General features: G+C 42.4%; 4 protein-coding genes across 22 annotated transcripts; 2 read left to right on the top strand and 2 right to left on the bottom strand.

Annotated features, from left to right (window-relative positions):
• Positions 1-276: 276 nt before the first annotated feature.
• Positions 277-2,450, bottom strand: rpa3 (replication protein A3). The gene is made up of 4 exons (XM_004074158.4): positions 2,214-2,450; positions 2,063-2,137; positions 581-692; positions 277-503 (listed from the first exon to the last, which is right to left on the bottom strand). Exons 1-4 carry the CDS (start codon positions 2,310-2,312, stop codon positions 421-423), a joined length of 369 nt encoding a protein of 122 aa, XP_004074206.1. The 5' UTR covers positions 2,313-2,450; the 3' UTR covers positions 277-420.
• An 11,700-nt stretch (positions 2,451-14,150) lies between these two features.
• umad1 (UBAP1-MVB12-associated (UMA) domain containing 1) lies at positions 14,151-17,924 on the top strand. Its single transcript, XM_023960050.2, has 3 exons — positions 14,151-14,526; positions 14,902-14,966; positions 16,976-17,924. Exons 1-3 carry the CDS (start codon positions 14,451-14,453, stop codon positions 17,264-17,266), a joined length of 432 nt encoding a protein of 143 aa, XP_023815818.1. The 5' UTR covers positions 14,151-14,450; the 3' UTR covers positions 17,267-17,924.
• A 1,273-nt stretch (positions 17,925-19,197) lies between these two features.
• glcci1a (glucocorticoid induced 1a) lies at positions 19,198-28,724 on the top strand. 14 transcript variants are annotated; one of them, XM_078955304.1, is made up of 7 exons: positions 19,198-19,507; positions 23,076-23,174; positions 24,549-24,647; positions 24,822-24,974; positions 25,058-25,271; positions 26,903-27,023; positions 27,095-28,724. In XM_078955304.1, exons 4-7 carry the CDS (start codon positions 24,831-24,833, stop codon positions 27,402-27,404), a joined length of 789 nt encoding a protein of 262 aa, XP_078811430.1. In that variant the 5' UTR covers positions 19,198-19,507; positions 23,076-23,174; positions 24,549-24,647; positions 24,822-24,830; the 3' UTR covers positions 27,405-28,724. The 14 variants fall into 14 exon arrangements, with proteins under 14 accessions (XP_078811430.1, XP_078811432.1, XP_078811431.1 ...); XM_078955306.1 differs by having other exon boundaries at positions 19,201-19,507; positions 24,560-24,647; XM_078955305.1 differs by having other exon boundaries at positions 19,201-19,507; positions 24,825-24,974.
• Positions 28,725-52,788: 24,064 nt separating this feature from the next.
• Positions 52,789-111,058, bottom strand: phf14 (PHD finger protein 14). Of its 6 annotated transcripts, none has more exons than XM_011481152.3 (18): positions 110,919-111,058; positions 108,899-109,009; positions 106,033-106,751; positions 104,664-104,796; positions 99,102-99,261; positions 98,402-98,513; positions 97,833-97,970; positions 97,026-97,172; positions 96,434-96,704; positions 95,311-95,417; positions 90,762-90,857; positions 87,195-87,301; positions 85,719-85,850; positions 85,398-85,560; positions 80,230-80,292; positions 79,579-79,700; positions 67,254-67,371; positions 52,789-53,905 (listed from the first exon to the last, which is right to left on the bottom strand). In XM_011481152.3, coding segments are annotated over exons 1-18 (2,772 nt in total). In that variant the 5' UTR covers positions 110,920-111,058; the 3' UTR covers positions 52,789-53,833. The 6 variants fall into 6 exon arrangements, with proteins under 6 accessions (XP_011479454.1, XP_020562938.1, XP_078811422.1 ...); XM_020707279.3 differs by lacking the exon at positions 110,919-111,058 and adding an exon at positions 110,425-110,559; XM_078955296.1 differs by lacking the exon at positions 52,789-53,905 and adding an exon at positions 58,272-58,445.
• Between the last annotated feature and the right edge of the window lie 33,121 nt (positions 111,059-144,179).

The raw sequence follows: 144,179 nt of genomic DNA, 5'->3' as shown, positions 1-144,179 counted from the left end.
AGGAAAAAGTCTATTTCCTGGACAGATCTCCATTTTTCCCCCCATTTCTGTTTTGTAGTTCGCTAAAGGTCAAAAAATTTCCTCACCAACAACAACACCAGCTGATGACTCATGCTCACTTTGTGTGAAAACCTGCTCCCCGCTGCCTCTGATTGGCTGTCTTATGTGATAAAAGAATCCTCAGTTGATCACTTTTGTTTACCTGCCTCTTTGCTGCTAAAAAAAGCAAAATTGTAGCTTCTTTATTTCAAACTAAAAGATCAAAAACACGAGAAATTACAGAAAACAAAAACTTTATTAACCAAGGAAAAGAATGAATGTTTTTCCAAAAACAGTGACACATTATTCTGGATATTAACTAAAATTTAATTTAACAATATTTTACATGAGTTCTGGCAGGGTCAGAGCCACGGCATCGGCTCAGCCGCTGACGGCGGCCTCGAACGGGTAGTGCTGGGGGAAGTCATGAATGACCTTCAGGGCTTCGTTGTACAGCTCCAAATCTGCCGGACAGACACAGAGACAGTTAGGGACGCCGACTATTTCCTGGAGAGTTAGCAGAGCTTCACTGGACTCCCACCAAAGGGGGTGCCGCGGTCTTCTCGCAGCAGGTTGTATGTGGCGGCCATCAGGACTCCTTTGTTGGACACTAATCCGATCACCTCCACCACGCCGCTCAGCTCCTCCTCCAGCTGGAAACAAGTTTTCACCCCCTTTCAGTGCTAAAAAGACATTTTTTTTCTGACAGAGTTTGACGTCACCAGCAGGGGTACTATTTTACAGCGACTGTGGCAATTTCGCTTCAATAGCCGTGCGACCACAGGGACGCCAGCGATTACAAACCCTTTTGAAGTATAAACCGGACCTAAAGCGCACTCACAATATCTCTGTAGTTGATGGAACTTTACACAAAAACAAAAGATCAGTCCACCACCTTAAGAAAAAAAAGCATGATTTCAGTTTAGTTTCTGTGGGTGCAGACTCAAAATTGTCGAAATATATACCTAAAGTCTTTAGAAGAAAAGACTTTAGGCCTTTTAAGAATTCCTTTGTGTTCATTATTTTTAAGATCTTTCACAACTTTAAGATGACACGCAAAAAAAGAAAAGAAAAACAAATGTAAACATAAAAAAGAAAGAAAGAAATCTCTCAGCAGTGGGAGGCTTTTGGCAATTGGAATCAGCAAATGTAGCACTACTTCCTAAATAATACAGATAGGATGAATGTAACTTTATAACTTTATCTATTCCGATTTTATTAAAACTTAGCAAAAAAAAAATTATATTGCATAAAGAACATGAACCCAAACTACTCCGTCCATCCATCGTGATTAATTGATGAATTATGAGAAATCTAAAAGCAAAATATAATAAATACAACTAGAAATATAATTGTAGATTTTTTTCAGTATTTAAGTATTTCAGTATTTAATTTAGATTAAGAATTAAATTTATAACATCTTTTTTATAAATACATGAAAAACATATTTTCTGATTTAATTTCTCATGAATCAACAACAACAAAAAAGACATATGCATTTGTGTATCAGACAGTCTTAAATAATATTTCATTTGTTCAGTGATCTATCTAGCAAAAACATTCAAATGTTTCATGGAACAGGAAGTACCTTAGAACTGTCAGACATGCGCGTTATAGTTTGTGGGCGGGACTTCCGCAGGCAGTGAGGTTTAATACTTTTGGGAATAAGAATGCTCACCGATGCAAACACAAAGATAAGCAAAACGATTAGATAAATCATACAAAAACACACTAAAAAACATTAATTTAATTTTGCCATTTGCCAATTTGTCTTTTTAATAAAGTACATGTTGTCAAATTAAGTCATTCCGAAACGTAGTTTGGAGACAGTCATGTCGTGAGAGTTTTTTTTCTTTTTCTTAGGAAGGTAAAGTCACTACGAAGTTAAAAGTTGTTTAAAAATGCGAAAAACAGGTTTACTTTACACAATCAATGTCTTAAACATCCAATATCAGCCTATGGACCAACAGGAACTGGACGGGAGTCCCAGCAGCACGGGGCTGCTGTGTGTGCGCGTACTCACACAGCAGTTGAGCTCCACGGTCACCGTCTTCCCCTCTCCGTCCACCGCCGTGAACGTCTTCCCGGAGGGATGAACCTACAACACAAAGTAAAAACTCGGTAACTGAAACGCCTGTCACCACCAAACCCCACAGGACTCGAACGAAACCGACCTTAGACACCCGGCACACGAAGCAGACCGCCTGGTTGATGTGCTGCAGCAGCATTGAGCAGTTAATTCGGGGTTTCGGAACATCTATGATTCCTGCCATCTTCCCGCCACAGACACGAGACTGAAGCAGCTGGGCGCGGGAAGCCTGGGAGTCTTTTGTTTTTACACCGGGCGTTGTAACGCGGGTGGAGACGAACAGTGGGCTTAAAAAACCGGTGGAATTTGTTGAAGCAAAAAAAGAACACGGTGAGTAAAACAAACGCCTAGTTTCTAGGTACACGCCTCCTCCTTCTTCATCTAAGCGGTTTCAGGGAGATTAGGCCTTCATTGGTGTTTTTACCGCCACCTACTGTCTGAACGGATTCAATACAACACGTTTAAACGTTTGTGTTGCTTGAAATCGAAAATGTAATCTCGAAATCTTCCCTTCTCTGTTATTTATCATGAAGGGACAGGCTAGATCTTAGTTAGTGTGATTACCTCTTTTGTGAAAAAAGATGTACATTTGCAAAATAGTAAGAATAACAATTATAAGCAATAAATAAAGATATTTTTTTGTAAACGATCATTTCTGGGAGACCATGGTGAGCTTAAGAGCCTGGGAGTTTTTTGAATATACTATCCTTTAAGTGTTTTCATGCATTGGTGTTGCTTCATCAGTAGGATGTAAATGTCTGTATCACCTGCAAAATCCAACATCTGTCAAACATCCTCCAAAACAAATGATTATTAAGAATATTACACATCAGAATCTTGCTGTTTTCACTTCATTGTCAACAGATTTCCCACTAGTTCTTCTATTTGCAATAAATAAGTATTTTTTCTCTGTTTTAATTTTTGTTTTCAGCTGCAGCCCTGAATTCTGTTATTTTCATCCGACAGTAAATCCACATCATGACTCTTTGCACCTTTGATCTTCTCAATTGCTGTTCTGGTCATGCTAAAATTGAACAGTTGTTTGTCTATTGTTTTAAAAGTTCCATGTTCCAGGTTTTTAGGATCTTCATCCCAAAAACCTTTAAATTTAGCCCTAATTAAATTCCCCCTGTCTCCTCACACAAGCAAAAACTGCAAATACCAGAATCCTGATTGTATCTTCTGCTGTTTCTTCTAGTTTTTTAAATTTATATTTTCATTTCTAGACATCCATATTTATTGCTCACAGAGACTTCAACGATCCAAAACTACAAAACAGCATAAAACATTTTTCTTTTGATTAAAGGATTAAACTCTTTTAATCAGACAATTATTACATTTTAAACACTATTAAATGCTTTTGACACACAGCCTCATGAAATAACTCATTAGGAAACACCAGATACAATCCTAATTTTTTTTTGGTTTATGTTTTTTCCCCTTTGTAGAAACAAAAATAACCAAGTTCAGTTTTTTTAACACTTACTTTTTCTTATGTCTGACTCCTATTGTTCATATCTTGTCTTATCTTGTATGCATAGTTAAGTTGGCATCACAACTTAGATGACTTAGACTTAGATAGTCATTAGATGTCATTAATGTTTAGCAGGCTCTGGCGGTAAGCGCACTTTTTTCCCCCGATAGTTTGTCATTTCTGTAGCAACAAAAATGATTAAACATTTTTAGATAGATTTACTTTTTCTAGTTTCCTTTTGAATCAGTGCAGTTCTTTGTTGTGACATTTGCCAAGGGGCAAGGAAAAAAGAGGGGAAAGGGTGGATTTTTAAAAGAATTATAGTGTGCATCTAAAAAGGTGAAACTCGAATGCTAAGACAGGTTTTTTCCCCCAACAGCTTTGTTAATCACAACAATCCAATACAAAACAGTGCAATGCAATACCAGAAAAAGAACAAGCCAGGGGTTTACGATTACACGTTACACAAAGACATTGAAATTGACGCACAGATCGGATGTTTAAATCGCTTCCTTACTGTCAGAATATTTTAATGTGTTCATGTGTTGTTTGACTTCATTGACAATGATAGAAAAATTTGGAGTATTATTTGTAAATTTGGATTTAAGTATGTGCCACTTGCATGAAAATAATATGAGATTAAATTAATTCTTTATAAATGTTCTTTTTTATGAGATGGACAGGGGGTGAGGCCAAATATTTCACAAAAATGAGGCCACACATTTTAAGCAAAGGTGGAAGTCTGTGTTAATGTGGGTGGAAGTTACAACCTTTAGTCCAGAGTTTAGCATAAAAGGGACATGACCAAAATAAATGTACAAGGGTGTCAGGGTGTTCTTGACAAAAAGAACAGTTTACAACAATGTCTTTTTTGAAACTTTGTGATATTGTCTGGATTGGTAGGATTTATGGATTAGTTAAAGAGATTTCTTTCACTTTGAAGGATAAAAATATTGTGCTGGCAGAATCTTTTCCCATTGCTAACACAACTTTCTTTTCAATGAACTTTTTAAACAATTTTATACATTTAACATACTGTAACGACCCAGCTGGTACCGATCTTCCAATACAGTGGCTTCATTGGAGAGCTGTCCAGGACCCTCACACGGCACAACCCCGTTAAGTCTCAGGGAGGAATAAATAGAAACAGAAGATGTCACTTATGTTTCCAGCCCTCTCACTCATGTTTTTATTTTATTTTATTGAACACAATACAAAACAACAGACAATTTAAATAAAACTTACAAAATATGGCGAATACAAAAGAGAATACTCCCCACTTCCCATGAGTCTTAAGGGCTGAAGGTGGGGTTAACCCCCTGGGGGGTATTCCAGGAAGCATGTTTAAACTAGCCTGACTTTAAGCCTGAACTCTGGCTGAAATCCGCCTGAACTTGCCTACTGTGGGCATGTCGGTTCCAAAAGACCGGATATGAGTTAGCGTAATTACGCTCGACTTGGTAACCCTGGGTTAATGCTCGTGCACAGCAGGTACATAAAGACATTCTCAATAGATCGCCGATTTCCGGAGTCACCATGGAAACGCGTGGTGAAAAAGAAGAAAGCGCTATACTTCAGTGAGACGGAGTCTGAGGTTTTAATGACAGCGTATGAAGATTATACGTCCATCAAATAAGTAACACGGCTGCATCATCAAAAGAAAGAGTTTCTGCTTGTTGTAGAAGAACAGACAAAGTAAACGCACAAGTTTCTGATCTTATTTCCATTTTCATATATATATATATATAACTTATCCAATTTTGCCAACTTAAATGAATTACTTCTATTGGTAACAAGTAATTTAGTTAAATTTATTCAACCTAATTTCTTACATCTTTAAAACTCAATAGTTGTTAATACAACTCAAATTACATATTTATTTAACTAAATGTCCTATTACTCTAATTCAAGTAATTTTTTTTCCATCATAATGAATTAAAATTCTTGAACACTCATATGTCTAACTTTGAGCCGGCAGATCCTCATTTTTATAACAGTAAAAAGAACAAAACAATAAATGCTGCGTGCGTTCAATCATTTAGGAATTTTGTGACGATGTTATTACACCATTTAACTGTAGGGGTGATATATAAACTCATCATCTTCTCCCTCCCTCTCCCTCATGGTGCAGAGGCTTGAGCACAGTAGGACAAAATAACTCGGCAAAACACGGTAAAACACAGTAAAACAGCTAAACAACTAAACACATTTGGTCAAAAACCCACACTTGAACCCAAATCCGTCCAGACAGGCAAAGGGAATGATATCCCACAATCCCTTGCGGTGCCGATCTAACAGCAGCACCAAAGTTACACCTACTTCATTGAATTAATTTGAATGAAAGCAAAATAACTGTCTGAAAACTACGTGTTATTTTTAGACTCCATCCATCTTCCTCCGCTTATCCGGGACCGGGTCGCGGGGGCAGCAGACTGAGCAGAGATGCCCAGACTTCCCTCACCCCAGCCACTTCGTCCAGCTCCTCTGGGGGGACCCCGAGGCGTTCCCAGGCCAGCCGAGAGACGTGGTCTCTCCAGCGTGTCCTGGGTCTTCCCCGGGGCCTCCGCCCAGTGGGACATGCCCGGAACACCTCTCCAGGGAGGCGTCCAGGGGGCATCCGGACTAGATGCCCGAGCCACCTCAGCTGGCTCCTTTCGATATGGAGGAGAAGCGGTTCTACTCCGAGCTCCCCGCGGGTGACCGAGCTTCTCACCCTATCTCTAAGGGAGCGCCCAGCCACCCTACAGAAGAAGCTCATTTCAGCCGCTTGTATTTGGGACCTCGTTCTTTCGGTCATGATCCATTGCTCATGACCATAGGTGAGTATTGGAACGAAGATCGACCGGTAAATTGAGAGCTTTGCTTTTCGGCCCAGCTCTCTCTTCACCACGACGGACCGATAGAGCGACCGCATAACTACGGACGCCGCTCCGATCCGCCTGTCAATCTCACGCTCCGATCTTCCCTCACTCGTGAACAAGACCCCAAGGTATTTAAACTCCTCCATCTGGGGCAAGGACACTCCACCCACCGAGAGATGGCAAACTACCTTACTCCGGTCAAGGACCATGGCCTCAGATTTAGCGGTGCTGACCCTCATCCCAGCCGCTTCACACTCGGCCGCAAACCGCCCCAATGCATGCTGGAGGCTCCGGTTTGATGAAGCCAACAGGACAACATCATCTGCAAAAAGCAGAGAGGAAATCCTGTGGTCCCCAAACCAGATCCCTTCCGGCCCCTGGCTGCGCCTAGAAATTCTGTCCATAAAAACTATGAACAGAACCGGTGATAAAGGGCAGCCCTGCCGGAGTCCAACGTGGACCGTGAACAGGTCTGACTTACTGCCGGCTATGCGAACCAAGCTCCTACTCCGGTCATACAGAGACCGGACAGCCCTCAGTAAGGCTCCCCGGATCCCATACTCCCAGAGCACCCTCCACAGGATGCCACGGGGGACGCGGTCGAACGCCTTCTCCAAATCCACAAAACACATATGGACTGGATGAGCGAACTCCCACAATCCTTCCAGCACCCTAGATAGGGTGTAGAGCTGGTCCACTGTTCCACGACCAGAACGGAAACCGCACTGTTGTTCCTGAATCCGAGGTTCGACTATCGGACGGACTCTCCTCTCCAGTACCCTGTCATAGACTTTCCCAGGGAGGCTGAGGAGTGTAATTCACCTATGGTTGGAACACACCCTCCGGTCCCCCTTCTCAAAGAGGGGAACCACCACCCCTGTCTGCCAGTTCAGTGGTACGGTTCCCGACCGCCACGCGATGCTGCAGAGACATGTCAGCCAAGACGCTCCCACAGCATCCAGAGACTTCAGGTGCTCAGGGCGGACTTCATCCACCCCCGGGGCCTTGCCACAGAGGAGCTCGTTGACTACCTCAGTGACTTCAGCCCAGGTAATAGACAGCCCCACCCCAAAGTCCTCACTCTCCGCTTCTTCAAAAGAAGGCGTGTCAGTGGGATTGAGGAGATCCTCGAAGTAATAATAATAATAATAATACATTTAATTTAAAAGCGCCTTTCAAAACACCCAAAGTCACTGTACAAAGTTACAGGTAAAACACAATAAAATCACAACATGTTAAAAACAATAAATAAATTGGATTCATTAGTAAAATCAGCTGACAGAGAATGAGAAATTGTGTTCCGGAAATGCAAGCTTAAACAGATAGGTTTTGAGTCTGGATTTAAAGATCAGAAAGGAATCAGTGTTACGGAGGTCTGGGGGGAGAGAGTTCCAGAGTTGGGGAGCAGAGCGACTGAAGGCACGGCTCCCCATGGTGACCATACGGGCCGGAGGGACAGAGAGCTGAAGGGAGGAAGAAGACCGGAGAGAGCGAGAGGGAGTGTTAATATGGAGGAGATTAGAGAGATAGGAGGGAGCCAGGCTATGGAGGGCTTTGAAAGTGTAGAGAAGGAGCTTGAACTTAATCCTAAAGGCTACTGGAAGCCAGTGCAGCTGATGGAGAACGGGAGTGATGTGATGGAAGGAGGGGGTTCTGGTGATGATGCGGGCAGCTGAATTCTGGACCAATTGAAGCTTATTTAGAGTTTTGTTGGGAAGACCAAAGAGAAGAGCATTACAATAGTCGAGACGAGAAGTGACCAGACTATGAACTAAAATGGAGGCGGAGTAGATGGTGAGGGAGGGGCGGAGTCGATTAATATTGCGTAGATGAAAGTAGGCTGACCGAGTAATGCTATTGATGTGGGATTGAAGTACTCATTCCACCGCCCGACAATGTCCCCAGTCGAAGTCAACAGCTCCCCACCTGCACTGAAAACGGTGCCTGTGGAGAACTGCTTTCCTCTCCTGAGTCGCCGGATGGTTTGCCAGAATTCTTCGAAGCCAACCGATAGTCCTTCTCCATGGCCTCACCGAACTCCTCCCAGGACCGAGTTTTCCCCTCCGCAACAGTCCGGGCCGCAGCTCGCGTAGACTGCCGGTATCTGTCAGCTGCCTCTGGAGTGCCGCATGCCAGCCAGGCCTGGTAGGACTCCTTCTTCAGCTTGACGGCATCCCTTACTTCCGGTGTCCACCACCGGGTTCGGGGGTTACCGCCACGACAGGCACCAGAGACCTAGCGACCACAGCTCAGAGTAGCAGCAGAGACAATGGAGGAGGAAAACTTGGTCCACTCGGACTCAATGTCCCCAACCTCCCTCGGTACCTGTTTGAAGTTCTCCCGGATGTGGGAGTTAAAGACTTCCCTGACGGAGGGCTCAGCCAGACGTTCCCAGCAGACCCTCACAGTACGTTTGGGTCTTCCAAGTCTTTCCGGCCTCCTTCCCCGCCAGCGAATCCAACTCACCACCAGGTAGTGATCGGTGGACAGCTTTGCCCCTCTCTTCACCCGAGTGTCCAGGACACAGGGCCGAAGGTCGCCTGAAACAACTACAAAGTCGATCATTGACCTCCTGCCTAGGGTGCCCTGATGCCAGGTGTATTGATGGACACCCTTGTGCTTGAACATGGTGTTCGTTATGGACAAACTATGACGAGCACAGAAGTCCAATAACAAAACACCACTCGGGTTCAGATCAGGGGGGGCGTTCCTACCAATCACACCCCTCCAGGTGCCACTGTCATTGCCCACGTGGGCATTGAAGTCCCCCAGGAAGACAATGGAGTCCCCTGTTGGGGCACTTTCCAGTACCCCTTCGAGAGACACCAAGAAGGCCTGGTACTCCGAACTGCTGTTCGGCCCGAAACCACAGTTAGAGACCTGTCCCCCACCCGGAGGCGGAGGGACATGACCCTCTCGTCCACCGGGGTAACTTCCAACACTTGGCGGCTGAGCTGGCGCTCACGAGTAAGCCCACGCCAGCCCGCCGCCTCTCACCTTGGGCTCTAAGGACTGAGTTTCAGAGCCCAGGCTATGTGTGGAGGTGAGCCCGACTATATCTAGACGGTATCTCTCAACCTCTCGCACCAGCTCAGGCTCCTTCCCTCCCAGGGAGGTGACATTCCATGTACCAAAAGCCAGGTTTTATTTTTATTTTTAAACTGACTTAACAAAAAAAAAAAGATTTTCAATTATCTTAAGTGAAGCAAATAATCAAGTTAGATCAAAGTAAAAATGTTTATTTTTCCAACATCCATATTTGGTCTTATCACCCTCTCATGGTGGAAAAAGTATTATCTGAGCTTCTTCATCCACTAAATCATCTTCAAATGGACACGCCATGCTGCTTCACCTCTCTGAAGACAAACTAACCTTCAACTAAACCTGCTCCAGACCAGGTTATGTTCAGAGCATTAGTTGCCATGGCAACTTGACCTACCCTGAAACCAATGAGTTATATCACTAGAGGAGACACGCCCGCTTTAGAAGCTAGGCCGACGGTGGCGGAGCGCGACGCCATCTTGGTGAGGTCGACGACGCCCACATGACAATGATTTCTATTTCTTTTAGTGGTGTTTAAGTAGCTTTTATATACTATATATTTTAACATTTATATATATTTATACACATATGTAAATATATTATATTTATATATATAATATATATATATATAGATAGATCATTTGTTTTTGTTAAAGAAGAGAAACAGGCAGTCTTAAAAGCTCAAACTTTAATGAAAATGCATTGTTGCAGGACTTCTTACGAAGAAAAAAATAATTTCAAAGAGTTTTAAAAATAATTTCTAAACATTTAGAAGTTTTAGACCTCTTTGACATGTAATTTAAATTATTTAGAAAAACCCAACAATAAGTCAGTAATAATAATAATAATAAATCAATAGTAAGTCAATACAAACAATAAATAAATAATAAGTCAATAAATAATAAAAAAATAAGTCTATTAATAATAATAATAATAATAATAATAATAATAATAATAATAATAATAATAATAAAATAAATATTCAAAAGAAGTCCAAAAGTGAACAATAGATTTACCCTAGAAAAGCAACAACTACAACAACAAAGAAAAACAATAGATTTATACTGATTCATGTGAGTGATCAATTTGGTATAACACAGATGGTATGGTGTTGGGTTTCAAGCAAACAGTCTGGCCTCTTATCAAAATGTGTTTCCACAAATGTTTCTAACATAGCCAGACTGTATTGCTAGTTGGTAACCACAGTGATCCATCTGGGTTAGCTCTTTTTATTGCTAAAATCCACTTTTTCCTTAAGTCTGAATCCATTGGAAACCTGCAAGCAAAGTTCAGTCACTGAGTCAGAAATGTATAAATCTATATTACTATAATAGCCTAGTATGCTGTATACAGGTTTAGCAAAATAAAATGTACATTTATGTCAACAGCAAATTATATGAACATCATGCAACATGTTGATAAAAGCCCTGCAGCATCATGCATGTCAACATGTGTATGATTAATGAAGCCCCTGCAGCATTAAAAGAAAAAAAATTATAGTACTTACCTGTGAAATGATATACCTTCCTCCTTCATGGACTCAGTTCTCTGATTTTGGCAGTTAAAACCCGCAAAATTAACTGGTATTATGCAAAAAATGTGTTCACATAGTTCACAGTAGTAACTTGACCTCACCAAGATGGCGGTGCTCTCCTCCCATGAGGAACCACGTGATGTCTCCTCTAGTGATATAACTCATTGCCTGAAACATACCTCCATTTCTGGACCCGAAAGCTGAGGTTATCAACTTCCTTAGCCTCAAACTTACCGTGGGAGCTAGCATAACCTGCTTTCTGGAATCCCCCCAGGTTGCTACAATTCCAAACATTGGCACTCCACACTATGAGCAAAAGACAACATTTTCACATTTGCCAGGGAAATGAACCAAAAACTCAAAACGTCATAAGGACAGCAATATAAAACAGGTAAAAATAGAAAAAAAAAAAACAGAAATGATAAAGTTTTTCTTTTTAAATCCGCCACTCACCACTAGTCAGTGCAGAGTCAGACCCAATGAGTTATATCACTAGAGGAGACATCACGTGGTTCCCCATGGGAGGAGAGCACCGCCATCTTGGTGAGGTCAAGTTATTGCTGCAACGAATGCATTTGAACACATTTATTGCATAATGCCAGTTCATTGTGCGGGTTTCAACTGCCAAAATCAGATAAATTAGTCCAATAAGGAGGTAGGTGTATCATTTCACAGGTAAGTATTTTATTTTATTTTATTTTAAGGCTGCAGGGGCTTCATTAATAGAACACATGTTGACATGCATGATGCTGCAGGGGCCTGTCTTTTTGAGAAACGAGGTTAAGTGTAAACTCTGAGTGCGTTAACCCTGAAATCAGGGAAACCCTGGGTTTTCCGTTTCAGAATGGGAAGTTTGTTAAACCAGAGAAAGCAGAGTAAGTCAAACCCGTTTCTGAAAGAGAGGTAACTTATACTCTGAGTCAGTGTCCATGGTTACTTATGCTGTGAACCTAAGCTGGTCGGGAGCAGGTTTAATTCCCTAAACTCAAGGTTTCTGCCGGTCCCCTCCCCTTTTTAAAGACGAAGCGGTATTTTTCGCTTTAACCTTCATTGTCCACATTTCCGTCACACAGAGACAAGTGACAAGAATGGCTTGTCCTTTTTTGGAGGACCCAATAGACGAGGAGGCTGCATTAATTCGTAGAGAATTACATTTACGTCGTGCGAGGATTTTGAGACCTAGACTCGATTTTTTGTCATTTCCCCATACGTTTTTGTTTGAGCGTTACCGTTTTTCGTTGCAATCAATTACATATATACAATGAAAACAACATTAGATATGTAGATGTTTCATATGTCAAATATTGTCAACAAAGCCTACATGCATGACATGCTCAAATTTGACCTGATTGAATTATGTTTTTATACTTCATTTTTAGCTGCTGCCATGTTCTTTTTATTCCTGCAGGAATGCATCTACATGAAAATGAAATCAGGGACATTGAATTAGATTAATGTAACAATTACTTTTATGAAAAACACAATTTGTTAGTACTGCTTACTTTCTTAATCCCATATAAACCTATACCACTTGATCAATACAAGGGTAGACAAAAGTTCACTTTTAAAAACACAATTGCATGTATTAATATTAAACTGACCAACATTTGAAAGAGGGGAAGGTTAACAAAAAAGTCCCCTAAACATTACCGACGTTAAATGCATTTTCCCCCAGATTGGTTCTGTACACTATGCAGCATTTCATGCATTTACACCAGGAATAACACTTCAAAAGTACACCTAAATATCGCCATTTTTTATTTCACACCTTACGCTATTTAAAAAGTTATTACAGCCAATATTTTATACTTGAGCAGCTATGTTTTCCCACGCTAACTGTCTCTGTTTTGCAGATGCAGCGGTGTTGCTTTTCTTCCGGAATATGTGCTCATATTCACTGTAACTCTGCAGCAGCACGTCAAGTTCAGCTGGCGAAAAATACGCAGACCTCTTTTTTTCCACGGTTGCCATGGTGACTCGTAATATCTGCGCTCCATTGATAATGGCTTCTTATAGTCGCGGTGCGCACGCTTACCTCCGAATCAGTCCACTCAGAATTGATTGACCTAACTCCGATCAGCATCTCTGAAACAGAAAACTCAGAGTTGTTAATCTCTCGATCGACCAACTCAGAGTTCAAGTTTAACCTCAGAGTTGGTTGAACCTCCTTTCTGAAACAGGCCCCAGGGCTATTATCAACATGCTGCATTATGTACATTTATTTTGCTGTCAATATAAATGTACATTTTATTTTGCTAAACCTGTATACAGCAGACTAGGCTATTATAGTAATACAGATTTATACATTTCTGACTCAGTGACTGAACTTTTCTTGCAGGTATCCAATGGATTCAGACTTAGGGAAAAAGTGGGCCTTATCTATCAAAAGAGTTAACACAGATGGATCACTGTGGTACCAACTAGTAATACAGTCTGGCTGTTCAAAACATTTGTGGAAATAGATTTTGATAAGAGGCCAGACTGTTCACTTTTGGACTTCTTTTGAATATTATTATTATTATTATTATTATTATTATTATTATATAATTATTTATAATAATATAATATAATAATATAATTATTTTTATCATTATTTGACTTATTAGTTATTTATTGTTATTTATTGTTTGTATTGACTTACTATTTATTTTGTAATTATTATTATTGACTTATTGTTGGGTTTTTCTAAATAATTTAAATTACATGTCAAAGAGGTCTAAAACTTCTAAACGTTTAGAAATTAATTTAAAAAATTCTTTCTAATAATTTTTTATTTGTAAGAAGTCCTGCAACAATGCATTTTCATTCAAGTTTGAGCTTTTAAGGCTGACTGATAGATACAACAAATGATGTATCTATATATATATATATATATATATATATATTTTATGTATACATAAAATATAATATATTTTATATATACATAAAATATAATATATTTATATATATGTATAAATATATTTAAATCTAAAAATATATACAGTTTATAAAAGCTACTTAGACACCACTAAAATCAATAGAAATCAATGTCATGTGGGCGTCGTCGACCTCACCAAGATGGCGTCGCGCTCCGCCACCGTCGGCCAGGCTTCTGAAGTGGGCGTGTCTCCTCTAGTGATATAACTCATTGGTCACCCCACAGGCTTCCTAAGCGGAACCAAATGCCGTGTTCGTGGTCACCGCACGGACTCATGATAGCGGGCACCAGGTCAGGCGGCGGGTATGTCGCAGAAAATGTCAACGCTGTTTGGTGGTGTTTATTTGTTCTAATCTAAACGAGCGAATCTGACACGTGAAAGCTGAGCCGGAACCGAGTATCAGTTAGGTGGATTTCCCGCGACAGTTAAAGCGGTTCTGGAGAACTGCCCCACTTTCCCCGTTGAAGAAAAGTCCGATCTCATTTGAACAAAAATGATGAACTTCCTGGGTCTTCGGAAAGAGCCGAAGAAGGTTGACAAGGAAGTCGAGGGAGGCTTTGTCCTGCTCGGTAAGAAGCCCAAACAACAGGCCAACCGTCAAAGTTAAGCAGGAAATTAGAAATTGTGTATGATTAAGACAGGAAAATGTTGTTCATAAACCTAGAAAAGGACCATTTTACAAAGATCATGATGTAGGTTAACATCGGATCTCTGCACTGACTGAGTGAAAGCCAACCCCCTCTTCAATCAGGAAGTACCTGTTCGGCGGAAGGGCAGAAACTTAATCATATTTAATGTCTCAGATATTTAGATTTTTAGTTTAAAAAAAAAAAAAAAATCCGTTTCTTTTGCATGAGGACTGTCCAGCTTCATACCATAAAAGCTTGGGCATCTGAACTGAATCAATGACTTGTCAATCTCACAAATGTCATTTTGACACGCAGGGGAAAGAGTAGAGGAGAAGAGGAGCAGAGTCCCCTCCACAAACGTCATCGTGCAGCCGTTAAAGGTGAGCAGAGAAGATCAGACTCTGGAGTTTTCAGACACAAACACAGTGAGACTTTGTTTGCAGGTCAGATCTACTGTAAGATTGACTTTCAGTCTCTGAAACCAAACTGAGAATCACATGAACGTTCTTCTTCATGCTGGAAAAAGGGTGGAGATCCTACATACGTGTGCATGTCTGTAGTTTGCATGTGTGTGTTTGTGCATGTCTGCTGTGTGTGTATCTATAGCTTGTGCGTGTCTGTGTGCATGTCTGTAGTGTGTGTGTTTTTGTGCAAATGCGGGTCTCCTGTGTCAGCGCATGCGTGGTTGTGCGTATGCATGTCTGTTGTTTTTGTTTGTGTATGCGTGTCTGTTATGTTCGTGTCCGCTGTGTATTTTCTTGCATGTCTGTTGTTTGTGCCTGCTTGTTCATCTTTGTGTTTATGCTTATCAGTTTTCTGTACGTGTGTCTGATGTGTGTGTGCGTACTTCAGGTGAGTTTTCATGTGTGCCTGTTCTTTTGTGTGTGTTTGCGCCTGCTTGTGCAAATGTTGTGTGTGTGTTTGAGCGTAACTGTTTTGTGTATGTGATTATGCATGTCTGTCATGTGTGTGTGCGTGTGTGTCTATAGAGTATTTGTGTCTGTTGTGTGTGTCTATGGTGTGTTTGTGCATGTCTGTCATGTGTGTGTGCGTGTGTCTATAGTGTATTTGTGTCTGTTGTGTGTGTCTATAGTGTGTTTGTGCATGTCTGTCATGTTTGTGTCCATGACTATACTGTATTTGTATCTGTTGTGTGTGTATATGGTGTGTTTGTGTCTGTTGTGCGTGTCTATAGTGTGTTTGTGCACGTCTGTCATGTTTGTGTCCATGTCTATAGTGTATTTGTATCTATTGTGTGTGTCTATGGTGTGTTTGTGCATGTCTGTCATGTTTGTGTCCATGTCTATAGTGTATTTGTATCTATTGTGTGTGTCTATGGTGTGTTTGTGCATGTCTGTCATGTTTGTGTGCGTGTCTATAGTGTATTTGTGTCTGTTGTGTGTGTCTATGGTGTGTTTGGGCATGTCTGTCATGTTTATGTGCGTGTCTATAGTGTATTTGTGTCTGTTGTGTGTCTATGGTGTGTTTGTGCATGTCTGTCATGTTTATGTGCGTGTCTATAGTGTATTTGTATCTATTGTGTGTGTCTATGGTGTGTTTGTGCATGTCAGTCATGTTTGTATGCGTGTCTATAATGTATTTGTGTCTGTTGTGTGTGTCTATAGTGTATTTGTATCTATTGTGTGTGTCTATGGTGTGTTTGTGCATGTCTGTCATGTTTATGTGCGTGTATATAGTGTATTTGTGTTTGTTGTGTGTGTCTATGGTGTGTTTGTGCATGTCTGTCATGTTTATGTGCGTGTATATAGTGTATTTGTATCTATTGTGTGTGTCTATGGTGTGTTTGTGCATGTCAGTCATGTTTGTATGCGTGTCTATAATGTATTTGTGTCTGTTGTGTGTGTCTATAGTGTATTTGTGTCTGTTGTGTAGGTCTATGGTGTGTTTGTGCATATCTGTCACGTGTGTGTGTATGCGTGTCTATAATGTATTTGTGTCTGTTGTGTGTGTCTATAATGTATTTGTGTCTGTTGTGTGTGTCTATAATGTATTTGTGTCTGTTGTGTGTGTCTATAATGTATTTGTGTCTGTTGTGTGTGTCTATAGTGTATTTGTGTCTGTTGTGTGTGTCTATAGTGTATTTGTGTCTGTTGTGTGTGTCTATAGTGTATTTGTGTCTGTTGTGTAGGTCTATGGTGTGTTTGTGCATATCTGTCACGTGTGTGTGTATGTGTGTCTATAGTGTATTTGTGTCTGTTGTGTGTGTCTATGATGTGTTTGTGCCTGTTGTTTGTGTGTGTTTATGTGTAACTGTTTTGTTGATGTGTTTGTGGATGTCTGTTGTGTGTGTGTCAGTGTCTGTATTGTGTGTCTGTTGTGTGTGTTCTCAGTCTGAAGGGGAGCAGTAACTCCTGGTCTTTCTCCTCAGCCTCGTTCTTCGGCTCCTCCTCCTCCTCCTCCTCCTGCAGAGGCTGTCACAGCAGATGTGTTCCACTCAGACCAGACTGCGGGGCTTCCGGGGGCTGAAGCTGCATCCAGTCTCCCGGATCTGCTGGCAGACGTCCCGTTCACGCTGGCTCCCTACATCCTGGCCATGCAGACGGGCCTCCCCGCCGCCCCAGACGTCCTCCTGTCCTCAGACATGAACTGCCGCCTGTCCAGCTTCCAGTACGACTTCAGCCTGGAAACCTCTGTGCTCCGCAGCACCGCTGCTCAGTGAGAGGAGGGAGGGTGCTGCAGGGCTCGCCCCCACCAGGCATGAGAATATGAATAAAGCAAACCTGTGAAAAACGTGACCCTATAGCTGAAATGCTGAGCAGGTTTGGAGGAACGAGGGGACGTTCTGCATCTGACTCCTCCTTCCTTCAGACATCATGAAGTTTCAATCCCAGCTCTGCACAGAGGCCCCCTGTGCTGCTTGAATAGAATATTTTAGGCTGCAATGATGAAGGTGAAAACAGAAATGTGTCCAACAGAGAGGTTTTGTAAAGTAAGAACGTTCTAAAGTTTACATGGACTTCCATGAGATCAGAGGAAACTTTGAGGAGCTGAAGAGAGGGTGAGAGCTCGTCAGGCAGCTCTGACCAGCAGAGAACGGAGGTTCTCCTCCACTCTCCATCCATGTGAGTGGAAGACTTGCAGTTCTTCTTTCCGGTGTGTGTGGAACGTTTGTCGGCCTTTCATCCGCTTAGTCGTTTATTGTGAGAAGAAGAAAATGGTCCGTTGTTCATGTGCACTCTACGCAGATGACGTTCTGCAGAAGATTTAGGCTGCTTAGCTTTAAGGAAGGAACACGTCCCTGTTTACATAAAGCCCCCTCTTGCCACCAGTGCCTTCAACTCCTGTATGAACCAATAAAAAAAACATGTCAACCCTTATTTATCTGCATCTTTAGATCTGTTTTAAAAGCGTTCTCAGTGGTCTTTTAATTATGAATTTTCTTTTCTTTTTCTGCCAAAATCAACAAAAGGGTTTCTGCAGAGTTGTAGTTATTATAAATTCACCTCTGAGTTGTGGGCTGGACTGTTGGAGCGGAGCAGAGCAACCCCCCGATGCTGAGAGCTCTCTGTTTACACCCCCAACCTAATATTACAGGCGCAACAACAATGGCTAGCTTAACTGGAGCCATACAGTCATACAGTTTTGAGCCGGATGCCAGCTCAGACGAGGAAAGCGAAGACTTTCATGGATCTATAAATGGTAAATGGCGTATACTTATATAGCGCTTTCTATCTTCTTACGAAGGCCCAAAGCGCTTTACAGTCACAGACCCATTCACACACACATTCACACTCTGATGGCGGCTCCGCTGCCGAACACTGGCGCCAACCTCCCACCAGAGGCAAGGTGGGGTTCAGTGTCTTGCCCAAGGACACTTTGACACATGGGCGTGCAAGGCGGGAATCGAACCTGCAATCTTACGATCATGAGTCGACCGCCCTACCGCTGCACCACGGCCGCCGATCTAGTCGTCTGTAACCCAAAGCAATCACTGTGGAGCAAAGTGGGGAGCTTTGGGACCTCCCACTGTGTTTTTCTATGTCACAAATACAATCTTTATGTTAAATTTCATTTTTCATCTCTTGACACACAACGATTTGAATAAAGAAATACTCAGAAGGACAATTTTTTAGCTGAATTTTCTTAATGTATGTCCTCCATCAACAGAAAAATGCCACACAAACTACAATTTACTTATCAGATTGGGTTTTTCAGCACCAACCTGGTCAGATGTCACCGCAGTGACTGATCTGGCAAGAAGACGCGGCAAAATGACGGAACATTAATTTAAACATGACCTGTCAGAAAGGAATGAAATCGGTCCATTTAATGGAAGTAGGTCACAGCAGAAAAGTATGTGACTGAACAGGCTCCAACTCCAGCTTCCTTCTGCAAGGAGAAGAAAATGAATGCCAAAGAGACGACAGTATGAATGGAATGTGGAGGAAGCTGAGAAACAGACTACTGAGGAAGAGGAGGAAGAGCCAAAGCCGGTTGTTTGTGGTGCTGATGATGCAGGTGGGATGGAGAGAAACCATGAAGGTGCAGCTGCTCAGTCAAACTAAAAAAAAATATTGCCCGAGAACAAAGTTGGGATAAGCTTCCCACCTCTGATGAACAGCTGATTAAGTGACGTTCCCCCACTGCGTCACTACGTCACACAGGTGGGACTGGCAAGCGCAGCACCGACTACAGGGGCCACCGTGGAACTGATATTAACTAATAACTTACATTAATAACTTGCTAATTACCCTCCATCATTCTGATAACTACCCCCACAAACTCCCGGGCTGCTGTCAGCATCAGCAGCGCGCGCGTGCGCCACCTCTCCTCCCATAAACACCAGAGTCGGCGGGTCCTCCGTCGCCGGGAGCAGCAACGTAGGACCGACGACGTCCCGGTGCTCCAGCTCCGCCGATCCACTCGAACAGACCAGACGCGGCTCGAACGGCGGACGGAGGTAGATCCCCCCAACCAACACACCCCCAACTGCCGAGGGCATCACCCCGGCCTCTGAGTCCGTAGTGCGGGGTAAGCTGCTGTGGCTCCGCCGCTCCGGCTGCTTATCGCGGCGCGTCGGTCTGCCGTGCTAAGGCTGCCTCAGTCGGACGGCGTTTCCGGGTTCTTCGGGTGCTTAGAGTTGGGCTGACCGTCGCATCGGCTCAGGATTAGCATAGCGCGAGCTGGTTCTGGTTCCGACAAGAGCGGGCTTGTCAGAACAACAACAACAACAACGTCAACAGAAAGAAGCAGCTGCGGCGCCACGTTTTGTTTTGGTGAGCCGAGCTGCGCGGCTGCCCAAAAATAAAAAAGCCCCATTTTCACGAGCGGTCGTGAGGCTATTTTGCTGACATGATAGCCGAAATGCGAAGGACATTCTTGGGTTTCGGTTGAGGGCCGCACCGCAGCTGTGGGGGTCGTATTTCTGCGTTTACCCCGCAGGAATATTTAAACACCCATGTTTCTCTATGGGATTCCGGCGGATGGGCTAAGCTAACTAGCTAACGAAGTAATTAGGTCATAACTCAAACATGGAGGGGCTGCGTGACGCGGCTCCCAGTGGGGTGACGTCAGCAGGAGGATGCTCTGTTTTCTGTCAGCAGGATTCCAACAGGAAACAGTGTTTTTTGGTGGGGGATTGAGCCTCGACTGAATGTAAACAAGCATCAGATGAACCTCAGAGGAGCTGCTGGTGGTGATGGCGGGCGGGTGGGTGGGTAGGTGTCCTGGGTGGGTGTCCTGTGGAAGCGAGGCTCACAGAAACAGCAGACGCCTTCAAGCTGACCAGGAGAGCAGCTGCACATGTCATGCACCCTTCTCAGCATCTACTATGCAAAAGGATGCTGTCTTCACGCCAGGTGCTCTCTTGTAGGTGACCTTCACCCACAGTGGGGTCTGTGTGGCTGTTGATGTTTTTTTTCAGATGCTATGTAAGCAGCTCCCTCCTCTAGGAACATTTATCTGAATTTTAAAGACTTCCAAAGCTACACATACCTGTTAAAATCTGATCAGAGCTGCTCCAGCAGGTTTGAGGTGACCGTCAAGCAGCAGGCACTTCAGGTGTGTGACGTTTAACCCATAATGTTCACAATGGACAAGCAGGGAGGGGCTTCTTCTTCTTTTTCTACTGTTTACCAACGCATATTTGCCACCTACAGTTGGAAGAGGCTTGTTGTGAAATGTCAAAGCAGTGCTCCAGGAATGTATTTTTCACAGCTCTATTCCGATATGTGACAAATTTGTTGTCATATTAATACAGGCTGAGCATAACCTGCAATATTTTATTTCTCCTCCACGATTGATTTTTGAACAGTTGGCACTTCACTGAAATTAAAAGGGTTATCCAAGTCCTTGATCGTTAAAGTATAACCTGGTTTAACTTTCAATGCGCGTTCAATGACAGAGGGTTTTGAACATGGAGCCTGAAAACGGTCCTAGAAATGTGCGAATCTATGTGAGAGTTTTGAATGCGAAAGCCTGAATTGGCCGTGCTGAGGGCTTTGTGAACGTAGCTTCGGAGCGAATCTCCTTAATTGCCATGATAATAATAATAATGGATTAGATTTATCTGCGCTTTTCCAGACGCCCAAAGCGTTTACAATCTGTCCATTATTCATTCACTCCTCATGTATACTTGGTGATGGTAGAGGCGTGGGTGCCCGTTCGCGCCTACGGCCCCTCTGACCATCACTGGGATATTCATACGCATTCACACATCAGTGGAGCCACACTGGAGGCAGGGAGGGTGAAGTGTCTTGCCCAAGGACACAACGGCAGTTGGCTGGGGGGAGCGGGGATCGAACCGCCCATCCTTCGATCATTGGACGACCTGCTCAACCTCCTGAGCCACTGCCGCATGATTGGTCTGAGCCCATGGTATTTTTGCAGTGGCCAACAAATGAATAATAAAGAAGAAAAAAAATCATATGCAAGTTGTACTTTTAGGAAAAAAGCGCCACACTTCCAAACACCTCTCCCATGCGCGGTGCAAAGCTACGATCGTGCCGCCCACAGTAACGTGCATTCAAGTGACCAGTGTTAACGTAAAGGCAGTTTTTGGGCTTCTGCGTTCAAAACTCTCGCCATCACACACATTGTTAAGACTGTTTTCGGGCTCTATATACAAAACGTGGCTCCGTTGAATGCGTTGAAAGTTAAAGCAGGTCGAATTTTGATCAATCAGGGATCCAGATTTCGTTTTGTCGCATGGACGCCATCCTTTTCAATTGATGGAAGTGCCAGCTGTGAATTGAAAGCAGAGTTGAAACAAACTACAGTAGCGAAAGAAAGAAGAAGAAGAAGCCCCTCCCTGCTTGTCCAGTGTGAAGATTATGGTCTAAAGGCACATTCTTCAACACGTACCACATGCTCAATAAACATGGCAGCAGACTGGGCAGACTTCTTCTGTGTTGCTGTCAGTAGCAAATACTGATACACACACCTGCAGTGCTCTCTAGTGGTTGTTAGTGGGAAAACAACAACCAGATGAGCCTATTCTTGTTTTTTTTAAACCAAGTCAACCCCCCCAGCCAAACTATGCAAAAAAACCTTGTACTCCAAAAATATGGTACCTTGTGACCCAGCTTCTTAAGATGCATCCAGATCATGTAATTTGAACTCAGAACTTGCACAACTGCTGGCACACAACTTATGTAGTCAAAACAAAAATAAACATGAAAGCTGCATTTTCTGGAAATGTGCGGGAGGAGCCTGAGGAAATGCAGCAGACTCCTTCAGTGAAGGTTTCTGTGTTAGCTGGAGATTCTCAGGAACAACAGGTTCGCGCAACCTTCCAAGGCATCCTTCAAGGAGAAGCCGATGGAAAGGTGTTAAAAGGTGAAGCAGCGCCCACACTGAGGAGCTGCAGCCACGACTCAAGCAAGATCGCTGTGAGGTCTCGGTGACGGGCAGCCTGGCCTCGTGTCTGCAAGGGTGCAGCCCCGCTCTATTCTATTTTATGTTGATCTTCTTTGCAGTTACATCATCAGAGCAGTTTTGATCCAGCCTCTGCAGCCTAATCCCTGATCTCTGGAGGACGCAGCTTCTTAGACTGCTCCCGCAGCACTCAGAACAGCAAACGCCCAGAATCAGCTGCGCAGACATTTCGGGTGCATTAAGATCTGCGTTCCACAAATCTAAGAGTCACTGTCAGAATCCACACATTTGTTTGAGTGTGTTTCACTAAAGATGCTGAAATTCTGTTTAGTATTTCACCAAAATGTTCTCATCTTTTTGTGACTCATCACATTTAAGTAAAGACTCCATGGAGTCTGCCTCTCTCCCTACCACAGGCCAGTTTCAGGAGTTAATCGTGCTAGAAACCGGATTTCCGTGTGGAACAAGACGGAACCAGCATTTGATGCGAGCCATATCAGTTTGAAGAAGTGTGTTGGACCGTTCATCTACAGAAAAAACAGATTTACAGATCTCTATGAAGAATGAAGCGCAGAACGATGAGGCATAAAAAAACCCCCAGCTTTTTCTCTAAAGCCAAAGGTGAGGTTTGTTTTCTCTGCGTCTGTGTGCAGCTGCTGTGGAGCTCAGCTGCCTCCGGGGCGCCATCGGTGGCGGCTTCCTCACAGGGCGAAGCATCTTGACGCCCATGGGGATCTCGCATTGAACGAAAGGTAGGCGAGGTGGAGCTCCAGTTCCATCTTCATGTGAGCTCTAGTTGAGTGTTGCTGCTTCAACAGCAGTGAAGGAAAAACAAAGTAATTGTGGAAAAGAACCTTCTTTAGCCTCCCAGTCTTCGTACTAAGTACAAGTGGAGAAACCTGCTTTTGCAAAGAGGATGGAGGGGCCCATTCAGACCCAACAATGCCATCAAACCAGCATGAAGGTCATGGAAAGAAACCGTTTTAGCTCCAATGACGTCTTCAAACACCTTTTCTTTTTTTTTTAACAGAAACGAACAAATGTGAGGAAACACACCACAAGTCCATTGTGGAGCTCATGATAAGACGATGATGTGAAAAAAGTATGCGAAAAAGGAAAATTGCATTAAAAAACACCAAAGAAATATCAGAAAAACTCAAATAGTACTGTATGTGTTCAACGTGAACAAATGTGGCCATTCATGGCAAACCTTGTTGGAAGGATCACACAATGAATCTGTGATGACGGACATCACTGCATATTGCTCATACTTTAACGACAGTACTTTAGGTGCTGTGGTGCATTTTGGAGGTATGAATCTTATGTATTATCTAATCTTCATTCGTGAAAGGTAATATTTTAAAAGGATAACATAAAAGGTAAAAAATATTCTCTCATAAATTGAAAAAAATTTCCGTCGTGAAGGTGGGCTGCTATTATTTTGATTTTGTTCAAAACAGGCTACTTTTCAACAAGCTGCCTTTTTTTTAGTGAATATTGTTGGTTCCATTCCCTTTCTGGTTTTAGCCAGCCTCATGGAGTTAAAAAGGAAGAAAAAAAAATCCACGAGGATGCAAAAACCCTGAATGCCGTTCGTGCAGTTCCGCTGTCTCCTCCTGCAGACCACAACGCCAGGCGGCGCCAAACCTTGCAACCAGATCTGGATGGAAAATGGTCTATTTTTAGGAAGCAGCGGCTCTCATGCAGGCGCATTCATTCGATCTGCTGAACAGGAGCCACGCTGACCCTGTGATGTGAGGATGGGAGTTGAGAGATTCAGACACCAGAGGTGACCCTGCCACCTGCTGGAAGGTTCAGGCCCTGCAGGAAGATATCCATGTTAGACAACATGGAGTCTGCAGAGATGTTCATTTAGCTCAAAAAGAAAAGAGAACATTTTTAGAACATGTTTGAGTTTTAAAGCGGGGCCAGTCCAGGCTTGAATCATTTTAATTTTTATCAAAAATTCTAATTTTATCTTAAAAGTAAACATATAACATGGGATTCCGATGTTATATACTACATTCTAAAATGCACCGTGTTGTCGAGCTTAAACTATAGTTGGATATTGTTAAAAACAAAGCAAGAAAAGCTCCTCTGTTGTCAGCTGTTTGTTCTGATTTTAGCTCATCGTCAGATAGAGAGGAGGCTTCAGCAGAGACCAGGACCAGCCGTCCTCCTGCAGCGCTAACCCACTTCTCCCTGCAGTCCTGCTGCACACCCAGGTGAGCTGCCCCTTCCTCTGACGTCCCCGCAGCAGCACATAAGTCTGACTTGAGATAAAACGCTGCAGCCATCTTAAGGATAACAGACAGGGAGTGTTCTGGTCACACACCCATTCTGTTTGCAGTCTCAGATGTCATGAGATCCACTCTGTTGTAAATGTGTGTGGACTACAGCAGGTTTCCATGTCAAGGTCGGCTCAGATGCCGCTTTCCAACATCTCTGTGCCAAAGCCCTCCATCTCCAGGGTTCCCAGCAGCATGGAGGGCATCAACCACGAGCTGGAGAAGGTCTTCATCAAAGACAACGGTGAAAAAGAGGAGCTCAAGGTCAGCTTTTCCCTCCCCATTGCTTTAAATAGTTGGGACTAGGTTCTGGTCCGACTCTGTCCCATTCCTTTGGGTCTCTGCAGTCCCTGGAGGTCCCAGACGGCCGCCGGGCCCCCTTCCCCCCACAGCAACGCAGCAGCAGTTCCCGCAGCGCTGACACTCAGACCCCATCAGGCCCGGGTCGATCCAGCAGCTGCTCCAGCCTGTCGCCGTGTCCCTCCCCAGCCTGCCCACCAAGATCCCACGACGGTAGCCCGTACTCCACAGAGGACCTGCTGTACGAACGCGACAAAGGAGGTAACCACGTGTGTGGTCGTGTATTTCGTCGACATGATGTCACGAGCACATCCTTACAGTCGTACTTATAGGTTTATATACCCTGGAAGAAATGATGATTTCTTGGTCATTTTTCAGAGAATTTCAACAACTTTTTTTCTGCTCATAATTAGTGTTTGGGTGAAGCCATTAATAGAAACTTCCCAAATGACCCTGTTCTTAATACATTGTATTGCTTCCTTCCAATAACAGCTGGAAGTCTCTTGTTGTGGATGAAGTTCTTTGTTTTCTCCAATGGTGCAGCAACCCGTTCTTCTCGGCAGAAAACCTCATGTTCCTTTCAATTCTTGGGTTGTCTTGCTTGAACTGCCCCGTTTGAGACCTCCACAGAGTGGCTCAATAATACTGAGGTCAGGAAATTGAGACGGCCACCCCAGAAGTTTGGACGTTGCCTTGGATGGTTGTCATGTTGAAATGTCCAAGTGCGTCCCATGTGCAGCCTCTGAGCTGAAGAGTACAAGTTTCCCTCCAGTATCTTCTGATAACTTGCTGCATTCGTCATCAAGTTTCCTTTGTAGCTCACACATTCCCATACCATCATCGATCCACCTCCGTGCTTCACAGCAGGAACAGTGTTCTTTTCATCACAGGCCTTGTTAACTCCTCTCCAAATTTAGTTTATGGTTGTGGCCAAAAGGTTAAATCTTGGTCTCATCACTCCAAAGGAGTTTGGAGGCGTGTCTCTGTGCTGTTGGGTGTGTTGAAGCGCCAGCTATTTTGTGGCATTTGCACAGAGAAAGGCTTTCTTCAGCCCATTTTTCCTCAGGTGCCTCCTTTTTGTATATCTTGAAACCTCCACACCACAGTTTTTCAGAGAGTCCTGGATCACAGCAGAAGTTATTTGTGTACCGGTAGTTTTTTTTGTTTGATTTGTTGTTTTTTGCACATCTTAGGATTTTTCTGGCAGTTCTGGCAGAGGTTTTTGTGACCGCGGTTTGGTTTCAACAGAACCCCTCACTTTCCACGTCTTGATCAAAGTTTGAACACTACTGACTGGCATTCTCAGTTCCTTGGATATCTTCCTGTTCTGCACAGTTCTGTTTTCCCGTAGATCTTTGGACAGCTTTTTAGCTTTCCCCGTGACTTAAGATCCAGAAATGTCAGTGGAGGACTGGATGAAGGATGCAAGAGTCTGTGGGGAGCCCAGAAACTCCAAGACCTCATGTTGATTACAGGCAAATGGGTCACAAGTTGCCATTCCAGCCCTTTTGTATCGGCTTGGGTTATATGGCTTCACCTGACCACTAACTATGAGTGGGGAAAAAGTTTTTGTCTTCTCTGAATTCTCTTTGGTCATTTTTTAGAGTTATTCATTTTCTCTGAAAAATGACCTTTTTTTCCAGGATATTCTAGATTTTCTTGAATATAAAACTGCAGACCTATTCTGTTCTGCATCTTTTTACATCTACTGGTTTTGCTGTTAATTTTCTTACCTAAATGTTTATCATTATTCAGGACTTTTGCTGCTTAAAACGCACGTCAGGATCTCTGACCCACATGTTATTTTGCCTCTTTTAAGCATCTTATAAAGCTTTAGTTTCCTGTGCGTAGCTTTTTTGCAGCCTGACACGGTAGCATCTCTTTGTTTTCAGACAGCGGAAGCAGCTCGCCTCTGCCTAAGTTCGCCTCTTCGCCCAAACCCAACAACAGCTACATGTTCAAACGGGAGCCTCCTGAGGGCTGTGAGAAGATCAAAGCCTTTGAGGAAATGAGGTGAGGAGATCTGCTGCGCCTCAGTCGGTCTCTTCAACAGGATCTCTAACTCTTCCTGTTCCACTCTGCAGCTCCAGACAGTCTGCAACACCGTCTGCCCCCCTCTTCTCCTGCCCCGACAAAAACAAGGTTAACTTCATCCCCACAGGCTCCGCCTTCTGCCCCGTCAGACTGCCTGGCTCGCTGCAACTGGAGTCTGGCCGGGCCGCGGTCTTGGAGCCCAGCCAGGACGGTACGTCTGCCTCACATCTACAGGGGGCGTCCTCGCTCCACGGCGCCCCCACTCAGGTCTCCACGAGCACCAGCACAGACGACCCCCCCGTGGAGCCCTCACCCTCAGAGACTGCAGAGCCTGAGCAGGACAGCCCGGCCATCAGCTAAACCTGAGCAGAGCTGGACTCTGTCTCCTGGCCCCTTCCTAGTGAGCACCGCAACCCACTGTCCTGGCAGGGAGGGGGGACGGTCTTTGTGCTGACCCCTTCCGACCCCTTCTGTCTCTGCATGACACAGCAACCATGTTTCCCCGAGGTCCACCCCACCGACTCCACCAAGACTCGTGCTCTGTGCCGCAGACAGCCAGGCTGTCTGAGGGCTCGTGAACGCACCGCGGCAAGGCGGTCTGGGGGTGGGGCATGCATCTTAATGTGGTAGTATATTTCTGATTAAGTTATATGTTCAATTCTGTTCTCACTGTATAAATAAGCTGCAAACATATATAGATAAATATATAGAGAGAGTTATCTAAATACATTATGAAGAGTAAAGGAAGATGGGGGATTCTGGGTCACTGATCTGGCTTCAGTTGCATCTGCCCCCCCGAGTGCAGTGCCTCCTTCTGGTGACTTCAGCACACTCTGACCGGGGGCAGCTCCTCTTCCTCCTCCTCCTCCTGCTGCTTGTGATAAATACTCTCTGTGGAGAAGGTCGAGTGGGGAAATTGGACCGTCGTGAATGCAGATTGGAGATGCAGCATTTGGGAACATCTGTAGTTAATCTTAGTTGCAGCAACTACTTATGTCAAACGGGACCAATGGAACTGCTGTCACACCTGTAGATACAGCAGACCAGAGGAAAAGTTGGGCTCGATTTGAGAGCCTTTCTTTCAGGACGTCTTTAAAGAAGTTTCCTGCAGGAAAAACGAAACTTTCAGATCAATCTAATCAGAATTAAGCATCTACAGTGCCGGCTTTACTCATGATTATTCTAATTTGACAGAATCAGAACAAATCACAGTTGAAAATGTTAGAATTCAAATTTAACAATGGAGCAGTCAGAGTGAAAATGTTTAGCTGGTGTTTGCTTCATTTTCAACCATTTTTGTTTGTGTTTTTGACGTTTAACATGAATTTCTTTATCGTTCTGGCATCTGTAGTTAGAAGTTCAACAGAAACTGGAGCAGGAAACCGAACGTTCTGGACAAAGCTGTGCTGATGGTTGTCGAACGGGAAGTTTCTGTTTTTGTTTAAGAGCTTCAGATCTGTGTTTCTGTACGTCTGCTCTGCATCCAGCTCCATCCCAAAGCACACATTCCAAGCGAAACCATTCCCATCACCTCATCCTCCTAAGGAGGTTGGAAGTAGGACCAGCAGGCAGCTCCAAGGAAAACCCACAAATCAAAAATTAGCCTGCGGAGGTTGTGTTCCTGCCCCCCACCCAATGCACCTTTACGCACTATGGCAATAAACCTGGTTGTCTGGTCCACTTTGTGCTGTTTCTGTCTGAATCTGCCTCAGTTAATATTTATTAGGTGAACGCACCTTTAGGTGAAGCTTTTTCCACTGACGTTCTTTAAAGCTATGTTCACACTTGGCATGTTGAGGACAGCGCTATTCTTAAGCCATTGACTGTATGAGGAAACTGGACTGAGTAACCCCTCTCCTCTCCCCTACTGTCCCAAATAGGAAGTACCCGCTGGCCCCAAAAAGCCCAAAATCCATAGACGTCTTTTAAGAAATAAACAGCTAATACTCTGTCATATTTATCGGAATAACCTTTCTAGCTCTGGTACCTTTTATTAAGATCTTTATGCTAACCCTAATTGTTTTTCATTATAAGTTTACTGTAGTGCAAGTTATTCAAGTTATAAACTGACCAATCCATAGTAGGTGGTGTCACACTGAACATTTAAAGTGTTGAATAGATTCTCCTGTCCCAGGGACTGAATTGAATGTATTTTGTTGGAGCTGGGGGCAAGTCATTTTCACACTCAACTCAGTCCAATTCTCTTATTCAGTCAATTTCTAACACACATTTAGCCCACCGAGTTCACACTGGACAACCAGGGAGGGGCTTCTTCTAATTCTACAGTTTACTAGCGCTTGTCTGCTACCTGCAGCTGAAAGAGTTTTATGCAAAATGTCAAAGCGGTGGAAATCTCGTGAATTTTGATCCAGGCTTTGTCTTTTAAGCTGCGTTGGCATCACCCACCGGCAACGTGGGTTCAAATGACGACGTAACTATTGTGCTATCCTAGGCACTTTAACATTGGGAGTTGGGTCATCTAGACCCACTAGACAGTGCTCTGAACCTTTTTTCTTCAATGATTTGTGATCTTCACTGGTGTCCATGGATTACATGAAATCTTTCCACCTTTATCCACCTTTGTCATGGTAGGGAGAACACGTCAATGTAAGGGTGGGGTCATTTAAGATAGCACAAGGGTTAAAAAAAAAAAAGGCTATACAAATGGGGAAATGCGCGTTTCAGGCTTCCGCGTTCATAGCCCTCAAGTTCATGTGCAGCTACGCACATTTGTAAAACCATTTTTAGGACTCTATGTACAAAATGCGCGGTCATTGATGTGACTTGTAAGTTAAACCAGGTCGAATTTTGACCAATCGGGGACTCTGATTTCATAGTGACATATGGTTGGCATCTCTTTTCATTCACTGAATATACCAATGATACAAAGTCTTTCATACATCAGAATAGAGTTGAGAAAGAAAATCCTGGAGATTCGTGAGATTTGCACCACTTCAACATGTTGCACAAAGCCTCTTCCAACTGTAGGTGGTGGACAGCGCTAGTAAATAGTAGAAAAGAAGAAGAAGCCCCTCCCTGCTCGTCCAGTGTGAACACCATAGGCTACTTCGATTCGAGAATGAGCTGTGTGGATCATCCAGTCAGAGATTGAAAGCTGTACCTTTGCACAATGGACACCCCAAAGGTGAATATCCCTTGTGTTATCTTGTGGTGTCCAGATGACCCCGCCCTTACATTAACGTGTTCTCCCTACCATGACAAAGGTGGAAAGATTTCATGTAATCATGGAGGCCAGTGAAGATCACAAATCACTGAAGAAAAAAGGTTCAGCGCACTGTCTAGTGGGTCTAGATGACCCAACTCCCAATGTTAACGTGCTCCAAGACTCGTTAACGTTGGGAGTGGGGTCGTCTGGACCCCACAAGATAGCTCAAGGGTTAAGGTGACATCACCAGAAGGTCAGACTTTAGGCCAGAGATAGGGATGACAGCACACGCTTCCTGACTGTTCTCATTTCGTGCAGTCTGAGTCAGAACATGAACAGCATGTGCATCATGCTTGTATTTTAATCTCCAGTATCCCTTGTTCAGATTAGAGGTTTGATCTCAAGTGTCAGCCATTACACCAAAGTTTCACATTTACATATATATAGATATATACATGTATCTATATCTATATATACACGTGTATATGTGCATATATATATATATATATATACACGTGTATATGTGCATATATATATATATATACACGTGTATATGTGCATATATATATATATATACACGTGTATATGTGCATATATATATATATATATATATATATATATATATATATATATATATATATATATATATTAACATATGGTGTAGCGGTATCTCGGCAGCAGACAGGAAGCGGCTGGAGAGGCTGATGAAGAAGACCAGCTCCGTTCTGGGACTGCCCTTGGACTCAATACAGGAGGTGGGTGAGGGGAGGATGGTAGCTAAGCATTGAAAAAGCATTTCTGGTTTTGACTTTAATTTTTAATTATGCTACAGAATCGCTTCCATACATGTTGTCTGTTCACAGCAAAATCTTCAAAATGCAAGCACGAGTCCTCTAATCAACTCCAGGCCTTTTATCTGATTATCTCATAATGACATAACAAGGGAATTGTCCACACCTGCCCATGCAATAGCATGGAAGTCAATTGTCCAATTACTTATGAGTCCATGAAATGAAGGGATTGTGTTTAAAAATGCTTTAGTTTTTCACATTTTAATGCAATCTTTTTGTTCAACCCATGGAATAAAAGCTGAAAGTCTGCACTTCAATGGCATCTGAGTTGTTTTATTTAAAATTTACTGTGGTAATGTACGGAAACTAAATTAGAAAGAATGTGTCTTTGTCCAAATATATATGGTCCTGACTGTATATAAAGTGATGTTCTTGATCTGATCACCGTCTGCAGTTGAGCCGTCTTAAGGATCTTCACAAAAAGGAAAAGAGTTCAGAGGAACTGGTTGGAATTTCTTAAAATAAGATCAACTCCAAACGCTTTAAAACTATAATCAGTTCATTTAAAAAAGAACAAAGGATTTTAACTGTTTTTTTTAATGTAAAAAGTGACCGTTATATTTCAGAGTTTTTGCTGCAGCGTGAAAGAAGACCGTGAAATTGGGTGAATGGAGAGAAATCAGGTGGACGCTTCCATCAGAGCCTGACTGGAGGACACAGATCATCTGCCATTTGGTTTCTAACTGCAACATAGACCAGGTTGGACGTGAACTCCACACACCGCTTTAAGAATCTACCATGTTCAGGTTCCTCAGGGGTGTCATGTTTCTGTGGATGAAGACATTTCTGCTGCTCTTCCATTTCATCCAAGAATTTGTCAGTTTTGGGGTTACTAACCTTTCACTCTTTTCTTTGTCTTTGTGGTTTCTGTCTGATTTCTTTACAAACAGTAAATGGAGTTTATTTCTGAGGGCCATGTTTATAGGAATCAAACAAAGTTTGGGAATAGCTACAGTTTAAAGCCTGGAGATGAATGTTGTTTTGCTTTTTCTAGGAAGTCTTTGGTAAAAGAGCTCAGTCCTGCAGAAGTCAAGTCCAGACTGTGTCATTAATGCAGGAGGACCTGTCCCTTTCAGGACAACAACTGTTGGAGTTTACAGCCTGTCTCCAGATGGAACAACTGATGTCTTCAGGGCATTGAGAAGATCAGATCCCAGAAAGGTCACACAGACAGATGTCTGAGACGACCGCTTGGCATTTATGCGTCTTTATCTCTGTGTAACAAAAATCTGCTCTGATGGCAGCCATTCTCTAATTGTACACACTCTGTAGTCACCCTATAGTAACTACCCTATTTTCTTCTGCTTCTGTCCTTTCTTCTCTAGTTTGTCCACAAAATTAACCCCCAAGCCCCCTTTTTACAAATTAGTCCAAGCTAAAAAAAAACAATACAAGTAGTATTTTTAAAGAATTACAAGAAGTAAACACTCAAAACAAGTACTTATATGGTCAAAAGTAAAAACGAAAACAAATTCAAAAGAAATAAAGTACTGTATGAGCCAGACACGTGGGCGATGGTTTCTCCAGTAGGTTTAACTCCTGCTGCAGGCAACATCCATCCATCCATCCATCCATCCATCCATCCATCCATCCATCCATCCATCCATCCATCCATCCATCCATCCATCCATCCATCCATCCATCCATCCATCCATCCATCCATCCATCCTTAGAACTTATTGAATCATTTCTGGGGGATTTAGGAGCCAACCCAGCTACTATTGGGCAAAGGCAGTGTACATCCTGAACAGGTGACCAGTCTGTCCAAGGCCACACACTCACAAGAACTCCTAGCGGGACTTTACAAACATTTATTAACCTATGAAGCGTGTTTCTTGACTCTGGGAGGAAGTGGGAGTGCCCTGAGAAAAGAACATGCAAACTCCACAGGAAATGTCATTTAAGAAACGATGTGCTGCTTCTTTCCTGTGTCACGGAAGATGTAGTTGCTGAGTAACAGTCCAGCAGGGGGCAGCAGACCTCCATCACAAGCGGAGCAGAAGTCCTGATGAAACTCATTTCCCGCCTTCTTGGATGCTTTCTCCGCTGATTGAAAGCTTTGTTTGTGTCTCTGTCCGGCCGCACACCTGTCTGAGCTGTTCTGAGCGTGTGCGACAGACACCTGCCGGCTCACCTGCTCCACTCTGACTATAAAACTGCCGAAAACAGAAATGACAGAAAGCACACAGACCGTCCAACAGGAGAAGCCTTGTTGGCAGAGTTTCAGCTGCTAATCGGCTTTGTCCCCACCTCTTTTCTGTGCTAATCTCGGGCTCCCAGCACAGCCGTCCTGGGCACAGAAAACAAAGGTGGGAGTCTTTTTAAATGAAATTACAGTGCAAAAAGCCTCTTGTAATCCTCTGCTCTTCCAGCCTCCTCAGCTAAGCTGCCGGTTCTCCGTTCAATCACAGCTCTGTGCTAAAATGCTAATCCCAATTTATTAAATGAGAAAAAAAAGCAAAATAATGGCTCTGATTACTTGCATGCACGAGTGCCTGCGTGAGGACACAGAGTTCAGCTCGTCGCGGCACAGGTTGCCGTGTCCTTCACTCTCACTTTACACTCTGATCAATCAAGTCTTTAAATTAGCAGCTTGTTAGCGAGCATTGTTCCCAATCAGAGCGTCTGAGTCTGCAGACAGAGGCAGAGGTGAGGCTCAGTGCGCCGCTCCCCACTCCATCCCGTCTCCACCCAAACGCACCGACCGCTGCACTCATTACTGTCCCAATCACAGTGCGTGTGTGCACGCCGTTTGGAGATAAAGTCAGGTAAGGCTAGCCATGCAGCACACTGTCTGGTTGGTTGTTGAACTAAGCATCAGTTAAAGAACAAAATTAAACACTGCAGCAATTCAGAAATCTCTACACCCAGACTTGATCAAAGTTCTAAGGAAAATCCTCAAATTATTTAACAAAACTTGAATTATAGAAAGTCTTGAGGAAGAAGCCCACATAATCAGTCTCCCAACTTAATAGCTTCCTTGGGGTGTTTGTATGGATAGTATGCTCGATTCTGTTCTTACAATCTAAAATCTCATCTTATGTGTCTAGAAAACGTCAACCCAGAAGATTCAGTCATGCCGTCTGTCATCATTGCTGCATTTGCTCCTCTGTACACCCACAACAACAAACAAAAGAATGTAACACATGCTATAAGCCTTACCAGATCTAGCCGACGTTGTAACTATATCATCAGTAGACCATAAAAGGTGGGGGGAAGTGGTGGTTGATGGCAGTTTATTGCAAAAACACCCAAGTGACCTTTTAATTTAAAGCACAAACCAATCAAAATAATAAAGTTTCAGGCCTCAAACTGATGAAGCCAAATATCATCCCATTAAAATACATACTGTTTAATAAATTGAAGTCAAAGTTTAAAAGAATATTAAAATTTATAAAAAACCCAACATGGAATACATCAAAGAAAGGACAGAGGAACAATTGAAGGTCAGCTTGCATGTGTTACCACAGGTTACCAGACTGTGTAGGCAGAACAAAACAAACACACTACTCTGCATGAAGGAACAGTAGCTAGGTCCATTACTTTCGTCATCCTCCTTTCATTTAACAGCGTTTTTCTGATATATTTAATGAACTTCTCATGTAAGACACCTCAGGCTGTACTCATCCCATCAGGCTACTGGTGGGCTCTAAGTAGAAGTAAAGAGTAACTTACTTTTCAGACTATAAAGTGCACAGGATCATAAAGCGCACTAACCAAGACAAAGCAGTCATGTTATGTATTTTTACTACAATTCCAAGGATGCCTAGAGGGGCCGAGAGGCAGGTGATTGGTCAGAGGGGTTGATATGAGGTTTTTCAAGGAAACAGTGTTGTTATTCATGTGTGTCTCTTTTATATGCAATAATTAGCCTTTAGATTATGTTGAAGTACAGTACGTATCACTCTGCCAGGCACCGGACTACGTTACCCAGAATGCTCCAACAATCTTGTCGGCGGTGCAGCTTTGTAGTTTACTAAAGTCGTACTGAAACATTTTGATAGATTATTAAGCGCCATGTCCCACAGAAAATCAGTTCCAGGTCAGTAAACAGAACCATAATTCCCAAATAGAGTCTGCTGTTGATGCACATTTTTTGTGCATTTTGTCTGAAAAATATGGTAGATAGTACTTTTCTCTGTGAAATTTATTAGAGCATCTGCTGGACTGCTTAGAAGTAACATCTCAACTTTTGGGGAAATACGTTTTTTCTGCAAAGGACAGCTTAGTCGTTGCTGTACTAAGTTGCAGTAGATGCCGTTATTTGTAAAGCTTATTATAAACATTATAAAGAAGAATTTTCCACAAAGACTCTAAATTAGAAAGTGTTTCAACTGGTTATGCAGTGTTCCAAAGGTCTCTAATGTCCCCTTGGGGACCGATGAAAAGTATTTTTGAGGTGAAATGAATTAGTATTTCCTTTAGACCTAAGATAATCAGCTCTATAAAGTGAAAACAATGTTTCCACAGGAACAGCTGCTTTCCTATTTTTATTTATGACTCTCGTGTTCTGCAATGAGTCAACTGTATTTTTATATTAATAGGTTTGCAAATTTCAGTAAGAGGACACTCTTACTGGTAGTTCCCTGCGAGTCAATAAGAAGACAATGCTATTAGTTAACCAATCAGAAGAGGCGTCGGAACACAAGGGTAGGTCATCACTGAAAACAGCTTGAACAAGACAGGAGAGAAATGTATTAATGTTTTAAAGTAAAATTAATTGGGGTAACGCTTTCTTTTACAGTACAGTACTTAAAGTGTAATTAAGTGGTATTTACATACTTATAGTGTAACTACTGTGTACTTTCAGGGTTTTCACATGGTACTTGTTATGGAATTTACTAGGTACTTACCCCTTAAGTACAATGAAACTGGACTTTAAAAGAAAGTCAGCCCAATTTCCACTCTATTACTTGGTATTTTCAGTCATAAATGTTGGGTATGTTCACGTATAACCTTCCCGTACAGTGTACATACACACTTGGTCTTCTGACCTTACCAAATGAGGAATAATGATTGATTTCAAGCATTGCAGTCAAAGCAATACGAATTCACAGAGTTTTTATTAAACTCATTACAGAAATGATTAAATAACTAAAATATACTTTGTATTTCATCAAAGTTGTTATGCTTTTTATATTCATTTGAGCTTGTATTGTGATTTTCCTTGTAGTTACAAACCCTGAAGAAGTCCTCCACCGTTACCAAACTTTGCGGAAGGAATTTCGATGGACAAAAAGCACGACCATCACATGTCGCCAGTGTAATATAGACGAAAATACAATAGATTTGACTGCAACTATTGCAGAAATGACTTTGGCTGGAAAAGGTGAGGATCTGGGGCCATTTCCTGTTTTCATGGTGGGTGACAAACTCATGAGCTATGCAAAGGAGAGCAAATCATTCCTGGAACAACATAAAACTCTGGAAGAAAAGATAAATAATATTAAGAATAATCTGTTGTTTGGAATGCTCCTTTTTACTGTTTTGTACTTAAAACAAATTTCATTGTGTTGACACTCTGTATGCTGCAGAAGTGTATCATATTTATCCTCATTTGGTAAGGTCAGAAGACCAAGTGTGTATGTACAGTGTACGGGAAGGTAATACGTGAACATACCCATTATTTAGTACTGAAAGTACCAAGTAATAGAGTGGAAATAGGGCTGACTTTCTTTTACAGTCCAGTTTCATTGTACTTAAGGGGTAGTTTCTGTGGTAAATTCATGGTAAATACCATGAAACATACAGCGAGTGCAGACCTAAAGGTCAAGGTACTTTATTTGTACTTACCTTGTTCTTACATGTGGTAAGTGCCACAAAAGACACCTTTGCACAATATGTAAATACCCAATAAGTATATTATAAATACCCCAGTATGTATCACATAAGTATGAACCAAATAGTACCACATAAATACACAGCAAGTACAATGTAAGGACCGAGTAGACACAAAAAAGTAGCATGTAAGTCCCATAAAAAGTACCATGTAAACACCCTGAAAGTACCCAGTAGTGGCACAATAAGTACCATGTAAATACCACTTAAGTACACTGTAAGTACTGTACTGTAAAAGAAAGTGTTACCAAATTGGTAAATGATGTTTCTGTAAAGGTAAATAAATAAAACAGCATGCTATGATTTAAAAAAACAAAACCATTTTTCAGGTGTCAACAGATGGCAGAGGTAGTCTGTACTGTGAATGATGGGGCACTTTTTCAAAGACTGCAGCTCGTAGACAGAAACAGAGGAGTTTTTTTATATTAAAATGAGTTTATTCCCAGTGTGCCCGTCTGTGAACTGAGCCTAATGTGTCAGATCTGTCAAAGTTTCAGTACAATGCTGAAGGAGGCTTTTGTGACGGCGATGCAGCCGGCAGGTCCTCTCTGGAGAAGCGCGGACGGTCCGTCACATTCAGCCCTTTGTGTGTCCGTCTCTTCTCACTGGCCCATTGTGGAGGCTGGACAGGCTGATCCCACCTCGGGAATCTGGCGTGGCCCCTGCCTTGTATGCGTGTCAGCCTCCCCCTGTCTCCCCTGTCAGGGATTCCATTGTCCTCCCCCCCTCCCTTTTTTGAATCAGACCCCTCCAAAGCTCCACCGATCAGGAGAAATAATCAACTGCCCTTTTGTTTTAGCAGCCATTTCCACAGAAGAAAACAAACTTATGGTAATGAATTCTTATCGTGTGTGGTTCAGATGCCGGCTGAAGTGATTTGCCTTCCAGTGGTGTGGATCCATCCAGCAGAGCCCCCCCTCCTGCTGCTGAGGGGGCCGAGGCCTGGAGCCATCTGACAGGGCTCCAGAATATCTCGATGCTAAGAGCTGCTTCTCTTTGAGCCCCCCCAACCTACTATCCAGCTGTTCCCCAAAGGAGGAAGACAGGTGAGCTGGCCGTCTGCAATTATGCTTACAAAGCTCTTTTTTATTTATTATTACCGTATTTTTCACACTATAACTGGATTACAAGGCGCACCGTCAGAGAATGTTCTATTTTTGAACTTATCTTTTACAGTGTTTTACTGTGAAGCACTTTGTGACTTTTATCTAGAAAGGTACTATGCAAATAAAGTTTAATATTTTTGTTATTACTATGTCTTACATAAGGTGCTCCGAACTATAAGACACATAAAGTGAGACGGAAACACATAACAAAACACAGTCTGACCCTGCTTAACGTTAACCGTATTGGCATATTTACAAAATGCCCTACCTTGGTTGCAAATTGAAAAAACAAAACAAAAACAAAAAAACTGACTGATACCGCTAAAACAAATGTTATTGTGACGATGTTCGTAACACATAAAAACCACAGTCTGACGATGCTGCACATTAGCCACGTTAGCATATTCCCAATAACACCAAAGATTGATTGCAACTCGTCAAAAAAACAGACTGGCATTTTGACAGAGTGCCTATCACACCTCAAAATCGCTTTGACATCAGTAAACACAACCAGAATCAATCCATATATTAGGCGCTCTGGATTACAAGGCGCACTGTTGTTTTTTGAAAAAAATAAAATAAATAAGACTTTTATTTTTTATTTTTTTAACTTGTCCTGTCCAACAGCTAGGCAGACAGATGAGAGCTGAGGGCCTCTTGTGTAGAAGAGAGAGGGACGTTAGAGAGAGGGGGGGGTAGGAGGGTGATAATAGGAGGGGAAGGGGGGTAAGACCATGAAGCAGCATAAAGCAACAAGTTTACTGGTTGTTAATCATTATGGTACGGTTCAAATATAGTACAAAAAGGGCGGGGCCTATCCACACACACACACACACACACTCAAATGTTATAAACACACCTGCTAGCTGCAAAAATGTCCACCTGTCGACATGTACACAAAACAGATAGTGTTCACACACATACTTATGCCTTAAACCCAACTAGTGTGAAATCTTTCAGTCATTCAATCATGCAAACTGTTGGTGCAAAGGTGAGCTAACACCTGTGCTCAGGTGAGTGTTTATGTTCTTTTAAAATGGATGGTGGAACGTGACAAGAAGGAGGGAGAGTGCCCAGCCATCCCCACCCCAAGACCCCCACCGCAGCAGCAGCGGCAGCTGAAATCCCCCCAACGCCACACGGGAACCGGCAGGGAACAACCGCCGCCCGGGCGACCAAGCCCGCCACCCAGGCCAGGGCCAGCAGGACCGCCGCAAGGCCCCCAGAGCCAGAGAGCAGGGAGGCACGGAGGGAAAGAGAGCGCCGCCCCAGCCCAACCAGGAGAGCAGCCCCCCCGCCGCGCCGGGAGCGCCCAACGCAGGGCCCCACCAGAAAAGGACGCCCACAGCCCCAGACGAGCACCCCACCACCACCCAGGAGTTCCGGGCATCCCCCCGCCCCCACCCCAGGTACGAGCCAGGACCCCCCAAGGGAGACCCGCTCCGCACTCCAGGCAGCCATCCGCCCGGCCCACGGTTGGTCCAGGGAGGAGCAAGGCAGGGGCCCACCGCCACCGCCCAGGAGGGGGAACCCCGGGGAAAAAAGAGGGCCCACAAGGGGTGTTATAAATATGGCCCAACCAGGCTCGGCCATGTTGGAATAAATAAGACTTTTAAGTGCGCCTTATAGTGCGGAAAATAGAGTACCTAAAGAGCTCTTGCACTGATATGCATCTACATAGTAACTCATAGAGACCCATTAACACACTTTTGATGTGTTTCTCTGTTTTTGGACCTCAGTGTATAGGAGCGTGTGAAGCTGTTTTTGTGTTTACACCTTTAGTTGTGTGAACAGCCTCTGACATGTTAGATCAAGGGAGATAAGGGAAGCTGGCAAATTAGATCTGGAACTTCTTTACTTCCCTCCAATTCTCAAAAGTAAAATACAAATGTGTGTGGGAAGGAATCTGCTGGATCCCAAATCTAATTAATGTGAATTAAAAAAGGACGTCATCCAGAAGTCACTACCAAATCCGAGTCCCTGATTGGTCAAAGTTCGACCTTCAACGTACGTTTATTGGCCATGGGTTTTATACATAAAGTCAAAAAATGATTGTGAAAAATATATGAAGCAACATGTGAATGCGAGAATTTTGAAAGCGGAAGCCTGAAACACATTCACTGAGGAATGGCACAACTTAAGACATCCATCCCTAGCGGCAACCACAGCCCACCATTCCCAAAGTGTCCAGTGCATGCCCTGACCCCAGCAGGGCAAAAGAATGACCAAACCCGCCCTCGTGAATTCAACGAAGGAGCATTTCAGTGAGAAATCAATATGCAATAAACCATAAGCAGCTTTGGTCGGCAAATCAGAAAACTGACTACGAAGACCTTGAATCAGAAGTATGCAAATTTAGTGGAATATGAGGCGGAAGAGCTGCTAAAAAAAGTTTTTTGTTTGGTAACATTGTCTCACAAGTTTCAAATAATAGAGAAGTTGCCAAATTTAGTGTTCAGATTTGAAAACAGGCAAAAATCAGAATCTCTGTATTTGAACCCTGTTTGTTGGAGGTTGGAGGTGGTTTGATGGTATTTTCACTCTTTTGTGTCATGATTCATGGCAGAAACAGATTTGGTGTCCTTCAGCTGTGTGGCGACAGCTGCTGACAGTGGGTGGAACAGGACGGGCAAAGCACCCCGTCTTTGGCTGAAGGGAGTGGAGTGCACCAAGAGACCAGCAGCGCAGTGTCAGGCATAGACACAGTCAACAATTTAAACACAGACACATGATTTATATAAAAGAATTGCAGAGTGAAACACACAGTAATCATTTAACATGTTTTCATTCATTTACAGTTGCTTTTTACCTCACGTCTTCTGGCTTCTTCAGCCATAAGATGTTATATAATATAATAAATTATAGACTATTTCCTGATAGAAATTGTCCATCCTATCAAATTAATGATTAACTTACTTGGTGGTGACCAAAATAAACCCCTCATAGCACAAGCTCTTCGTCATATTTACGTGAGTCTTATTTAGTGACAGGTAATATTTTGCCTTTTGTCCCCTAATGTCTCCAGTTTGGTAAACTTTGTAGCGTCTGACTCAAGATTTGGGTTTAACAATGTGCGCATTTTAGTGCGCATTTAGTTTGTCCACCGGCTTTACACAACTTTGTTTGTGCTTGGAAGCAATCATTGAGGAGGACCCATGGATATTGTTGCCAATAGCAACTTATGAAGACACACATGAAGAAGGGCCTTAGCCCAGGCTGTGATTTGGATCAGAACAAGATAATCTAGAATCTTTTTCAGTGAGTGGAGACAAACTGTTTAACTGAATGAGAGTATTTCCACCTTTTTTCTGCTTAAAGTGAGATTTTCTCATGGTTACTAATCCTCTTTGCTCCATTAATTGAAATAAACCAAAGAACGTTTCCGGATCAAGTGTATCATAAAGGGATTTTACTGATTCTAGCTCCGGCGCAGATTGAATCGTTCCTGCGCTCCAACACAGTCTGTAGGAAATAAAGAGGCGTGCAGGATCATCCTGCTGGAGCCGTGGCTTTGTGTCAGGGTCATTGTCTGTGTCAGAGCAGAGTTTCTGTTTGGAGTGGTGTGCGTGAGCAAAAAAGGGCAGGGTGACGACCTCAAGAAAAGCCCCGTTTAAACAAAGCTGCTACCCGGTGTGAGATTAGACGGGGAGGCGTGTAAGACAAGCTGCGCTCGCGTGGAGCCAGCCGGCCGAGAAGATAAAGATGAGAAAACGCCAGGAAATTGCACAGCGGCTCCGCACTATCACCTGTCTGCAGAGCTGCAGGTAGGAGATAGAAGGGTCGTAAAAAACACTAAGAAGAACGGCCTCTCACCGCATTATGCTGGGGCGGCAAGCTGAACATCCGTATCTGTCTGAGGCACTCACCCTGATCACACCACTGCCCTTTCTCAATGTCAGCTCAAAGAGACAACAGGGAAACAGGACAGAGCTCCAAGTCGCTGAGCAAGAACCCAAACTGGAGAAAAACAATCGCCCCTTTTTCAGGTACTTTTGGTGAGAAGTGGACTCCACCTGGATCAGACAGTCCTTCAGTAATACCCCAGACATCGAGGAAATCTGCCATCATAGCAACATCTTTTTCTAGTTTATGCTTATTCGCTCTAAAACAGAAACAAGACACTATACTCAGCCTCCTCCAGCTCCATCTGGTCACATTTCTGCTTCACACATGGTTTTAAACCAACACAGTCCATTCACGTAGACCAAATGTTGACATGTTCATGCCTAAGAAAAAAGACACATTCAAATGACAACTTTAAAGGAAAAGTCTATGTAAACCCAGGTTTCGGGCTTCTGTATTCAAACTCTCAAATTCACACGTAGGTAGGCAAGTTTTTACAACCATAGTTGAGCTCTACGCACAAAACGCATGGCTGTTGAACATGCTTTGCAAGTTTAACCAGGTTGAATTTTACCATTTGGTAGTGACACAGTGAAACTCACCAAACCAGCACAGGTCTGTGCTCATATTTAAAATAAAGATAAACAATATCTGCCATTGTGAGGAAGCTATTAATGAACCAAACCATTTCTGTTTTGCAAGATTTGCACTGCTTCAACAAAGCCTCTTCCAACTGTAGATGGCAGACATGCGCTATACATTAGAAAAAGAAGAAGAAGAAACCCCTTCCTGCTTGTCCAGTGTGAACACCGTTGGTTAAATGTTCAAGAACATTCCCTGGCTGGCGTAAGACTAACCTCCAATTCCACAGTTAGAAACCTAGGGGTTTAATTTGACCAGGGTTTATCAGGCTCACATACTGTACATGTAAAACTGCATATTTTTCACCTATGCAACATTTCTAGGATCAGAAATACACTATCTAAAAGTGATGCTGATAAAGTCATCCATGTAGTTGCAGAGTTAGATAGGCTAATTCCTCTCTAAGAGTCCTGGGAGAGGATCCCTCCTTCATGTGGACATCCCAGAAGTTTTACCTTATCAAGAAGGAAAGGACAGGAATGCCCTTTTTAGTTTAGTCTGTTTAGTTTAGTTTATCAATTAACTATTATATTTTATGACAGATTTCATACATTACCAGTATGAAGTCCATTGAGACAACTATTGTTGTAATTTTGGGCTATATAAATAAAATGAAATCAAATTGAACTTGTCAAATGCCCAGTGTGTCTGTAGCTTCAGAGGACAGTTGCTCTTCTGGTCTCTTTAACCCTTTCACACCAGAGCTTTACCTTTCAGTCTCTCGACCACCGTAACTCCTTAAACGTTTATGCAATTAATGGTAACATAATTCCAGTGGATTCTGAAGTGGAGAAAAGCGGCCTTGAGCTCATATGCAACACTTAACAGTAGCAAAGTACCAACGCAATCAATGCATTTCAACTGATTCTGTCTGGAGAAAAGCTGCTTTGCAACACTTTACTAACCAAAGCCAGCATGAAACGTTGTTTTTCTCCACATCAGAATCCACTGATTCACGCAGATCACGTTAACGGTCAAGGAGTTACAGCAGGTCAGAGATGTTATTTAGATGTCACCGGTGACAGCTCTAGAGTTTAAAGGTTAAAGAAGCATGAACAAATAGCAAGCCATAGCTGGAGAAGCTTTGGACAAAGCATCAAATCCATGTGGTAATTGTTTCAAGAAGAATCAGCCCAAATAAGAACAGGACAGAGTTTAACACTTTAATACCAGAGCTGCCGCCGGTGACAGAAATGAACACATTTGTGAACTACTGAAACTCTTCAACCGTTTAAGCAAATCATGTAATTCTAACAATTTCTGACACAGACAAAAATCACCGTAAAGTATCGCATGCCAGTGCAAAGCTACTTTTCAGGTGGTTTACGTTAATTGTGTAATCACTCCACTACTGCAAAGTGTTGCATGCAAGCACAAAGCTGCAGCTTCAAAATCCATTAGAATTACATTAACTGCAAGAACTGTTGAAAATTTTTGGTAATACAAAGAATGTAAACACCCAAACTCAGCTTTGGTGCTTCTCGTCATAATTCTGGAATGAACTAAACTGAGTGAAACAAAAACTGGGTTAAAAAATGCTGAACTAAACTGAATTAAACTCTTTTCAGAAGAGTTTTTCAGCCAGGCTGTCATCTTCCGTATGGTTATAGCCAGACCTGAACATCAATTTGGTTCCTCCTCTTCTGGAGCAGCTCTTAAGTCCTTATCAGAGAACACACCAACATCTCCTGGCTGCACCTGGATCGGCGGACCGTCAGCGCCGCACTAATTCAGTGATGAATCACGGCAACGATGCGTTTAACGGCAGCTGGAATGAGCAGAGCGCTGGAAAAGAGGAGCAGAGCGCTCGTAAACAAGCCTGCAGTGACAGATCAGCCAATTCATGGAAATGCAGACACATCGTTAGCTCCACCTGTAAAACCACCAGTGACCTTTAAATATGTGCACCTCTGCCTTCCCTACAGGCATACACGAGCGGCTCCATCCGCAGGTTATTTCAGCGGCAGATGACCTGGATTCTGGAAACTGCTCAAGAGGAGACCATAAACGTTTAGAAAGATTTGTAAAAACGGACCTCAACGTTTTGTCAAGTCAGGTGCATATCTGCTTAAGTTTCACAGCTCGTCTGAAAAACAGGTAAGTTACAATTTTTTAGCTATGTTTGAAGAAAAACAAAAAGCTAAATATCCCCAAATCTTTGGGCACCTACACACTTTCCATGCTTCACAACTAATATACCAGTAACATCATTAAAGAAATTTAATCAAGAACAATAAAAAAAAGCAATATTTTCCACTGATCTGGGTTATTGGTGTTTCTTCTGTCGTCTTTAATTATAAAGTCTTCTCAAGCAAAACTTGCTGAAGTCGCGTTTTTGCTGATCTGAAGTGGTAAGAAACCCTGAGGTGAGGCAGCGATGATGCCCAAACCCCCAAACAGTGGGTGGATGTCTATTTCTGCTTTGTGGCAGGCTGCCAATTACTATTTGCAGACGCATTTTTGATGCAATGTTTTCTACAACCTGTTTAAGATTTCTTTTGAGGTGTATTTTCCATTTACCGTTATTGAAAAATCCTGAAAGTGAGGAGCAGGCTTGTCATACAAATTTTTCATTCTTTCAACCTCCCAAATCCTGTGCACTGCACAAGGAGCCTCTAAGTGCTGTTTATGTGACAAGTGTGGACTCCTACGCAGCCTCACTGTTAAAAATTAGACAATCAGAGTATAGTTTGTATTGGCATTCTTCAGGCACTAACAACACAGCCACTTGTATCACACACACACCCTGTGCGTGCAGCAGTCAGTGAGAGGCCAGGACACGCGTCTTCCTAATCACCAGAGGGAGGGATATCATCTGTATCACCAGTAACACCTGTACTTCGTAACTGTGTGGCAACTTAAGTTTTTCTTAAAAATACACTTACCACAACAATGGCGCGTTCCATTTTTAATAAACTCCTTTCACCTTCTTAAAACGCAGTTTTAGCTCAAATTCAAATAAATTTTTTTCATATGGCACCTTTCATGTTAAAAATAAAACAGCTCAAGGTGCTGTACATTAAAACAAACAAGAATGCAGAAAACACCAAATCCCTATTCATGCAATAAAGTAATTAAATAAGCCAAGCACAATGAAATACACAAAAACAGACACAAGTAAAAGAGAAATGACTAAAGAAAAAAGCTAAAAAAGGGAGAACCCAGAGGGCGCCATCTGCCCTGTCCTCCTATTGGCCAGGTGTCAGTATGGACACAAACACCCCAGCAAAGGGTGAGAAAACACTCATAAACATGTCTAACTTGGCTAAAAGACATGAAACAAATAAATATGTGTTATAATATAAAAAATAAGAGTAAAAATTCTAGATTAAACAAATAAAACGATAAAATGATGTGATAAAACATCTCCTATGTTGATATTCTTTGGACTACCGAAACTATTCAACCGGTTACACAATTAATGTCAGTGGATTCTAAAGCAGAGAAAAGTGGACTTTTTTAACTCTGCACAGCAGCAAGGTGTTCATGCAATTTATGTAAATTAGTTGATTCTGTCGAAGAGAAAAGCAGCTTTATTGCGTTATGGCACACTACATTATTAATGTGTTTCATATTGGTGCAAAGTAAATATGAACGAGTTACGATATGTCAAAGAGCGTGTGTTATTTAGGTGTTGCCGGCGACACCTCCGGTGTTAAAGGGCCGTATGAGGCTCAAGTTCTGAGGGGTTTCACATTACGACTCCCTAGACCTGATCGGGACTGTGTTGATCGGATGATGCCCTTCATCATTGAAGCCCTTCTGGGACTTCCACTGCAGCTGCTCCGCAAAGAGGGCAGATATCGCAGAGCGTCCTTGGCACATCACGTCAAATTTACAGCCACATAAAAAGGTAAATACTCTGCAAGGCTGCACAGATACAAGCTGCTGATTGTCCTTCCTATTACAGCTTTATGGACGCAGTAATTCACGCAGACATGCGCCGCCAGCCAGCTTGAACCCACAACGGCCTCATTCTGCGGGGATCAGGCCGCGTGCGGTAACTCAGCCAATTAAAGGGCGGCACACGGGAATGAGAAAGAGCTGCTGGAGCTCAGCTCTGCTCCGATCCTCTTCAAGCCTCATCCTGGAGGGAGTTTGTGTTTTTTCTTAAACAGACAAAGGCGTTACTGGATAGGGACATCCTGAAAGAGGCCTCCATGCGTTCTGCAGAGTCAGCAGGGAGCATATGATTGTTAGATCAAATCGGAACTTTGCTCTCCTCTGTTGGCTCTAGAAAACCAGTAGAACTGTGGAGTTTACAAACACCACAGTCTAAACCAGGAATACCAACCAGATAATGGTTATTGAGCGATTATATTGGTGAGAAAGGTGGAATTTATTTCAGTAAGAATCAACCGATCTATGTTTAGTTACCAGATTTTTGGTGTGGCATTAACTCTGTTGAGGACTAATCTAGAGCTGAACAGTGCTAAGGGGCCTATATCATGCAAAATCAACGTTTTGAGCATTTAAGTGTATTATAATGTTCATTCCTAAAAAAAAAAAAATGTAAACAGCAACCCCAAAGCGGTATTTTGATCAATTCATGCATTTCTGAGTACTCCTCTAAAAACCTTTGCTCCAATCACCAACCGCTCCTAATCCACGACCACATTCTGACACAGATAAGTGAGGAACAGCACCTTCCAGGAAGAGTCTGCTCTGCCAGCACCGCCCCCAGGATAACACACACACACTTTCTCCAGGGAGCTAGCGCTGATCGGCTTAATATGCACATCCATCTTTGCGAACAAATCGGATGTTGTTTGTTTTCGTGGGCGAATCGGAGACACGCTGGCGAGGCCGGCTCTAGGTTGACGTCATGAAATGGGCGGCACATCCAGCGAAAGATGGTGCCTCAGAGATCGAATCATTTTAATTTAGAGTTGGAAAAGTGGCTGCGAAAATTAATTAAAAATGGTTCTTTAGTGTGCCAAAGGTATATAGATATAGTTTTCTCTGAATGGCTTAAGAAAAGAATATAGGCCCTATAAAAAAGCGCAAACATGATCAACTGTTTCAGATCTACAAAATACAGCAAATGCTAAAAGGGGACAATATGACACACTAAGGTTTAAATATTTCTTAACATTTTGTGTAAAGGCCGCACAACAAAGCTTGACTGCTTCGTTCGGTACAAAAACACACACATGTATATTGAAAAACATTGTAAATCACAAGGTGTTTATTTAGTGCATTCGACTTTTTCATGGAGTATTTTAAATACCAGGATGTTTTGTTAATGTTTTGGTTGCCTTATTCTTAACTGAATAAAAAATCAAATACTTAAACAGAAAAAAAAACCCAACAATTTCGGCTTCCGCCTAAAGTTGTGTAATTTCCGCTTCTGGCCGACGATGTCAGGCCCAGTCTTGTTGTCTGCAGCCAGAGGCCTCTCAGAAAACCTGCAGCATTGAGGTTCAATGGGCGCAAAGACTCCACATTATTCACAGCCAGGTGCTCCCAGGATTTATGGGCGGAGCAGAGGCTCATGGTTGCAGGGCAGCTGCATTGTTTCCTGTCACATAAAACATCTGACAGAATGCTGATGCAAGGACACCTCGCCTGTCCAACCTATTGCAAATACAAAGAAAAACTCCACAAACTGTGTTGGGAGCTGCCACATAGCTCATGGGTTTGCAAGGTTAGCTGCAACATAGCAATACGAAGACTTCTCTATAGAGTTGAGAACACTGCAGATTCTCTTTTGCCCATGGGCAGGTAGTCATGTAGGGTTACAATGACTATGTCAGAATTCCCTCCCCACTCCCTAACTACTAAAAAACCATATAGTGAGGAACTATGTATTTCTGGATTTTAAAAAGTAATTCATAAAGTGTTAATCCACTTTTTTTTCGGTTGGTAAAAACCTATATAAACATTTTACATATTCATTTTTTTAACATATTTTTGAAGACTCTCTGTTCTGATGACAACTTGAATGATTTGTAAAAATTATTTTTTTCAAATGAACATTCCTGCAAATGCAATGGATTGTGGTCTATATTTACCAATGTGGTGAGAACTGATGGAGACTAGTTTTTCGCAGAGACTACTGGGAAATTTCTAGGGCATTAGTAGATCTGGACAGCACTTTAAATATCGTGCACTAGCTGGGGAGTAATAAGTGAATTTGGAGGCTAGCTCATCAGAAATTTAGCACTAAGTTGTGGATGGGACTGTTGGTGCAGAGCAACCCCACCCACCCTTCCCGTTGCAGAGCAGAGTGTATTTTCTATGTTCCAATAATCTCTTTGCAATGAGTTGAAAAAAGAAATACACTGAATTGCAATTTTAAGCTTGATTTTCATTATATATGTCGTACATCATCGAAAAAATGCCCCAAGAACATGTTAAAAAAACAAAAACACTGTTTTCGTCAGAGTGAGTCTTAAAACCTGAATCAGCCAATATGGGATTTACTCCAATGATGATCCTGTGTAGAAGTCTCAGGCCCATCTACCTGATTGTACATCACCTCCTTCTGGCGTATTTTGCTGGTTTAAGCAGTAATAAAGAAGCTATGAAGTTAGCATAATGCTAATATGTAGAAGGCAGCACTGCCCCCCAAAACCCCCCAATTTGTTGCGTTTTGGATGGGTGGGTTCAGTGTGCACATACGAAGCGGTCAGGTGATTTGACAGCGCATGAAGCCGTGATGAGCATCTTTTACAGTGGAAATCAAGCCGCATTGATGCTGTAAAACATGTAAATGCTGCAGCACAGAGCCCCCCCCCCCCCCCCCACCATGACAAATGTGTTGTTGGGATGCTACAAGGTAAGAAGACAGAAGAAAATCAGCGGCGAGAGCTTCTGCTGAGCCCTGCTCCTCGCTCTGCCGATTAGCCTCATCATCAGGGGCTGTTTAGTATTCTGCTGATGTGAAAAGAGTTTGGCGGGGCAATGGGTGGCAGAGCGGGGCACTCCGTCATTAATGCGCCCATCGCTGTTATAATACGCCTAATGACACCGCTCTTCGATGGCGTGCTGCGAGCTCGACCGCAGGGAGCCCGGCTCAAATGTCTGCAGGAGCGACACCTCCCGTCATCAATTCCGCACGTCTCTTCTCCAAACACTAAACCCCACATAATGTCTTTCATGGTTCAGCGGTCTTACAGGGTTCCCTTCCTGCCGGCCTCCAAATGGGCAAATTAATAGTTTCTTTGAAACAAATTGGAATTACACCCCTCGATGCCTTAATGTCGGGACGTGAACGCGCCAACACCCCAGCTCTGACTGTTGATGGAAAATGAAGATTTTAGGAGGAAGAGGAGACGGGGGGTCCGGCATGGAGTGTGCTGAGCTTTGAGCTGCTCATTCTTAGTCATTCATCTCTGAGCTGTTTACATGGCAGCGCTGTCACCCCCCCCCCCCCCCCCCCCACACACACACACACACAGGCATATCAGAATATCCCCCTAACTGCAAAGACTGACATCTTTGTTTCATCGTTTCCTGCTTTCAAAACATTTCATCCCTAGCTGACAAAAACTGAGAGTAAAGCTGCCGAAATACTGAGACCAGTTTGCTTATAAAAATAACTCGCTTAAAGAGTGACTTAAACTGAACAAAGGTGGAACTTTGATTGCTGAAAATGCAAATTCTTACTTTTTAAACCAACAAAAAAAGGAACTTTTACTTTAACAGAAAAACATTAGGTGCCAGGGAAATCCAAAAGTTTACATTTGCTGAATCCTCTAAAAATTACATAGAAGTATAGTGGGACATTGATGGGATGATGACGTTTTTCCATCATTCAGGACATAACCGCAAGTTATTTGGTATGATTGTCCCATAATACTAACTGGACCTTTTCCGATTTCTTACTGTCTTTCAGTTTTTAACATTTCATTTTGAGTTTTGTACCTTTTGTTTTCCGAAAGGTTTTTTACGTTTTGTGATTAAGGGATTTTTTTTTATTTCTAAAATCTAATGCTGCTTTATAATATTTGTTTTGCTATTTTAATTGTTGGTGTGATTTACACTTCAGGGCTACCTTACCAAAGAACCAGCAAAAGTAAACTTTTGGATTTCCTCTGCGACCCACATTCCTAATACATTATCATATCCTATGTTATATAGTTCTGTTCACCTTATGCCAAAGATTCATGTATGAAATTGTCACAATATTCAGACTGCATGGCCTTGAACTGCGGTGTGCCCCAGGGATCAATCCTGGGACCCCTTTTATTCAACCTCTTCATACCGCCACTAGGTCAGTTAATTCGCAGTAATAATATATCTTATCACAACTATGCAGACAATACTCAGATCTATGTGTCACTGACAGCAGGTGAATATAGGCCGGTGGATTCAATCAGTTATTGCATCCAACAGATCAGTGCTTGGATGCAAAACAACTTTCTCCAGCTAAACTCAGACAAGACCGAAGTCATCATGGTCCACAGAAACAAAGAGAAAGTGTCAGCAGTTACCTTCAATCTCTAGAATAGGGAGCTATGCCTGTTTACAAGTCTCTCCATGGCCTGGCACCCAAGTACATCTCTAACATGTTAGCCCCATATGAACCATCTCGGACTCTAAGGACCTCAGGGACCACCTACGGGTGCCCAAAGGCAGGACAAAACAAGGGGAATCAGCATTTCAATTGATCTTATGGTGCTAAAAGCTGGAACAGTCTCCCTGAGGTTGTGAGAAAAGTTGTGAGAAAAGAAAGGTTGTGAGAAAGGCCTATACTGCGCTATGATTCATATCTAGACTCAAAACTTTTCTGTTTAGCCGTGTTTATAACTGAAGGGTCCTTATCAACAACTTTTTTCATTTTCTTTTCTCTTTCATTTCTTCTAAAGGATTTTAATGCATTTAACGCATTTTCCTGTTTTGTGAAGCACTTTGAATTACTTAGTGTATGAATTGTGCTATACAAATACACTTGCCTTGCCTATTCTGAAAAGGAATGTGCAAGCAACAGAGGAATGCCACTTTTGGGAGTTCGCCATGGTAACGATGGTAACACTGTTCAATATCAACAAAATGTATTTTAAATGTTTTTTCCCAATTTGATGCTCAATAAATTAGGAGACAATAGAATACAATAGAATCCTCAATTTGTAGAAGGTATTCAAGGGGATTTATTTTAATCTTTTTTCAAGAACCTTGGACAATTCGACAGTTTATGGACCCTTTTTATTTTTTCCCAACAGCATTACTTTATTATAAAAAAAAATAAAATATATAAAAAGAGTAAAACAAATGATTAATCACTTTTGAAAATTATGAAATTGATTGACTTTTGATGATATTACTTCACTAGCTCCTAAAATTGATAAATTGATTCAAAAATCTTTCCTAATGTAGCATAACTTTGCACATGTTTTTAACTTTTGATACTTGATGAAATTTTGCCATGAAAATTCCTGAAACAGTGTTGTGTCTATTTTACTGGTATAGTATTATTTTTTAAAGCATATGAATGACTTTTAAAAGTAACATAATTTGCATATATTTCAGATGCTAAATTTGCCATGTTAATTTCTAAAATAGTTATTTTTGACGTAGTACTTAAGTAATTCATCTTTGGCATGTGCCTTATTGATACCTTATGATTCTTAATTCTGTCTGATAAAACCTAGGTACCGGATATTGATAAATCATCTAATAAAATGGTTATAGTATAACGGGGTGGAATTATATAAGTTCGCTTCCTTCCACTCCCTTTCAAGCAATATTTAGTAATTATGTCTAATTATCCTAAGTTTGATTAGTTACTGTATGAATGTATAACTGATGATTATATTGCTTCTGTGTATAACTTCTATTTGATTGCTTGAAATAAACCATTTCAAATCAAATCAAAAGATAGTGGCCTCTTCCCAAGGTCAAAGTCAACAAAACTTTGGTTCTGGTTGTACACTCACCCTGTTGTGTATGTGTGTATGCGTGTATGTGACATTTTCTGAAGATCGCTGAGACCAAAGGTTTTCTTTCCCATGTTGTGGAAAACGTCAACTTTCGCCAAGTTTCACACTTTGCCAAAAAATGGCCACTTAGCTGTAGACACGTGGCCATCCTATAATAATTTAAGAACTTCTTTTTGATATCCTCGACACTTTGGTTTCGTCTGTGGATTGATTTTTTGGGTGGTTTCTCGTGCTGTGATGTCATCATTTTTTGTGGAGGAGGGATAGTTCACAATGTCAAAACATGTATTTTCATTGGGCATAGGTGCGTGCAAATTTAGTTGAGTTTTTGTGCATGTGGCGCGGGTCAAACCCACAGTAAGAAAGAAGAATTGTGAAAACGATGAGGATAGAATAAAGAGCTCAGGAAGCAGCTTGAATAAAAACATATCTGTCTCAACGTTTTATTTGCACAACTTGACTCAGAACGCAGGGAGAACAGGTTTTAGTTCAAAGCTTGTCAAACACAAGATTGAAAGACGCAAAAGCCTTCAAGAAAAGAACACTGTAACCAAAAGAGAAATGGATTTTCAGCAACATTAACACGCCACTGACCCCCTCAGGCCAAACTCTTGATACCTAAAAGGCAGAAAGAAAGATGCGAAAACAGGCATCTGATCAGGTAAGAGCCCAGTTTGAAGGTCCTGATTCAACCACTTGCATGGTTCAAGCCAATGTTGGGGCATTTAATGGTTGAAGCTATCAGGAGGCAGTGGCTAATGCTTATGTGGCTGATAAAATAAGCACTCACAGGTGAGCCCATACAACCAGATTTTGTAAAGCCTGGGGGGTATCACCGCAGCGTGGTCATCCTCATAGTGCTGAGTCAGCAGGACTTCTGCTGTTGGCTAACATCTGCACATCATCTGTCAACATGCTTTCTGGGACAGAGATAATCTGTCAGACATTTTCTATTAAAAAATTGTGTCCTTGTGGAGTTGTGTTCCTTTTTGTAAGAAAATAATCTTCAGCAGTCGGAAACTGGACTTTTCCAGATTATGTGACTCCATGTTTGGCCTGCTCTGAGCTGGACTGAACCACCTCAGCCTGTCTGGGTACTAAAATGGGTTTTGGTGTGAAAACAGCCCCACCAAACTTAAGAAAGGGAAGGAGCTGATGCTTTACTGGAGGAAGGAAGAAAACAGGATGAGGCTTCATTCGGGCTCTGGCTCAGGTGTTCAGACGAGCAGAGCAGGTGGGCGTGGTGCCGTGGCAACGCTCAGAACAGAACTGCTGCCGCGCTCCATCCTGATTGACAGGAAGAGGCTCTACTGTGAGCGCCTGTGACTCTTCTCACCATCTGAGGAGTTTTCTGAAAGACACGGCTGGTTGAGCGAGTGTGTGGAGTGAAAGCTGACCGCTGTCCAAATTCAGGAGGAGAGTTGTGTCTTCCCAGTGAAGGGAAGGGGGGCGGACAGACTCAGTTTGGAACTTCCTGCTCGGCTGCTTCCTCTTTAACGGAGTCCTCCTCTTGCAGCCGTTCCTCCTCTTCCTGCAGAAAAGGAACACATTGCAGCTGTGAAGGTTTTAGGAAATGCAACAAATGCCAATTGCAATAGCAATTTCAGATGAAAATCGCACTTTTTCTCATGATGGAAGACATACATACAATGCTTGGAATAAATGAGTACACCCCCTATAAAAAGTACTAATTGGTTGAATGCTCTAAAGCATTCAACCCTTTGTTTTCCTCTTATGCTATCGTCCGCCGTTTTTCGGCACTTCATTCCTTCTACAATTTTTAACATATTTTAACCATTCAACTTTTAAAATGTTCAGCTTTTTCAGCTTATTAATGCTATGACTTTTGGTTTTTCAAATCCTTCAACTTTTTAAGATATTCCAGGTTTTCCAGGATTTTTTGTCCTATTAAAAATACATAGGGAAGTTATGGTGCATGAGGTGCCCGGTTCGACACCCCGTTCGGACACTTCAAATTTTTCTACCATAAAATTATTAAAATCTTTAACTATTTCACTTTATTTCAGCTATGAATTTTGGCCCTTCAAATCCTTCAACTTTTCAAGATATTCCAGGATTTTCCAGGGTTTTCCAAGATTTCTGCTCCTTTAAAATACATAGAGAATCCTTGAAACCTTTGTTTCAACATTAAACTGCTCACAGGACTTTGGACTTCAACATAAGTTTTGAAATTATTATGGGATGGCAACGCCAACTACGGTTTGGCGGCCATTTTGAGCCTAAATGTGAGGCGATTTTAAACTTCAGTTTTTACCTATTTTAACCATTTTACTATTTCAATGTTCAGATCTTTCAGCTTAATCCTTTCAGCTATTACTTTTGGTCCTTCAAATCCTTGAACCTTTGAAGATATTCCAGGATTTTCCAAGATATTTGCTTCTTTAAATACATTGAGAATCCTTGAAAACCTTTGGTTCTTTAAACCAATATAACTTCAACATGCCTTTAGCTACAGACACCGTTCAAACATTAAATTGATCACAAGGCTTTGGACTATAAAATACGTTTATAAATCATTATGGGATGTCGACACAACCTACTGTTTGGTAGCCATTTTATGACAAAATCTGAAGCAAATATTGCAAAATACTTTATCCATGCCTGGAACTGAACATATAGAAATTCACTGGATCTGGACATATAAGGAATGTGGGCGTGGTTAGCAAACAAACTTAGTTGCTAAGGACGTCCAAAGGTTTACTGTTTCCGATTTGTCTGAAACTGACGTCGAATTGTTCGTTATCCCCAGGCGACCCAAACATAAAATGGTTGCTATGGAGATAAAATCAATAGAGAAGCCACCATTTTGAAAAAAGTGGATTTTCTATATACATGTATATAAAATACATGTAGCTTTTACCAATATGATACTCTCAAACAATGTGTTTTTTTGAGTCAGTTGATGATGCTGATGCTAGCACTTTTAGCCATTTTAGCATCATCTTCAAATTTTCAACAGGACATCCATTTTTTCAACAATTTCAGCTTTCATGCTTAACTCCGTCTACAAATTTTGACCTGTTTTGGTCATTCTACTTTTACAATGTTCACCTTTGACCTTTGGTCCTTTAACTTTTCAAAATATTCCAGGATTTTCCAGGACAGTTCAGCCATTTTTTCAACAATTTCAGCTTTCATGCTTAACTCCTTCGACAATGTTTGACGTATTTTAGACATTCTACTTTTACAATGTTCAGCTTTTTCATCCTATTTGTGCTTTCATTCAGCAATACAGCATTCAACCCTGCATTTTCTTCTGGAAATGCAGCTCCTTCCAGTTTATTCAATAGCTCAACGAACAAAAGAAAAATGTCCAAACTTTCCACAAGGTTGAGTTTTATTGAACACTTCTTTAACTCCATAATATGAAATTAAGGTTTATGATGTAACTTAGATCACATAATCTTCAGTTTGATTTAAATTGATTGAGGCAAAAATAAAGGATTTTCTGATTCCTCACAGAGTTGTGTGAATGCTGTCGGCCTGCGACAAATGATGCAGAGAGGATTCTGCTGCCCTCACACAAACGTTCCTACTAGCATGTTCACCTGTGTGAAGAAGCAGCTCAGGTGTGAAGCGTCAGAGCTGGATGTGACTCTTAAGGGCTGCGCAGAAGTGTGTAAAGCTGGAGGGGCAGAGGGGGGTGGGGGGTGGACAAACTGAAAGTGACAGCGGTGATTAAGCAGCTCTGACAGATACAATTACCCCCAGCTGCAGAGGTTAATGGACACATCTCCACAGCAGAATCTGTGAGCAGCGGGTTAGGATCCGCAGCCGCGGGCTCCTCACCCAGCAGGCTGACGGTTGCAGGATCTGTCTGACTGGGATGCCTCAGAGGCGCCTGCGTTCTTTCCAAACACAAAGCATGCGATGTGCGGCTCAGCAAGCGTGCTGCCTTTGAAGGGGCCGAACCTCTGACAATGGAACCAGACGAGAAGCCCTCCCCCACACTCCTATAAAGCCTTGAAAAAAACTCAATCCTCTTTAGAACACACGGTTCCTTACATTTTCTTATGAATGTTTGACGCCTGAGGGGTGAGGTGAAAAAGTCAAACTCTGAAAAACAATGGGACCCACAGCCACTCAGACTCTGCTGGAACTGATGGTCTAAAGCACATGGGTCAAACTTAAGGCCCGGGGGCCAAATGTCATTTTCTGTGGCCCGTGAGAGCATAAAAGTTTTTAATTTCTTAGAATAAAATTATCTTTAGTTGATTACATATTATTTATGTGTAGTTGCTGTAATTATTCAATATTCGCAGGCCTTATTTCTTTATGCAGACAAACATATAATACATGTTCTTTCTTGCTCAGTTTTATGTTATTTTTCTTGGACAGTTTGATCCTTCATTAATGGAGTTATGTGGGTTTTAACAAGTGAAAAAAATGTAAAAAGATTTATGCTAGAAGTAACAAGCAAACTTGTTTTCTATGCAACTGTAATTGTTCCTTTAAAAAGTTATAATAAATAAATAATGAATTACACAACATTAAGGAGTAGTTACATTCATTTTTCAATAAATTTAGTTACATGTATGTTATATTTGGCCCTTTGAGGACAACCACTATGCTGATGTGGCCCTCAGTGAAAATGAGTTTGACACCCCTGGTCTAAAGTGACAACTAGGAGGAGTTATGGAGCCGGCCAACATTTCAGGAACAATCTGAGGGAAGTCCTGTTTTATCTTCACTGCAATCCCAGGAAAGAAATGATTGTTACCGTCAGTCAGTTGAAGGCATCATGTGTGTCTGAGCTGTAGGCTCCCCTCCACCAGAGGAAAGTTTTCTAAACTCATTAGATAAATATGACTTTACATCACAACATTCCGCAGCCCAGTCAAAAGAAGACAAGGCTGACAATTTGTCAATTATGTCTGGTTTAATTCATTATGGAGGCCCCCACCACACGCAGGGAGGAAGGGGACAGTCATCTGCCACACGAGTCTCCATGTTTCCACTGATTGATTCATTATGGAAGTCAGACTGTGGTTGTAACGTTACACAGTAACTGGTCAGCACAATTGGTCTTCCGTCTAGGTAGCAACTAGACTGAGGACATTAGGACACAAGTGGAGGTGGAGCAAACGTTCATTACACACTTCGATCTGACTGAGGAGATGTGGTTCATATGCAGATCACACATGAAAGGAGCAGCTGTTGCTCTGGCAAAAACTGAGGTTTCATTCTGTCTACTAGTGTCAGCATGTCTATATAGTTTATCAACTTTAAAAGTTTGTTTTTCAGAGATAATGCTACTACCACCTTAATTAGAAGGCAAACCCTGACATGACTCCAAAACTCAACTGGCTTACTTTTTTTCTGGATAAAGTCCTTATCCTGATAAGTCTTTGTTGTCAAGCTTTACTTCTGTTATCAGTTGGAGGAGGCTGAAAACGTCCTTAGTTACAGCTCTAAATCTGTTAGAGATCAGAACTGAAGCTGTGTTGCAGATACAGAGACACCGCGAGGAAGCTCTGCCTAAATCTCCTCCTCTTCCTCACTGTGTGAGGAAGCCCCGCCTGACTGAAGGAATCCTGCATCACTGCTTCTTCCCCCGGAGGTGCAGACCTCCAGAGAAAGGAGACGCTCTCTCTCTCTCTCAGCTTGTCCTCCACTAGGACTAGGACTAACACGGGAAAGGAAAGCCAGGACCTGGACGTCCTGAAGCCAAAGCAGACCGTAAAAGACTCACTTTGGTCCATAGGTGGCATCAAAGACCAGCGACTCAGCAGCCCCCCCAACACTGCTGCTTCACCATTAACACGCACACATACAGAAGCATGTCCTCTGTCTCACACACACATACACATTACTCTGCATAATGCGCAGTGGCAAACGCACTTCAGGAAGCTTTATCAAGCCGGCGCAGTCCTCAAAGAGGCAGCTGTTAATTAATGTGACAGATTCTCTTCTTTTCCGTACCTTTTTACGAGTCTGAGTCTGTGAAGAGCGAGCCCGCAGAAGGGGGGGGGGGGGGGGGGGGGGGGGGGGGCTCCTAAAACGCTTGGTTTCTGCTGGTTATCCACCACCACTGCACCCAGAGCACCAAGCTGGAGCACAGACACGAACTCACCATGAAACCCAACAACAGAATTATGGTTTCACAGCTTTAAAGAATCACGAACAATGAAGCACAGACAAGACATAACTGCTGGGAGCCATGCTCTGATATAAAAAAAAGAAGAAAAGAAAGGAGCCATGTCTCTTTTTTGGAAACAAAAGGAGTTCTGCTTTTGTTCTGAAAGATACAGGGAGTGATGCCTAAAAAGAAACAAAAGTGCATCAACTGTGCTTTTATCCTAAAAAATAAATAGATGAACTTTATTGTCTGATAAACAGAAATTAAAATAAATAAATGAAACAATGCTTTTATTTAAAAAAAAAAGGGCATTTACTCTGACTGTATTTTGTAAATAAAAGCAGCATTTTTTTATACTGAAAATGAGTTTTTGTTTTTCTAGAAATGAACTGAGCCATGCTTTTATTTTATTTCGGGAAGTTGACATGGTTTTGGAGCAAACAATGTCAACTTCCCTGCAGGGTTCACAGCTGCCACCACTGCAGCTCTGATCTACAGGTAAACAGCAGCAACCTGCAGCAGCGTGCACACTCCCACGTGCGCGCTGGGACTGGGTCAGTGCATGAGAAGCTCAGAGTTGCAGTTCCAATGTGGGGAGGGACGGAGGGGGTTTCCTGCGTTGAACTACCAAACAAACGGCCTCACGCTTGTGTGTGTTCTGTCACGTCATACGCAGCCGCCTCCTGCAGCTCCGGGTCATAAAAGACGACTTCATCGGTCCGTTCAGGCGCAGCCCGCCTCCCACCCTACAGGCGACTACAATTAAAGCTGATGACTGCTCGTGCTGCAGCTCCATCTCGTTTATGACCTCGACTCCGGTTAATGTCGCTTTTCCCCATGAATAAAAAAAAAAAAGTCCATTCCAGTGAGGCGAAGCTGACTCTGAACAAGGAAAGTCTAATTGAATCAGAAGGAAATTGCAGGAGTATCTTTTCAATGAGGAAGAGGAGCGCTGCTGCTTACATTTGAGACAATAAAAGCTGCTGCTGGGCAGAAACTGAGGAAACATCTTGCAGCATCCATCGTAGCACAGCTCCTTCATCCTTCCCCATGTTGATGAAAATGGTATTTTTGAGGTTTTTAACATGTTTTCTGATGATGGAGGACATATATAAAAACAATTGAACCTAAAATTTGAATTACTGGGTATTTCATTGTTAAAATCGTTGTGAACGTCTTTGTTTTCTTCGTCTGAGCTGGCATGTGGCTCAAAACGGCACCGTTGGATGGCTCCAATATTCCTCACCATTTTTGTTGCAGCCGTAATGTTAGGTCTGGGGTGTGAGGGGCTGTAAGCTACTGGGAAAGCATACAAACATCAATAGGGAGGGGAAGGGTGGGCGGCGTTGCCCCGTGCCAACAGTCCCACCCGCAACTCGGAGGTGAATTTCAAAATTCTATAATGGTAAATAAAAGACCGCTGGGAACGCTTTGAAATAGATCAAATATAATCAGAGTGGGACTTCATCTGCAGGTTGATGAAAAAAATGGGCAGAATACAAAGTGTGGTCACACACTCCTGCAGGCAGCGAGGCTCTGTGTGTGCTCCTCAGGCGCGTGGTTCCAAGGAGGCTTCCCTCTGTTGGAGCCACTGACTCACGACCATAAAACAGCGAGCATTCAGACGACAGGCCTCGCCGTGCGCTCTGGGCTAAAAAGGTTATTAGACCGGAGCCAGGTCCACACAAATAGCCTCTGGGGATCCTACTGCAATCACACACTCCTGCTTACTCCACAAATTGGCCCCTGAGAGGCCTGCAGGCGTCTGCGGCGCCTAGTTAAAGTGATTGAGGGGACCAGCGGTCATTGATTTTTCCCGTCATCTGCGGCTTCCCGTCGGACTGCACCCCCCACGCTGGTCGTGCTTCCTGTGGCGCCCTAAATCATATTAAACTGTGCTTACACTTTGGCGGCGGCTGAAGACAAGCATCATTGATGAGTTCGTCTCTGAGCCCCTTCAGCTTCAGCTGTTATCGACCTCTGCAGCTTCGAATCAACATGAACACAGCCGCGAGGTGGGGCGACCCGTCACTCCTGCGCCGCCTGCGATTTATCTTCATTCCAGAAGCGACGGTGATGAGCCTGATCGGCTGCTAATGAAAGATTCTTTAACGGGAGAATAAAGCGGGTGGAGGTATCCCCCTCCCACCCCCCACCAACACCGCCACCACCACAAATCCATGCCAGCAGCTGATGAGGAATGATGCCTGTTTTTCCTGCGCACATTGAAGGCAGCAGAGTGCAAGACTTCATTAAGTTAATCAGCTTAACTCCATTACAGCATTACACGGGTCAGCATGAAAACTCTGATTGATGCTGCAAACAGAACCCAGAAGAAGCTGCAGATGCTGGAACTAGAAGTCCCACTCCGATCATCTTTTGGTCTGTTATAAAAGCGTTTCTAATTGTCTTTTGATTAATATTTTTAGCCAATAAAAAAAAAAAAAAACTGGATTGATTTCTAGGACATGGTTTCTACGGAGCGGCAGTACTTTATTAGAAATTCACCTGAGTTGTGGGCGGGACTGGTGCAACCCCGCCCCCTGTTTCCCTGTCCAACAAAAAAAAAAAAAAACTATTTTTCAAGACGTTTTTTCTTCTGCTTCTGATTCACAATATGTTAAGAATAATTAGAAACAGAGTAGTTAGAAACTACCTTTTACTTTTTATTACACTCATTTGTACTTTTATTACACTACTGGTTTAAACTTGATTCATTATGTATTATCATCTCAAAATTATATTCCATTTGAAGAAAGCACAACCAAGACTATTGTCTCATAACATTCCTCATCCCCCCTTTTTCCTTTTTGTGTGTGCTGGTGTTTGTGCTCTGGTAAATGTCTGTGATAACCTCAGAGAGATCTGACACTTGAAGCTCCCTGACCTTCGAGCATCTAACCTGCAACAAACTGTGGGTGTGATTTTCACACCAGTGTCCATCGGATGATCTTCTAAATATGCAAATACAGGGTTTATATACCAAGCCCATTTCCCTGTTTTCTTTGTTCAGACTTTGAATGCAGCAGCCTGTTCATCTGTCTGTAACCCTTCGTACAAATTTGTGCTTCTTGTGCGGAGTAAACTACCACTAAAGCTAAGTATTGTCTCTGAGTCATTATTCATTCATTTCTGTGTGCAGGAAACTGAGATGGAATGAACCTAGTTTACCTATATTACAGTCCTGTTTAGAATTACCAGTTTCCTCACACAATGTTTTGAATAGACATACTCAGAAATGCAATTTTAAGCTTTTTTTTTTTTTTTTAAAAACATGTAAAGAAAACAAACAAAACAACCAAAAACACAACTTTCATCTTAGTGGGTCTATAAGCCGTCCTTTCTTAGGACCACAAATCCAAACCATTCCCTGCTGCGTGCGAGAGGACCGCGGCCGTGGTGTGTGGGATGGGGGGCCTGCAGCTGTGCTAGCAGTGAAGCAGCCTTCATGGAGGTGATCAACACTTTCAAAGGGTTTGAAGACAAGTGCGAGCACAGCTACCGGCTGCAGCCCACCCCCGTTCACAGAGGACCCCTTTGAACACGCCGGAGCAACTTTAGAGCCGTTACGGGAATCTTCTGCTGTGACACAGTGGGCCTCACTTAGCTGCCAGGGTGTAAATAAAGCCTTAAACAAGCCCCCTTGGAGCAGCAACAAGACTGAATTAAAGGCCATCCGATATTACAGCAAGACTGTCACTTCACTGCTGAAATCAATTTAGTGAGGGCCTGCAGCGGCAGGGATGTGGCCTCGGTCAGAGCGGAGTTTATCTGAGCCGAGCAGGCGGACAGAAACCGCATCTGTGATGAACTCAGGGCTGTCCAATAAAGTACAACACAAACATATGCACAAAGGTTTGCTCCAACACACACACACAAACATTTGCACAAATACGTCTCAAAACCTATCCGGAACTATTGATGCGAAATGTTCAAGGATGTGAACAAGCATCTGTAGAAAGACGTTAAGGAATGTTTATGCAAAAGTGCACAAACATGCACAAAAGGGAAAAGGATGGATTTACTCTACACAAACATGTACGCAAACATGTCCAAAAAAGTTAAGACACACAAAACATTGCACAATTGTTTCCAAAAACATGTGCAGCAAAGCAAACAAACACATCCATGTAAAAAAAAAAAAGTTTACATAGTAGTGCACCTACATATAAACATGTTTACACAAATGACTGCACAAAAATGCATACAAATGTTTGCACAAAAGTGTACACGAATGTTTACACAAATGACTGCACAAACTTGCATACAAATGTTTGCACAAAAGTGTACACGAATGTTTACACAAATGACTGCACAAACTTGCAGCAGATGTTGGAGGAAAACAAGGTTACAGACCAGCAAAAAGCATCTATTACCCATAAAGAAATATGAATATTTGCTTTTTAAATGTCCCTCCAAAACTGTGAGCCTCGCCACAAAGAATGACAGGTGTTCTGAGGTTTAAAACAGGAACAGGACTTGGGTCCCACTAAGCCAGTAAGAAGGTCTCCATCAGAAAAGGAGCAAAGACAAGACAGGCTGGACTTTTCACAAGATCGTAAGCATTTGACATCATCTGTCCTAAGCCTAAATTCTGGCTCCAACCATCACCCGATTGTCAAGATGGCCTATCAAATGTGTAACCCACTCAAAGTAAGATTTAGTGGAAGATCAAAGATGATCTGGAGGTGCTTAAGCACGACTGGAGTTGGCCAGATTCTTCTTTGTGAGGGACTTTTGAATCAACCCGCATACAAGGTAATCCTGGCAGAAAACCTCTTCTGACAATGCTCCAATTCAGAGGATTGTGTTCTTCCAGCAGGACAGCTTAGCCTCCTTTCACAATGGAATAATCTCAAAGTCTCAGTGTTAATTTTCACAGATGATTTTTTAATTTAGTTTTATTCTTAGCCTTTTCACTGAACAGTATTTTAGCCACGTTTCAGTCATTTCAATTTAGTTCGTTTTTTTTTCAGTTAAAAAAATAAAAATGTAATTTTAATCATCTGAAAATGTTTATAAACAAAATCATTTATCCTGAGTACTTAAGACTGTTTCTCAAGATATATATTTTCAAAGTAAACTGAAAAAAGTTCAATTAAGGAGGGATGGAAGCACTTTTTGTCTCCAAAAGCAGTCATTAAACTTAAACCTTCAGGCAGTTCTAGAAATCACCTCATATAGTAACAAAAAATTCAATGGTAGCTTTAAACAAGTTAACATGTCAACATTTTTGGCATAAAACTTCATGTTAGAATTCTGTTTTAAATAATATGCTGAGGAGTTTTTGATCACTGCGAATGTTGTTGATGCCTATATATTTCACTGGAAAGGTAAGAATACAGGCAATAGAAAAATGAATTAAGAATTAAGGATAGAAAAATTCCCCATAGACATACGCAACCAATCAAAGATTTGGAGACACATGTCCATTCAAATGACCCAAAAAAAGTTAGACTTCATGCAAAAAACATTACACAAAGGTAAAAAGAAAAACATTAGTCTAGCTCTGGTTTTCACTCTGATAATATCCAAAATATTCAGACATATGATATGTCATATTTTACAAAGCGATTTGTTTTTAATAGTGAATAGCTCAATTTCTATAAACTAAGCATGTGTTTACTTCACAGCATTAGAAGAGACATGACAAGAAAGTATAACTGACTGCAGGTGCGCTGACATGTTTCTGCTCTGATTCTGACGTGTTGCAGTTTCAACTCTCCATCAGCTATGTTACTTCTCTTCCTCAACTTTGTTTCTGCTCTTCTTCGGCTTTGTTTCTTCTCAGATTCAGTTGTGTTTCGGCTCTTGGGAGGTATTAATGGTCTTCTACAGATTTATTGTGTTCTTGTTCATCTGCTTTCCTGCTGTCCTTCGGCTGTGTTTCTGTTTTTCTTCAGTTGCGGCTCTTCCCGCAGCTTTTTTCTGTTCTTGTTTCTCTTCCTTCTTGGTGTTCTTCCGCTCTTCTTCTGCCTTTCCTAATTTGTTTCTGCAGTCCCATTTCAGCGGTGCTTTTCTTCTTCTATGTTTGTGCTCTTCTTTTGTACTTTAGTTGCATTTCTGCTCCTCTTTCTCTTTGAGCCTGCTCCTCTTCAGCTTTATTCATTTTCTTCCTGTCTGTCTCTCCCTCTGTCTGTATTCCTGCTTTTCTCAGCCCTGTTTCAGCACTCCTTCCATTCTGTTTCTGTTCTCCCCGTCGTTCTGTTTCTGCCCTACTTCTACTAATTTTCCCCTTTTTCTCAGATAACAACACTTGCTGAGGGGAGCTCTCGCAAATCACTTCCTGTGCCGTTTCTGCAGAGGCGAGGGTGACCACCCGCTATCTCTGCATGCCACCGAGGCTCAGAGGCAGAGATCAGGTAATATTCTGCACTTAATGCTGGCATTTCAGAAGCCCCCCCACAGGCAAAAATGGTGCACGGCTTGGCATTTAAAAGCAGATAATAAAACTTTCCTTAAATACAGCTCTCATCTCAGAGTGCTTTTTAGATGCCCTTAGTGAAGTCAATTATCTCCCCACACTTGCTATTACTGCAACACTCAGAGCAGCTCGCACTTTAAAAGCTCTGTACATCAAGTTTTCTCAAAAATGTCATTGCTAACTGCTGCTCAAATTGTCGTCCCTGCAACATTAGAAATGACGTCGGAAACCAAGTGTCGGCTGCTTTTATCCGCCTGTTACTCAAACATGCTCCTCATGAACTCTGTACAGACAGTAAAGAGCCTCCTCATCTGAAAGACGTTTCCTCCTTGCATACTTTCTAGGTTTGCCATCTTTTTATTTGTTTCTCACTTCCTGATTTCTTTTATTTGTTGCATCAATGGGGACAGGACATAAAGTTCACCTATATTTGTCGCTAATTACAAACCTTATTCCCCTGTCACCAGTGAAATGTCGCTTTGCTCTGGGGCAAATAGACCCGCGCATGCACATTCTCCCATATTTGAAGTAAACAAGTGGGAGGGAAGAGGAGGACAATCTAATTCGAAGGGACAAAATTCCCCAAGAGGCAGGATGAGGGAGCAGCCTCGGAGGAGGACAGAAATGATTTTTTTTTTATATCCAGTTAAAAATCTCCCCTAAAAAGTTCAGCTCCTTCACATTTGGATTTCCATTCAGATGTTTTTTTGTTTAGTTTTTTGGAGGGGGGGGTTTATTGGAAAAAAAACAGCACCAATATGACATACACTAAATCTTCCAGAAATATAACATTCTAGTGTTGTCAAAAAGATTGAGTGATTATAAAAAGCATTCAGAAATCAGAGATATTCCTTATGAAGGGGGTTCCAAAGACACTGTTTTTAGAAGATCTATGACATGCAGAGAGAACTTTAAGAGTAACAGCAAACCGTAGGAAACAGCTGTCAGTGTGGACGGTGGAGAGGGCACCTTAATAGTTTATTTAGTAAATTCTGTTTGTTAAGCATTTACGGAGGGAGTGGGACATAGCAGCATCCATTAAAAGAATGAATGAAATTGCTCCGGTAGAGGAGCCTCAGTTGTCCAATGTGATGGGACCAGAATGTTGGAATGTCTCTTTTTGAAAACAATAGATTTAAAAGAGAATTTCACGTGTTTTTGCAACATAAAAGGGGGGGGAGGGGGACGGGACAAAACCTTTTATCTTCGATTCAATAATGGAATGAAACTCTTATTAATGCTCAAATGTTACATAATATGACATTTCTAGTCGTCCCTCACTTTATTGCTGTTCACCTTTTGTGGTCCTGCTGTACTGCAGGTATTTTTTAGGGCAATTTTGTGTTCTGCGTCCTGATTGGCTGTAAACCATTGTTTACAGCCGTGTCTGCTGTACAGAATGTTTTCAACATAAACCTTCCTTCGTAAGGAGATCCTTGGTTTCATTGAATAATACTGAACAGAGGGTTGAACTTTGAGAGTTTAAACAAGAGAGAAAAGGGCAAAACTGTTTAATGCTTGAATAAAATAAGTGTATAAAGTAGTCAGGGTCTTAAAATATCTATAAACATTTCGACAATAAAGTTGACTACGCCTTCACTCAACAGTAGCTGGGTTGGCTCCAGCAACTCAGTGACTTTAAAAGGGTTTCAGCAGGTTCAGAAGATGGATAGCTAGAAAGATAGATACAGGGAGTCTTATTTTGAAAGGAAGCCACGTGAACCCCTGTCAAAAGTTATAAGATATTTCATATTTTGAAAAAAACTGCTATTTTCTCTTCATGGTGTTTTATTCATGCTAAAAACATCATGACAGCAACATAAATACAAAGCAATGTCTTCTTGTTCAAAAGGGTTAAGTGAGACGTTTTGGCCATTGCTGGGTTACAGTCAGTGAGAAATTGACCCGAATGGCTCTTTAAGAGTTGAAGGTTGCAGACCCCTGGCTTAGGGAGAAACGTCTGCAATAAAGGAGGGAACACTGTACAATATTTAAACGAACACGTTTAGACACAAAGGAGTCTCTGAAGTTTTTCCAACTGGACAGGAAGCAAGCTCAGATCCTTCCCCTCTCTAACTGGCACTTTTGATCACCTACTCAAGAATTATGAAAAGCAGATGGATTCTTTGTTCTCCATAGCAGAAGATGACAGGATGCCCACAGCACTCAGACACCCTCCTGACCCAGGCCCAGATTTGAAATGTGCTTCATGACTGTGGACGCTTCAGGATCAAAGCTTCAAACTTGTGCTGTTTTGAGTTTCGCTCTGATCAACCTCCCCAACCATTCCACTCACTTCTCTACAACATACCTCAGCTCATGTTTGGTGTTAAAGTGGACGACTGACACGCTCACCTTTGACGAGGATGTGTCACACTCCTGGCAGATCCACCCATATCCAGTCTGCTTGGGAGATTTCTTCAGGGGGGGGTCCAGACAGCCAAAGTGATAGCAGAGTTGGCACTCATCACACCTAGGACCCAGAAAAGAAGGGAATGTGATACGTCTGGCATAAATCAAACCGCAGTGTTGCTTCAAATATGAGAGGCTGAGCAGTACGGATGGATCTGGGGGATGCAGGCTGTGAGTCTTCAGGGATGGGACCCTTTTGTCACATAATTCAAAGCCTTGCCATCCTTCAGCTGCATTGACCTTCTACAGACCTGTACAGCATTTGGCGAGAGCCACCAGGAAAATACAACTAATACATTTTTGTCCTCGTCTGAAAAACCCTGTTCAAAGAAAGAAGCAGCTCAAGCTGGTTAGGTTCTGTAAGATTCGCTGAAACCAGCAGGATAGTTTACCCCGGCAGGGTCTCTCATCCTAAAAAGGAGGAAGCCCAAGCCAGGGTCTCATTGTGCCTGCCCCAAGTACAGACGGTTGTGTCAGGAAGATGAATGAAAAGACAAATGACTAGATTAAGAAATGTCCTGTGAACCTCGGTTTAGTCTCTGTGTGTTCAAGTATGTCTTCACCCCCCTGTGCTGTACACTGCCTCAGTAATGGAGATGAATGGAGAATGCAGCTGACCTCCAGGCTGTTAGCTCCTTTATCAGATTCTCACAGGAGAATGTGAATCTCCTTCATTGATTAGGACATAATTGGCTCCAAGTGTGAGGTGTGTGTTAGTGAGTGTGATTACCAGTTTTGCATTGTTTATGGGATGAGGGTGGGGGTAGCCACACAAAACACTTAAAGGAAACAAAGTGGGTTTTATGTTGTAGTTACAGCTCAATCTAGTTAATAAATAATACTTTGCATGATATTGTTGATCAGCAGAGTAAACAAAAGTATCGACAGAAGAAGCAAATCTACACTGTCTTAGAATCATGTTTCCCATCTGTCAGTACTCAAAGCTCTACGAAACATTTATAAAAAATATCTAAAAGTTGCTTTTCCGGCCATGATTCCAAAGACCAGCTCTGCTGTCACACAGATCATCTTTCGCCTTAAGATCTGAAATCTTCAGAAACTAGGTTTGAAACATCAAAATGTAAGGATTTTGTTGAGAATATGAATGAATTGGATTATCAATGGTAGTAGAATCATTTTCTCTTTTGATGCCTCAGATTTCCCTAAAGTGTGGTCTTGCCTTCACTTAGTAAAGAAACACAATCATTTGATTGACTGTCATCCTGATATTTCTGTGGTTGGAAAATGGGTTTCAGACTTGAGAAGGTACCAGCTTTGGCATCCACACATATAAGCTTGGGTTCCTTGTTGCCAAGTTCCCATGTTTCACCAATTATAACTATTATAATATTATTTCACTGAACAATGGACTGAGTTGTTACAGCAGGTTTTTTTCAAGTCAAAAGGTCCCTACCTTTTCTAGTCAGTCTAGAATAAATCCAGTGAATATTGAGCATTTCAAAGGAAAATGCCAGTCAGACCTCATATCCCTGTGAAACACCTGTTATAATGCGTTTTTGTGTTTATAGCAGATTCAGTCAAACTAGAGCGCAGCCTTAATTGGCACAGATAATTGGCATTGTATGAGTTGTAGGGGCATAACCTCACAACTGCTGCAAATTAGCAAAAAATATTATTTGACAAGTGCTTCCCCATCACATGCACACCCATTTACAGTACATGTGTGTGTGTTGGCCTAAAGTACAATGAACCAGCATATGTGCCTGAGGAGGGATGGTAACTTTACGTACCCTCTAGCCATCGCCTGAGTAAAAGACAGATCACCACCAGAGTGTGCACTCCACTAATGAGCAGGCACCTATTGTTGCACACAAACTGCAAATTGATTTGACATGAATCTTCAGCACAGAAGAAGTCAGAGGACCACCGTCTTTCGTTTCCCTGACATTTGAATGCCCTCTAAACCCCTGAGAAGAATCTTTTTTTGCTGCAGGACAGTGTTGACTGCACTCGAAGCCATAATCTAATGGTTGTTGTTACAAAAAAAGCTCAGTGTTAGAGCAACATCTGCCGAAGCAAACGGGTTGCAAGATGGCTTTGAAGACTGCACAACTAAAAATGAAAACATCTTAAATACAGGAGGACCTCAGCAAAAGACCCAGGGTCATTTCTTCTATTGAGCGGGGGCAACTCGCATAGATGTGGGAAGGATGAAACAATTGGTGGATGGGTAGATGTAGATATATGAGTGGATGGATAGATAGGTGGATGGGTGGATGATAGATGGATGATAAAGGGATCCAAGGGTGGATGTGGACTGATAGGTGTATGTGGGTGGATAGATGAGTGGGTGGATGAATGAATTAATGGTCGCACCAGGTGAATGAATAAATGGGTTAGTTAGATGCATGGATGGGTAGATGAATAGATGGATAAGAGATGATGGATGGAATTTTAAACTTCAGTCTGGGTGGATTGGATGTCTGTGTGTTTGTATGATGTGCAGCTTTATAAAGTACCTATGGGTTACAAATGTGCATCATTTCCGCATCATTTTTCAAAAACAATATGTTTTAGGGCCGCACGGTGGTGTGGTGATTAGCACTATCCCCTCGCAGCAAGAAATGTCCAGGTTCAAATTCTAGTTTTGTCCTATTTGTGTGGAGTTTGCATGTGTCCCCTGCACAGGAAAAAAGCATAAATAGAAGACAGATTTATGACATTTATGTTTCTGGGAAATTTGCTGTTGTTTTGGTTAAGACAAAGTAATCACTGGAATTGTTGTTTCAGTCTTCTGTTGGAGCTTCCAGGCTGTGCAGCAATGCCTTGGTGCACCAACAGTGTGGTTTCAGCGGCGGCTTAGCATGGATCTTTATTGGCTGAACAGAATTGGTGTTGTTGTCTGCAGCAGAAGCCTTTATCTGCTCTCACCATGCCCTCCTCATGCAGCCACAGCAAGGTCCTTGATGTTATCAAAGCAATTTGGCAGTCCTTTAATCATTGGGAAAATTGAGCATCCCCCCCTTCTCCTCCTGGTACTTTGGGGGGCAGAGACAATCCAATCACTCATAAGAGTGGTTATTGATTGATGTAATCTTATTGGAGGCGAGTGTTAGAGAGGACACGACAGACTGCTTTTGCCTGTTACATGTGTTGCTCTTTATTGGCAGCACTTGTCACCTTTCATCAGGTGTTTAATCTCTGTGTGAAGCTCACAAAACCCCTGTGTTGTCGACAGCACAGCCAACAGTGATGACCCCCCCCCCCCCCCCAAGCTTAGGCTGGCCAACCTCACACATTCCTGTAAATGTCTCAGCTCCACATGCTCAGCTCTCTGACTGAACCGACCAAACAGATCAGAACTTTGATGAGCCATTTGAAGCCAGACTGAAGGAACGCAACCATGACTCCAACTTTAGGACTTCAAGGGGGAAAGCTGCTGTTCCAGGAGGAAATAAATATTTGATGCCTTACTGGTTTTGTAGGTTTAACCACTTTAAAATAAGAGGGCAGTTTGTCATCACAACAGTATGTTCATTTCAACAGTGAGGGATAGAAAATCACACAAAGACAATCAAGCACAGCAGCACAGAGCTCGGGTATTTCTTGTAGTTGATGATCAGGTTTCTGCACTCTTTTTTGCAGATGACTTCTAATTCATTAGAAGAGCCTCAGCTCTCTCCACTGAGGCCCAGAGACTGGTTGGGCCACTCTGTGACCATAATATGCATCTTCTTCAGACATTCTTTCGTTTCCTTGGCTGTATGTTTTGGGTCATTATCCTGTTGGCAGACCCATCCACGGTCCATTTTACATTTGACAGTACATGGCTCTGTCCATCCTCCCATTGACATGGCGAAGTAGCCCTGTGCGGAAAAACCCCCACAAAGCATAATGTTTCCACCTCCATGCTTGACAGTGGGGATGATGTTTATGGGGTCATTGTCATTTTTCTTCTTCCAAACTTGATGGGTTGAGTTTATGCCAAAGAGCTCACCCAACCACAGCACCTTCTCCTAGTCATTCTTTAAATCGTGAAGGTGTTCAAACTTCAGGCGGGTCTGCACATGTGCCTTCTTAAGAGGGGGGCCTTTGTGAGCACTGCCAGATGTTAAACCATTGGGATGTAAAGTACCTGTATTACCAATTGTTTTCCTGGTGACAGTGGTTTCAGCTGCTTTAAGATCATAAAATAACTACTGACATGTTGTTTTAGGCCTATTTTTCACTGTTCTTATGATAATAGAAATCCCACCAGGTCAGATCTTGTTTGAAGCCCCAGGCCTAGAGGTGGATTGATGGTCATGCCCTTGTATCTTGGCACAAAAAGTTCACATGTATTCAAAAAAAAACCTACAAGTGACTAATAGAACTTTATAAGGCCTGAAATTATTAATAAAACAAAAAATGTCACTTTTACACAGTTGGCATGCAGAATGTAATATGAAGGTTTTTTACAAATCTGTAAGTAGAAATACGCGCATCATCAGGTGTTGTTAAAAAGGGGTGGGATCAGACAAGATTTCTCTTCATCCCACTCCTTTTCAAGCACCTTGTATTACTTTATATGTCTATTTTAAACTATTGTGTTTATTTTGCATTTGTGTTTGAAATAAAGAAACTGAACTGAATTAAATTGCACCAACAGTTGTCACCTTAACCTCCAAGTTCTTGCTTATGGGTTTGTAGTTCATTCTGGTCTTGTCTAGGTCTTCAGTCTTCTCCCTTGAATCCACTGAAAGCTCTTTAGTCTCTCATAATGGAGAGTTTGGAGTCTGACTGACGGACTGATTCTGTGGACAGGTGTTTCTACAGGTGATCAGTTGAAATAGGTGTCTTCATTTCAGGTGAGAGGTTGATCAGGAGAGCCTAACTGGTCTGTTAGAACCAGAACTCTCAAGAGTTACTAGGGGATCAAAAATTTATTTCCCTCAAAGAAATGCAAACACATTTATGTACATTCTTTAAAGTCCATTTCTTGATTTTCTTTGTGAGTTTCTATCTATCATTGTTCAAATGGACCTACCATTAAGATGACAGACTGTCAATTTCTTTTTAGATGAGCAAACCTACAAAATCAATAAGGGATCAAATACTTATTTTCTCCACTGTGTAATCATTGGTGTCCAAGATTCATTCACAAGATTCATGTCTTAGAAATATGCAGAAACAGACCCCAGAACTCCAAAATTTCCAGCATGTTCTTTTCTGGATTGGTTTGAAACTCCATCTAGTTTCAGCATTCACCGTAGAAACACCTGCACACACTTTGTGTCTGCTGTTATATTCTTCATCCCCTTTCAGGACCTTTGTTCGGTTTATCGATCTAGGACAAATGCTGACTTCACACAGCCATTGTCTGAATAAATGAGGGATCTTGTTCATATTTCTTGGGCTTACATTGTTCCTGTTGCGAGCACACAAAAGACAAAGCCGTGGTGCCCATCAGAGCCATTGTACGAGTCCTCCCGCCTGTTTTCTTCCAATGGTTAAAAACTACTTTGGTGTCATTTTTATGACAATAAAGGACAGAACACATTTTGAAAAACATGGCATGAGAACACAGAGAACGAAGTAAAACATGAAACATGAAAATCAAAATGGCCCAATTTAACTGTAAGTACAGAGTAAAGCCCTTAATGTAGCTTGTTGATTTATTTTATAGGTGAGGTAAAGCTGAACTTCAAATAAATTGGTCTTTTTTAAATGATCTAGACAAAATTAGATCTTAAAGTATTTAGTCTTAGTTTGATATTTTTCTTGTATTTTTTTAGTGTCTAAAGTTGGCTGGACTGAACCCAGAAAAACTGAATTGAAGTGAACCAAAAGGAGTAAACAATCCATCCATGTACACCTTTCAGGGTCTCTGGGTTGCTGGAGCCTATCCCAGTTACTGTGGGGCAAAGGCAGGGTACACCCTAAACAAGTGACCAGTCTGTCTATCGCTAGGGTTATCCTCTCGTACTGTAGCTCCGTTTCTTTCTTTTCTTTCCTAGAGAACCTGCATGAACTCCTGTTTGAGCAGAAACTCTTTGCTCTGCGTGGAGCTGGGTTCTCCAGCCTGCAACTCCTACTCGGTGAACGCGCAGCACTGCAGCCACAGAAACTTCTTTCTTCTTAAGCAGCACCAGCATCTGAGCCCAAGTGGCTAAAACAGGCGGTGAATTTATCACAAGTGGGCAATGCAATTACCCCGGGAGGGGGGCACGTGACACAAATCAATATGACACAAAGCGCTAAGCCATTAACTCTCATCCGTGACAAAGTGCAGAGCAGAAAGGAGTGGATTATTGGACTCTGCAAGCCTCCTGCTTTTGATCTACTGTTGGGTCACTGCAACATTACAAAAGAGCCATTGTTTTACAGGATGGGATGTAATGAATGACTGCTGAAGCTGCACTTGTGGATAATGCCAACTCAGAGCGGCTACTTTTATTAGTTTATCTGGACACAACTCATTCACAGCCACTGGAAGGACAGGGACTGATTGCCTCCCCCCACCCATCACCTCCTGCTGCCTTTCTACCTAAGCTGGCTCCCCGTTTCCAGCAGGGGGCACCAATCAACTAGGAAGCAGAATGGAAAAATGGGATTTCCAGAGCAAAACAAGCGTCCCCGCCCCTCCGCAGAACAAACTCCAGCCTTGTGGCTTCAAACAGGAGAAAAGTTAAACCAGAAGAAATACAATCAGCTTGAAGCACAACAAGTCTTTTTCCGACACGAGTGTACCCTATGAGGCTATAAGGCAGCTGCAGAGTCAGGTTCAGGGGGGGGGGGTAATTACACAGGAAACGGGCAGGAGGGAAAACATAGCCTAAAGAGAGGAGAGACAGAGTGCTGTTCTGGGGGTGGGAGCGGGAGAGGGCGGAGAGTGAAGAAGCTCAGGGAGAATTCAGGCAGAATCAGCTGGATAAAGAGATGGGGGTAGGGGGTGGGGGGGGGGGGTTGGAGGAGCTCAGGAGTAATAGATTTTAGCTGCTTGGCCACTCTTCCCACACAGCCCCATTCCCCACTCCTCACTTTTCTGCTTTAATGGGGGGGTGAAGTCAGCAAAAACAAAATGCCGCCATTAAATCATCTCCCAGGATCTGGTGTCAGAGCGGTAATGGGAAATGCACTTGTCATCCAAAAGGTTACTGGCTTCCAGAACCTCCTTCATCCTCAGACCCCCCCCCAACTGGATCTCATCCTGAACCAAAAACTAAGCGACTACAATGGCCTCTGCTCCCTCCTCCCCCCCTCCCCGAAAGCCTGTGGGCAAACAGATGGTTTCATCTCAGGGATGACCACAACAAGACCCCCCACCCACCCTGTCAAACGCCAAAATTCCAAAAAAATGTCCTCCTGCTGAGAGGGGGAGCTGTTCTTGATTTCATCAGGGACAGCTGATCTGTCGTCCACTTTTTTTTGACTAAATCTACATGAAAAGAGGCAAAGTTATCACGACTTTTACTAATGAACTGTAAAACCCCGCAAAATTGATTTACCAAAGTAAAATACATGAAAATCTGCATTTGCCAAGTTGAGACATAAAACAACTCTGTTCCTGAAGGACACCTTCAGGTAAAATCCAACACCTGAAAAGAAAACTGCTGCTGTCACCTGCAGACTACTACACCTTAGGAGAGACAAAGCCCACATTTTAGGATGGGTCTTTTAAAAAGGAAAAGGTAAACTGATCAGTAATGTCGGCACGAGTTTGGAGCTAAGCCGATGTGTTCAAGTGAGGAAAGAATATGGAAAACTGCTGATGACCAAAGTCAAGGTGAGCAAATCGCATTAACACTAAGAGGGCAAACAGCACTGATAGTAAAATAACATCTTAATCTTTAGAATATAATCAGATAGTACATAATGTACTTCTCTGATTCTGTTTAAAGATTTAAAGTTGTACAGATTCAAAAACAATATCACTATCAAAATTTTTTTTTTTTAAATAAAAAAGGCTGGAAAATTTGAACGTAGTCTCAGTATTTGCATCGACTCCTGCAGTGGTGACACAGAGACGGTCAGTCAGCGGATCTGCTGAGCTGTCATGAAGGTGCTGCTCCCATAGCAGCCTTCATCACTTCTGTCAGGTCCACAGTCTTCCTCATGATTTTGTCTTTTACAATATAAGGAACTAAGCTACTTGAATCCCATTTTTTATGGCAATATAAATCATTGAAATGTAGCTTTAAGGAGCGTCAATTTGTGAAGCTTTAGATTGACGAACTGATCTATAAAACAGACTGTCTACAAAGTGTTAGGAGATAAAGGGTCTCATAAACCAATAACCTTTGTAAGATTTTTTTAAAGAATTGTTTCTGATGCAGACTTTCTGTCTGATGGACGTGTGCTCTCCCGTCTGTGAGATACAAAGAACCAAAAAAAAAGGAGTTTACTGTTTCTCAATTTTGTTTTCCATCTATCAACATAAAAAAAGTTTTCAGACAAGTACTTTTAAAAAAATGTGATTTTTGTTTTGCTTTTTTGTTTGGATTGTTTGTTTTTTATGCTAATTTTTTTTTTATCGGACTATATGATAGTCTTTTGATTAAACAGGTTTGTTTCATCATTGCTTCCATGCTTTAGCGTTTTAATTCTTCTCGTTACATTTATAGAAAACGGCAAAGCAGAGGCAGTGTTCTTCAGTCGTTTGAGTGTTTTCTAGACAGCATGGGAAGTCTATCTCTGTATACATTTGTGTACTTTTTCATAGAACATCATTTAATTTGAATAATTTGATCGAATAACTTCTTTAAAGGCAGTTGATTCCTGAAGGAAGTTGGTAACTGTGTTGCATGTGTCTTGATGCCTTTAGTGTGGGTGGATTTGCTGCTTAAACAATAAAAACTCTCTCCTGACGGGTCGGCGTGATGACAGAGTAAGGAGGAGCTTTAAAACGGTGTGGTTCTGCAGACAAAAGCCCGGACTCTTTCATTTGTGCGGGCTGACGAGCGGCATTTGGTGTGAGCCGTCCTCGCAGAGCAGGAAGGCCACTCCTGCGGTGATAAATCACAGATGACAGAGGGCATTACACGCACAGACGGAGCGCCCGGGCTGCACCTTTACAACCATTAATTAGCTGTCTCACGCTCATTTATCACTGCAGCAATCAGGTGAAAAAATCAAGAGTTTATTAAAGCCCTGCTTCATTTTCAAGAGCTGGAGGCCACAAGCTGAGACACTTCACATACAGCACGTTGTTGGACTTCAGGATAAGAACACAGGCATCAGAAACACAATCTGAAAGTCGGGTTTGGCTAAGACAGTAAACAATGGCAGCTTCTCCTGGATAGATCACAGCACTTCAACACACAAAGTTAACTACAGGCAGCGAATAAAAAAGACATTATTGTTTGACTTTCTCAATAAATACTGTACACCTCCTCACCCTTCCTGGTTCTCACATTTCTAGAAGACCACTGAACTACTTTCTACACTACTGATCACTAAACAGATAACAGCTAAACCCATGCAGAAGGGAACCGACAGGTCAGGTTCTAGAGTTCTGTCTGTACTGACAGTTTAGGATCTGAACGTCAGTACAGGAAAGAGGTTCAGATCCTAAACTATCAGTACAGACCGTTTTTCTGACAGATCTTGTTCTAATAGATCAGGATCTGGACCTCTGTCCTGTTCTGACAGATCAGGTTTTAGACTTCTGTCCTGTTTTGATCGATCAGGTTCTGGACCTCCGTTCTTTTCTTGCAGATCAGGATCTGGACCTCTGTCCTGTTCTGATAGATCAGGCTCTAGATTTCTGTCCTGTCTTGACCGATCAGGTCCTGGACCCCCGTTCTTTTCTTGCAGATCAGGTTTTGGACCTTCGTCCTGTTCTGACAGATCAGGCTGTGGGACTCTGTCCTGCGCTGACAGCCGGTCTCTACAGACGCGCTCAGAGTTGCTGCATCAGCCTCAGAGGAGGCAGAGAGCATCAGAGCATCCCGGCAGCGAGCCTGCAGGACTGTGACGGGGTGACATATGAGAGCACGGCGTGACACTTGTCACCTGCTGACAGAACGGCAGCAGCTGCTGCTTTGACAAAAAAAAGCAGTCCACTAGGACCGCAAGACAACACCGGGCTTGAGTATGAGGCATGTCAGTTCTTAGATGCAAAATTGTAGTTTTTCAGAGCACAAACATGTTACTTAGTTACTATTTCTAACTAACCAGGTTTGCTGTCATCACAGCTTCACATGATGCAGCAGAAATACAACAAATGTACGCACTAGAGCCTGATACACACTAACAAGAGGACACAACACTGTGGTTCGGGAAAGCAGGGCGTCAAATGTTTCCACATCAAACTTATACCGACTTTTCGGCATAACTTTGATCAATAACACCGACTGGGACTGATTAGGAGTCATGCAGGCAGAAAAGAAGTAAACAGTGGAAGGATATACATCTGTTGAGTGAACAGGAGCACCTAGAGGCAGAGAGAGGACCAAACCAGGATCCCAACCGGAACCAATTGTGGTTACAAAGCACTTGAACAGACCAAGGCAGGAAGGCAGAGTCCAACCACAGCCTCAGCCACAAACAAGAAGCTGATGCGTCCCGCTATGATCCAGACCTGAAGGAGGAATGGGCTTCTGCTGCTGCATCTGCAAGGAGGATGAAGGCAGAACACCTAAACTCCATGAGTCCTGTCATCCTTTCAAATCAATCTGCTGTCAGGAGGAGAGCTGGAGGCAGAACAGGAAGTCTGACGCTACGATTGGCTTTCAGTCTTTGCCACTTCCTGTGAGTCCTGGATTACAGCACACATATGTCCAACATTTCCTTCGGTCCAACATTCACAGCTTTGTGTTTCGGGGGCAGGTGCTTGTGCTCGATTTCGCTGGACGGCTCCTGGTCTGGTTCGGATCAGGCGGCTCTGGAGCGCAGCTTCTCTCCGGCCTGACTTCATTCTTCAAACGCCTCAATCTGCCTCTCTGTGTCTCTAAGCCAACGGTCATCGGTCCCGACATTTTATGGGGGGGAGGGGGGTGAGGTGGCTGCCCCGGCTCTCACAACCTGGCAATGCAAAGATAGAAAGAGTCAGGGGCAGCACGCCTCACAGCCCGAGCATCAAACGCTGCTCTAACATGACACTGCCGATCGACGGGGAAACCTGGAGCCCGTTTTCCCTCAAACGCTGGCGGTCACCCAAAACAGATGAACGCCAAGAGTTCAGAGTCGGAGGGTCTGACCTAATGGATGAAACTCAAACTCCATCGCTCACCGCTCCTTCTGCAAACATTTATTAGGCGACAACTGAAAGGCTATCTTCTGTGTTAGTCAAAGATCCAATCCGTTCATCTTTTGTTGTTTTCTAAAAACTTTCCCAGTGGTCTTTGGCAAGGAAAACTGGAGCTATCCAGCCGTGGAGTTTGGAGCCAGACGAAGAAAACAAAGACGTACATGGATCTATCTGTCTGCAAGTAGATGCATCAGAAAGGAGCGCAGCAAGGAGCCTTTGGCCCACCCGGTATATTTTCTACAGAATAAATAGGAGCTCCTTTATGCTCCTGATTCACAATAATTTGAATAAAGAAATACTACAGAAAAGCAATTTTGACTTTCATTTTTTTTTATATATGTCCTCCATCATCATAAAATGCCACAAGAGCATGTTTCAAACATCTAAAACACAATTTTGATCAGAGTGGGTCTTTAAAGATGCAGGGCTGCAGCTCTGTTCACCACCATAACACACTATGACCTCAAATTCTGACCAATCAGCTCCTGCTTCAGAGGAGACGGCTGCTCCTGTCAGGTAATGGGCCTTCAACCCGTAAAAGTACATGCAGACAAGAAAGACCAGAGACCGACTGCAGGAAGGTGGAAGAGCTGCAGCAGGAATCAACTGAAGCTTGAAGGTTTCACAATACCTCTCATTTTGGTAAATAACAGTTACTGACTGATATTTGTGGATAATCGGCAGAAGAAGAGAAAGAAAAGAGGTGAGGTTCAGGTTAATATAGCGGTTCTGGAGGCTATATGGTGCCTCAGGACCAGATCTGGACCGTTCTCTCCACAGAGGAGCTGTTTGCTGGGAGGCTAACGCTGGAGCAGAATTAACTGCGGTGTTCATTACACCTTAATGAAGTGAGCAAATGCATGTGGCAGGTCAATATCGGGGCCCTGCGGAGGGAGCCCCCCCCCTGGCCCCCACACTCTGCTGAGCCCGAGCAGCCCCAGCTAATGAAGACTGAATTTTAATCATCAGGAGGATGCGGCTGCCACAGGAGACACACACTCATGAGGAGGTGCACACACACACACACACACACACACACACACACACACACACACACACACACACACCCAGGCTCACCTCACTAGGTTTTCGTTGTCGCCTGGCCCTTTGCAGGTCGCACACTCAGTCCTTGTGTCATCTGCTTTGGGTTTTTTCTGCACTACAGACTGTCGCTGCCTGCGCTCCCGTGGAAGAGATTCCTATGGAAACGCAGAAGATGAGGCATGGGAACAGCGCAGCATTCGTCGGAAAAGACGACAAGGAAGAATGAGGATTAGCTTTATCACCTGAGTAACTCTGACCACAAGAATGTATGCAGACTTGCAGAGTCAGAGATGAACATCTCAGCGTCCAATAAAAAACATCTGCCTGGTGCTAAAAATGTAATTCTCCTTTGGAGCCATTCCAGTCTTAATAACTCTCCATTGTTTTATTTTTGAGCATTTTTAGCAACAAGATCAAAAGAAATAGACAATCAGTATAAAAATAAAAATAGATATATCAAATCTATGTCAGATAAGTCATAAATATTAACAGACTAAAGAAAATTATCTTATCATCTAGATACTAGAATTGTTCCTGATCATAAACAGACATATTTGCACCTAAACACACATATATTAAATCTATTGAACATAGGAATTGTCAAATAGAAAAGTGTTTTCACATCTGTTGTTCACAGCAGGCAATGGCAGAACGCCTCATGAACAGCAGGTGGAATGGACTAACCTCAGCTCTGTCCTCCCTTTCTTCCGAATTGAGAATTCTCTTCCTCTTCTGCCCTCTGGTTCTCTGTGAACACACACGTGTGCAATTAACAGAAACACACAAACACTTTCTCTCTGCAGAATGCAAAGAAACCTTTTGAGGTTTCTTTTTTTTTTTTACTGGAGTGACTCAGAAACTTACGACGGAGTTTTAGGGCCACGGTGAGGAAAATAAATTCTGGCCAACGTATGGCGAGATGTGGCGAGATTAAAGTCGTCATGTCGACTTTAATCTCGCCATGACGAGAAAAAACTCAACACAAATCTTCGAGAAAAAACTCGTCTTGTTGAGATAAAAGTCGAAATAAAGTTTCGGGATTAAAGTCGCAATGTTGCGCGAGAGAAAAAAACTCGTAAATTTACGAGATTATTGTGGAAGTGAGCATCATGCAGAGCAGCAGGTGAACGCCGTGCAGCAGCAGATCAGACCGACTAAACTTTGTTGAACAGGTGAGCTGAATGTTAATTGATAACGTTCCAAATGTCTGGAGGCTCATTTGATTGATTTACAATTCATTAAAGTTTTATTTATTGATGGTTGGTTTGCAGGATCTCTGCAGCCCGATGAAGCCATCGGGTGTCCCTGTTGCGACTTTAATCTCCAAACTTTATTTCGACTTTTATCTCGACACGACGAGTTTTTTCTCGAAACTTCGTGTCGAGTTTTTTCTCGTCATGACGAGATTAAAGTCGACATGATGACTTTAATCTCGTCATGTTGGCCAGAATTTTTTTTCCTCACCGTGGCCCTAAAACTCCGTCGTAGAAACTAGTTTTCATTGAGAATCAAAACAAGCAGACTACAAAATCGCAAACTCATAAGTCAACTGTGTCCACTCTGAGAGCTGAGGTGACGGAAGCTCTGAAAACAGTGAAACTTTCAGTGGGAAAGTGATGAGATTCTTTGAGCCATTCCGGCTTTGATCCACATCGGCTGAGTTCTGCACTCTGTGTCCGAATGGAGGTGAGCTCATTGATGTCAAACCTGTAGGATTCTCGGTTTTGATGAAACAGAAACAATCTGAAAACCAAAAAACTGTTCAGATCTTTGGACATGAAAGTAGCAGAAACACAAGAAGTCTAAAATGTTTTTGGTGAGAATATAAGAAGATTCAGATCCACGAGTGGAGAAGGTGAAGCTGGTCATTGCAGAAAGACATAAATCTGAACCCCTTGATGTTTGGTAGGGAAAACGTGGCGCCCAAGCTCTTCTTTAGGTAGCAATGACGAGGAGGTATGACTTGTGCTCAGGTCTTCTCCATTCTCTAAAGATCTAAGGATTTTCTGCTTGTTCTCTTGGGAAACCCCCCACTGATGTATGCAGCTGAAAACCTGCAGCTGTTTCCTGCTGCACCCTGCCTGCCTGCAGGTCTTCTAACCCTTGGAGGAAAGCTGCATAGAGACTTCAATGGTTGATTCTGGGGCTGACTGCCGTCCTCCGTGATGCTCTGCAGCTTCCCACATGACAGCAGACATAGCAAACTGCTCCGAGCTGCAGGCAGCTGAGTGCTGGGTGGGGGTGGGGGTGGGGTAAATAAGGCAGAAAAATCAACAACATATTCAAACAGACTGAAAAACCAATTCCATCTGCAGCCTTTGGCTGGCCGTCATCACAGATGGAGCAGCTGTCGGCGAGAAAACTAACTGATGGAGCTCCCCCCCCCCTCCCGCTGCAGCATGAACTGATGATGGTGCACACTGGCAGCAGCTGTGTGTGCACGGGCCAGAGGTGCTGCACAGGTAAATCCCAGGCTCCGCTCAGGTGAGGAAATAAAGCCTGCAGACAGCTTTTATGTCCTTTAATGAAGTACATCAGTGCGTCTTTAACCAGCGCAATTCGTTTCACAAACCATTAGAGCTCAGCGGAGCGAGAGGGGCGGCTAACGGGACGTATGGACTCCTGATCACCAGCACATGTTCATAAAGTGGATGTTGGCGCTCAGTTTCAAGCAGATTACCGGGAGGATGTATGAAGATAGGATATACAGGAAGGAGTGGAAGCTAAGAATCCCTCACCCTGACATTTCTGTGCTTTCTGCACGAGAGCAGCAGAAGTCCTCGTGCATGAATGCTCTGCAGTGTGCACAGTCGGCTAAATGGGCTTTTTGTTAAAGTGAAGCCTGCGTAACGGTTTTAACATCTCTTGTAAGTAATTGTGCAGCTGGATAAATTACAAGGAATTAAAAAAAGAAACAGACTTTAACTGGTCCTCAGAAGGAGGTGAAGGGTCTCCAGGGGCTCTGTAGAACATCTTACTATTCTTTCAAATTAAACATGGCTGTTCTGGGAACTGCAGGAGGCCAGAATTGTCTTAAAAAAAACTTTCTTGCAGTAAAATATAAAAGGTTTTTAGGTAAAATTCTGCACTAGCTCACAGGTGTCCTCCAGTAGATAGAGTACGATGTTTGTAGGAAACCTGGATTCCCCAAAAAACCCAACAACAAATGCTGCTGCATGCATGTAAGCGTACGTGCGCAGGCGCAGCTGCATCCACGGGGCCGCCTGGCAGTCTAGCAGGAGGTCGACTAGCAAGTCGGCTTCATACAAGTGCGAGCACTCGTGCTGGTAAGGCATGAAGCATGCAGCTGCCGTTTGAAGATAAACATGCTCTAAAGCTGCACCCATCGACGCAGAACATCAGAGGGCAGCTTTCCGCCCCCACCTCCAGGTCCCTGACTGTTGCCTGGCATTTCCAAACAGGTTTATTGACTCTGTGCTCTCATACTCCCGTGTGTCCTGACACTAGTTCGCTCCCGAACTAAACTCTGAGACAGAAACCCCCTTCTCAGAGCTGACACAGACCGTTTCCGTACTCTGGACCTGATTTTTGCTGACTACACATCTGAGCTGTTACCAGAGCTCACAGGACTCAGCGGGGGGCGGGGCACCAGACGAAAACGTTGGAAGCGAGGAGGAGTACAGGGGCCTTGTGGAGTGTTTTGTCAGGTGGGGTGGGGGAAATTACCTGCAGCTGAACATGGCTAAGACAAAGAAGATGGTGACTGACTTCAGTAGGAGAAAGTCTCCGCCCTCCCCAGTCTGTATCGGTGGGATGGACGTAGAAATGGTCTCATCCTACAAGTTCCTGGGCGTCCATCTGGACAATAAACTGGAGTGGTCCATAAACACGAGAAGGGCATGAGTAGACTTTCCTTCTTGAGGGGACTCAAGTCCTTCAATGTTTGCAGCAGGATGTTTCACATGTTTTACCAGACTGTCATAGCGAGCACCATCTTCTTTGTTGTAGTGTGCTGGGGTGCTGGCATCAGAGCAAAGGATGCCAGCAGCCTGGATAAACTCATGAACCCTTGTGCTATCTTGTGGGGTCCAGATGACCCCACCCTTGCATTGACGTGTTCTCCCTACCATGACAAAGATGGGTAAAGGTCGAGAAGATTTCATGTAATCCATGAACACCAGTGAAGATCACAAATCATTGAAGAAAAAAGGCTCAGCGCACTGTCTAGTGGGTCTAGATGACCCCACTCCCAATGATAACGTGCCTCCAAGGCACGTTACCATTGGGAGTGGGGTCAGCTGGACCCCACAAGATAGCACACGGGTTAAAAAGGCAGGGCCTGTTATTGGTGTCAAGCACGCCAATTTGGAGGAGGTGGTGAGAGACAGACTGCTGCCTAAACTGTGGACCGCCATGGACAAACCTGAGAAGCAGCTTTAGCAGAAGACTCATGCACCCCCGCTGTGCTAAGGACGGTACAGGAAGTAATTCCTGCCATCAGCCATCAGACTCTACAATTCATCTGGTAGCCATGTGTGTACATGTATATAAGAGTTTTTTTTTCCTCCTATATATTTAGCATTTCTTTTATTTTATTGTGCTGCTACTACAGCCGAATTTCCTTACGGGGAAGGATAAAGTTGATCTTAATCTTAACATTTCACCAGGCGCTCCAAAGATCTGCTGACCTCAAACGACCCATGCACCATAAACATGTTCACCTCCTCCTAACCAGCATCCCTAACATTAAGAAAGGAACGTTAATGAAGGCAAATCCAAACTTTTAAACCAAAATAAAATCCAGTAAAACAAGATGGACTGAAGAAAGTTCAACTAAAGAGTGCTCAGAATTGTTCTTCCCCAAAGCAGCAAACAGAAATACGGGGAAACAGGTTGCAAACACAAACACAAAGTGGGCAGAAGACACTGAGCCAGCAGGTTATAGGAGAAGAAAACCAACTTTCAGCCTGAGCTTCAGCTATTTCATCAGAAATCTCCTCCCTGAGCAAAACCTGCAGTGTTTTAGAGATGAACTCCCACACAGCCATCAGTGTTACACAAAAATGCTGAATTGCATCAAGATAAAGTGTAAAGATGATTGGCGCTTGGTAACAGCTTCTTTTAAAATGCAATTACCTTTTTGGCCACATTCTTATTTGTAAAACCAGTCTTTTTTTAACTTTACTTAACAGTTTTCACATAACCAATGATCTTAGCTGAACTATAATTGAACTTTTATTGTTAAAATGATCAATTCTTACCCTAAAACCTAACAGAGAAGCTGCTGCCACCAGAAAAACTACTTTATAGAGATGAAAGTAAATAGATTTCACTCATCAGTATTGCTTTGCGAAGATTAAATTACATTTTGAATAACCAAAATGTTTTTTAAAACCTTGTTGTTATGGTTACAACAGAGCCCCCTGTGACTCAAACACCAAAACAGACGTTTTTTTTCTATTACAGCCTATCATTCAATCAACAAAAGCTTTTAATATGATTGTTAATATGAACACCATCATCAGTCAGGATATGGCCCTTCTTATTAATATGATCTTATATTTTAAATCTAATTTTATTTTGAAATCTAATTACACGTCATCTTTACTTTAAATATGGCCTTTTAGGCAACTACATATTTTGAAAATGTCCTCCCTAAACACCATCTTTACTGTCAATATGGTCTCAGTAATCCATCCAGCGTGTCCCCTCCCTTTGCTCAACAATGGCTGGGATAGGTTCCAGTAACCCAAAAAGACATTGAGTGGGTTTGGAAGATGAATGGATGGAAAGATGGATGACCTTGAGGTCTGAAAAATGGTTGGCATGTAAATGTTTTCATAAACATGGGCTAGACCATTGGCAGTGACCGCAGAGGTTCTCATACCCACCGAGCCCCTCAGCTGCTGCTTCTTGGGTTCAGGAGACATTTCCTGTGGGATGAATTTGATTGGTCCTTTAATCTGTCTTCTCGATCTCTTTGTGCCATCGGGCAACGTTTCCATGGCGATGTCAGCTTCATCACTGCTGGCCTGGTCGCACTCCGAGCACTGCCTGAAAAAAATAAAGAAGGCAGTTCTGAATGGAATCGTTGCTGAAGGTTTTCACCCAGACTGACATGAGCATCAGGTTAGGAACTGGGCGCTTTGACATTTGACGAGGCAGCGCAGGACATGATTCGCCGACTCTCTGCTTTGTGTCTGCTGACTCACCAGTAGCTGTTCTTGGTCTTTTTGGGCATCCGTGTGAGGGGGGGCTCCAGGCAGCCAAGGTGGTAGTAGAGCTTGCAGGTGTCACACAGCACCAGAAGGTGTTGGTCCTGGTTCTTCTTACAGATGCCACAGCTGGATTGGATCAAATGTGAGAGAGCGTTCAATACCTTAGATCAGGGGTCGGGAACCTATGGCTCGCGAGCCAAATATGGCTCTTTTGATGGTCACATGTGGCTCGCAGACAAATCTTTAATTATACTTTTTTTTTTTTCATTAGACCAGTCCTTCTCGGGCGCGATGCGATGCCAGAGGCGCGCAGTAGTAGCGGTGCTTGGAGAGAGAAATCTGCGCCAGCACTATCACTTTAGTATTATCTATTATTTCACAGAGTTTGTACCACCCGGAAACCTGTGAATTGCCATGCCTAAAACTGCGCGCTCCCGTCTCTGAGAAAGAGCGCACAGTTACGGGGACGGGATGTGTGAGGAAGAAAGCAGGGGGGGGGCAGTCAACCGCGCAGGGATTGTAAAAACGTAAAACCCGCTGCCCGTCACTCACTGCAGCGTGTGAGTGTGTGTTTGACTCCAGGTCTGCATGTGATAAGAATGTCTCACATCTACAGAACATTCAGACTTACGATCCCGTTTAAAGTCTCAACGCCTGCATGAAGCAGAAACTCACCACGTATCAACCAGACTCGACCATCAGCAAAACTACTACGAGAAATACTCATCATTTATTAGCAACAGCATAACAATGTTATTAAAAAGAATCCACAGAATTATTGTACTTTAAAAATGTTGAAATTACATCAAATGCACACATTCACTCGTATATGTAGTTTTAAACATATTGTTGCGGTCTGACTTGGACTGGGTGGCTGTTGGGTCGCGTTAAAAGTTCTGGAGTTCATTAAACGCATCAAGCAGAGATCTGATTGGCTCTCAGTTCTGTCGCTCAGCCTGTTGTTAGGTAATTTGGACCAATGGGGTTCAGCTATGGGCCGAATAAGGGAAATGGGAGGGGCTGGAGCGGGAGCAGGGGAATATAAAGTTGGGAGAAGCGCTCTCATCTCAGCGGGAGAGATTCAGGAGTTGCTGAATTAATTTTACGGCGTTCGTTGTGGTCTGCAGTAACCAGAATAAAGAACCTTAAGAGAGGTTAAGTCTCAGTGTGGGAAAGGGACACTACATTATTGTATGGCTCTTTCGAAATTACATTTAAAAATATGTGGCGTTTATGGCTCTCTTGCCCAAAAAGGTTCCCGACCCCTGCCTTAGATCTTCAAAATAGGAGAACCCAAAAAATGTTTTAAATACTACAATAATAGCATCCAGCGTAAAAACTCTCTGCCAAACCACTCTGCGCCAACCCCAGGCAGGACGTGCCAAAAGGTGAATAACAACTATAATAACTGAATGTTTCTGCCAAAGGCTAACCTGTCTGACCTTACCTGGACAGACAGTGGCAGCTCACCTGTAAAGGATGGCTGGCAGACTGGAGGACTTCCCAGGGCTACCTCCCTCCTTCTTGCTGGGCTTCCTCTCTTTTGGTGCTTTCAGGATGGCCGGAGTGTTTAATTTCTGCAAAACAAAGCCATCCGTCACTAACGCGTTGTTGTAAATGAGATTTGCAGCATGAAGCGGCTGTGTTTAAACCAGTAAGTGTGGGGATAAAGCTCAGGGATGCAGCATGTCCCATTCGGGCTCACTGTGTGGAGAAATGGCTTTCATGTTTAATGGAACCGTAAAGCAAAAGCTTTTGAGGCAGTCAAGGAAATGGTTTGGGAGTCATTGAACCCCTCATCCTTCCCGTCTTTCCTTTGAATTGGGTTTCATCTGTGTAGAGCCTCCAGTTTGTCGGTTTAGTCGGGACTTTTCCTAAATTGACTCAAAGCCGCTGCATTACTGACCACCAACTGCAGAGATGCACAAACCCCTCCCACGTGCCTATGTCCTCATTGAAAGGTGAATGCAGGATCACTTTGTGTCGTGTTGGCACTGAAGAGTCTGTGTCCATGACCATTTTTAAACATTACGAATTGAAGCTTCTTTGGCCTAGTGGTGGAGTGTCCCCCATGATAGATGGGGCTCAAATCCACAGCAAAGTCGAAGACTTGACCATTTCTCCCTAATTTATAGGAAAAAAGTATACCAGTGTGTAAAAAACTAATGGAACTTTAACCTCAACTATCCATCAAGTAATGGAAATGGTTTGAGTAAAATTGAAAGAAACTTCCAGGTTGAGACTAAAATCATTGGTTAAATGTTTTGGATTTTACGATGTTATTCTGTATTGGACCCTTTTGCCCAACATGATTCACATGGCCATTATTTTCAGAACATGATGTGTTTATCATTTCCTCAAATCTTCTTCAAGTCTGAACCCTTCAAGTTGCATGGGGGGGGTTATAAAGCACGCATCTTTATGAACATTCATGCATACATAAGAATCTATTGAACAAGTCTCAACAGGAACTCGTGCATTTATCTGTTTTTGTGATCAAACATTAACATTTCTATTTAAACGAGCAACTTAACTTCTCTGCAGGTGACCTCTCTGCTGCAGTGCACACGTGTGCATTTCACGGCACCTGGGTGCCATGCTTTCTCACTTATATTAAATTAGAATTCATTGATATAAAAGGAAAAATGAAACCATCTTTCATTGCTTTCATTTATTCTCCACTTGGACTCTCTCAGGCGACCTCTGGATCGTCTAATTAGAATCCTGCTTGTGATCCACCTGGACACGCCCCTTTTTCATCCAGACACACCCGCTGCTGTAAAGTCGACTGAATGTTGCTTAGCAACAAGGCAGCAGGATGCGCTCAGCATGAAATTAGGAAGCCGTGTGTGTGGTCAGATACAGACTCGCCTCAGCGAGGCTCATTAGTACATTGCAAAGTCCTGGTTTGAACAATCCTGCGTTCAACACAAACCACTCAGTTTGGGGTGGGGGTAGGGGGGTGCGTTTCTGTGTGACTCAACTTCCTGAATTATCTGTACAAGAAAATATTTCTTCATAAAAACTTAAAAAATAAAACACAGTGTATTTCTTTGTGTTGATTGCATTCCAATGACAGCGAGAAAGGGCTGAGGCAGGTGCGCCTCCCCACAACGAAGCTGTGCTTGGTGTGGGGAGCTTGTTGCAGGTGAAAGAGGCCAGAAGATACCTGATCCTAATCTGAAACTCAGCTGCAGTGCTGCCATGAAGGTTAATGAGAAACTTTATCTTTTAGGACCGAGTCTGTCGCCAAACAGATGAGGATTTCCCCAAAGACACTCTAATCTGAGCACGCCCGGCCTGCTAGAGCCCAGAGGGGGCTTTCCTGCAAGTATGGTCTGATAGTGGGGGGACAGGTGACCACGGCATTCTTTCATCTTAAACAGGGGAGCGTCGGCATCTGACAGAGGCAGGAAGAGACTACAGAAAGGGCTACAGAAAGAGTTTAGAGAAGATTTTTGAATTCAGCAAAAGCCAGAATGCCGACGAACATAGGACCCCCCCACCCCCCACCTACCGCAGTAACACACTGGATTTCCATCAGTCAGAAAAGAGACTCTGTGGTGACAACCGAAAATGTTGACTTTTAGGGGATGTTAGTCAATGAAGAAAAGATGAAGATGATCAGTTGGGGTTTTAAACAGCATCTGGCCACTGCCCGCCATCCTTTACCCAATTAAAGTACCTGCTGATCTAATGTTGAGCATCTTTGTACCTGCAGGTAAATATTGTCTCAACTGTAAGTCAATATGAAGTCAAAGAAAGGTTATCCTAGGATGTGCAGTATTTGCATGTTTCATAAAAAAAAAAAAAGAAAAGAAAGGAGAATATCTTTGTTTTGGTTCTAGCAACAGATGGGTTCATGTGCCGAAGACCAAAGTTGGTGCTTTTGTCAGTGTTTGATCGGTGGCCTCTGCCTCACAGTGCTCTGGTGTCAGGGACCCCTTTGTTGCCATGGCGATGGCAACAGCGGCCAGGCCTTGCTGGCGCCCACCTGCTTGGAGTTTCCATGCAAGCCGGAAGACAGCTGAGTTAAACTTTCAGGAAGACCGGGAACGACGGCGCCGTGTCCGGATGACTGATGAGAGTCCCAGCTGGGACATCAATTATGTCTGCAAATGCACAGGCGGCATGACAAATAGGAGACGAAACCGCGGCAGATAGATGGCACAAAGCATGCAGCGCCTTGACTGATGCTGCTGCTTAACGGTTCATGTTCATAATTGGGTGATTTATGCTGGTCATTGCAGAAGCAGAGCTGTTCTGTCCAGCAGTCACACACACGCAGCTTTTACCCCTCAATGATCACAGTTATAGATCCAGCTCATACTGTACTTTATAGACGTAGAGTAAAAGCGCAACGTTCTCGCTCAGATCTTAATGTAATTAAAATCTAATTCCAGACTGAAACATTAACCCAACCATCTTCAGAACTTTGAAAAGGATTTGTCGGCTCAGACAAAAATGGAAGAATTAAAGGTTTCAGGGAGCAGAGGTGAAGAAGACTGAGTACTTTAAGTTATGTGGGCGAGCAGTTTAGAGCAGAAAAGAGGTAAAGAGATTTGAGTAAGAAGGTTGACACAGGTAGAGGACAGTCAGTGTCAGGTGTGATGAGACAAAAGAGTGACGTCAAAAAGAAAAGAAAATATGTAGAGGATTGTGAAGAGACACAAGAAATGAGAGAAGACAGAACTGAAGGAGGAAGAGATGATGATGATGGCGAGGTCGTCTTTGGGTTTTATGAGCATGGACATTAGAAATGACAACATTCCATGTTTTGGAGACAAAGCCAGGGAAAACTGACTGAAAAGATTGGGACAAGGTAACTGAGATAGATGAATCACTGTGATGGAGTAAAAACAAGCCGACTGTCCTGAGTGATGACACGTTTTTGAATCTCATCAGCCTCATTGATCAGCTTCATTGTTCTGAAAGACTGCTCACGTTCATTCATTTCACATCGTTCCCCTGAGCTTGTATTTTGGTCAGAGTCAACGCCAACATAGATGAATGTTTATTAATGTTATGTGATGGTACCTGACCAAGGATGCCCCCCAGCAGAGTCCACAGGGCCTGGCCTTCACTGCGCAGCTCTCCGTTCACATTCAGCAGCTCCTCCAGGTACTCACACAGCTGCAGCACAGAAACAAGTAGAAACACAAGATCAGCTTTATAATGCAATGCTTTTATAAAATATTTGTAGGAGGTGGTGGACAAAAGGAAAAGTACACTCAGCCCGTGTTCAGTGTTATCCAACCTGCATTTGTCAAGATGCAAACATTTCCATTATTCTTGAGAATTGACTTAAGAAAGACTGAGACTCCACACCTAAAGTCTTAGTCACATGCAGGCGTAAGGGGGTTGACCCGTATGTATTACCTGTAGCCTGGAGCATGCCTGTTAAAAAAAATCTGCATGAGCATTTTTGCTCTACAAGCTCACTGAGCAATCTACGACCTTGATATTTCCTCTGGGCCACCTGCGTGCCCCACACAGGTTTGCCCATTTTTCGCCTGGAGACACCCCGTATCCAGCCATAAGGGAAGCTGAGACTAAGGCCTAGATTACATTTCAGAGAAAAAAGGAAGGATTCTGTGCATGAGCATAAAATCTCTGTGGTTCTCAGTAATTCTGCACGTAACCGCCTTGTTTACACGGCCTGGAACAGCTGGGTGTAGCAGCATGTCTCCCAGTATGTGTTTGGACCAAAGCCAGCCAGAGGAGCTTCACTTTATGGTTCCTAAAGTTGGAATCAGTAAAGAAATAACAGAAATGTCCAGCTGTTTTGGGCCACAAACAGATGTTTTCTAAGGACAACTTTGTGATAGTTTCAGATCCCTTTCCATAGAACCCAGACCATAATAATTTAATGCCTTTCTTTAAAGTAAAAAAAACAAACAAACAGACACGCACATTACCAGAGTTCACACTGGAACAAAACAGCAAAAATATTTTCTCCTTTCTGCAGAGTCAGAAGGAAGAAGCAGAAAGCAGCTCTAAAGGACTGCATGTGCTGCAGCAGATTCAACCTGTGCAGGAAAAAAAGCTGGAGTCCGTTGAGGAAATAACTTTAGTAACAAACTCTTTAAAAGCTCCAAAATCATAAATCAAAGGTTTTTTTTTACAGTTTACTTTGCAGGAGCCTGTAATAATTTTGACCACTTATCAGCCTATTTTAAAATTCACATCTTTGCTTCATATAAAGAGTGGAAAGATTATTTTCTTTAAAATATTTTGCTTTTTAAGGCACAAAAAAAAGCTTTTGGTTTGTTTGTAATGTAAGAATTTCCATTTTTCATATTTTTCTTAAACATTAATCACACAAAAAAATGTATACATTTATACATAATGCATTTTTTAACACGTAAAAATGTTTAATGTACATTTTAAACGCGTACATTATATGTACATTATATGAGATTAGATTTAGATTAGATTTTATTGTCATTGTACAATGAAATTGAAGCATCACCATTTCAGTGCAAGAATGACAAAATAACGAAATAATATTAATTTAAGTGTGAAAATATAAACTGTAATATAGAATGTCCAAGATTTATGTGCAAAATTGGGTACAAAATTGTGTAGATGTGCAAGAGGTGGCAATGAGGTAGAGTGTTGACGTTGGGTAGACACTTCAGTGGACAGAAGTATGGATAAGCATATATACATATATAAATAAGCATCTACATATGAGTGTGCTATTGCAGATTTTATTTGTGCATTTTAGAATTGAGGATGGTTATTGCCTTGGGAAAGAATATTGAGGGAATATTAATTCCCTTTTTATTATGCATAATATGAAGGGAAATATTAAACATAAATTAGAATAAAATTAAAATATATTGAATTCAAATTCAAATTGAGGTGTTAACTTTTGAATCAAAACCTAATAAATATAATATTATGGTATATATACCCAGAATCAGAAGACGGGTCAGTGTTTCTCCTTGTTCTGCATGACAAAGTCTGTGCTGTGGTGTGATGGACCAAGCCAAAGTGCTGATGGTTATGAATGTTACAATCAATATTCAGGCAGTGCGACGGTGACAGAATTTGTCTTCATGTAATGTGGCATCCATATGGAGCAGAGTGCAGTCTCAGTCTGTGCTCAGATGTCTGACATTCACCTCACGAGTGTTTTCTCCAAGGCCGAATTCCACGGAGGATCCACTCAGCAGCGCAATTAGCAACAAACACTTCATTAATAACACTTAAGACACGCAGGACACTGCTGCACGCAACATTAACTCTCCTGACTTTTCCTCTGCTTCCTCATGTTGACGAATGGAGCAACGCCGTCTCCTCAGAGGTCACAGGCTTGACGAGAGACAGAAGGGCAGCCGACTGTCAGTCCTCAACTGCAATCTCTTCCTAGACCAGTGAGGTTATCAAACCCCAGAACCAAACAGAGAAAGTAAAGAAACTACCCTCGACTTTCCACATTTAAACTGTTCTCACACACTTCTGCGTTAAAACGCACTGGTGGATAGACAAGAACAGCACTGCAAGCACATAATCATCTAGAACCACAATCAATTAGGCCATTAACATGAACACCACTTTAGTTTTTAAAAGTAACCCATGTTTCTTTATATTTATTATTGTTTTCTGTCAAGAAGGGCAGCCTGAAAATCATCAATCTCATGCTGTGTCCTCTCTCTCTCTTTTTTTTCAAATCACTTCTACTTTAAACTACTTCAAAGTTCAGACTGAAAGACCACAAAAAAAAAAAAACATGTCACAGCACACCTCAGACACTATTGGAAGTTTCTAAAGACCCACTCCGATGATCTTTTGCTTTGTTTTAAAGCATTCTCAGTGGTCTTTTTATTAAAATGATGCTGTTTTTAGCCAAAATCAAAAACCTGTTTTCTAGGACAAGGTTTCTGCAGAGCGGAAGTAATTTCCTAGAAATGTGCGTCTAAGTTGTTGAAGCAGAGCAACCTCACCCTCCTTCCCCCTCCCTGTTGCCAAGAGCTCGGAGCAGGGGGCTTGTGGGCCGCCCAGCGCATTTTCTACATCACAAATAAACTCTTTTTCAAATGGCATTTTTTTGTCTGCTCCTGATTTACCTTTTGAATGAAAAAATACTAAAACATGCAATCTGAAGTTCAATTTTTTTTTATAAATGTCCTCCATCATGAAAAAAATACCACAAGATCATGCTTAAAAACACCATTTGTTAGGGCCTTTAGGTTTCCTTAAATGGTTTACTGGTAATCACCATTGTATTTCTTTTCTATTAAAATCTTTTCTTAACTTTCTTTACTTTACTTTCTCCTTGTTTGGAGCTGGGTTGATCCGAGCTCCTTGCCCTATCTTTAAGCAAACTCCAAGCCTTCCTGGTGAGGTTTGCGTCAGAGATCTTCTGCCATGAACTGGAAGCTCGTGATCTTAGGGGAGGGTAGGAACATGGATTGAACGTCAAATCGAGAGCTTTGCCTTTAGACTCAGCTCTTTCTTCACTGCAACAGATCAGTACACGGATCCCATTCCTGCACCTGCTGCATCTATATGCCTGCCAATCTCAACCTCCATCTGTCCCTCACTTATGAGCAAAACTCCAAGATAGTTAAGCTCCTCCAATTGAGGCAGGAGTTCTCCACCTACCAGTAGAAGGGAAACCAACCTTTCAAGAACCATGGCATCAAACTTGAATAGTAGCTGTCATTCCAGCCATTTCAAACTGCAAACTCCTCCAGTGTGCTCTAAAGTCCTGGTTTGATGAAAGCAGCAGAACAATATAATCTGCTGATAATCTCACTTTACAGCAATCACTAGCTCATGAAGTACCACCCTGACAGGCACAGGAGTCCTAACAGCCACAGCTTTAAACTGTTACATCAACAATGGAGGTAGAAAACATAGTCTAAAAGGGTACCTCGCTATTTCGCGTCTTGCCATTTGCGGTCAGGCTGTTTTGAGAATTTTTTCAGTGCGACTTAGCATGCTGTGATCTGATTGGTTGTTGACCTTGTCAATTCATCTACATGCAAAGTCTCTGGTACAGAATGCGTTCAGCTCGCCAGTTACATAGATCTCGTGAGCGGAAATTGTTTATGACTTTTTGAGAAAAGTGTATCAAGTGTGTAGTGAGGGGCTGTATAGCCTTAAAAATATGTCATCCTACTTTACAGATTTCACATATTGCAGGTCATTTATGGAACGTGACCCCCTATGATAAATGAGGGAACGCTGCACCTGGTAAAATTGTTCCCAGATTTGGAAGTTGAAGACCCTTATGACATTTGGCTCAGCCAGAAGTTTCCAATAAACTTGAAATATAATTTTGCCAGTCAAGTTAGCCCTGCCTTCTCCTTAACTCACCAACCGTTGGTGTTCGGTTTAAGCCCCTCTCTTCACCCACCCCCCTCTATAAGCAAGTATCCAAAGATACACAACTGAAGGACTATTACTTAGTCGATCATTGACCAACAGCCAAGAATGTCCTGGTGCACTGATGGACACCCTTGCGTTCAAACCATATTGGTTTAATTTACTGAGCCACATGAACGTCCTGCTTGCGTGTTTGAAGCTGCTCCTGCTGGAGCAGATGGACAAACCTGAGGTCTGTGTTGCTCACCTTGTTGTACTCTACATGTAGCTTCTCCTGTTCGCTCTCAAGCTTGTCCTTTAGGTTCTTCTGCTCGGAGATGTTGTCCTGGATCTGGATCATACGCATGTTCCTCTCTAAAAATCCAAGGCACCAAAGTCAATAGTGTGAACACGACAACAAATCTAGGAAAACAGTGTGAGGACACACTGTTGAGATATCCTGAAAGGTCACACGCTTCAAGGAGATTTCTGTTAAAATTCTTTTGGATCTAGTAAGATCATGGGTCTATGAGTATCTGTGCTCTGTTTGATATGAGTGGATTGAGGTGCAATAAAGGTCTCATCATTCAAAAAGGTTTCTTATTCAGTTAACAAACAAAAACACACATTTCTTCCAAATCAAAGGGAAAAGAAAGTTGTCTGTAAAATGGGCTTTTGTCTCATGTTAGCTCCAGGACTTTGATTCGTCCCAGACAGACACAGCAAAGCTCTCTAAGCTCATCAGACACATAGGACCCATCAGTAGACAGTGCATCTGCCTGCAGCTGCACAGTAATGCAGCAGGGGCATGAAGGCCAAAAGATCCAGACTCCACTGACTTACCAGTTTATCCCAAATGTGGGGAGAAGAACGATTAACTTCAATCATTTCAAGCCTTTTTTTTCTCTTTGCTTTTGTCAGACATTTGAATCCCTAACATGTACAATAATTGTAAACTTTCTTGATAATTTTTCTTCATTTTGTAGTAATTAAGAAAAAAGCTTTCTATCCCATCCGCAATTCGATGTAAGTGGCGTTTTTACACTCCAGTGGGGGTTAAACAGACTCCTCCTTGATTTTATTATTTGTATAAAAGGAGGGGGAGGAGCTTAAGGGCTAAAAAGTAAATATTTAAAATTTGTTTTTCCTTTGTTCCAAATTTATATCAGACACATTGCTGCTATAGTTTCTATTAGGTGTGAAATGACAGTGACCTGGGTGAAATAACACCCTGTTGTCAGAACTAAACCACCAAATGAACTCTTGATTCCCAGAATGCTCAGCACTAACAGGTGTGCGCCCTTTTCCATTTGACTTAAAAGTACAGGTGGGTAAACTGCAAACAAATTCAAACAGATTCTTCCCAATCAGATTTCTATCTCAAATCTCACCCAGGTAGTAGTTGACAAAGTCCGCTGTGAGCGCCGGCTGCTTGTGCTTCCTGCGCCCGTCCATACTGGCGTTGGTGTCAGATGTGTCCACAGGGAAAATGTCTGTGCTGATACCCATCAGTTCAGCTTTTCTCATCAGCTTCCTGATGGCGGAGGCACTGGAGGTCAGAGGGCGGGGCAGCTTCTCACGGGGTACCCAGGCCTGCGGTCGAGTGTTCCTGGACAGCTCTGCTTTGGCCCGGTACTGCTGCAGGCGGGTGGTGATCCGGGCCTGTGGGCGGGACACCAGCAACTCTTACACAACATCAATAATACATTTATCCATGTAGTGGAGACTTTAATCCAAACAGACGAAACCTTTTGCATTCTGACTTAAACTATGTCAGAAAAACAAAAAGCTGCTTTACAGCTCTTAACATTTCCTGCATACTGACAGCTGCATGATCCAGCTGCATTTTCTGCACGGTTAAACCACCTTTTTGGGGGAATGGGGACACGGTTAGTCAAACCCCCAAAACACCACTCAGCAGCAGATCAGGTTCATCATGACAGACACAAATGAAGCTGCCTAGGATTGTAGTTAGGGCGTCACCTGAGCCTCTGGAGTCAGCTGCTTTTCTCTCTCCTGCAGAGAAACTTTACAGTAGGACTGCAGGGCCAGGTAGTTCTTCCTCTTCCACTTCCTGTCGAAGCGGTCTGCATGTTGCTTACAGTACGCAAAGAAGGGATCAGCGATGTCCTGAGGAGACACAAGCACAAATGTCAGCAGATGAAGCAGCTGCTTTGATCCTCTAGTTCTCCAGTCCACCTCTGATCTGCTGCCTTGCAGGTCCAGCGCTCACAGAGGAGCTTCACAAGCCACTCGTGACTTTGGACGTTACTGAAGCACTTTAAAGACCCACTCTGATGAAAACAATGCGTTTTGGTATTATTAACATATTCTTCTGGCATTTGTCTGAAGATGAAAGATATTTATAAAGAAAATTAAGCTGAACATTGCATTTCTGAGTATTTCTTTATTCAAATTGTTGTAAATCTCGAGCAGATGAAAAAATGCAGTTGGAAAAAGCATATTTGTGATGTGCGGGCGAGAGTGTAAACAGATAGGTGAGGGGAAGTGGGGGCGGGCTTGCTCTGTGCAGACAGTCCGGTCCACAACTCTGAGGCGAGTTTCTCACGAACTACAGTCGCTCTGTAGTCATTATGTCCTAGAAACCGACACATACATTTTTATTTTACCTAAAAACAACATAATCATGATGAAAAGACCACTGGGAATGCTTTTAAAGTAGACCAAAAGATGATCAGAGTGGGACTTTAACATCTGATACTCAGTGATGATATTGGCTGAATTCATCTCATCCAGGCTTCTCCTGCGTTTCTTCTGCTTGTTTCTCACCTCCTCTGCTGCAGCCTCAGACAGAAGCCCTTCTCTCTGTGCGCAGGTGACATGAAAATAGGATCGGCACATGCCGGCGTCGCAGCTGATGCACACGCCAGTCCTGGCGAAGCGGGCATCCTCACAGAAACTGCACTCCTTCATAGACAGACAGCTTTGGTTAATGCAAGTACTGATGCAAAGGCAGAGCTTTCCTCTGAAAACATTTGAATAGAAACGTAACAAAAAGTCTCTTGTTCTGTGGATCAGCAGCTGTAGTAGAAATAAGGGTGTGAAGTCCTGATGTGAGACGGAAGCTTCTTTCTCTGAGGAATAATGCACAGCTCCGAGTGGTGATGAAGACCATCAGTTGTGACCTGATAATCAACTGTGTGAAAGGCAGCAATCAGAGAACTGTGACTGCTGCTGTGAGTGCAACTTTAGCCCAGAACGTTTTTCTAAAAACCAAACTAAAACATTTAACGTCATGCTGTTCAATAAACAAACAAACAAACAGATGAACTGCTCAGCTGCCTTCAGAACCTGTAATGGTGAGAAAACACACAGTCACCATGTCCAGCAAAACTTGCCTTTGCTCCATATTTGGAATAATTCATCTCTGTGAGGGTCACCGGTCGCAGCTTGTCGATGTCTCCGAATGCCACTCCGGGCACGTAGAGCGCACAGACCACATGGACCCACCTGCAGAAGGTGAAAAAAGCAGCTGTTTACGCCTTCATCTACCACACAGCTGATTAACACACGCGGCTGTGCTGCAGATGATCACTCAACCTCATTGAACGGGCAAAAAAGCAGCTCACAGACTTCAAACGGGAGAGAACTCGCAGCGTGCTGTGACACAATTTCAAATGCGGACTTTAGGGAAAAGAATCCAAAAGTCCAATATAAAGATATCCATCTGCACCAAGCAGGCGCTTCGCAGTTTAATTTGCTGTGTTTTTCATGCTCTAGTGAAGGAGTAAATTCGGCTGCAGCCTGGCTGAGGAGCACTATCAGCGATAACGTGGCTCAAGTCTCCATGCTTCACATAACACACTTTTCTCTTCCTCTTTTCTTCCTCTATCTCTGCCCTCCTTCCATCCTTCCGCTCTCATTTTTTCACAGATATCTCTCTCCTCTCCTAATCCTCTCCCTCCCCACCACAGAATATAGACTATTTACTATTTAGATAGCCTTTGGCTTCCTGCAGCCTTTTGACAAGCTCCAGTCTTTAGCTTGTTTGTTTCTGCCACTGGTAAGCGTTGCGGCCAGGGGTCATCGGCGTCCCACCTGCCGGCATCGGTCTCCTTGAAGATACCGTCCTGGTTGGGGCACAGCTCACAGCTGGGGGTCACTCCGTTCTTGCAGGCGTCGCAGAACCACGGCTCGGTGGAGTTCTCAGAGGCTGAGCTCATGATGGAGTCGCTTTCTCCGTCCACGCCGTAACAACCTGTAGACACAGAAAGGGAGAAAAGAGGCTAAGATAATACAGGTCTACTTTCCCTTCTTCGGACTGCAAGATGCAGAGTAACACCGCCGACGAACACTGAGAATTTGTAACTGTAGAGCAAAGCACTTGTAATTTCTTCAGGTGTACCACAGGTTAATGAAGCCTGCAGCTTAGCAGTTACAGGAAGTTTCATACCGACGCAGGCTTCAGCCTCTGATACTTTATTTGTGACAGAACTGTTCACTGACTTTTCCTCGTGACTCTAATTGTTCTTTGCAACACTGCCTGTTCTTGATAACAAAGACTTTCCCGTTCTTCGCAACCCAAACTGTTCTTCAAAATACAGACTGTTCACTGATGTTTTTTTGTGACATCAACTGTCACACCGACTGGAACCGACTGTTCTTTAATACACAGGCTTTTTTCCCAACCCAAACTGTTCTTTACAATACAGACGTTTTACTGATGGATCTTTGTGACACCGACTGTTCTTTAATATACGCCATTTTATTCTTCACAACAGCCAACTGTTCAAAAATCAACTGCTTTTCATAACTCTTGTCGGTTCAATGACACCAACTATAACTTGTAAAACTGACTGTTCCTAACAACACCAACTGTTACTCCTGAAAGTGACTGTTCCCTTATGAAAACAACTGTTATTTACCGGTATATAACTGACTGTTCCTAACTATACTAACTGTTAATTCTGAAATTGGTTGTTCCTAACAACACCAACTGTTACCCATATAACTGACTGTTCCTAAAAACACAAACTGTAATTCCAGACACACACTGTTTACTGACTGCTCTTATTAATAGAAACTCTTCTTGATGGCACAAACTACTCTTTACAACACCAGCTCGTTCTCAAAACATTGTCTGTTCTGTCTTAATCACATCGACAGTTTCTCACAGCAGTAAGTTGCTTTTTTAACAACATCGACTCATTGCTTCAGAAGATGAAAGAAGAAGAAGCTGTTCATTCTGGTCCACATTGTTGTAAGTTTGGTGCTGCAATCATCAGTTTTATTACATTATTGCAATTTCAGAGTTCCTCTGTACTACAGCCACATTGTGCTCAGAAACAAAGAAGCACAGAGACCGATAGTCTGTTCTACAGCTGGCAATCCAGAGCCTCACTTGTTAGGTACCAAGCCAGAAGAAGCAGAGGAACACATTGATGTTGTCCTCTTCATTTTCTGGGGTTGCCTAACAATTACTTGGCGGATGTGGTTTCTATGGCAGCTATAACACCAGGCAGACATGCTCCTCACCCCCAATGAGGGAAGCAATCAGTGCTGTTCCTTCGACCGGGGGGGTTGGGGAGGGAAACACTCCAGCTCCTGATTCAGTCCAGTAGCCCACAGGCTCTCTGAGCAAACACTCACAAATCAAAAGCTTAGAGCTGAGAAGCAACCATAGCCACTGCCATGGCACAATGGACGCCATCGGTCCAAACAAAGGTCAAAGCAGGTCTGACCCTCAATGGAGGGAGGGGTGCAGGAACCAGTGCTCCTCACAGCTCCTGCAGGTCACAGATCTACCGGTACTCACTGGAACACTGAAGCTACAGCAGGAGGAACAGCTCAGCCTCAAATCTAAGAGCTCCCTTTGAACCCAGAAACCAGGCTGGGGCCGCTGAGCTGATGCCTAATATGAGCTAAGCTGCCGAAAAACTGATGACCACAGGAGAGCCTCTGAGCTCCCAGAAAGATTATCCTTAACTGAAAGCACAAGCTCGGAAAGTAGGGGAGGTTCTGCCTGCATGCAGGTTTTTCACAGGACGTCTGAGCAGACAGATGTGAATCTGATGGGACCTTCTGAGGGTCAGCTCATCCAAGGAGCTGCTCTTAGAACCAAATGAGAGAATGTAGTACAATATGTTCATGTGGCTTTGAATTAGCTGTAAAAAATTAGATCTACCGTGAAAAGGCGATCATAATGCTTGTTATACGAGTAAACATGAGGAGAAAAACAAGTTCCAGGAGGTCCTCCATTAAGGAGAAGTGAAAGACAGGAGGAGCTCAAACACGTTTGAGTTCGTCTCAGCTCCTCTGAAGCAAAGACATGAATAGAGAACAAGAATCTGATGATCTGAGTTCCGTGAAGATGCAGCGTCCTGCTCGCTGCCTCTGTTTGAAGTCCCTCCTCCTTTCATGTAAGACAGGGTGGAAGGGTCCAGAGAGAAAAGCACAGGAACATCATGGTCCTGCTCATCCCCAACCTCACAATCCCGAAGGAATTTTTAGAATTTGACTTAATGTGGGAGACTCCACATGCAGATGTCACTATTAAAATAAACGTCTTTAATCTCTCATTTCTCCCTTCATCTACCTGAATCACATATAAAATGATGAGATGTGTTAGTCCAGAATCAAACTGTAGCCAAGCATTCTCCAGAGTCTGGCTGCAGCGGCTCTGGCTGCAGGGGAGAAGCGGCTCAAGATAAGAGACAGGCACCAATCTGCATATTCATTGATCCATGCAGAGCAGGAAAAAAGGGAAGCTTTATATCTGAGTCAGTTTGCACACAGAGGGTCGCTGTCTGAATGTAGAAGTACAATAACTGCGGAGTTCAGGAGTTTTGTGGAAACTTTCATCGCTGTCTGCAGGGATCCATCCTCAAACACAAACTATGCTACAAAACATTTAGTGTTCTTTACTCAGGACCAGCATCCACGAGTTTCTCGCATGTACCCCATGACAAAATGCATAAGGTTCATCTTCTGCTCTGACTCTGCTTCAGGCATGAGGAGTCCCCAATGTTCATAAGACTCGTTTGAGAGAAAAAAGGCAATTGCACCAACAGATGAAACCCACCTCACCTCAAACAAGGCCAAACAGAGGACCTGGTTTGTTCTGTTGCAGCTGAGAGCGATGACACACTGTCTGCCTCAGAGATGATGCTAACAAAACGAGAGGAGTCTCCGAATTAAAGTAGAATTTCCATCAAACATTGATAAGTGTAGAGGACTTGAGCTTACTGCAGGAACAGAGCTAGATCTACAGGAAAATGAGCAGCATTTCTGTCCTTGGAGACAGATAAGAGCTGGCCGCGAGCGCCACCACTGCCTTTTCCACATCCCCAAACCTCAACTGCTCCCAGAGTGCCGGGCTGACCGCCTTCAGTGTTTCTGATGGAGATTAAACGTGTCTCAGAGGAAGAAAATATCAGGCTGCCTAACGAAGGCGATAACTGTAAGACCTGCTCTAAGTATCAGCATGCCTGTGGACAGCGAAGATTAAAGTGTTCCTACTCTGCCCCACATGTGCATCATAAAAGAGCAGCTCCCAGCCCTGACATAATCCAGCAGGCCTCCATCTTTGAGGTGACTGGAGCCTGAGCCACTCCAGTTGATCACAGTGACAGTGAAGGGGTGTAAGGTGGTGTCGGGGAAGACATTTACAAGTCAAAACCATGAAGCCAAAGCCCTCAAAGAGGCACCTTTACAGAAGAACTTAAACATGGATATAAAAAAATCATTGGAAACAAGAATTTCCTGGCGTTTGTGAGGGTTTCAATGAAGGTCAGGTTCACAGCATGGTCTCTGCACGGAGCCAGGGACTATACTGATGATGAAATGTGTCTTTGTCCTTCATACAAGATACCGGTATTCTATGAAATAGAATCCTATTTCTCTGCTTTCAACATCACAGCTCCACACGTGAACAATGAAGCGACAGAGCAAGAGGATGCCAGGCGCCAATGACAATGAAGTTACCAAAACCAGTAACAAAGTTTCTTCCTTTTAGGGCTGTAACGAGTATCTGAATACTCAAATATTTGCAATCTGTTCCCAAATATCTGAGTATGAGTATTTGCGATGTCCCGAAGTTGCTGATTTGCGATCTTTATAAATATAGCAGAGTGTAGTAAAAATACAATTTAGGCAATGCAAATGTTGCTCTAAAACGCAAAATAATATTGGTTTTTAAGTACATAAACTAAAAAAAATGAAAGCACTACTGGGACCGGACATAAATAAATCTCCAGTTCAGGGGCCAAACCTTTAAATGCTGCTTTAAATGTAAACAATTTGATCAAAAAATGTAATATAAATAGATTTAAGAATACTACAGGAATACTACAAAAATCTCGCGGTCAATACTGTTGCAGAATCAGAACACCTCTCTAAAATGTTCATCTGAAGTGTAGTAATTTCAGATGAACAAAAGTCTGTTTGAAAAACAAGAATGTTGGAAACACTGTTGCCAGTTTAGATTAAAGGACTGTGAGGGTTCTGAAGTGGTGACAGAGTCTTTTTTTCATTTAGGTGTTGCTGTCTTCATTTACTATCTTTTTGTCATCTATCAACTGTAACTGTAGTCAGGAAAACTTTGAGGATGGAAAAACTGTGGGAATGATTTTAAAATTTGTTATAAACTGTTACAAAGCAACAGTGATGTTATATTTTGTTTACTGCTGAAGTTAACCAGGAATTTGACAATAAAACCTTTGAGGGCAACATTGTTTAAAATGAGAAATACCATTTCTTTCTAAATCTGTGTTTTTATGTTTTGTTGATCTCCTGTTCTGAGATCTATACCGTACTACCCGTTTTTCAGCTGTCTTTGCTCCTCCCACTGTTGAGTCAGGTAATTCAAGGTTTTGACTGACTGAACATGCCCCATCCGGGTAATTTAGCAGCAGGTATCACATGGATGTTGGGGGGAAAAGCAGGAAAGTAGATTTTAAGGACATAGGTGAAAACTAGTTTACTCTGTTATACTTTTAATCTTACGCATCCAAATGATCTAGTAAAAACATAAATTACCCAGGATCCTCTGTGCACGGAGAACAAGAATTGTGCACAGTTGTGGTGAATGCCCTAATAGCTTCTTTTAGCTAAGTTGTGTTCGTATCGAGTTAGTGCATTTAAACAACGTTCCTGCAGAGTCAATGGAGTTTTTATGATGGTCTTGCAAAACTCCTGCAGAGTTAATCAAGTGTTCCTGGTGTGTCTTCAGTGTTCTTGAGCTGTTACCATGGCGTCATGGCAGCATTTTTACATTGCTGCAACATTTCAGCAGGCTTTAAGGAACACCAGGCTCTGAATGCGAGGGAGCTCCTACCAACAGCACAGAACAAACTAACAAATCTGCTCCAACTGTCAGGCCCAATTATTCAGAGTCCCAGCCAGGAGAACATGGATTATGACAATTACTCAAATGAAAATATACTTTGTTGCTAACGCTACAAAAATGTAGAAAATACAGATGAAACCCAAACAAACGAGATATGATTCTCGTTTTAGTAGACCTATTTGTTTTTAAATCTCAGACTTTGTAACCAGAGTCCCACAGCCATTCAAGAAAAAAAGAAGATTCGTGTATACAGTGCATTTTTACATTGTGTTGCTCTAAAGCTTCCCTTATCCAGAGCCGCCGCCCAGCTTTACCTTCATGCACGGTCACTCCACAGTTGTCACACTGGATGATCTCATCTGCGTCCTCGCTGTTGTCTCCCAGGCAAACGCAGCAGATGAGAATGTGCTGAGTGTTCCACGTCTGAGAGCGGTCCAGCAAAGCATCCTGGGAACACAAGCACAGTGAAAGTCAGCTGGCCAAGCAATTCGCCTGTCTCCACAGATTCTGGACCGGCAGATTCCAAAGATGCCAAGACGATAACTGCGGAATCGTTCCAATGTCTGTCGTCAGAAGTTCCCTGCTCACTGCAGGCCGTGTGTTCTGCTGACAAAGCCTCACACACATAGACACTACCCTGCTCACTTACAGCGTCTACAGTAAATGCCAAACACAATGGTGTAACCTCTAAATGGTAGACCTTCATACAAACCCACGCAGAAGGGAGGTTATGTGGACAAGAATATAATGTCTTCAAAAAGAATCAGGCTGTTTCAGAATTAAGCTGCTCAGTCTGAATGCAATAACACATGCGAGGCGACTTTTAAAGGGTTTATACCATGCAAAATCCCACATTCACACGTTTCTGAGTATTCCCCTAAAAACCTGTTTTCTGAGCACCAGCCCCTCCCAACTCAAAAAAATGTGTGGGTTCTCACATTGTGACGTAGACCAGTGACAACAGCCCCTTCTAGGATGAGTCTGCACTGCCGGCACTGCCCCCAGAGTAACACACACACCCCCACGTTCTCCACGGAGCTAGCAGTGACTGGCAAATTGCTTTCATTTTAAATGCACAATACCGTATATCTTTCAATTAGTCCCGTCTCCAATAGTCCCTGGGTCTAACGGGTGTTTGTTACTTTAGACCAGGGGTCCCCAAATCCAGGCCTCGAGGCCCGGTGTCCTACATGTTTTCCAACCAACCTGCCACTGAAGCTCCTAATTGGCTAAACACATGATCTAGGTAATCAGCAGCAAATAAGGCAGGTTTTCTGGAAAACCAGCAGGACACCGGCCCTGGAGGCCTGGATTTGGGGATCCCTGCTTTAGATGCTGGTCTGTAATACTGATCGGGATCTTTGAAGACACCCCACACCCCAAAGAACGTTCTGGTGAGGAATCTGTGCGACATTGAAGGACTTGGTAAATATTTTGAGAAGCTTTGCACTTTTCTTCTTTATATTCCGGAGCGATTTTCATATGTTTTGTTTTTCTTTTTTTATAATGCTTTTATTTGTTTTTTTGTTTTTGTTTTTTGCTCCTGCGACATATACTCTGGAAAATACGCTAAACAGATGTTTTCTGTAATTCATAACTTGGTACTTTACTTTCGACTTTAATATTTCACCATGGCAAAGGTAAACCTGAACTTCTCAAAGTTTTGGGCGGAGCTACACCAACCTCGTTGCCCTTTCCTTGGGACATACTGTCATTGGTTAGCTCTTCATCAAACGCGCTGCTGCTCTTCACTTTCTTCTTGGGTTTTTTTGCGTCTTTGTCGCTGTCGCTGCTGCTGTTGTTGTTGTCGTCGCCATCTTCTTTGTCATCGTCATCGTCCTCATCGTCCTCGTCTTCATCATCGTCATTGTCATCATCGTCGTCGGTGGCACTGCCCCCCTCCTCCCCCTCCTCCATGCCCCCCTTCTGAGCAGCTGCTTTGCTCCTCCTCTTCTCTGCCGTAGGCCTCCAGTCGTTATCATCCTCGCTGTCATAGTCGTCCATCTCGTTCAGCTCCTCCATGGTGGTGAAGTCCAGCAGGGGCCGGTTTCTGCGGAAATTCCATTTCTTGGGCTCAACCAGAGACTCGTCTGCGTTTGCATTAGCTCCGCCTCCAGAGGGTGGGGAGGCAGCCAGTTCGACAGGAGGCTCCAGCTCAGAGGTCTTCTTGCTCTTTCGTTTACCTTTGCTGGGGGCAGCAGAGGGGGCGTCACGAATGTCGGAAGGGAGCTGCTCTTTGATCTTCTCCTCATCCTCATTTGAGGGGTCCTCAGCAGGCAGGCTCTTTGCCTCCTCATCCATCCCATTATCTGCACACGTCGCATCCTCAGAGTCACTGTCTGAACCGTCTGCGCTCACTTTGGACCCCTCTTCATCGCTGCCATTCCCTGTGCCGTCCGACCCTGACAGAGGAAAAGAACTGAAGTTATTCGGATTCTCTGCAGAAAGACACAATTCACAGAGGCAGGTTAGAATCCCCAGGGACTAAATAACCAAAAACAACTTTCAATCATGGTTGATTGAGTAAAAAAAGAAAAATCAAGTAAGGATTTGTGTTCTTATTTGACATAAATGAGAACATAAAAAAATTATCATGAGAAATTAGTTTGTTTGATACAATAATTGTTATAACAACTTTATTTTCACTGGAAATTTTATTGCATTTGTAAGGAACTTCAATTGTCTTTATGCAGCAGCACTGATAAAAAAAAAACTAATACAAAAGTTTTTTTCCCCCAACAGACGTGTCGTACAAAGATAATGTAAGTCAATACAAAATAAACAGCATCTGTTGTCATTTTTCAAAAATCCTTATTAACAAGCAAAAGGAAATTCTTTCTCCATTACATTTTTTTTAAGAGACAGCTGTCGGGAACAGGACACAATACAATAAATTGAAACTGTTGTTGGTTTACATTAGCCTTCCAACTAAAAGCCTAAATCAAAACTGCCATTGAAGGTTGTGTCATACAGCCACTACGTACATTTTGCTGTTTTTCCACGTGTGAAATCTTGTTTTTGTTGTGATACATGCGTAACATGCATAATTCATAAGTGTTTCATGCGCTAGTGATTTGTCGATGTGCGCAGATGTCCATCGAGGGTGTTGGCCAATGGGTCTTTACGTGAATTGCGGGCTTGAGCTGTTCAAAATTTTTGGTCGGTTGAGAATTATGCAGTTTATGTAGTTTATACCTGATTATTATGTAAATCTTGCGCAATTCTGCGTGATTTTTTACGAGATGCACGCACAAATTTGTGCTATTCCACGACCATTCTACGCATGTCTAGCAGACCAACATGTACCACCGATGTATAACTTTCATTTCACGTAAAAATTACGTAGTTGACACACAAATCACTAATAAATTGCATATAAAAGCACAACAGTCACACAAGATTTGTGTAACTTACATTAGCCTTACAAATATTTTACAATACACTTACCACACACATGACAATCAGTGGTTCAATTTTGAACAACGTACTTTAAAAAGTCCACACAGAAACACCTACTAAACACTCCTGCACTCCGTTAAAGATGCAGCCTCTATGACCCTCCACCCTTTGCCTGAACCACGCCATAAACTTTAGGATAAGCCAACATTTTCTGCTGTTGGGCCCAACCTTTGGAACAACACCCACACACTTCAGTTTAAACCACAGTGTTCTCCCACTCATTCGCGTTTGAATTTTTGCTGATTTGTATTCAGTCACGTGACTTCTCCGGTTCATCACAAAAACTCAGACACAACTCAGGACGCTTGTATTAGGCGGCCTGTCGGCGGCCTGTTGGTTTCCTTGACGGCTACGAAGGAATATTTCACAGTTGGTTCCTGAATCGCTACCAGTGTCCCTGCATGGAGAAATGGCATCAGCTGACTCACAAGCGGCAGGAAAATATCTTGATTCGCTGAGAAAGATAATCGCGTAGAATAATTATGATCCAGAGTAGGTGTTTAATATGGATGAAACCGGCCTCTTCTGGAAGAAGATGCCATCTCGCACTTAACTAATGAAGAAGGAAGCACTGACTCCTCGTTTTAAGGCCCAGAGAGACACTCCCAGTGTGTGTTATAAAGTACACTACCGTACAGTCTGTTGCTCTAAATACAAAGTAAAAAGAAACTCTTTATGTTGAGAAATTTTTCTTCTTTTTTTTTTTTTTTTTACAAAGCATCAGCAATGTTTTTAGAAGGACTTTTGATGAGTAAAGATCTGTGATGGACATTATTCGGCTGGGGGGTGGAGATCCATATTCGCGGGTGTCTCTGGTCCTCAACTGTTCTATGGCTTTAAAGATTTGTGATGCTCTTTAGCAAAACTGAAGCCCTTTCTATTGTACAGATGTAGACACCTAATGGATGCTCTCTGGTTGGAGATAAATGAGGCATCAACAAACTGAAGTATAGAGAACAGAGGACATTTTTCCCCTCCAACTTCTGTTATGGGTTTCTTAAGTTCCACGCATGCAGAAAACCAGCAGTAATCATAGGTGTACTGTTGTTTTTCTTTACTAATTCAATTTACTGAGGAAGACTGAACTCACCTGAAGCATCTCCCACTTCAAAGTCGCTGTCGTCTGAGCTGTCATAATCCAAGGCATCTAAGAGCGAAGCGGCGAGCGGCTTCACCTGCCGCCTCTTCAAGCTGCGGTCCACTGCCGAAAGAGAGCGCAACACATACACAAAGGTGCCAGATGAGACACGACAAAAGCAAATAAACATGACTTTAGTTAGTGAATCAAGAAAATATGTGGGGGAAAAAGACGACAAACGGAAAATTGAGACAGTTTAAAGTTTGAAAATAGAACAAATGAAAAAGTTGGCAGAGTTAGCAAAAATATAATGACAAATGTAAGGAAAAATATATAAAACCGCAAATTTAGACCCATGTTTGGCCTCTACTATTAATATCTCAAGATGGTTGTTTTAAAAAAAATACACTGGTTTCTTCTAATTTACATTAAAATGACACTGATGGCATTGTAAATTACAGTGAGGGGTCCTTAGGTCACAGCACTGTTTAAATTCTGTATTTATTATAGATCCAGACCAAGGAAAATTGTGTTTTTGGTGTTTGTAACACGTTCTTGTGGCATTTTTCTCATGATGGAGGACATATATAAAGAAAATGTAGCTAAAAACTGCCCTTCTGAGTATTTCTGTATTAAAATCATTGTGAATAAAGAGCAGATAAAATTGGCCCACTGGTAGGTTTGATGTAGAACCCATTACAACAAACCACAAGCTCCCTGCTCCGCTCCATTCTGATGAATCCACTTATAGACAAAGAGATCCATGTACGTCTTTGTTTTCCTTGTCTGAGCTGACATCTGGCTAAAAGTGTACTGCTGGATGGCTCCAATATTGCTTGGTATTTTTGTTGCATCGCTTCTGTTAAGTTGAGAATGTGAGAGGCTGTAAGCTAGTGGGAGAGAGTGTAAACAGATGGATGATGGGAAATGGAGGTAGGCTCACTTCACGCCACAGTCCCACCCACAACTCAGAGGTGAATTTACAATGAATTACTGCCCTGGTGAAGAAGCTATGTCCTAGAAAAACGACAGGGGTTTTTGGATTTTGGCTAAAAACGGCATAATCACAATAAAAAAGAACAATGGGAAAACGTTTACAACAGAAAAAAATATGATCTGAGTTAGAGTTGAAGGACTTATTTTGGCTTACTTGCTTTATTTTGCTTCCCTCCTTACTTATACACACACAAATAAATGTTTGCCTCAAAGTTAGACTTGTGGTTCATTCACAGGCTCTTTAATGGCTTGAGGTGGCTGCTTTCTGGTACAATTATAAACCTGTCTCAGCCTTTCTTCAGACATCAAACAACTGACGTGAGACGTTGGTCTTTCCAAAAAGACAAGCTTTTCAAGTCTTTCTTCCTTTTTAACGGAGCTGTGTCAGCACAATAACCAACCACAGAGCCCCAAATCGGTCTAAACTGCATGCTCTACCTGACTGTTAAGGAAGGACACCGCAGTTAATCCTCCTGATCAGACACGGTTGATCACACGACTGGACCCATGATGTTCAGTAACAAAAAAAAACCGGGGTTTACCTCTGATAACGTCTCCCTTTCCCCGCGTTAAAGCCCCTTTCGTCTGCGCTGCTTGTTAAACAAAAGACCAGCGACTGTCCCGACTGGGACCAGTATGGTCACAAACGTAAAATACTCATACCTTCTTGTCACTCGGAGGCCCCCGTACCGAGCATGGGGCTAACCGTAGTTAGCTTACGACAAAAGCCCAATTCGCACTAACTAAGCGGGTCTTTTAGGGGGCTCAATGACACTTCGAAATAGCAGCAGCGTTATAGAGTAAACACCAAGCTCGACAGAGAACAAACCACAGCGCAAGAGCCACAGAAAGACGAACAAATCGGTGATGCTAGCTGCAACGTTCGCTCGTTAGCCTAGCCTTCAGCAGTGTTGAACAGCGGTGCAAATGTTAGCCGGGGTTAGTGTCACTTCCAAGTGCTGTTAATGCCAACTCATTAAATAAAATAACATTAAATAAAATCCAAACCTGACAAAAAAAAATAACAAACACCCACTTTAGACTTTGCAGGAAAGGCTCGAGGCTCCCCGCTACTTCATGTTATGGTGTGGACAATGGAAAGCACGGCAGTGACGTCACGCCGCGTTTGGATGTTGTTGCCACAGGGACCAAAAGCAAGGATGTGATGTCAAACAGGAGGACGTTCCAAAATACTTTATTGGTATCAAGTGAATTTTTAAAATTGAAGTTAGTCATTAATTTACACTGGTGTAGGAGATTAAAGTTGTGTGCAGGAAGGATCTCCTGCAGCCTCAGTCACATCTGGCGATGCAACAGCAGCTTTCTCCCCGATTTGGTTTAAACCTATATTTTTTTGGTCACGGTTTCAATTCAGTTTGATGTGTGATTTGTTTATTTCAATACATATATTTTTTTTCTAATTGGCTATGAGCCAAGAAATAATAAATCTTTTTTATATGTATCAAAATATACATTTGACACTTCAAACTTAAACCTAATTGTATGCAGTAGGCATACAACAATACACCTTCGCATGATTCGGTTCAATGGTATAACCAATGATCAGGTTTTCAGCCAAGAATTGTGGCATCTCTGGAGGAAAGTTTTGCTGATGTCACAGTGTTATAAATAGAATGCTCAAAATTTGCTTTAAACAGTTGTTTATTTTTATGATTATTTTTTGGACATTGCTGTTCAAACTAAAATAAAATCCTCTCTTTATATATTTCTTTGCATTGAGGATGCAGAAACACCAACAGCCAGTTATTTTGTCCCCACAACTTGTTCAAGGTAGTTTATTGAAAAATATTTGTTTTACTTACCACATAAGCTTTAGGACTTGATGTGGAATTGCAAAATGAGACTTGTGACCATCCCTGGATGACACTCGCCATAATTGACTTTTACAAAATGTGGAACATTTCGCTGCAAACTAAGAAGGACTAAAGCTTCCTCAAAAACAGTGTGGTGCAAGTTCAAAACTGTAAAACATGACAGATTACTTGGTAAAAGTAATCCCTTACCCTACACATTGCAAAGACTCTGAGAGTCGTAAGGAAGTAAAAAGGCCACAATCACACACCAATGCACACTCACATTCACAACTATAGTAGGGATAATTAAGAGTAACCCATTTAGATTTAATTCAATTCAATATAAATCAATTCAATTCAGCTTTATTTGTGTAGCGCTTTTCATGCTACAGAGCATGTCAGAGTGCTTCCCATAAAAAAAAAATGATATCAGTAAGATAAAAAAAAAAATAGTAGTTAAAATAGTAAAAATAATACTAAAAATAATCGTAAAAATAATAAATAAGAACACATAAAACCCAACATTTACACACCCAACCAGTACAATAAAAATTAATCGAATTTATTGTCAAGATTTTTAAAATCAAATGAAAACATGTGGACAAGTAAAAACTATGTAAAGGCTTTACTAAAAAGATGCGTTTTAAGTTTTTTTCCCCAAAAACCTCCACTGTGGATGAAGCCCTCACATCCTCAGCTGTTCCACAGGCGAGGCCCACAGTGCTAAAATGAGGCCTTGACGTGGGTTTTAGCTCTGACCTCTGACCTGGGACCACCAGCAGACCTGCACCTGTGGACCTGAGGGCTCTGGGAGGGTCATCAACTAAAAGTAAATCTGATCAAAGTGATGGGGTCAGTTCCATTTAAACTTTTGTATACTAATAAAAGAACCTTAAAATCGATCCTAAAGCTGACTGGAAGCCAGTGCAAAGATTTCAAAATCTGAGTAATGTGCTCCTTCTTTCTGGTTTTTGTTAAAAGGCGTGCAGCCGATTGATAGTATTTTCTTCTGAATACCAGAAAGAAAAAGTACAGGTGGAAAAAAAACAAAATATGCAAGTAAATTTAAGTCAACACATCAGGAAAATCTGCAATGAGAGACCCCATTAAAATGTAGCTATAGAAGAAGAAGAAAAACAACTCAAAACTTAACTACAATGACTTAAGCAGAGATGTCACTAATTGCTTTCAAAGTCCCTTTAAATTATTGTGTTGGCTTTCACAGTGTCAATGCCATTTCTGACTTTAACCTCAGCCTCTTTTCTGCTGTGACCTTCAGTGATTCCATGGTAAGACCCACAACTGAACCAGCCCTCTTCATCAACATATTAATTCAGTTTTTATCTTTAACAGATAAGCTTTCACCCGCAGCAAAGCACCGCATGAAAAATAAAACCAGTCGAGATGTCTTGATAAAAAACAGCTCATGTCAAATGAGCTGAATTTCCAAGAAAGAAGAGTCTTGACAGAATTTTTTTCTTTTTTTTAAAACATCAGCTTTTATCCTAATTCCAGTTAGTTCTAAAGTACATCCAGATAGTTGTGTTGCTCAGCAGTTTCATCATGTTCTTCATGGGTGGATGGCTATCAGGATGAGCTTTTTTTTTTTTGGCCTATCAAAAATGTATCCATTTTGCCAACATTCACTTTAAGAAGTTTGACACACCAGATGGTAGAGGACTGAAGCTCCCCTGAAGTTCAAATCCTCTTCATAGACTGGCTCCTGAAAAGTGATCATACCACTAAAAAGAAAACTAAAAAAAAAAGAGTCAGGGGTATTTGTTTAGGACCATAGGAAGTGAGAGAACTGTATATTGTGGCAGTCCAGTTTTTGTCCAAAAACAAAATGGAGGTTGTACCAGAAGATCCAAAATCTAAGTAACATATGTACAATTGAAATGAAAAATACTTTGTCTACTGCCTTAAATATGTTAAAAGTTTTTGAAAAACCAACACATGGGCGGGCAAGGAAGGAACTGAACCAACGATTTTCCAATTAGAGGTGGACCACGCCACCGCCTTGTTGTATGAAGTTTAAACTTCAGCTCCTTCTCATCCACATTTGTCTGTATCTTTGCTCTTTGATTTCTGACTGAAGGGTCTTGTTTTCATCCTTTGACTTTTTTCTGTTTGGCAAATACACGTGAGCAGAAAAATTAGCATAAACAGATTGATCCTGATTTGCAAAATCTAAGAATTCTGATGGAAATCATTCCATCTGATATCCTGATCGACGGCTCTGCTGAGCACAGGAACCCTATGGTGATATCAGAGGAGCCATCGCAGTCATCACCACAATCAGCATCTTCATCTTCCACCTTTTGCCCTCTGCTGTGAACATCACAGACCAACAGCAGAGCCTCTCTTTACAAGAAAATCATCTGCAGCAAAGTTTTTTGGATTTGGTTCAGTGTGTTTTGGGAGTAAACAAAGCGACTTCACAATCAGGAGAAACACGTTTTTGCCCTTTTATTACTGAAATTTGTTATTTTGGTTCACCCACATGGAAACAGAACAAATGAAGAGTTAAAAAATGCAAAAAAAAAAAAAAAGAAAAACAAGAAAGGAAATTACATTTGAAAACTTATTGAGGAGGAAAGAAAGAAAAAATTAGTTGAGGAAATCAGCAGGGGAGGCCTAGAAGAAGATGCAGTTAAAAAAAATAAAGAAAATTTTACAAGAAAATGACAGTTAGAATATAAATGAAGCTGAAATCAGGACGGGCAGAGTGTAGTAAATCATTTGTAGTGGAGGTTCACAGCATCGATTCTCTTTCTACGCTTAAAAGTCTAAACTAAAAACCTTTGGGTCAAAAGTCTGTTTTGACGTCAATTAAGCTCATCTCCACTTGCTTTGAATAATGTTAAGTTTTTATTCTTTTTTCTACTGGTTTATAGGAGCCAATTAGATGTCATTTGATAAATGTGACTCTTGAATTTTTGTTGCTTAACATTGTCTTGGAAACGTTTACTAAAGAACTTTAGGTTTTGAATTTATATCTTTTGTGTATTGATAAACACAGTGGACGGTAGATGTGTCATTTATTTGTGCGATGTGATTGGATGCAGATGTTTTAAAGTGTTCAGCGTAGCGTAATCATGGAGACACCTTGCCCCTAAGAGCAACACAGTCTTATAATCTGTTACGAATGTTTTCCTATCTTCTAACTCTCTAAATTAAAATGCAAATTGTGGTGGAAACAAAATACATGAATATTTAAAAAGAACCAAAGAACCAAATTGTTTCCTTTGTGGCGGAAAAGTGCTGTGTGCGGAGGCAGAGGGGTTCGCTCCTACATGGTTCTTGGTGAGTACGGAACTTTAGCGTCAAAGTTAGATCAAAAACTCGATTATTTTCCCGTACGAATGACAGATCCAAGCAAGGTTTTTGAAGAAAATACTTTAAAATGCTTCATTTATTCATCCATTCATCTTCTAATCGATGGCGCCTCCAGAAATTTTTCATGGGGGTGGCCGGTCGGGAGGCACTTTAAATCTTGGGGTGGCACACAAAAAGCATATATTTTTAAAATTCATTCTGCTAAACGTAGTAAAACAGCCGTTAGAAAACTAACAGAAAGTTAAATGCTTCCTGATATATTTTGATTTATTGTGATTATATTTAATGCATAGCTGTGTTTGCTTGGGGTGTTTGGGAGATATCTATAATGAACATAAAGTCGAATCAGTTGTTCTGAAATAACAATAATAATAATAATAATAATAATAATAATAATAATAATAATAATAATAACAATACCCTTCCATGGTAATTATTGATTATATCTGTAGACATTTCTATTCAGACTAATAAACATTAAACAGTTTCATTATTAGGGCAACATAATTCTAACTTCACCTGTTGGTCCAGGAACAGGTGGAGCCCCTTCTTTTGCTGAGTTCTGCCTTGTTTCTCTGACCAATGATGCTGACTGTCCCTTGTCTGATGCTGTCTTATATTTGTTTTCCTCATCATCCTCTGTCAACTGAAGATCTGTGGATCATGCTGCTCTGTCTCATCTTCCTCCTCCTCACTACTCCTCTATTACTCCCCTACCATCTCTTTCGCTACTTCTGCTGGACTTTTCTTTGTAACCCTTGTGCTATCCTAGGCACTTTACCATTGGGAGTTTGGTCATCTAGACCCATTAGACAGTGCTCTGAACCTTTTTTTCCCAATGATTTGTGATCTTCACTGGTGTCCATGGATTACATGAAATCTTTCCACCTTTATCCACCTTTATCATGGTAGGAAGAACACGTCAGTGTGAGGGTGGGGTCATCTAAGATAGCACAAGGGTTAAAATAAACAAAAATAAGAATATATTTAAACTTTCTCTTCATTCTCGGAAAATTGACATACACAAGCATCAATTAATGACTTTAGGTAACTTCGTGGAAACAGGTCAAACGCATGAAAAAGCTGCAGTAACACAACACACCAGTACTCAAATAGTGCCATGAAATGCGAGGCGCGTGTGACGGGGACATCTTTTTTCCAGTACTAATAAAATGTCATTGCACATTCACCACTGCTGGTGATGGGGTGGTGTAATTGTATTCGCTCACAATACAGATCAGGTGATCTGAAGTACAGTAAACAGACTGTTAAAAGACACCACAGAAAATATTTAATAGATTTGAAAAGAAAGGTAGCGTTTTGGGAAGTGTGTCTGCATGTGTGTGCGTGTGTACAGAAACCAGTGCTCGCGCTCCGTCACGCGATGCAATAAGAGAGGGGGAGAGTGCATGTGAGTGTGTGGAGCGCATACACGTGCGGTCAGTCGCTGTTTTGGAGTTGAGGAAAAAGTAACAAAGAAAGTTCCTCTTGAAGAACTGAGACTAGTTCTTTTGTTTAACCCGCTCTGGAGGATCTGAGGGTTCGTATGTGAAGGTGAACCCTCAGGTGAACCCTCAGATCAAGATCAGCCTTACCGTCTTATTCTGTTCTGCATCAAGCGGCTTGTCTTTAGATGTCTGCGCACGAAAGGCAGAAGGGAGGGGGCGTGGGCCGGTTCAGGTGATCAGAGCGACTCGCCGCCTGCAGGCTGTACATTTGGGATGAAATGCACAACTGATGCTACCACAGTCTGTAATGGCAAGTGGGGTGGCGCCACTGCTTCTAATCTGTTTTATTTCTTTTGGGGTCATGGGGATGCCAGAGCCCATCCCGGCCACTCGTGGGCGAAGGCAGGGAACATCAGCCTCTCGCAGGGCCACAATTACACTGTCAGAATTCAGAACTCTGTCTCTCCCTCTGGTCACCAGCGGGAACTATCTCCTGAGTTCTAACCACACTTCCTGGATGCTGCACACCTGACTCTTCATCACTCAATCAACCACAGCAAACTTAAGCACCCCCCTGAGCTGAGCTCATTGTGAAGTATTGTTTGTGCCACTCTGCCTTCCTTACCAAGCGGTGTATTTTGACCTAATCTTCAGTCTTCTGACTGTTTGCCTGCCCCGACCTTTGCCTGGATTTTGACAACCCTGTCTCTCCTCTGATGATTTCATGCCTGTCATTGACCCCTGGCTGCCTTACCCTGATTTAGCTTTCTGAACTTTTAACTGAGCTTATAAACCTGCTGCATTTGGATCCATCCGTCTGCCTGTTCTTGTGACTCTCACATTCACACCCAGGGACAATTTAGAGTAACCAATTAACCTATGAATCATGTTTTTGGACGGTGGGAGGAAGCCGGAGTCCCCTTAACCCGTAAAATAATAACTTATGTAATATTTTTTTTCAACACTTGAAAGAAAGTTTCAGATTAAATTTGCTTTTTTTTATTACTGTACACATTTTACAAATATGCTTTATTCCCATTCACCCGAATGGGAACAACAGAGTTGGTGGAGCAAACCCAGCTACCAAAGAGTGAGGGTGGAGTACACCTTGGACAGTCTGCCAGTCTGTCGCAAGGTCCACAAACACCCACATTCAGGTCTAATGGATAATTTAGAGTCATCAATGAACCTATGAAAAAATGTTTTTTGGACAGTTGGATGAAGCTGGAGTGTCTGGAGAAAACCCACACTTGCATGGGGAGAACATGGAAAGTCCACACAGAAAGGTCCCAGCTGGGATTTGAACCAGGGTCTTCTTGGTGAGGCAAGAGTGCTCACCACTGTCCAGCCTCAATAGATTATACGAGTGTAAATACAAATAAAGTGTTGTTGTTGTTTTTTAATCTTAAATACTTTACCCAAATGTGTGACTGAGGCAGCACTGCAGTCATGCCATTTTGCAGCTTCAGCCTATTACTGAAGAATGAAGGAGTCACAGGAACCACTTCTTCATCTCCTGGATGAGCTTTGCTGAGTTCTAGTTTCATATAACAGAACAAACCAAACCCTAAACAAACAATATCTTTGTGTCTCATCACTGCAGCTTTTCAATTCAAGATATTATCATAGCATTGATTAGACCAGATTAAATCCGGCTTTAAGCCAAAAATTAGAATGGAGGGTGTTTGCTGATCAAGTTACTGGAGTAACTGGAGTGTCGTTTTTTTGCACAGGTGGGTGCTCTTTGGTTCAGAACTGCAGCAGGTGGAGCTTCTCTCAGATCAGTCAGTTCGATGAGCCAAGGGACAGAAGCAATTCCACTGAGAGCAGAGGAACACAAACTCTACGGAAGGATAACATGACAGGGACGAGGGGGAGCAGGGGAGGTTGTTTATAACTCTTTAAGGAAAATGCAGAAAAGTGTCCGAGTGATGCACGGCCTCTTCCTGCAGCTCAGGAGTTTGCATTTAAATGGAGGCATTCGTTCATTCAGATGTGTAAATCATATACGGGATCTGCATTCATCCTTCACAGAGAGATGGGTGGGGGTATAACCCTCCACCATACACAGTCTGGAGACATCTTTATGGAATCAAGTCTGCTCGCACTGGAGTTTCTTCCAAGGCGTGCAAAGGAAACATCCTTTTCACCTTCTTCCTCGATAAATCTAACAATTCTGTTTGAAGAGCAGGTAAACATTTTTCCTTGAGGCGACTACATGAATGCACAGACAGGTCTGTTATCTTCTACATGGAGGTGAACTGTTTTTCAGATGTGAGGAGAACTGTATAAATGATGTTCTGTACTGTTCAGTGTGACAGCAAAGCTGAAGGAATCTGGAGAAAGACCACTGTTGCCTATCAACAGACTGGTGAAGTAGATGAATTGGACAGTCCATGATGGAGAGAAGTTTGTCCAGAGTCCTATCCCTTGATCATTTAAACTTATCCATATCGCTGTCAATGACCGGTCCAGCTTTATGGATGAGCCTGTTGATGGGTAAGATGTCCCTTATGGTGCAGCTGTTCCACCAGCAACCACAGATTCTGCTGAATATGGAAATTGGCGTATACTTATAAAGCACTTTGAAGGCCCAAAGTGCTGTACAGTCACAGTACCATTCACCCATGCATTTCCACATTGACAAGGAGCTCAGTTGAAGCAGATGATATACGTCCAGTCCGCCACCGGATACTGCTGTGCTGTGTGGTTTCAAATCCCCAAATGGTTGTTTCATTTATCCGGCACAATTAAATCAACCCAGTGAAAGCTTCATGGGGCTTCTACCCTCATCCTTAGTTTTTGGCTGCAAAAACTAACCGATGAGCAGGTCTTTTTGGATGTGGAGTTACCATAAACCCAATGCAAGCGTGGAGGTTTTTAAATGTGGTTGTGTCAAGGTTTTTGGGTATCCTGATGTGGCCATGGCCACAGCAACAGCTGGGAGAAGGAAGCAGCAGGTAGGAAGTGACCTCAACTTATATGCAGATAGGCCCTTCCACAATAAGGGTGTGGGCCAGGGGTTCACACTTAGGCATATTGCATGGGGTTACGTTTGGCTCATCTTACTTTGCATTCAATTCAACATATAAATGTGCAGAACAGGAAATATGTCAAGAGATGTATTCACTTTTGCTGTCCTGGGTTGACATGTGATTTCACCCCAAAAACAGAAACTTTTCTCCTTGGTCTATGTAACCTCAGTGCAAAAAAGGACAGTACTGCCATGTGAAAGCTGGGTCAGTGAGGTTCACCTGCATGAAAACATTTAAATTGTTTTTTTGGGGGGGGTTTGTCCGGAGACTTTCATGGGTGTGAGCAGTGAATTTGTAACAAAATAGAATTGCATTACCAGTACCACCATGAGGACAAGTCATGATGGTGGAATCTCAAAGGTCACAGTCAGAGGAAGGTCTGGTTCAAAACTCTCCTCTCTTTTACAAAATAAAGCATTTTGTTGCTGAGAAGTAAATGTATTCATTCTCCAGAATGAGCTCTAGGAGGGTGAGCTTTCAGCTTCTGACACGAAGAGTGATGCTCACACATACATACCCACACACACACGCACACACACACACACACACACCCACACGCACACGCACACACACATCCTCATTCATCCACGCACAAATAAACTGAAGGTTAATAGCTGTCTTGGAAACATCTGTTAACCCTGACACCAGGGCTGCAAATGCTCCTCTTAGCTCCAGGATGGGCTTTGGCTCTGCCAGCCTGAATATTAGACTGTCTCTGTGATTCTCAAAGAGTACTTTAGGGGAGATTTCCTCAAAAAAATAAATGAACTAAAATGCAGATGACATGTATCTGACAATTTCCAATTCCCTTTGAAAGGTGCAACTATCTATAAAAGTTCTTCTCAACCTCTCAGACACAGCCTTGGTTTCTCTGATGGATTGGCTGTCATCGTCGAACAGAGCAGCTCTTCTTTCACATTTCAGACGTGGCTGAGCTTCTGACTATAAACTGCAAACTGTAATTTTTCTCCCTTATCACTACACTGCTGCTCCTGGCGTCCGTGTGTACAACAAACAAATAGAGCAACACTGAGTAATCTCGCCCTTGGGAGGATTTAGCTTTGGTCAAGCTGCATAATGCACCAAGTCAGTTATTAAAGAATACTCATTACCTCATCAGAAATGCTAATTAACTCCATATTCATGCTCCCTAAAGATATGTTGGCATGATTTTAGTTTGTGAGCGCATTTACTAGGGCAAAAGGAAACCCATTAAACATAGACAAAAAAGGGTATTCTGCTGCAGAAATCAAAAGTCATGTTTAGATCATTTGGACTCATTCAATGATGAATTGAAGACACACACACTCTAATTTTTAACATCATGAGAAATCTGATATACTGATATGTAATTTGGTTCAAAACAGAAGCATTAGCGGTATTTCTTAAAAAAAACATTTTGTGTTTTAATCCAGACTGAAAACAATTATTTTTATTTGAGCAAAAAATGTTGTGAGCACGTTTCCTTTTTTAAAAAAAAGGATCATTTGAATGCATGTTTCTCTCGGCTTGACTGTAATTTAGGTGTTTTCAACGCCAATGACTTCAGATGGTCACCCCTATTGAGTTTGGTTTCTTCCCAATCTTTCAGTAAGTGAGTTTTCCTCCTCACTCTTTTCTTTTGCCTTCTCAAAATGGGGATTACACCAAAACCCTTTGATGTAACTTGCTGGTCATTTAGTAAACAATTAAGATTAAGCCTCATTGGAATTATCTGGACTTGGTTGGATTATAGCTATTAGAGTTTAAAAGGCTCCTTCTGATGTTTTTGTTTTTTGTGTTGTTCTTGTTCTTTGATGCTTCAGAGGAAAAAAAAGACATGAATTAAATTTTTACGTTTTTTTTACGTTCATTTGTTTTTATTATCTGTGAAGCACTTCATAATATCTTGCGTTTGAGTTGAGGTGTTCCCATAAATCAGCCTTAATTAAACCAGGGAGAGTTGATTCTGTGTCAGATAGCTAGCTCATAAGCTTTTATTTTGATATTAACCCATTTTGTACTCTGTGTGAGAACCTGAACATCTTATCAGGGCTGGTCTTGTCCACAGTAGTCATTTTTAACCCTCATTCTTTTTTGGCTATTTTGTGCTTTTGGGTAATTTGACAAACAACCATAAAAAGAGATGCAAAGATCAGTCAGTTTTTACCTTAAATTGAAAAAGTCCAGTTATATTTTTAGTGAGTAGTTACAGGATTAGTTAGTTTGTAATCCTTTATCTTGGAAGGCAGATTTAAGTACATGGAGTCTACTCATGTCAAGAATAACAGAATGATGGGACTTTGTTTGGGAAAGCAGGATGCTGCGGAGAAAATGCTGCTGTCTTCTCAGTGTGGCTGTGTGAGTGGGTGTGTGGGCGTCTTCCTGTGTGTGCGTGTTCTACGCACGCATGTGTCCGACCCAGTGGACATTGTCTTGGTGGTAAATCTGGTTCTGCCAGCAGGCCTGCATGCACGCAGAGGCTTATCAGCTCCAACCAGAGCTGCCCTCGCTCCTGAGCACCTCGTCGCCTGAGAGGAAAATAAATTGCACCCATGCAGTTAATAAGAATAAGAAATACATTGTGACAAAGTCTCAGAGCCATTACAAGTTCCACATGAGAGAAGTGAGCGTGTGCGTGCTGTTTGTGTGCACGCTGAGACACGTCTGTCTCAGGCGGCAGCTGGAGCTGCTTCTGATGATGAACAGCTGAGGTGGCTCCTGCCCTCCAACGTAAAGCCAAACCACTATTTATGTCTCGTTGCTGCATCCACAGTGTCATGGGCGCGTGTTGAAATCCCCACAACACCGTGACAATGTCTGTGGAAGGTAATTACACGTTGAATGTTGCTTTGGGTCTTTCAGGCCCTGCAGGGGAAAATCCATCTGTTGCACCTGGAGATTGTGCAGAAGTCACGTATCCCGAAGCCCTCAAATGCAACCATTTACATGGAGGTGAAAGCAGGCGTGGCAGGGTGAAGATCTGGAGAAAAAGAAGCTGCAGCAATACTGCAGGCGATGTGTTTGTTCCTGCGAACAGGAAGGTGAATGTCTGCTTTTATTCGGTTAAAAACATAAACATCACGGTCTGTCAAAAACATGCCGGTGTTTCTGGAGAGCAGGTTTTCAGTTAGAAGCTGCATTTTGATCATGTTAAAAAAAGGTTTTAAAAAAAACTAGCTAAAGCACAAGACACAATGCTTAATTGCTCTTTTACATGTTAGGATTCACTTGTGTCAGTTTGGCACAAATGTCTCGGTCATCTGTTTTTAATTCTTGCTTTAGTTTTTGGGAAGAGGTTGAGTGGTTTCTGATGTCTATACTTTGTCATTTGCTTCCTAAAACTGTTTTTTTAACATTTCCTGTGGGCCACCTTCATGCCCTGAATGTTCCCATCTTTTACCTCCTGACAGCCTGTGTCCTTAGGGCAGTTGTGACTAAGGCATAGCATAAAGAGAGACCAAGAGAACCTTTCCGGCTCTTGAATGTTAAAGATGACCTGCCTATCGGTAAAACAGCAATGTTACACTCATTGGTCTATGTTTCTGCAGTACAATGGCCTTTGCTGATTAGAGTTCAGGTTTGGACTCCGATCGCTATCACATCATGGAAAACGTGAATGATGTTGAGCAAGTAGTTTGGGTTTATGTGTTTTGGAGAGCTCTACAGAGGCGCCGGCAAGCATGTCGTCGTTTCTGGGTTAACCAGGTCCTTCAGAGCCTCTTCCATTGCACTTCACTCCTGCAGTGAGAACTGCGCCTGGTTACTGCCGTTTTAAATGTTACTTTTGTCTGTCTGTGGCCCAGTTTGAGCACTAACCAGAGAGGGGTAAAATAACAATAAAACTGGGGGGTCTTTTTATCATTGTCTTGATGAAAATAAGATAAACAGCATAAGCCCATGGAGCTAAAGCGATCGTGGCAGCAATTACGGCACCTGCTTTCCATCTGCCAGGCAGCCAACCGCCCCGCGGACCAACATAGCAAGCATCGCTGCTCAGCGTCCGACTGTCGGTCCCTGGGCAGCGGCGCTTGGTTGATGATCTTCTTCTGTTCACTTGAAACGCTTGCTGGAGACTGTACCGGTAACTGTTGGGCTAAGGCAGAATACACCCTGGACTGGTCACCTGTAACAGAGCTCATGGAGCGAATGCTGCTGCCCAGGTTCTGGCCGTACCGCCGGTGCCGTCTCAGCGTGCTCGATTGCTGGTGACCTGTTCAGGGTGTGTCTTGCCTTTACCCAACAGTAATCGGGACAGCTTCCAGTAACCCCACAGCCCCAGCGGGTTAAGAAAATGGATGGAAGTGCTGGACAAAAATCTCGCATCGAGCAGCCACTTTGGATTTATTTTCCTGCCCTCTGATCGAGTCACTGAAAACGTCATGTGCCCAAAGCTGAGTCCCTGATTGGTTGTCGCGCCGCATCAACCTTGCTGGGTCCGATGCCCAAATTGAGCCACAGGACTGCAGTTCGCGTTTGTACATTGACTTCACATTGAAACTCTATGCCACTAACGTGCGAATCGCGTCCGGTGTGAATTCAGCTTCAGAGCCAAATTCAGTGGGAGGGGGCTGCTTACAAAACTCCCCTCACTCAATGATAAAGGGTGTTGTTGGCTGAATGTGTCACAGCTGCAGGGTGTGAATTAGAGCCCTGCGCGGGACTATTTTCTTCATCCCGCTCCCGCCCGCGCCCGCTGAATTTTTGACCAATCCCGCCCGCTCCCGCAACTTATGCGTTACACTCCCGCCCGCTCCCGCAATATGTATGTCCACTCCCGCCCGCACCCGCAAAACTCAGAGAATTTAGTCCCGCACAGTAATAGAGATGCATTGATTTTGTATCGTCCCCCGTCCCGCAGGAAAAAAAACACGTATTTTTATTGATATTATTAAAGAGATTCATGTCCCTCCTCCAGCCTCATCTTTTCATGCATTCCTCTTGTGTAATGTGCAACTTAAATATTAAATATATTTTTACAAATCCCGTTCGGTTAAAAGTGTGCGTGTGTGCGCGCGCAGACAGACGGCCTGAAGCGCGCTCTTAGTAAGAGGCGGGGCAGGGCGCACCCCCAACAACAGGTTAGATGACAGAGGCCTTTGGGCGTCTCTACCTGGTGCCTTCACGGAGCTTCAGTACATAAGAATCCAACAGCCGCACAGTCTAACGTAGTCTGCTAATATATATTCATGAGATATTCATGGCAGCACTGATCCCGCGGGGTTTATTTTTTGCCGCCCGCTCCCGCCCGCAGCACAATTCAAACCGCCCAATCCCGCGAGATTTGGGTTGGGTCCCGCGGGACCCGGCGGGACCCGATCCCAATGCAGCCCTCTAGTGTGAATCATGATCCCGCTTTGGCGTGGGCATGTGGCCTGTTCAGCTTCTGCAGGCAAACCCATCTACTCTGCTTCTGCTGTTTGTTTCCGTTTCCTTCGCCCATGACGCCTCATGGTGAGTTGAAACATCTTTAAATGATCCGTGTCGTTTTCTTCTTGTTTTTGTCACAAATGCCTTTAACTGCATCCCACAGACGCACACAGAAGAGACGTTACAGTTGCCTAATTGAGCTGTAATGTAATGATGCTCTTTAAGTTCATTTATTGAATCCTTGCACAATAGTTGTTGGTTCAGGAAATTCAATACAGGCGCGTCTCCCTCAATAACTCTTCATTGAGTGCTGTGATTGCTCTTTTATGAAGGCGAGGAGCATTTTTCATATCAGTGTCAGTCATTCTCTGCTCAAACGGCCTCTCTCTTGGCGAGCACAAATGGCAGGAACACATATTTCCTGCTGCCTGACATGACATATTTGTGCTGCACACCTTCAGACCACTCAAATGTACAATGCAACGGTGTCAGAGTGCACTCTGGCTATGTTCATATTCATTTCCTCCTGATTATGTCTTTCTTGTGTCTGATTACCCCCAGACAGGGTGTGCGCCTGCTCATTTCGGAGTACATCATAAACAATTTACACGTCATTAGTTTTGTTTTGATCATATTTGTTTGACGAAATGTCTTCCTGCGTGGTAAGTGCTGGGGTTATTTACCCCATTTAGAGGCCCAAAGAAAGTCATGCAGAGTCTGTGATGATGCATTGGGTGATTAATTGTCATGGCTCTTCTACAACTTTGAATGAAACTACATGAGAAACTAAGACCCGCGTGCACAAGATGCGCACGGATCGGTGCATGCACTGCTTTCCAATCTCATCCATGTGCCATCACATGCTTATGCTCGGACTTCACTCTTTCCTTGCTCTGCCATCCAACTGAATATCCTCTGGAGAGAATCTGCTTTGGTTAGGAGGTGGGGTTGGTGGTCTGATTCATTAGTTTACCTTAGTCACAAGTGTCCTTGAGCAAGACTCTGAAGACAACAAAATTTGTTCCCATTCACCCATACACACACACATCCACACATTGATGGCAGCTTCACTGCCCAAAACTAGTGTCAAACTACAACCACCGGGAGCAAAGTAGGTTTCAGTGTCTTGCCCAAAGATACCTCAACACATAGACTGGCAAGACATGAACCAAACCTGCGATCTTCTGACCACTCTACACCTGTACCACGGCCGGCCCAAAAACAACACAAGTGTTTTATGGTCTTTCATACCTGGACCTATTTCATAAACACAGAGCTGATATCATGGCAATGGCAAATATTTAGTTTGGACAGTTTGGGTGAAATTCAATAAGATCCCTGCAGCTGCACAGTGGTGCAGTGGTTAGCGCAAGAAGATCTTCAGTTCAAGTCCCGGCTGGGGGAGCCGAAACAGAACACAGATGGGGGACCTTTCTGTGTGGAGTTTTCATGTTCCCCCTAAGCGTGGGTTTTCTCTGGACTCCGGCTTCCTCCCACCGTCTTACTGCTATAAGAAGCCAGGGGCGAAGAGGGATTGATTGCTCATAAACAGGTTCCCACTGGGAGTTGTGCACCAACAGCCGGGGGATGCAGAAACGTCTCCCCCCCAGGCACTGCTGCAAGTCCCGATCCGACTATAAGTTTGATCCCACCTCTGACTTTCTGACCATCAGAAAATATTCCAGAGTGAAAATAAGTTAACCAACAAACCTTCCTGTGTGTATGTGTCATACAAAAACAGCGGTAGATAGATTCCTTCTTTGGTGGCAGCTCCGGTGCATTAAGTGAGGCTGATGTTCGGGCAGCTCTTGCTCGATAAAACTTACAGCACGCTCCGATTTGCAGATTATCGCTTTTTCAAACAGTTTTCTCAAAAACTCAGAGTTCTTTGAACACTTTTGCGACTGTTGAGGATCATAAAAACAATTTAACCGGCATGCTGCGATTGATTTATGATGGGCCAAGTGTGGACGCGGTTCCTCCTTGTCCTGAGCTCCTGAAGCTTTCTGCTGAAACAAGCAGAGCTGCAACTCCTCAAGGGGTGTGTGTGGGGGGGGGGCACGACAACCTTCACTGCACTGCGCCAGGATCATCCATAACCATGGGCCCACAGCACTGATAACCGCCCACCCCGCCATGGAGGAGGAGGAGACACTTTGGGAAACATGCTTTGCTGTTGGTGCAGGGTAATACATTCACTTGATCACAACTGCAGCTTTGACTTCCACCGGTCTGGGACTTGGGATGGTAGTCAACCCGTGCCACGCCTGAAAAAAAAGTAATGCAATTACTCCACCGCAGCCTTCCTTAGGCGGTTCATTCATTCTGATTTACCACTGCTTCTCGGGCCTCCCCTCTCATTAGCAGTGATTAATCACACGTTTGTGTCGCGGCCTCCAGGCTTTCTCTACGGCCCGGAGCTGGAGCGACCCGCAACACCATCAGAGATTTCTGCAGTTTCGCCAAGAAGTGGAGTCATTCTGCGGTTTCTTGGAAGAGACTTCTGAGGGGGAGTGATTCAAGCTGAAAAAGAGAAGCTAAGTTAGAGAGCAAGTAAGACAGAGGATGGAATAAACATGCCTTGCCGCTCTGCTGATAAGTGGCAGGCCAGATCCAGAAAAAAGATAATCCAGGCTTTCCAGCAGCAGCCACCCCCACCTCCCCCTCCCATTCTCATGTCCTTCCAGGGGTCTCTTCCAAATGGAAGGGACGGGGTAGGAGGGAGGAAGCAAAGGGAGGGGGCACAGAAGAGGAAGTTATCACCAAATTGCCATATCTCCAAAGCTGTCCCTGCACGCCTTAGATTTGCCCTCTTTAATCTGACACACACAGCCTCATGCCTTCTAAAACCCTGCAAGGCGCCGTGACGCTCCGCATCCCGGCTGGAAGAACATGGAGCCAAGAGAGAGGGAGGCAGACGGATACACAGTGGCAGGAGAAGACAAGATAGCACATGTGAGGAGAAGAGAGCGTTTTATTTGTTCTTTGGAGCAAACATGCAGCCGCTTTCATAAAGGGAGCTAAATCACGGAGGTTAATTGAAAAATGAGATAAACAAAGGCTGCGGAAAGTGAGGGAAAGATTGTGGCTGGCAGCGCTTGCGGGCCACCGCAGAACCTTCAGACTGTGCAGCTCTGATAAAAAAGCAGTTAATTGTCTTGCAATTTCTTCTACATAATTTCAATCCAATCAGGAAAAGAGCGAGGAACCGTCTTCTTTCCTTTCAATCCTCTACTGTACCTCTGCAGAAAATAATGTTAATGGGGGAAATTTGTGAAGACGGGCTTTAATTCTGCCGTTATTTCAGGTTCAGCAGAGACGATGAAATGTCTCTGAATGGGAACATTGTGTCCAAAGCAATACTCTTTCGAGCTTTAACGTTTTCCGGCTTCAGATCTGTCCAAATGATGCTTCTTTGGTGACTCGTGTGATGGAGCGCATGAGCAGAGCCGTGTGTCGCGCTTCACTGAGAGCGCGAACAGAAATGTCAGTGCGCTCAAAGGTGAGAGACCACTGCTTGGGATCACAGCGGTGGCTCTTCTGCACGGATCACTCACTTCATGTTTCTAAATAACATCAGGACACCTGTTTAGGGCTGCACACCGACCACACATCTCACGTGAATTGTAGACGCATTGACTGAAGGAGGTAAGTGTCGAAAAGTTGTGACACAGCAGGTTGAAAAACTACAGAAACATGTTGGTAAATGTATTTTTTTTGTTTTTTTTTGTTTAGGTCCCTATCTGGCCATACAGGGAGTATATTCAGAATAAATATTGACAGCCACTATAAAGCGCATTCCAAATTATTATGCAAATTTTATTTTTGTATGATTTTTCTAAACTCTTTTTTTTTCCTTTATAATTTTTAAAGTCACTAACCACTAGAGTACATATCAAATGAGAACCTTAAAATGCACTGTTCCACATGATTACTCACATTTTATAGATTCTAAAGATGTGTTGTAATGTTGGTCTACTAAATAATGTGGACTGTCTTTCTTTAGTAGTTTTTGCTAAAATCGAACTCACCTGTCAAACTAACTATCACAGGTGTCTAAGAATGATGTCTGTTATCCAAAGAGCCCCGAGATACAAATCTCAATGAGTTTAATTGAAAACAATTGTATCTTTTTGAAAAATGCAATTCTCATGATAAGTTGGATTGCACTGTATTTCCCAAGCAATTTCTGATATCTACTAGGATGTCCATTGCATCTCATTTCTCAGTCACTTCCTGTCAGCAAACAAAAAAATAATATATGGTCCAAAAACACTCACTGGCTACACAATCGCTTCCATACTTGGTGGCATAGATTCAACAAGGGACTGGAAACATTCCTCAGAGAGTTTGGTCCATATTGGTATGACAGCATCACACACTTGCAGCAGATTTGACAGCAGCATATCCACGGTGACCAATCTCTCGTTCCACCACATCACAAAGGTGATCTATTGGGTTGAGATCTGGTGACTGTGGAGGCCATTTTTAGGACAGTGAACTCATTGTCAAGTTCAGGAAATCAGTCTGAGATAATTCCAGCTTTATGGCATGTTGTGTTATGCTGCATATTAAGACCCAGGGCACTTTACACACTCAGACACACTAGTTTGTTTGGTGGTTTGTGTAGCAACACACCTCATTTAAGAAAACAACAGTGTGGAAAATCTACTTTCATTTTGAGCTTTGTTTAGAAAGCAGACCTCCATGAAACGGCACATAAAATAAAAAGCCACACAGCTGCTAAAATAAAATACAAAATATCAAAAAAAATCCCTCCTTTGGGAATGGATAGACGACCCACTGTTCCTGAAAGACAGAAAAGGATCATTCGTAGGCATTTTCTCTGTTGCCAAACTCCAGCGCGGCAGACATGGAAAGACAACTAAGTCTGCTGTGTGTGGCTGTCCCGCTTTATCACAGTCCAAGTATTTATGGTGCTGAATGTAGTCCTAAAAGATATGCAAGAAATAGAACCAGGAGGGAGTTTATAAAACTGTCGTGGATTTATTTTTTTATGTTTAATGTCAGTTATAAATGTATTTAAAAAACACAATAAGGAACAAGTCCTTAAAAAACAACTTAAACCTGACAGGCTGTAACAGAAACAACAGTTTTGATTACTTACTAAACCAGTTGTGAATGTATCTCTGAAAGCAAGAACAAAAAGTGAAACCTCAGGTGTGTAGGTGAAACACAAGAACTGCAGCCACTGGGAAGAAAGCCTGATGAGCTGTGCAGGGCGGTGTGGGTGAACACATCACTGATTGCAAAGGAACAAAGGAGGCCTTTTTCCATGTAAGTGCACATAAAGGATGGGTTTTTAAAAGCAGTGAGTGCTGTTATTAAATCTGACATTCAAACACCGCAGGTTTGTTCTGCCGAGGTCAGCCCAGCTCTCCCCCAACATCGCTTTCCAAAGACTAAGTCGAGGTGTTTACTATCAAAACACCAAAACCTGGCAAATTTGAATAAAAAAAGAACATTTCAGATTTATGACTGACTTTTGAAGATTCGTAGCCATTGGAAGCTGACGGGTGATTACCATGTGTTTTTGGCCCATACAACCAATGGGGGGGGGGCTATACACATACATTAGGAGGTGTTCCATTAGTGGCCAAGCAGAAGGGCTGATTTATGCTTTCTCCTGGCATCACCTGACAGGGACATTAGTGTTACAAATGACGACAGGTGATGTTGTCAGTACCATCAGTCTCCAGATGATGCACTGCCAAAGTTGTGTGAAAGGAGCAACCGGCAAGGATTATGGGTAACATCCCAGTTTGGAGCTACAAACTACAGCATTTTTCTTCAGCATATTTCAGGCGGAAGATTAGCTCGTCAGCATGAGAGGAAAACACTCCTGCCTTAAGATAAATGAGCCTTCAGTCATTGGGAATGACTTGAACGTGGCTCTCTTTCGTGCAGAACTCAATCAGACTGATAAAGAAGTTAATATAAGTACACCGCTCAGAAAAGACTGGTCACAGCACAGCAGGAAATGTGACTTTTACATGGAATACTCTGGGTTTGCCATCAACAGGCACTATAAATGACTGACACCACACAGCTTTGAGATGTGGAAGATTACAGTGTTAAGGCTTTGTCGATATTTCCCAGAAAGAGATGAATCAGTGAGGCAACATGCATAATTAGTCACAAATCTCTTCGGTCCGTCTCAATCAATCTACAGCTGTTATGACCTGAGCGTTAAGCTGGTTCACTGCTACTCGTGGTTCAAATGTGCAAACTGCTGTGGAAAACAACAGAAATGATCATTTCAACAAGCCAAACAATCTTTCAAGAATTATTTTCTGCATAAAAGGTGAGTACTGTTAATTGGCCCTATCCTATATATAAAGGAGTAGTATTAGATTTTTTATATGTGTCTGTGGAAACTGGACTTCTGTTGGTCGAATAAGGAAAGGAGGAAGGCGTTTTCGAAGGATGGATGCAGTGAACAAAGATATGAAGGTAGCTGGTATTAAAGTAGAGAATGCAGAAGACAGAGTTAGATGGAGGAAGCTCATTCGCTGTGGCGACCCCTTTAGGGAAAAGCCGAAAGGAAAAGAAGAAGTTTGAACTTTGAAAGTGTTGTTAAAGTGTGAAAATGTTTATGTCTGACTGAGTAATTGTAAAAAATAAAGTTGACTGTTTTGCAGATTTTGTTTATTGCAGTTAAATTTTAGAACGTAACTCCCTCGATAAACGGGGGAACAGTGTACATTCAGCAGACACTTGAGATAGATACAGTGACTTAGACTTAAGGTAAAGAATTGATAGAAGCAAAGTCTACTTGTTCCATAGTAAGATGGAGAAGAAAAAAAAGTCGAGGTTGCAAAGAATATAGATTAGTTCACTAAAAGCAACAAAACATCTAATTTTTGGCAATTTTGTGGAGCAAGACTACTTTCTCCCCCTACATACATGTTCTTGAAAAGAGAAGCTGTCACATGAACAGGCAGATGGCTGTATCAAAATGCAGCAGGTTTGTTAGCTTAGCTAAAAGTCCACAAAGCTAAATCAGGGTCAGGCAGGCAGGAGTCGATAACAAGCATGAGATTATCTGAGGAGAGACAGCTTAGTCAGAGTCCAGGTGAGAGTCGGGACAGGCGGCAGGCAAATGGAGTCAGAAACAGTGTCAGGAGACAGAAGATCAGGTCCAAATATAACGCTTGGTAATGAAGGCGGAATGGCACAAAAAATACTTTGTTGCACAGAGTGAGGCTAAGTGCGGAGTTTAAATTTACTGTGGTTGATGAGTGAACAAGAGTCAGGTGTGATTAGGACTCTGGAGATGGTTCCCGCTGGTGACCAGAGAGGAGACAGATCTCTGACTTCTGACACTAACAGGTATATTTGGGGCCACGGGGGTTATCAGGATTTACCATAGAAATGTCATGGAAAGATGGAATGTTTTTGATGTGGAAATGCAGAAGCATATCAGGCATAAAGTAATTTTCCCCTTTTCTAATTGTTACAGTGGTCTCTTTTTTATTGTGGGAGTACAGTTCTAAATATAACCTGCAATAGGTTCAATTTGTGAAGTTTTTGAACATTTAAAAAGCTGGATGCATTATGTACAAGAGACAAGGCCTGGAGGAGATTGATTGACAATGCTTGACAGCCAATCAAGTTGCATAACATATTGCACTGTAAAAGATAACAATTAAAAGGACGGCAAAATTGTGTCATAAATTGTCAGCTTCCTTGTCCACCTAGGCAATCTGCTGCGGTTCAAATCAAGAATCGGAATGGGGAAGAAAAGTGATTTTTGATGTCTGAAAGTGGCATAGCCACACAGCAGAAGACCACACCGGGTATACCACTCCTGTCAGCTCAAACATAGGAAATTGAGGCTACAATTCAGACAGGCTTACCAAAAATGGACAATAGAAGATTGGAAAAACGTTGCCTGGTCTGATGAAACTTCATTTCTGCCACAACATTCTGATGGTCGGGTCAGAATTTGGCATCAACAACATGAAAGCTTGGATCCATCTTGCCTTGTATCACAGTTCAGGCAGATTGTGGTGTTGTAATGGTTTGGGGGATATTTGGGGGATATTTTCTTGGCACACTTTGGGCCCCTTATAACCATTTGAGACAGCCTACTTGAGTATTGTTAATGACCATGTCCGTCCTTTTATGACCGCAGTGTACCCATCTTCTGATGGTTACTTCCAGCAAGATAAGGATGGAGCTAGAATCATCTCACTGGTTTCTTGAACATGACAATGAGTTTATTGGACTCAAATCGCCTCTACAGTCCCCAGATTTCAACCCGAAGTATAGATTACCTTTTGGATGTGGTGGAAAAGGAGATTCTCCTCATAGATGTGCAGTCAGCAAATCTGTAGCAACAGCGTGATGCTATCATGCCAACATGGACCAAATTCTCTGAGGAATATTTCCAGTACCTTGTTGAATCTTTTACCCAGATCGATCATCTATCTATCTATCTATCTATCTATCTATCTATCTATCTATCTATCTATCTATCTATCTATCTATCTATCTATCTATCTATCTATCTATCTATCTATCTATCTATCTATCTATCTATCTATCTATCTATCTATCTATCTATCTATCTATCTATCTATCTATCTATCTATCTATCTATCTATCTATCTATCTATCTACAAAGATAAACTTTTGACTTCGGGCATCAGAGACAAAAACAGGCAGAAAATGAGGAGGCCTTTGGGGAAGGATGGAGTGAGGGTTTATGGGAGGAGGTGTTGTTTGCAGAGAATGCTTGTGCGTGAAAAAGAGAGCGAGGGAAAGAAAAAGGGAGAAAGAAGAGAGGCAGGGAGAGAATCAAACGCTGGCTGAATTGGGCCCAAATATCCAAGGTTAATTTTGTGAGAAAGCTGCAGCGCCCAGATAAGACCAGCCCTGCAAATGAGTTCTGCCTGCCTGGATTACAGCTAAATTTATGCAGCTTTCCTTATCCTTTCACAAGCTCCTGTGAAGTGGCATAATTAACTTGCGCACATGAAATGTCCACATTTTCTGCAGAGTGGAAACATTTCTCATTTTACCGCTTTGATTTTTTGACTTGTTTTTTTCCCCCCATGAAGGCACTTAAAAACTGCTGTTTCCTCAAGTTTGGAGATTTTTCATTGTAATGCTACCAGATGGATTCTCTCAGTTCTTAATCATTCTAATTATTAAACCTTCACTGTGATTACATTCTGCAGAGCTGCAGTAAATAAACACACACCACTCCAATTACCCCCCCTGCACACATGCTGCCTGATAATCAGGTGCAACCACTGACTCATCATGAATGTGAGCATGCACAGCACAGGTAAAGGTGCACACACACCAGAGAGTCTGCCAAGCAAGGGAGCAGGAGTCTCGGCTAACTCATCCACACTCAGGGACACACTTCAATCTTCAAAGCTTGGCTTTGCAGTCCAGATGCAAATGTGGAAGCTGTACTGGAGGACACAGGGATACGCTCTGCTGTTCCAGAGGATTTTCCTTTTTTTTTTTACTTCCCATCATGCTGGTTATCAACCCGTCGCCCCGCAGACACACATAAGCTCACACGGCGCGGTTCTGAGAACAGTTCACACAAGAGCAGAAAAAAACATGAAAAGCCACCTTCCATTACAGGGGAGATTCTAGATGAATCTTGCCGTTTGTTCTGCAGTCAATATTAACTAATCAATCAAGCCGACATAGCCCCTGTGTGCTAAGACAACCTCTGAGGGGGGAAAAAAAACAGGTGAATGCCAACCAGTGAAGAGCAACATGGATGCCGACAGGAACATGGATGAATGACTGGTGAAAATAGGGGCTGTATTTGGCCCACAGGCCGGACTTTGGACATGCTCTTGTGTGTACTTGATGTGCACTTTTCCACATATAAAAAACATTTTTGAATCGGTTACCACTACGCAAAAAGGTTGGCATTGTCATTTGCAAATTAAAGCAGACCCTTGGCAGGTACAAACTAGTCCCAGGAAGAACGTAAAATGTATAGCAGTTAAGTATGCCTCCAAAAATTAAATACATAAACAAAAGTAAAACATATTAAAACACAATAAAACGCCAAGGGGGATGCTATAGACAGACTATAACATTGATACCGCACAGCTTTGTCTCACTCACATAGAGGATTTGTTCTTTGGTTTTACCTTTACTTGTAAATTAATTTCTCCCTGCAGAAAAAAAGAATCCCTGAGACTTTGGTGTAAAAGTCCTCCCTTATCCACTTTAATTTTATAACATTTTATAAACTTTTTTGAAATTTTGAAGTTTGAAGCCCCTTTAGCTCTGCTATTGGTGGTCCATTCATTATTTATTACTTCACATTTGATAAAAAGTTCATTTTAGATACATTTGTTAACTAAGATACCATACCCCCCATTTTTTTTTCAGTTACAGTGAAATACAAATTAACACGCTCGCATTAAACTCTATTAGCAACAACCAAAGAACAAACAGAAGCTCACAGGAGCCCTCTTGAATGCAGCACAGCTACCGCCTGCCTCACTTTTTGTCTTTTCAGTGAATCTCTATGTGAGATTCTCACACTAAACACATAGACAAACATAAAATGCATGATCTACTATAAGAAAAGTGGGATAATGGAATAAAAATGTCTACAATGTATTAAAGCGCTTTGACAAATCATCACATTGGCAGAATACATTTAGTTAACAAAAGTTTGAAAGGGATTCTGCAATTTAAGTGAGCCAGAGCTTGGTGTTGCCTCACCTCAATGTCAACCCTGTAATTGAACAAGAAACATGAAAAAATACAGAGATTTTGATAATAAAAAGGTTGATTTAAATCCTACAGAAATTATATTTAGAGCACAGACCGCAGGACAAATATTTATTTTATCTTTAGTATCCATGTAATGACTGGGAGTCTTGTGTACACATCCCTTTGAAAACTCTTGAGGGTCAACAGCAGAAACAGGCTTCAAAGCAAGAAAACGTCCAAAATCCAATCCAGAAGACTGAAAAAAACAGGATCAAGATCCGGAAATGGGTCACAGAAAGACTAGGCAGAAACAGAAATGAAGATGGAGCCTAAAGGAAGGAAACAATGAACTGACAAGAGAAATGCTGGAAAATTTACAATGTTCTGCAATCCCTAAAGAAAAACAGCAGCTTGAGTGGAAACTATGGAAGACTAAGTGTCAAACACACGAGCAGAGGCAGGAATCATGACACCACATTAGCATTTAGAACACGAGTGGGGAACTCCAGGCCTCAAGGGCCACTGTGTCTGCATGTTTTACAGACATCATTGCTCTACCCACAGCCGATTACCTGGATCATGTGTGTCCAGTCAATTAGAACATGACAAAACAATACATTTTCTTCCTTTTTTGCTATTTATTGCATATTTGATTGCAGCTTTTGGTCTGTAAATGAAGAAAAACTGTGGCTCGATTCTTTATTGCTGTCATATTGTTATAATTAGCGATTTGTTAGAGTTGAACTCAAATTAATTTAGCAGATTCACAAATGAGATCTGGTGGAAGATTTTACTCAAATGAACAGATAGCAGCAGCACCAATAAAGGAGCGGATTCATGCCCATAATTGTAACTTCTGACTACCAGAGAAAGAGCATCCTCCGGCGTCAATCAGGAACCTGACAATCTGCCAGCAGCTTTCATCAAAAAGGCTCTCCTAATCTTTTTCATCGAGAATTACCAAACTTTTGTTGCAGCTCTTCCAATGACAAAAAAAAAAAAAAAAAAAAAAAAACGGAAAAAAAAAACGCCTGCAATTCCCAGAAGCCTGAATTACTTTTTATTCATATCTGATGTGGTGATGTGCGTGTGCACAAATGTTACAGCAGACTGAGAAGCACTTTGCAAACTCCCAATCACTTCCATTGTCATGACTTTCTGTGTAATCCAGCAATTTCAAAATCCGGATTATCTTATCTCCCTCCTGATTAACAGCAGCAAAATAAAGTCATATTTCATTTACATGATCCAGGCCGGAAATAATCAGCCCAACCCCCGACAGATCTAAAAATCTGGATTTGTCCTTGTTTTTCTCCATTGCCATCATGATCCAGCTTCATGTATGGCACAGAAGGTCCACATGTGAACATAGCAACTACTGAAATGAAGACTTTATCGTACTTGTTTTGTTGCACATTAATTTTGCCTAAATTAAACCCTCTAAAGATTTGCATAAAAAATGCAAAAACTAAACTCAAAAACTAAAGTTCATAGTTTGTTTGGTTTTATTTAAGTGTCATGCACTCATGTGCCCAGTCCACATGGGCTTATATGACACTGGAAGACAGAATACAGAAAATGGCCATCACAAAACTAAAATAACAATACAGTAAACCCTTGTTTTTCGCGGGGGTTACGTGCCAAAAAGAACCCGTGAAAGGCAAAATCCGTGAAGTAGAAACCTTTTTTTCTTTTTTTTTTTTACAATTATTATACAATTAAATAGTCTTTTATACATTGATAAGAAAGAACAAACTATTTTACAGGCTCAAGCATTTGTTTCACAAATAAATTAGAACTAGAAACTAGTTACTACTACTAGAAACGTTTAGAACTACTAGAAACGTTTTTTTCAACAAATATCTTCTGTACTGTACTGTCCTGTCAATTAATAATTTTAATCATCGATGTGAACAGAAGGCTTCAAATTGCGGAGATTAGCTCCGCCCACCGCGACCCAAGTAATTGGATTAAAGGGGAGAAAATTTAAAATGATTATGAAAAAAATGTACAGTCGGACAAATAGTGACTCGGGTGTATTTCACTGCTCTTCAGACTGAGCCGCTGCATCCTGACTCCGCTCTGCAGTGTTTTCTTCTTTTGAAGCCGGCGGTGCAGCTGTGTTTGTTCGGGAGAAGAACATTATAGTGATAGGCAGTTGTTGTCGCTCTTTTTTTCTATGGGGTTTTGGAGAAACTCGAAATTGCAAGAGAATTTGCACGTACGTAATGTCAATTTGGCAAGCTGTTTTACGTACGTGGACATATTAAACTGCAACGTTATTGACGCACAGGTAGAGAAGAAGCGGAGTGACTTTTTAGCCAATCAGAATGCAGAACACAATTCACGATGCAAATCCGTGAAGTAGCGAAACCGTGAAAAGTAAACCGCGTTATTGCAAGGGATCACTGTATACAATAATCCACCCAATCAGAGTCTAACAGAATACAAATTGTCCTTTTTTATTGTCCATGCTTTTGTCAAAGTTGCCAAATAGAAAATTTCATATTCAAAAAGCCAACGTAAAAATGCATCTTTAGATAACCACAGCAAATCAGGACATTTCTTGTCTATTACTTCATATGAACAAAGTCTGTTTTTTTTCATACAATAAAACAGAAAAAAAAAATCATCCTCCGCCACTTGCAACTCACAGACCTCACAAAGTCTTTCCTCCTCGGTTAAAGGACCCTACTTCCACATGTAGGGGAAGCGCTCCTGCTCTGAGTTGAGCACATAAGGATCTTTGTCCTCTTTTTAAATTGTACCCAACAAATGGCTCAGTAGAAAAATTATCCTTAATTGGCAAATAAGTTTGTAATTTGGGTTTTTGAAGCAATTTCACTTTCCAGTCTTTTTCATAATAATCAACCAAAGTTTCTGTAACATTAACTATCTTACATTTTAAACTACTGGTATTAAAAAATGATTTTAAGTTTACAGAGGACAAAATATTAAACACGTCTTTACACCAGAGATAAATATGAGCTCTATCCCAATCAAATATTGAATGTGTAAGTCTCTCTTCAGGTAATGTCACCAGCTGGTTCCATAATCTAAGAACTACTGCTCTTTGTTTGATCACACAAGGTTCCTACCCTATGTCCCCTTCTATGGCAGCTTTAGTGGTGAACCTGTGTACACCCAGGAAGTATCTCATTGCTCTGTTTTGGACCTTATCACACTCAGGAGCGTCTTCATGACCCCAGACTCCTGCATGATAAAATAACACAGATCCCGGTTCTTGTTAAGTTCTGTATAGAGTTGTAGAGGTTCTGTCCATTACGCCAACTTAGGGGTGTAATGATTCTTTTTTTTTTTCTCCTTTTTTTTTTTTTTTTTTTAAACTTGTCCTGTCCAACAGCTGGGCAGGCAGATGAGAGCTGAAGGCCTCTTGTGTTGGACATATTTTACTTTAACATTAGGGGTTATTAATCTTCATACAAACCAGAGGTATGTCTGAATAAACCCCTTTTGTAATTGAGGCCAAACTTTATTAATTTCAATCATGTTTGAAAATCTTTAGTGTTGGACCGGACGGAAAAGGAAAGAAGGGAAGAAGAGAGAGGGATGTTAAAGGGGGGGGGGTAGGAGGGTGATAATAGGAGGGGAGGGGGGATAAGACAATGAAGCAGCATAGAGCAGACAGGTTTACTGGTTGTTTATCATTACGGTACGGTTCAAATGTAGTACAAAAAGGGCGGGGCCTGTCCACACACACACTCAAATGTTATCAACACACCTGCTAGCTGCAAAAATGTCCACATGTCGACATGTACACAAAACAGATAGTGTTCACACGCATACTTATGCCTTAAAACCAACTAGTGTGAAATATTTCAATCATTCAATCATGCAAACTGTTAGTGCAAAGGTGAGCTAACACCTGTGCTGATGATTCATTTTATCAACGATTCAACTTATTTTATAATTGTGGTTGCTGATACGGTTCATAGTTAATATTGGCTCATTTTAAATGACCAGATACGAGCTGATTCACTGACCCAAGATCAATCCAGGACATCTTTAGTCAAAAATTCAACCAGTGAGACTCACAGATGAATACCTGTGTACTAAACAGGGCAGGTGAAGTTTTCCAGATTCCTTGTAGTTCTTGCAATATTGTCAAATGTGAATTAAATATGTTTACAAACAAACAAGTAAGAATTAATGACAAATCCATTCAGATTTTGGTTTCATAAAATTCCGCCACTATTGTTTTTCCACATCAAAATAATATGTATGGCCACATGTCTTTGCAAAATCCAAAGTGTTTCCACACATTGGACTGCAATGATGGCTTGATAATCTTTTGCTGCCATCACATGTGTGTTGTCCGTTGTGACGAGCTAAGTTATTTTTACGTGATAGTAAAATAAACCTATTGTACCTCAATCTAAATACTATTTTCCAATATCAATATAATCAATTTATTTAATTTTAAAACAATTTTATAATGGAAAAGGTTGATTCATTTAACAACTTGCCTGCCTCAGGCAGATGGATCTAGTTGGATTGTAGGAATAAAAGTCATATCTCTCTCAAATTAAGTGCAAAACATCCAGGGGGAGGATAAACACTAAGGTTCCAGGACTAAAAGTAATGCTAAAACCATGACAGTTGAAAAATAGACGGAATAAACAAGAAACCAAAATCTGAGCGTGGGGAATGAACAAAAACTTTAGCTCAGTTCTCAGTAAGAACATGTCTCCTTTTTCCACTTCATCTGACCAGAAAATGGTTTGTATCTTGCAGAGACACACAGTCTCTTAAATATCTTTATTGGAAGACATAGCTGGTCACTGGAAACAAACCCCAAACCATGTGTGTCATACAATGGCCATGATTATGGCAGAACTTTTCACTGACAAACATCTTCACGTTTGTTAGTAGACTCAAAGACACAAGCACCCCGTGTGATGAGCTTGACACTCGAGCGCAGAGGGATTACAGGGTTTGTCAACGTCCAGATTGGTGAATATTTGCCCATTATTCAAAGCATTTCTCCTGTCTGCGCTGCAATCAGGCTGCTGATTGCAGAACAAAGGATGTGTGTGATGCTGACACAATCAGACACTTCCCTTTCTTGACTTCAAAGTAAAATCAGACATGAGGTAACAATCAATGTATTCATACCAATAATGAGGCCAAATTAGCCTGAGGGTTCACGGGTACTTTGGTCCCCATCAGACCTGTGACCACACAGCAAAACATCCTGTTTCTGCAGCAGCACAGGCCTCTAAAATTACAACGTTTGACATTATAGGGTCACACCATTGATAGTTTCACACAGGCTCACAAAAACAAGAACATGTTCCTCTGAACTGCAGTGACAGCATTAGCATATGAAAAAAACCTCTTTGCCAACCTTGCAATGACAAAAAACAAGCTCACGTGCACCACAGAAGGACAGTTTTGCGTCGGTCCAGCCCAAAGTGCAGAAGCAAATGGGTGGATTTTGTACACATCATCTTCCTTACATTTGCATCAATAAACACCAAATATTTCCAAATATTTAATATTTGATTCAGTTTAGGGTGTGGGCATGTGTCCTTTAGACAGGTAAACTTACAAGCAGGTCCCGGTAGTACAGGTAACTAGTGGAGGATAGAAGAGCTTCTTAAGCCTTTAACACCAGAGTTTTAGCTCCACTGTTGACATTGTTTTTTTTTTTAACTTGTCCTGTCCAACAGCTGATCAAGCATATCAGAGCTGAAGGCCTCTTGCATTGGACAGATTTTACTGTCACAATAAGGGATTATGGATCTTAAGGCAAACAGAGTGTATATTTGTAAAAACCCCTTTTGTATTTGAAGCTAAGCTTTATTTATGATAATTATATTTGTATACCCTCCTTGTTGGACCGGACAGAAGGAAAGAAGAGAGAAAGAAATAGAGTGGGATGTTAGAGACAGGAGATAAGGGGTTAGAATGCGATAGATGGGGGCGGCCAGTCGATGATACAAAGTGAAAACATTAGTGTCACTTTTGTGACACTAGCATATGGAAGAAATGCTCCAAAATCCACGATTTAAAGCCAACTCTGGAGAAAGAAGAGACTCTGGAGACATAAACTCAATTGAAACATCACAGAGGAGGCTTATTTGGTTCCCAAAGAAAGGAAACACATCTTTCTGAAGGGGATCAAAAAGACCAAGCAGAAGGACAAACCAATTTGGAAGAAATGCTCCAAATCCAGGATTTAAAGTCAACTCTGGAGAAAGAAGAGACTCTGGAGACAGAAACTTAATCGAAACATCTCAGAGAAGACTACTCTTGTTCCCAAAGAAAGAAATGTAACCCTTGTGCTATCCTATGGGGTCAAGATGACCATTGACGTGTTCTCCCTACCATGAAAAAGGCGGATAAAGGTGGAAGGATTTCATGTAATCCATGGACACCAGTGAGGTTCACAAATCATTGAGGAAAATAGTTCAGCGCACAGTCAAGTGGGTCTAGATGACCCAACTCCTAATGTCAAAGTGCCTAGGATAGCACAAGGGTTAAGAAAAAAAAAAAAACCTCTTTCTGAGTAGGAGCAAGAAGACCCAGCTGAGAAAAACATTTTTTTGGCAAGATTTCTCCAGATGAGGCCAATTCTCATGAACGAAGGCACTCTTCACTCTGTAGGAACACAGACAGAAGAGCAAGAAGTTTTAAGTGAATCCTTACAGCGGGTCAGGAAGGAACTGGAGAAGGCAAAATTGACTTAAAATAAATTCAGGCCAAACTGAGTGAGGTTAAAAAAATGGAGCAAACAGAATGCAATGCACAATATAAGAGGATGGAATTCCAAGAAGACCTCAGTGGCATGAAAGGAGACAAAAACATCTTTGAAATACAAAGGGAGGAAATTTTAGATGTCACAAAGGCCTGTTCAGCGGAGAAAGAAAAAAATTCAGGAAAATGGCTGAACTTCAGAGCGAGAGGTTTGAATTAGAAATTAACAATGAACCTGTCCAAAGCTCAGATGTCAGTCAGTCCCTGCAGCGGTAGCTTTTATGAGTATCTTGGATCATGTATTTATGACGCTGTAGACTTTATGTTTAGTTTTTTTTAGATGTTAGACAGATATGTTTCTGAATTTTGGCTTAATAGTAAGTCAAAATGGTGGGTCTTTAGTTTTTTTTTTTTTTTTTTTTAGTAGAAATGTGGGCATGGACATCTTGAAAACAAAGTGACACAAAATAGATTAATTTTTAAACTTGAGCTTAAAATAGAAACAATTTGTTGGTCTTTAGATTTTATTCATAATGAGGGTAGGGATATTAAAAACAAAGTAGGGACACAAAATACATTTTTAAATTTTAGCCTAAATGTAGGACAAAAATGGGAGGTCTTGTGTTTTCAGAAATGTAAACAGGAACAATGAAAACGATGTAGGAACACGTAAAAGAATTCAAATATTAAAAGAAAATACATTTCTAAATGTGATCTTAAAAGAGCTCAAAATGGTAAGCCTTTTTTTTTATTAAGAAAGCGAAAAATTAACTTTCCGTTAGGATAGAAAACACATGGGAGAACAAAATGAACATGCACAGCTCTATGACCTAATAAAAGCAAAACGTTTTCAAGTTAAGTGTTTAATTTTATCTTAAACTACCATCCTCTCCTAGTAAAATGTATTTTTTATATGTCTATGAATCTGCAGTGCACCTCCACCTGGAGGCCACAAACCACTCGTTTGAGGACACCGAAGTCCGAAATTTAGCCAGAGAGAAAGGATGGAGGATTGAACGAGGAGTGAAAGAAGCCATCTTTGTCAAGAAAGATAACCTTCTCTTAATAAGAATGGTGGTCTCAGGTTTATTCTTCCATCCATCCACAGCAGTGTTCTGAAACCCAAACAAACTGAACCAGTTTCACCTGGGTCGTTAACAGCTAAAAGAGATGACCAGGTTGGGGAGGGAGTCAGTGGCTCCCCAAACCCCAGCTGAGGACAAAGGACTCCTAAAGACCGAAACCATGTAGTCTAAGTTGGCAATACCATCCAGTTTTAGGTCTGACTCCTCCCTCACGAGCACATATAAACCAGCTCTTTTACCAGCTATTGCAGAATTGACAAAGCCTTTTGGATAAGAGGTAAAATGTCTTCAACAACCAAAACCAGGTGACAGCCCTTAAACCAACTTCTATGAAGGTCATTTTTTTTTTTTTTGGCTTACACAATGATGACATCTCAACCCTTGTGCCATCCAAGGCACGTTAACGTTGGGAATGGGGCAATCTGGACCCCACAAGATAGAAAAAGGGTTAATGCATTTTCTTTAATCTCTTAAAACCCGGGCTAATATTTGAGCTAACCCTCTACATTGTTGTCACAGCAGAACTAACTGCTGTGGCAATATAACCGAAAATGCGATTTCCATGCATCTGGACACCAGGTCTTAAGAGGTTAAACTTTTTTTCTTTACCTTTTCTCATTTTGTGTAAAGGCTGGATTAGCTATAACTGGGTATGGAGAGTTTAGTCTGTCCGAACTCTATCTTTTGTCATGTGTGTAAGGGGATTTTCTCCAGGATATCCGGTTCCCCCAGACAAAAACATACCCCATGCAAAAAAATGTGGTTCATACACCAGTTTCCTC

Source organism: Oryzias latipes, chromosome 11 (genome assembly GCF_053564925.1).
Source record: "Oryzias latipes strain Hd-rR chromosome 11, Olatipes_Hd-rR_3.1".
In the NCBI taxonomy this organism is placed as follows: Eukaryota; Metazoa; Chordata; class Actinopteri; order Beloniformes; family Adrianichthyidae; genus Oryzias; species Oryzias latipes.
This window is presented reverse-complemented; position numbering and strand designations above follow the sequence as displayed.

Excerpts from the sequence above, each read along its gene's own strand:
- rpa3 (XM_004074158.4), bottom strand. The coding sequence starts at position 2,312 with ATGGCAGGAATCATAGATGTTCCGAAACCCCGAATTAACTGCTCAATG. Across the intron at positions 693-2,062 it reads CCGTGGAGCTCAACTGCTGT|CTGGAGGAGGAGCTGAGCGG; the intron begins GTGAGTACGCGC and ends ACTTGTTTCCAG. Across the intron at positions 504-580 it reads AGACCGCGGCACCCCCTTTG|ATTTGGAGCTGTACAACGAA; the intron begins GTGGGAGTCCAG and ends TCTGTCCGGCAG.
- umad1 (XM_023960050.2), top strand. The coding sequence starts at position 14,451 with ATGATGAACTTCCTGGGTCTTCGGAAAGAGCCGAAGAAGGTTGACAAG. Across the intron at positions 14,527-14,901 it reads GGGAGGCTTTGTCCTGCTCG|GGGAAAGAGTAGAGGAGAAG; the intron begins GTAAGAAGCCCA and ends TTTGACACGCAG. Across the intron at positions 14,967-16,975 it reads TCATCGTGCAGCCGTTAAAG|CCTCGTTCTTCGGCTCCTCC; the intron begins GTGAGCAGAGAA and ends CTTTCTCCTCAG.
- glcci1a (XM_078955304.1), top strand. The coding sequence starts at position 24,831 with ATGTCAAGGTCGGCTCAGATGCCGCTTTCCAACATCTCTGTGCCAAAG. Across the intron at positions 25,272-26,902 it reads GTACGAACGCGACAAAGGAG|ACAGCGGAAGCAGCTCGCCT; the intron begins GTAACCACGTGT and ends CTTTGTTTTCAG. Across the intron at positions 27,024-27,094 it reads AAAGCCTTTGAGGAAATGAG|CTCCAGACAGTCTGCAACAC; the intron begins GTGAGGAGATCT and ends TCCACTCTGCAG.
- phf14 (XM_078955296.1), bottom strand. Across the intron at positions 106,752-108,898 it reads TGAAGTGGGAGATGCTTCAG|GGTCGGACGGCACAGGGAAT; the intron begins GTGAGTTCAGTC and ends TTCCTCTGTCAG. Across the intron at positions 67,372-79,578 it reads GACAACGAAAACCTAGTGAG|GTGTGATGAGTGCCAACTCT; the intron begins GTGAGCCTGGGT and ends TCTGGGTCCTAG.